The following is a 118331-nucleotide window of genomic DNA, read 5'->3' as shown; positions in this document are numbered from 1 at the left end:
TATACTTGATAAAATATTCGTCAATATTAAGAAAAAAAAAAGAAAAATTTATTTTTAAGAACAAATTTATTTTGATGGTAAATATTTCCAAACTAATAATTGTCAACCTTTTTTATTTTTCCCAAATTTTGTATTTATAATCCTTGTTTTATTATTGTGTTGTCATCTTTGTATTCAGACTAGTATTATTTATGTTTTCGCTATCTGAACGCAAAGTCTGATTATGTAACAATAAACTAATTTTTGGGGATGACACTGTGGCCTGTAACACAGCTTTTTTGAGCTAGCACGGGTCACGGGGCTTCTTGATAATGTAAACTACATAATTTGGGCAAAATAAAAACTATTTATTTATTTATTTATTTAGGCTCCGTAAAACTGATCTAGTTTTTTGTTGGTACCTATAATTTCAAAAGCTGGTATTTTTTCATGTATTGACTTCAAGCCATCTGACGAGATGTTACGCAAATTGAATTTAGCTATGTACAAAAGAATAAATACTTCCATTCCTGTATCTGCTGCTGCGCCTAATGACTTTGATAGTGACTGTGACTAGTGAAAAAAAAATATAAGAGTAATACAAATTTTTGTTAAGTACATTACATTGTTAATTAGATTCATTTTTGTTGGTTAATAAGTAAAAATATAAGTTTATTTTTTAATTTGAATTTTTTTTAACCGAGTTCAAAAAAGGGGAGGTTTTCAATTCCAATGTTTTAGAATATAAGTAGTAACTTTTCTCATATCTAAAAATATATTAATTATTAATGTTAAATGTTGATTTATATTCCTTAAATGATAAATATTAATTCAAAATTATAATGATATTCCGTTTAAAAATTGTTTTCGTTGTTTTATTGAAATTTTATAACATACCATTTTTTTCCTTGAAATGTTAGCAAAATACGATCTTTTCTAGTATATGGTACGATCTTCCCATGACGATCTTCTGAAAAATAAAGTTGGCAACACTGACGCAGCCGTCAGCCACCATTGTTTGTTTCTCTATGCTCCATGATTGTTAGCATGGAGCATAGAGAAAACTTCCATGATTGTTTGTAATATACCAACTTCATACCTACCTAACGCCATTTTGGTTGTTTGCTTGCTTTGCTTTCGTTTGATTATCTAGTACAGCGAGGCAAAAGACGCAATTTACGTTTGTGGTTTAGAAAAAGTGATTTTTGACTGAAAGTGACATTTAATTGCGAATAATTAACAAAATTATCTACTATATATTGTGTTTTTGATTATGTTTGCGTTTATGATCTTGGAGATTTGACATCGGTATGTAAAAACGTTGCTGACTCGTGTTATTTTGGTAGCACGTGGGAGTTTTCTGTACAGGTTTTATCCATTAACATGCCCTTAGTTAATTAGACATTTATATTTTAATTAGACATCAGTTGTAACATACATGGTTTTAATATTCCGATTACTTGGAAGTGGCGGGAAATAGCAGTCTTGACATTTGAAGCGAAACAATCTGAAACCGGCTCGGTGTGTTCAGAAACGAAAACAAGTGTATTTTGACACAATATATATATTTATTTTTAAATTGATAGTTGATAGTAAAATTTGCTTGAAACAGTAATGGTTTTATATTTTTGTGGGATTTAGATTCGTTTTATTGTTCTATTGATTTAAGCGTACACGAAAGTAATAAATTTAAATATTAATACATAACTCGTTACATTTAATAACACTTGTACATAATATTTCGATTGGTGATATATTAGAATAAATTGGATAAAATTATCACACATATTCTTACTTATTATATATGTAGTTATGTACCACATATTTTGAATAAAATCTTTCTTTTAATAATTTATATTTCATTTTTAAAAGTGTGTGTATTTCAGCTATGTCAGGTGGTCGGTTGGTCGTGCTCGACCGTCTAGGGAGGGACGTGAAGGCGTACCCACTGGAAGATGGGTTGGCCACGATAGGGAGTGACCCAGTCTGCGATATCCGAGTGATGCTGCCGCAAGTCAGCCCTCATCATGCAACAGTTGTGGTTCATGCCAACCAGGTACCAGTCTGAAACAAATTTCTAATTAAATTATGACTGAAAGGAAATATATGTAACATGTTGAGGTTGATTTGTTATTGCAGCCGACTATTGTTTTAAATTGTATTTTGGGTTCTTAATACAAGGGTTGATTTATGTAACATTTTTAAGATAGACATAAGATATGGATTGTTCTAAGAAGCCAAGGAATTCTTTAGAGTTCCACATTTTTTAAAAACTGTAGGTATTGCCTCCTATCATTACTTAACTACCTTCTTAATACATACATATTGGTTGTTATGACTCACTAAGAAATAGGTTGCAGGCTGAGAAAGCAGCAATATTACTGGTTATTAAAGTTAAATCACAAATTTTGTATGTTAAGTATTAAGATTTTTTTTTTCATAATATGTATAAAACTCGAGAGTTAAAATGCTAATATAAAAAGAAAATCTGGCTAAGCTTTAGACTAGGAAAAACCGAATTATGGGGTTTTTGGGGGGTGGAGGGCGGAGGGTGTAGGGGAAGCTATATAAGGTAACACTGCCACACTTCGAAACCCCATGGTTATTGAGATATCCATGGTTAAAGTTTTGAGATTAGAGGAAGAATTTAAAGCTATTATAATACCTTTGAGCTCCGCGTCTGACTTCACCTTAGCTCCGGCGCTGCGGGCAGTGCAATCCATGCGCCGTTTCACAACTTTATTAGTTATTTTCGAACAGGAGTACGTAAAAACGATCTCGACTCCAAGATCAACAAATGATACAACTTGCGGTAACCATGCTTAGTTCCGTAGCTTTCAGATGTTATATTCACATTTCGCACTTGATATTAACATTTCAGACTTTAAGTTATTGTTTTCACACGGTTTTTTAACAAACGATACAACTGATGTTTAATGACTGAGATATAGATGCTTTAAAAAAAATGGCGCGCCCCTTATCGTTTCGCTTCAAAGCAATGTAAGCATAAATTCATTTTTTGTTTAAATAACTGTAAAGGCAAAGGTCTAAGACCATACAGCCTTGTTTCATGTTAGGTTTTTAATTAAATATATTTTATTTAAAATTACTTCGATAAACGGTGTAATTTTTAAATTAGATAGGTTAGAGTTTTTTTTTGTAATGGAATTATGCCTATAAACGGCCCCTTTCTGAAGTCAGATAGATTATGGTAATTTTTTTTTATTCATATCATGTTTTTCACTTCATTATATTTTTTTAATTTATTTATATAATGTCATGTCATATAAAATGAGCTAAAATATTGAGTATTTCTCGTATATAACAGTAAATAAATAAAAATAAAATATATTTAAGTATAAAACATAATATGAAACAAGGCTGTATGGTCTTAGACCTTTGCCTTTACAGTTATTTAAACAAAAACAATGAATTTATGCTTACATTGTTTTGGAGCGAAACGATAAGTGGTCTGTCATTTTTTTATTAAAACATCTATTTCTCAGTTGTTAAACATTAGTTGTATCGTTTGTTAAAAAACCGTGTGAAAACGTTAAATTAACGTGTGAAATGTTAAAATCATGTGCGAAATGTGAAAATGACATGTGAAAACTACGGAACAGAGCATGAGTAATGTAAGTTGTATAGTTTGTTGATCTTGGAGTCGAGATCGTTTTTATTTCGAAAATAACTTATGAATCGTAAAAATAACGTGTGAAATGTGAAAAAAAACGCGTGTGAAATGTGAAAATAACGTTTGAAACTTGCGAAATTCTTCTTCTAATCTCAAAACTTTAATCATGGATATCTCCATAACCATGCGGTTTCGAAGTGTGACAGTGGTACCAGGGGTAGCGTTAACCTCATTTTTTCATCCCGATAAGACAGTCAATATAATAATTTTATGGCATATTTTTCAATATAGACTCAATGAGGGAGTTTTTTTTATTAAAAGATATTAACCAATTGTAACTGTCTTATCTATTGATACCAAATTTTCTCTAAGTTCATTAAAGATTTAAATTGTTTATATCCTTAAGACTAATTTTTTATTAAATTTAACAATTTTTGTCCTGATCTATATTGAAGCAAAGTTGTATGAAATGATGAATCTTACTGATTATTATAAAATTAAATCCTCTTTACATTTTCAAATTATATTGAAGATCCACATGTGTCTTGAGATTGTCTATATATAGTAACTTTATGTTTGTGAAAAGTTGTGATTGAGTAGTTTTGTACATTAAAGTAAATATTGGTTTGTGATTAGTATGTTTTTATAATTGAAATTTCAATAACATGTCTGTATTACAAATCATGAAATGACTACTAATTGACTGGAATACGTTGTTTGTTTCGTGAGATATAAAATGTGCCCTAACTAAATGAACTGAACCTATTCAATTTCCAAATATCTAATACTGTGTATGTGGTTTGTCAGACGGTAGTGCGCAGTGTGGCGGGTCCGACGCTGGTGAATGGAGATCTAGTTAGTGTGGCGGCATTGAGACACCGAGACATACTGTCCATAGGTGGTCGGTCGCTGCGCTGGGAGTATAGTGTTGCTCGGCCACGCCCATTGGCGCCCCAGCCCGGTATGTACTTAGCCATTATGTCTTGTATAATTAGTTTACTATAAGAAATATCTAGCTAAAAATCAGGAGTAGCTAGAGTGGGGAAGAAGCAAGCCAGCTAGCAACCCTAAATTGCGGTCATTTTTTTACAGGCACCAATATATCACAATATTAAACAAAAAATGAGATTTAATTTGATGTATAGAACACATGAATATAATATGGCATGTACGTATTAATATTTTTTTTTTTTTTTCTGGTTTTTATCATGCAATCGGCTGGTAGGCCATGAGCAGATGCGGTGTCGGTCCATCGTGTGTAGGGTGCAACTCCCATCGAAGTTCAGCCCTTTAGTAAGCTACAGCTAATCAGGTTGACCAGCCGTCTTCATCGTCAAACATGTCCCGTCGCTTTTTCAGACGGCGATTACTTTCCGGTATCGTCAGTTGACCCGCAAGTTGATTTGGGTGTTTCTGTAGTCGTGTTTTGTATCTACGACACGAGAAAGCTACTTCCTCTTTGATGGTTGTAATGTGGAGCAGTTCATGGAGTTCTGAGGTTTTGAGGAACCATGGCGCGTTCGACATCTGCCGTAGTATGCCATTTTGCGCTCTTTGTAGTACCATCAAATTAGAGGCGCTCGCTACTCCCCACAGTTGTATGCCGTAGGTCCAAATCGGCTTTAGAACGGCTTTGTAGATGAGCAGCTTGTTGTCGATGCTCAGTTTTGAGTTTCGACCCATAAGCCAATGGAGATCCTTGAACTTTAGGTTGATTGCATCCCTTTTCGTTAGAATGTGTTTCTTCCAGGTGAATCTTCGGTCAAGATGCATGCCTAGATACTTGACAGTGTCATGGTGTGGGAGTTGTGTGCCATTCAGGGTGACCGGTGGACAGTTCTCCTTGCGAAGCGTGAAGGTAACCTGAATGGATTTGGTGGTGCTAGCAGACATTCTCCATTTGGCCAACCATTCTTCTATCTCGTTAAGAGAGTTCTGGAGTATAGATGACGCCTCAGTCGGACTTTCACTCGACGCTAATAAAGCTGTATCGTCCGCGAAGGTTGCAACAGTAACGTCCGAGCCCTGTGGTAAATCCGACGTGTATATAGTGTACAAAACTGGTCCCAGGACGGAGCCTTGCGGTACGCCTGCCCTTATCTCGTAGAATTTCGATGTGGAATCGCTCTCTCTCACCTGAAATATTCTATCAGAAATGTATGATTTCAGTACTCCAAAGAATGGGTGGGGCAACAATGACTTTATTTTGCACAGTAACCCCTTGTGCCAAACTCTATCAAAGGCTTGTTGTATATCTAAGAAGACGGCTGAGCAATATTCGCCCCTCTCAAATGAAGATCTTATTTTTTTGCAAACTCTGTGGACCTGTTCTACGGTTGAGTGTTCTTTCCGGAATCCGAACTGATGGTTGGGAACGATACGATTTTGCAACAGGACCTTGCTAAGTCTCTGTAGAAAACATTTTTCAAAGAGCTTTGACATAGTCGGCAACAAACTAATAGGCCTGTAAGAAGCGACTTCGTGTGCAGGTTTGTGTATCATTGTAATCAGGGATACCTTCCAGAGTTCCGGGAAGTGTCCCACTCTCATGATGGCATTAAACAGCATGGTGAGGTAGACTATTCCTTTACGTGGCAGTTCTTCAAGGACCCTCCTATCAATGAGGTCGTAACCTGGTGCCTTGTTGTTCGCTAGACATTTGATTTGCCGGGCTATCTCTCCCGGCGTAACCAACTTTAGATGGCGATCAAGTTGGAAATCCTGGCTGAGAATAGCGTCAATGTCCGACTCGTCTGCATCAGGTCCCCTATTATTCGGCTTAAACACTTCGCTTAGATGTTTTGCGAAGGTTTCCGCTTTGCTTTGCGCGGTCTTAGCCCAGCTTCCATCTTCCTTCCGTAGAGCAGGCTTGTGGTGTAATGGTCTATTAAAGTTTTTGCAAGCTCTCCATAGCGAATAGTTAGTAGCTGTGAGATTTTCTATATGTGTTTGCACAGTCACATCATTGGCCTCCGCTATTAGGACCTTTAACTCTCTGCTTGCTCGATTGAGGGCTCTTTTGTCACTTGTATGTCTGCTTGTATGCCATACACGCCGTAGCCTCCTTTTCTCCTTTATTTTTGCCCTTACTTCTTCAGAGTATACTTTGCACTGAGATGGACGTTCAGTAACTTCCGGCGTACAAACCCAACAACATTCCTGGACAGTTGCAGTGTATATTTTTGTAGCTATATCAACATCATTTTCTGTTTTCAAAGCTACTTTTGGATCCAGCTTACAATCCACTAGTTCTCGAAATGAGGTCCAGTCCGTACGGTTATTGTATAGTTTGACTGGTTTCCTGATGCTAACCACTGTGGTACTGATTATCAGTACGACTGGCACGTGGTTCGATTCAGCATCCAGGCATGTGTAGATATGGTAGAAAAGTCGGGACAAATCCTTTACCACAAAGAAATCTATGACATCTGGTAGTCTATTATGATCACTGGGCCAGTTGGTGGGCTCTGCTGTTGAAATTGTATCCAGGTGGTTTTTGTCTATACTTTTCTTAAGTTGTCGACCTCTAGTATTAGTAAGTCTAGAACCCCAATGGATATTCTTCGCATTCCAGTCCCCTCCGACAACGAATCGTGGTCCCAACGAGTCGAATAACTCGTCATACTGCTCCACAGTTATTCCGTATTTCGGAGGACAGTATATTGCAGAAATGTTAAACATACCGTTTCGATCCTCTATGGCGATGCTAGCCGCTTGTATGTAGGGTTTTCTAAATTGTGGGAGCTCATGATGTCTAATGCTAGATCTCACTATGACTGCAGCACCCGCATGTGCAGTTCCGTCTGGATGGTTGGCAGTATAAATATTATAATTTTGGATGTTGACACAACTAGCAGCTGTAAAGTGTGTTTCTGAGACCAAAAGAACGTCAACATTATGCGTATGCAAGAGGACTTCAACTTCGTGCTTTTTAGGTGATAGCCCATCTAAGTTCCAAGCCACTATCTTGAGAGATGTCATTTTACTAGCTTTGAAACCAGCGTAGTCATGAGACTGATTAAAGTGCTCATTTGTTGTAAGATAAGATCAAACTTTTCTGCTTGTTTCAATAGCAAATCTTCCACTGCCCTATTAGAGGCTTGGAGGGGTGACAGATCTTCTTTATCATTTTTTATTTTTAACTTTGTTACCTTCGCATAAGTCCGTTGCTGATTGTTAGCTGGTATTGGTTTCGATGTTTCGTGTGTCGGTTGTGTCAAAGGGGGTTGGTCGAATGCTGGGTTGATGTTGTCTCTGCTCTTAAGGTGTGTTTGCTTAGCAGATTTCCTTGCAAGTATCTCTCTATAGACTTCACAGCCTTTATAATTTGCCGGGTGAGAACCAAGACACAAAGCACACTTAGCTGGCAGATTGCGGTCTTTTTTTGGACAGTCTGAAGTTTTATGAGATTCGGCACATTTCACACAACGGTACGGCCTCATGCAGTAGTTTTTGGTATGTCCATACTGCTGGCATCTCTGACATTGGACTACAGTATTCCGTTTACGTGGACCTTCTATGGTGATGGATTGGTGTTAGATGTATTTTAAATTTTTCACAGCTTTGTTATTAGGTCCCTGTGCCAAATTGACGAAGAATGTGGTAGTTGGTCGTTTATCAGGTCCATATTTGGCATTAATTATTTCACCGACAACTGTGTTACCTGTGTCTTCTATGGTCTTTTTTATCACGCATAGGGGAGTAGTGTAGTGAAGGTTCCTTATGACAATTCTGTATGGTCGTTTATCTTTGCGATTAAACGTGTGTCCGATAAGACCATTCTTCCTAATAACCTCCATAATTTTTTTGAAGGTGTCCACCTTAGTACAGCTTATTCTAAGTTGGTTTTTGTTCATATTTTTATAGGTGAACTCAGATTTATCCGCAACGCTTTCAAGAAGATCAGTTAACTTGTTGACATCTTCTATACCATACAGGATAATAGGTGGTGGCTTGGACGTCTTTTTGGGAGCGTCACCTTGTTCAGGGCAGTTTTCTTCTATCTGGTCGGTGGGAAGACCACTGAATCTATTTGAGATGCTTATTTTTTCAGGGGAGGGTGTAGACATTTTTTTCCTCTTGGCATTTCTTATGCTTGGGACTCGCTGCCAAGAGGGAGGATTGGTATCCATGTTCTCTGTCTCGGAAAATTCCGTCACGTTCAACGTTTGCACTTCCGAGTGACGAGCAAGATCTATGTTTTGCGCATTTGCGTCAACCACGGAACTCATAGACGCACTCCTAGGTCTAGATACAAAAAGACTAGGGTGGAACGCTTGCTGAACCAGCTTTTTATTTGTTTCTTTAAGACCAGTAGTATTTACTAATGAGGGGGCCTGGGTACCCACCCCTTCACAGTCTTCGGTTACCAATTTCTCACTCACAGGCCCGGATACCTGTGCGCGCCGGGTGCTAACCGGATGGCATGGCAAAACAGTCTCGTTAGGCTCACTCATTTCATAATACAAGGTTTGGGAGCGTAGTGCAGTACTTCCCCAAGGTACTACACGCCAGAATTTCGGTGTGACAACCTAGCCTTTAATGATCCAACATCTCTCCTACAAGGCAGCAGGTTTGCAGTTTTAATTCGGAGCTAGCGTCTCCTAGACCAATTACCAGTTCAAGGTTGACGAGGTTGGTCTCCCCGGGTCTGAGCTTTGTTTAGAGTGGCGGCTCGTACTCGCCACTGTCGTCCACTCTCACAGGATTTCGTGCCTCTTTATAGAGGTAACTCAGCCATAAGCTACCCCAGCACCCCTCAAGATGGACCGCCCTATTGTCCGCGACTGCCAAAGCAGCTAGCCTCCATATCTGAAAGCCGTTTCGCTATCCGCAACCTGCGACGCGGTGGGTGGCACAGGGCCGTGCCTCTGGAAAGTGTCACCCAGAACCCACGATTTACCCACGTATTAATATAACAAAGTATTTGATGTTTTTCCTTGGCTGTGGAATAGTTGCGACCAAAGCGCAACAGCACTCAAATTTTCTACATACATTGTGTGTAGTGAATGTGGATATTTTATTAAAAAAAAAAAAAAAAAACAATTGAAAGAAATGTATTTGCTGGCTTTTTGACTGGCACTCTGTTAACAACGTATTTTCCTATTCATAAAAGTACGTTAAAACTTTGATTAATTCTGTTGTAAATGTCTTGTGTGTCTGGACCCTCGACATGGTGTAAATCCTGTTGAGGGTCGTTGCGTGTGAAGCGTTTATTATGTTTATAAATAACCCGTAAGAGCGGTTGTCGCTATCGCTAAAAGGCCACGAACCCCTGCTAATGTACCCCCCGGGCCGCAGCGCTGGCGCGCCGGGAGCCGCGCGCGCGCGCCCGCCGCCGCGGCAGCGAGCCGGCCGCGCGCGCCGTGCTGGAGCCCGCCGCGCGCGCCTCCATGCCCGGTGAGTGCCGCGTGCTCCTTCGTGCTAGTTACCGCCACCTCAGTATTGGTAGTTCATTGCAAATCATTGACACTAATGTTATCTAAATTGAATTATTTTTGATTTGGTATATGTACCAGGTATAGATCTATATGCATTTACTAAAAAGCGGCTATTTTAATATTACCAATCAATCAACGTTTAAATTATAAGGCTTATATTTTAATTAAAAGTATTTTGTTCTGATAAATTTTTATGTAATTGTCTAATTTATAAAATAAATTTATTTTAACAGCTTCGAGTGGTGGAAAGCAAGTGGCAATTGTGCAACCTCAACGAAGAGACACCTCTGAGCAAATTGGTGAGTTTATTAGTATTATAGCAAGTTTCGTTTTTTTTTCTATAATGATTGGGTCGTTAAAAAAAGTACATCATATCTGGAGGTAAGTGTTTACAAGAACACAACATTACTTGAGAGCAGTCATTTAACTGTCATCTTTTGTAAGGTCGAAGTATTTTGGAAATTTTGAGCAGGATATCTCCTGTTGTGTCCTACCTCAACAATATAGTTATACATATATAGATAGATATGTTACAGTACTTAGTAATAAATATTTTCTTATTTAGATGTCTCGCGATCAAACTCAAATTCAAGCATGAAACGCACGCCGCGCACGAGTAGAAACGATGAGCAGGACTCTGGAAATGACGGTGACAGTTCTGTAAGGTAAGTTTTGCTAAGGATATATATATTTTTTCTAATGTATAAGCGGTGATAAAGTTATCCGGTGTTTTTATTGGTTGGATTAGTGTAGTGGATTTTTATATCTATCGGGCTAGTAAATTTTGTCGTCCAATAAATTAATGGGAAAAAGTTAAAGCGATGGACGATGTATTGTCTACAAATGAGCTTCGAATACTGTAGTCAGTCTTCTCAAAAGTACTTCTGGCATATAAGACTCACCGCGGCCCGTGTTGCAGGCAGCCCCCGGCGAGCGGCGCTCAGGCCGCGTGGCCGCAGGCGCGCCGCACGCCGCTGCGCCTGACCGCGCTGCGCGCCGCGCACCGCCGCCGGCACGCCGCGCGCTCGCCCGCGCCGCGCAAGATACGCGCGCCCGCGCGGATCGGTGAGCGCGCTCCTTATGTCACACAGCTACTGGCTGGCCGCAGGCGCGCCGCACGCCGCGCAAGATACGCGCGCCCGCGCGGATCGGTGAGCGCGCTCCTCTATGTCACACAGCTACTGGCTGGCCGCAGGCGCGCCGCACGCCGCGCAAGATACGCGCGCCCGCGCGGATCGGTGAGCGCGCTCCTTATGTCACACAGCTACTAGCTGGCCGCAGGCGCGCCGCACGCCGCGCAAGATACGCGCGCCCGCGCGGATCGGTGAGCGCGCTCCTCTATGTCACACAGCTACTGGCTGGCCGCAGGCGCGCCGCACGCCGCGCAAGATACGCGCGCCCGCGCGGATCGGTGAGCGCGCTCCTTATGTCACACAGCTACTGGCTGGCCGCAGGCGCGCCGCACGCCGCACAAGATACGCGCGCCCGCGCGGATCGGTGAGCGCGCTCCTTATGTCACACAGCTACTGGCTGGCCGCAGGCGCGCCGCACGCCGCGCAAGATACGCGCGCCCGCGCGGATCGGTGAGCGCGCTCCTCTATGTCACACAGCTACTGGCTGGCCGCAGGCGCGCCGCACGCCGCGCAAGATACGCGCGCCCGCGCGGATCGGTGAGCGCGCTCCTTATGTCACACAGCTACTAGCTGGCCGCAGGCGCGCCGCACGCCGCGCAAGATACGCGCGCCCGCGCGGATCGGTGAGCGCGCTCCTCTATGTCACACAGCTACTGGCTGGCCGCAGGCGCGCCGCACGCCGCGCAAGATACGCGCGCCCGCGCGGATCGGTGAGCGCGCTCCTTATGTCACACAGCTACTGGCTGGCCGCAGGCGCGCCGCACGCCGCACAAGATACGCGCGCCCGCGCGGATCGGTGAGCGCGCTCCTTATGTCACACAGCTACTGGCTGGCCGCAGGCGCGCCGCACGCCGCACAAGATACGCGCGCCCGCGCGGATCGGTGAGCGCGCTCCTTATGTCACACAGCTACTGGCTGGCCGCAGGCGCGCCGCACGCCGCGCAAGATACGCGCGCCCGCGCGGATCGGTGAGCGCGCTCCTTATGTCACACAGCTACTGGCTGGCCGCAGGCGCGCCGCACGCCGCACAAGATACGCGCGCCCGCGCGGATCGGTGAGCGCGCTCCTTATGTCACACAGCTACTGGCTGGCCGCAGGCGCGCCGCACGCCGCACAAGATACGCGCGCCCGCGCGGATCGGTGAGCGCGCTCCTTATGTCACACAGCTACTGGCTGGCCGCAGGCGCGCCGCATGCCGCACGCCGCGCACCACTCACCACTCATGCTCCGTTTCGCAACTTTCCCACGTTATTTTCGAAAGAAGTACGTAAAAATGATCTCGATTGCAAGATCAACAAATGATACGAATTGACGCTTAACAGCATAGGCAACTGACTCCACTTTAGTTCCGGTCCTGCGGGAAGTGTACTCATGCTCAGTTCCGCGACTTTCACACGTTATTTTCGAACAGGATTACGTAAAAACGATCTCGACTGCAAGATCAACATACGATGTAAAGCTTTAGATTAAGAACCATCGAATTTCGGGACTTTGGGGAGAAGGGGGAGGGAGATTGGGGTAAGCTACCCGCGGTACCACTGCCACACTTCGGAACCCCATGGTTATGGAGATATCCATGGTTAAAGTTTTTAGATTAGAAGAAGAATTTCGCAGCTTTCACACGTTATTTTCACATGTCACAAACATTTTTTCACATTTCACACGTTATTTTCACATTTCACACGTTATTTTCACATTTCACACGTTATTTTCACAAGCTTTTTTTTTGAACAGAAGGACGTGAAAACGATCTTGACTGCAAGATCAACAAACTATACAACTTACGTTATTCATGCTCTGTTCCGTAGCTTTCACAATGTTATTTTTACATTTTGCACGTTATTTTCACATTTCACACGGTTTTTAAAAAAAACGATACAACTGATGTTTAACGACTGAGAGATAGATGCTTTAAAAAAAATAGTACCTTTTTTTTGCAGTAGTAATATGTATTGTTTTAAAAAGAGATTTTTGACACTCCGTAATAGTCACATATAAATGATATATTTAATTTTAATTTTATGTATAGGAATTGGTAAATAACTTTAAATGTCGTTTCTTTGTTTTTTCAGAGCAACACATTGTATAATTTTCCGATTCCAATTTTAAGTAGTCAACTATTGTCTTATATATATATATAATATGTTGTTTTATAATATGTTGTTTCTTGAAGCAAAAAACTAATATTGTTGCTCTGTAAAGAGAAATTTATTTTTTATATAACATAACAAATAATTTTTATAAACAGCTTGATTCTACATTCTTATGTACAAATTATAATAATTTACCTGAAAAGAGAAACAACATTAAAAGCTATTGCTTCGGATACTGTTTCTTTCACAATTACAATTATTTAATTTTAATAAAGTTTAACATTTAACGTTTAAAGCCAGAGAATTTTATTGTAGGTTCTGGAATAAACTTAGTCCAACGTGTTGCCATTATAGATAAACTTTGAAAAATTTCAAAGATAATGCGCGGGTAATTTAAATTAAATGAAGAGTGCAACAGCTTCATTTACACACACACACACACGCACACGCACACGCACACGCACACGCACACGCACACGCACACGCCCACGCCCACGCCCACGCACACGCACACGCACACACACACACACACACACACACATATATATACGAAAAATATTCAATATTTAAGTTCATTTTTAATAATTGTTACTGAATATATAATAGTAAATAAGTAAAAATAAGAATACATTGAAGTGAAAAACATGACATTAATTAAATTGAAAAAAAAATTAAACTAACCATCTAATATGTACGATTTTATTTTTGTGTTACCCACTAAACATTAGGAATTCTAAACATTTTTGAATATCATATCAAAAATTGACCGCTCCAGCGGGGTTCGAACCCTAATCTCCGACTGACCGTGTCGGCGCTCTAGCCAATTAAGCTATGGAACGATGCACATGACAAACATTTGTATTGGCCATACAGGTGTTGCACAGGTGTGCTGTGTGGCTACGGCACTAAAGAATTTAGCCACCCCCTCTCTTCCCGTGGGTGTCGTAAGAGGCGACTAAGGGATAACAAGGTTCCACAACCACCTTGGAACTTAAGAAGCCGACCGATGGCGGGATAACCATCCAACTGCTGGCTTTGAAATACACAGGCCGAAGACGGGCATCAGCGTCTTCGGTGCGACAAAGCCAGTACTGCGGTCACCAACCCGCCTGCCCAGCGTGGTGACTATGGGCAAAACACATGAGTTCACGTTATTTTTGACGTAAACTTGTGGAGGCCTATGTCCAGCAGTGGACTGTATAGGCTGTAATGATGATGATGATACAGGTGTTTGCCGTGGTCTGGGTGTTTGTGCAGTCCTTGTGGGTCTCCTCACCGTGCCTCGGAGAGCACGTTAAGCCGTTGGTCCCGGTTATTATGTACACCTGATAGCGATCGTTACTCATAGTAGGGAATATATCCGCCAATCCGCATTGGAGCAGCGCGGTGGATTAAGCTCTGATCTTTCTCTTACATGGGGAAAGAGGCCTATGCCCAGTAGTGGGATATTATAGGATTGAAGTGACGATGTATCCGCTAGAGCAAAATCCTTGATATGATGATTTTTATTTTCGGTTTAAGCGAATATTGACTTGCGTATAGTGACTTCTTTACAGAGACCCGTAACTATTCAAAGTTTCATATTATAATGAAAATCTCAGTCGGATTCGCGGGTTCGAACCCCGCTGGAGCGGTCAATTTTTGATATGATATTGAAAAATGTTTAGAATTCCTAACCATCTAAGCTCAAATTAGACCATATTTGACATAATTTCGTTATAAAAAAGAAAATAACCTTAACCTATCTAACTTCAAAATTACCCCGTTTATAGGCATAATTTCGTTAGAAAAAAATTAACCTACCACCTTGGAGTTTAAGATGACGCTTGGCCCCGGCGCCGCGGGCTGTGCCCCCCCTGTGCCCCCCTGTGCCCCCCTGTGCCCCCCTGTGCCCCTCTGTGCCCCCCCTGTGCCCCCCCTGTGCCCCCCCCCCTGTAGCTCCGCTCTGCAGCGCGGGCTCAGCGCTCCCCTACGCTGCCGCTCGGCGGGCGAGGGCTGCCCGCCCTCCGCGCTCCGGCTTCTAAAGAACACTAGGGGTAGAGCAGACCAAGACCACGTGGATAGTGGAGTGCTCCGATTCGGTTTTGGGTTTCTTTTTTTTTTTCGAATTTCTATACCTATATTTTAACGATAAAAATCTCTTTGAATTGTTTATGGATATTATTTTGAAAGTACTTTTGGAAAAAATTACTACGATTATTTGCGATATTAATAGCAAATCAAAATTGCTTAGATTATTAAATCTCAAAAATTACTTTTATAAAATTTATTCGGATGAATCTAAAAGCACCCAAAAAGTTAAAGCAACATATTTCGACAGTAATTTTGTAATTCAGTAACAATTATTTTGTTTAAGAGTCTGTCTCGGTCTATGTTGTCTATGTCGTTAAACGTCAGTTCATATCGTTTTTTGATCTTGCAATCGAGATCGTTTTTACGTACTTCAGTTCGAAAATAACGTGTGAAACTTTAACCACGATATCTCCGTAACCACTGGGTTCACACGATAATAGTTCTACCAGAGGATAAGTCACTCCCCCCCTTCTCTCCCCCGATCCCATCTCCCCCCCCTTCACCCCCTTCCCCCTACCCCTTCTCACCCCTTCTCCCCCTTCTCCCCCCCTTCCCCCCTTCCCCCTACACCGCCCCCCCTTCTCCCCCCTTCCCCCCTCCCCGCCCCCCCTTCTCCCCCCTTCTCCCCCACCTAACCCCAAAACCAAAACTCCATAAATTAGAGACCGATTGTGTATAGTCTAGCCCATAATTTATATGATAGAACAGGAATGTCAAACTCAATTTTGCAGAGGTTATATTGCAGAGAATATAATTATGTAGGTTCAAATAATAATAAAAAAATGTACTGAATTATTCATCAAATACTGAATTGTATGAAGTCACGATTCTTTTTTGTGTAATACATTGCGATCGCACTCCAAAAATTAGACATTTGTTAAATCATATTGTACTCTATGTATTTAGCTTACAAACCATAGCAAAATATTTTACTTTTCTGACAAATTAATACTGAAAGAATAAAAAGTTTAAAAACATTAAGTTACTCAACGGAAAGTTAACACAGTTGTAACATACTTTTATATAATTGGAACCCCAGATCGAAAACTGCCTTCTAATAAAATATTTTTAAAGTTTTGAACTGACCTAGACCCTTGTTTCCAATGACATGTTACATAAACCGTTTGAAAATATAATACATAAATTAGGGACAGTACATTTTCGCTTAGCGCTTATAATTAAAGTGCTTATAACGTAAAAACAATTAAAACCGCTGCGAGTGTCTAATTATCAAACGTTACTCCACGCGGGTCGCCGACCTGCATTCGCCGTGACTCACACAAAAAAACTGCACGAAATATGAAAAAAAGCACGCGAAAATGTTTTATTGAAGCAATACTCTTCACTGACAATTTCTTTCCACTGCAACCTTCGCACGGACGCGTTTCATTACATTTCAAAATAAAACACGTCACTTAAAATATAAATTATTTTGTATTACGTCGCTTGACTGAATTTATTTAAGATTTAATTTTTTTTGATACGAAAAAAAATCCTCTTCGTTGATAATGTTTTTACACTACTTAAAAATGCTAAAAGACTACATAATTTCGTCTCTAGATCACACGAAGCAAGCGGCGATTATGTTAATGACGGGGCACACGCCGAAGTCTAAGCAGAGCCCGAAGCAACCATCGTTTGTGGTTAAAAAGCCGAGCCCGGTGAGAAAAACTCCGAAACGAAAGAAATCCAGTCCGAGGAAATCCCCAAAGAGTCAAAATGTATCTCCAAGGAGTCCGAATATATCTCTAAAGAGTCCGAATGCATCGTTAAAAAGTCCGCATGTGAAGAAATCGAGGACTCCACTCGTGACTCCGAAACGCGCCAGTACCTTCTCAGCTACCCGTTCTAGTGCTAGAGGATCTGGTGACCATTCGGTGAGTAAATTTACTTATTTGTGAAGTAATTAATACTTCAAAAGTGTGTTTTTTTTTGTAAATCGTTACCACATTGTTAGGTGTGTCATGCGGTAGTAAAGAACCTCTCGGGTGCTTAAATTGTCTATCAAATTAATCACGTGTTCGTTTAAGATACTTTCCGGAGAATTTTCTGTTGTAAAATATATATATATATATATATATATATATATATATATATATATATATATATAATAAATCGACTGTCCCTACGTATAATATCGAAATTGAAAAAGGCACTTTACATTTTTTACGCTGAATGATTTGTTAAGTATCGATATTGAGTATAAGCTCATGAAAAATGTGATTTTATGTGTATTTTATAGCATTTTCTTCTCTTTTTTCTTTGAAAATATAAAAAGTAGTTTTTTCATGCAATATAAAAAAAATAGAAAATTTTCAGTTTCGATACTATACGTAGGGACAGTCGAAATATTCATTCGCCATTTCGTACTTTCCTTTTCGTAGTATAAAGTAGGACAAAAGCTCTTTATTTTTATTAGTTGCCATATATTCAAGGTAAGAAACAATAATCTATAATGTATACATTAAAGATTTGTTTTGTCATCAAGGCTCTAAATTTTGGTTTAATTTACTTAGGCTACTAAAAATAATTAGTTCAGTCTGAAAAATGTGTAAGAATTTATAAATATTATTAAGAACGTGTATCGGATTAGATTAGAGAAACAAAATAAAGTATTATCTTTATTTTATTTGAAATACTTTCATTGGTCTTTGGTATAATGTAACAATTAATACTTGCTGAAATATTTGGTATTGAAAGTCGCATAAATTTTTGTAATGTTATCGTTACGCTTGCATAAATAAAACGTTTTAAGATTTGAAGTTCCTGTCGACGATACGTTGCTATAACAGTTCAAGGTTATTTTTTACTTTGAAAAAGAAAACTAAAGTAATACGATATTGTTGTTTCAAACTACATTTTCACTCACAATTACAGTGCAGAATTTAAAAGGAAAAAAGTTTTAATGATATTTATTTATTAAGATTAGAAACTGAAAAAATGGTAAAGATTAAAGTATAGCTTAAAAATGTTTCTTAAACGAATAATTACTCAATCTTAAATTCGTTTTTTACAGGCGTCAGTATTAGAGATAACGGACTCGGATTCTCGGACACTTCCAGCCAGTAACTCGTCCGTTGGTTTCGCACGTAAGAGTACTCCGCGGTCGCCTGCACTACCGACACCTAAGAAATCGGCTCTCAAAGATCCCTCCGCAAAGAAAAGTACAAGGAAAATCGAGTCGATCAAATTCGATTTGAGTAACTTAGAGAGCAGCGCTCAAGGACGCTCATCGGATATCCTATTTGTAACCGAAACTACGAATGACAATTCGTTCAGCAGTGAATCGGGTGATGAGATGTCGTTGCACTACTCGGACACCTCCACTACCCAGTCACCGTCACCCAGAAGACCTATACATTCTAGAAGTAGTCGAATGCTTGAAAAATCGTTGGGATCTACGTTCACACCTAATACACCCTCGATGGTCGACAACAGTACTTTGACATCAGAGTCACCACGTAGTAAAAAATCTCTAAGAGGCAGTTTAATTGTGCAGAAAGCTCTAGAAAAATCTGACGTTGAATCGTCGAGATACTCTCGTAGGACTACAAAGAGTCTTTCTGATCAGAGTTACAACACAACAGTAGCGTCCGCTCGTAAAACAAAAACGTTAAGTCCGAGATCATCCAACCAAAACTTGGAATCGTATTCTATTGTTGATTTAGTTTCGATCGATTCGAATGAGTCTGCGAGGTCTGTATACAACTCCGCCGCTTCCAATAACACTACGGTGACTTTCGGCACTCCGCAAACGGCAGCTAGTCGGGCCACGAGGTCGAACAACCCGTCTTTATTGGGCTCCAGTACTCCATTTTTAAACAGGTCATCGTCACTAAAAGCTAGAAACGAAAACCGCAATTCAAAACGCGTGTCTAATATCTCTACAAGGAGGTCCGCTTCCCTCACGACCCCTGAAAACTCCACCAAACACACACCCTTCAATAGCACCAGGATATCCAGGGTTTCTCGTAGTCGCTCTCGAATTAATGACAGCGATATTTTACTTATGGACAATGAAGACGAGGACGCCTCACCGAAATCTTCGAGGCGCAGCAAGAGCGGTCTATCGAGTTCAGTAGTAAGAAAAAATATTTCCATAACGGCCTCGCCGACTCAGAGCCCCTTAAACGGCACCGTAACACCGACGAATCGACATAGTCCCGAAGAAGCGACCACGCCTGTCCTTAGCATCCAAAGTCTTTTAGATCAAAGTGCGTTGAGCCAAAGTTCTACGAGCTCTCGACATACTCAAACGAGAGCAAAATCAGCTAGCCTAAAGAGAAAGACCATAGGAGCCAATGTTTCTCAACCTAAGAAAGTTAGAACAAGTATTAAGTCGAAGTCGTTAAATCTCAGCAGTAGGAGAACTATGCGAGCCAGGAAAACGTCATCTGATTCAATAGTCGCACGTAGTCAAATTTTAAACAACCAGGTCGAGACGCCGAAGAGTGTGGTTGAGTTAGTTCAAGAAGGAGTGAAAAATAAACATTCGACTGCTAAGAAACCGACATCGAAACGACACTTAATAGACAACCTCGACGAATCAGACTTCGTCAAACAGCTGTTCAATAGCCCCGTCAAGAGGAAGTTGTCACGGAGCATGACAGAGTTTTCAAAGAATCACCTTTTCGACGATGATGTACCTTCGAGACCGACGAGAAAAACCACAGCATTAACGGGACGAACCCCGGATAATTCTGTGCTAAATGAATCGAACGCGTTTACACCGGAGATGTTCGTTAGTCCGTTGAGTACTCCGGGTAACAGTCCTAACTTGTCTGGAGTAAAGCGTCTTTTTGCTAGGAAGACCCCAGAAAATGACCTTAGAAACGTCAGAGGAGTGAAGGCTTTGCTGCGTACACCTCGAACCAGAAAGTCCGTCCGAAACGATCTAAGTAAAGTATCGGGAGTGAAAAGAGTGTTTGCTCGATCACCTAAAAACCGATTGAGTGACGTTAGAGTCAAAGAAGTATTCGCCTCGTCTCCTAAAAATGATTTAAGACGAGTATCAGGAGTTAAGTCATTATTTCAATCGACAAGGAAACCGAGGTCACCAAAAAATACATTAGAAGACGTTCGGGGAGTAAAGAAATTGTTTCAAAAATCTCCTGAAAACGATCTGCGACGAGTTTCCGGGGTGAAGAGGATAATACGGATCAACTCGCCGAGAAATGACCTGACCGACGTGAGAGGCGTCAAGCAACTGTATCGAGACGACATCCGGAATAACTTGAGCGACCTCAGCGGTGTCGAGGAACTGTTTCACGAACCGCAGGACCTCGACACCACCTTCGATCAACTTATCGGTAAACCACCCGTGAGGTCCTATACGAAATCTAAGAGCATGGTTAACATCACTAAAAAATCTAAGCACACACGCATGGCGCAATCTTTGCACGACTCGATCGGGCTAATAACGAACAACGTCGAGGAGTGGCTTGAGAACGAGCTCAGGAAACGAGTCCACAAGCCCGAGGAGCCCGCCAGGAGCTCCAATGTCTCACGGGAGCTACAGACACATTCCACCCACACTGTAGAGGGGGTTTCACCCACCCGCGCGGCTAGGATACGGAACAGTACACTGACCAAGAGTGCAGAACCGGAGGAACGGCAAAAGTCTCCATCGGAGGTTTACAGCGCTCACACGCTACCCCTAAAGAAACGCTCTCTGGCAGATGGGGGTGGTAGTGGTAGTGGCGGAGGTGGTAGTGTGGTGGAAGTACGGCTGCCAATAAAGAAGCGCGCCGTACTTCACTCCACGCCGATGAAGGGCGCGGGGCATGTCACTCTTAATGCCTCGGAGTTAGGACGCGTATCGCCCATCGCTGGGGAACGGTGAGTCTCAATTTAAATTTCCTTTGTTCAAGTAGGTTTCTAAATTACTTTTGAATCGATATTTGTTTTTTAATAAACCAATTTTAGTTAATTATGAAAATTGGTACGAAAAACATTAAATTCTGAATCGTCATTTTAAAAATCAAAGTTATTATATAAATTCGTTTCTAATAAACTAATAGTTAAAGTTATATAAACCCTGCAAAGAGGAATCGTCAAGAAACTCCTCAATTATTCTTACAAAGAAATCTATCTCTGGTTCTGGCGAAAATATTTATTTACATACTAGCCATATATATATTTTGAAGTCATGTTGAATTTAAAAATGATTTACAAAATTAATTATGTAATGTTTTAAGGTTAAATTGAGTATCTAACAGTAAGACCCTTTATTTCAGGACGACACAACTAAGAAAAGAGTCGCCGACAAAACCGTCAAAAGCTAGGGCCCAAAAAGTGCAAGTTATTGCTATACTCGAGGAACTAGCGAAACCGTCTCCAAGAAGAACACGCGCTAAAATACAAAGTAGTCCTCAACCAGTGAGAGCGACTAGACGTGGGAAAGCGAAAGACGTACCTGTGACTAACGCGAAAAAGAGGCGATCCTCTATAGTCATAACTAAGAAACCACCTGTAATGAGTCCTAAACCTGATCCAAAAACCACTAAACCAAAATCTTTACAAGAAAAAGCTAAAGAAATCGCAACTAAAGAAAGTCCAAAGAAAACGAGGTCATTAAGACAAAGGTCTCAGGTCTCAGAAGAAAAAGTTAAAACTCCTAAAAAAACCAGAGCTAAAGCAAATTCAAAAACAGTATCCATAACTAAATCGTCTCCAAAACCCAAATCTAGATCTACGAGACAAGCTAAGAATATTTCAGAACCAGCTGTTACAAGTAATCCTGTCAAGGAAACGAGAAGGGGAAAGAAAACTGTTAATAACAAAAGTGTAGAAAATGAGACGGAACAATCAAAACCTGAAAAAGCTAAACGAGCTCGTAAAACTACAAATGTAAGTGAATCTAAACCAAACGTTCGGCGGGCAGATGTTGAAGCCGAAGCACCTGTTAAAAGAACTAGGAAAACTGTTCAAGTAATTGCTGAAAGTGATCAATCACAGAATAAAAGGACCAAAGGCGCTAAAGATAAAGTTGTACAACAAGCCAGCGTAGAACCAGAACCTGTTCGACCAACGCGAGGACGTAAAACTAAAGACAATACTGTTATACCAGAAATTAACAAAAGGCAAAAAAAGGCAATTATAGTTGATGATCCTAAACCTGCCGTAAATCACAATGAAGTTGCGCCGAGAACAAGCAGACGCGGCAAAGTTAAAGAAAATGTAGAAACGGCAGTTACTACTAATAAAAGGAATGTTTCGAAAGTCAAAGAAAGTGTAAAAGATAAAGCAGTTCCTATGAGGAGTGCTAAAGCTAAAGAAAATATCGTCGTAAAAACAGTAAATAAAAAAGGTGAAAGTAATACGAGTGACAATAAAAAAGGAAGCAGAGGGAGAAACGTTAGTGACAAAGAAGTAGAGACAGTACAAGAAGTTAGCAGAAGAAATCCAAAGACTGCTTTAAAACAGAACAGTGAAGCAAAACCTCTTCGAGGCAAAAAGGTTTGTACTTTTATTTTGATTTCTAGTCTGAAATTTAATTTTGTATTTCTAAAATTCGTTCATTCATATAATGAAAAGTAATAGACAAACAAAGTAACGTAAAGTAATAGACAAAGTAACTCTAGACACACAACCAGGTCAGTGTCCTAGTTATCAACTAAACATAACTAAAACTTTCGTCTCGATATGTTTTCAAATCACTAAGACGGTCATTGTAGCTTAATTAATTTAAACAATTTGGTAATTTATTGAGAATCGACAATTATTTTTTTAATATATTTTTTGCACAAATTGTCATCATCATCATCACTTCAGCCTATCGTAGTCCACTAGCTAGCTAGACATAGGCCTCCACAAGTTCGCGCCAAAAATGGCGTGAACTCATGTGTGTTGCCCATAGTCACCACGCTGGGCAGGCGGGTTGGTGACCGCAGGGCTGGCTTTGTCGCACCGAAGACGCTGCTGCCCGTCTTCGGCCTGTGTATTTCAAAGCCAGCAGTTGGTTATCCCGCCATCGATCGGCTTTTTAAGTTCCAAGATGGTAGTGAAACTGTGTTATCCCTTAGTCGCCTCTTACGATACCCACGGGAAGAGAGGGGTGTGACTATATTCTTTACTGCTGTAACCACACAGCAGGAACAAATTGTACTTGGCAACAATGGCACAAATTATCCAACCATGCCAAAATTGTATTTAGAAAGAAGCTAGTGCAACTTGTCTGATGTATTTATGTATCATAAAATCATCTGTGTTAGAAACTATTGTATGTATTAATAAAATCAAATTTGACTGCAGGTCACAGTCGCCGAAGAAATACCAAAACCTACATCTCGAAAACGAAAAACCAAGACTGAAGAATCGGTCATTGAAGGTATGTTTAAACCAGCTTTTTTAACTAATTTTATAATTACGTAATATTTATTTAATTGTGATCAATAAGGTCTAAAATTTTATTTCATCTTTAGAAAGTTACGCATTAAAAAAAAAAGGTTGCAAAACAGTACTCTAATACTTACAAACTTAACATGGTTAGAACCGTGGGAGATTTAGTCTATTAAACTAATAATTTTAACGTATTCTTAATGTTGAAAAGCCTTTTGTTTTGGTACGGATATATCTACATCATTCATCGAAGTAGCGTGCTGTTACCGTAAAAGCTGTTTTCAGAAACTATAAAAGTTGTGTCTAGTAGACAAAATGAGACGATGAGGACGACGCGTGCTTTAAACCATACGACTGAAGTAAAACTTACGAAACGTAACTCTCTCTCTTTCTAACCATAACTTTTTCTTTCTTTATCACAAACTTATATCTCTCTAAACATTTTTGAATATCATATCAAAAATTGACCGCTCCAGCGGGGATCGAACTTGCGTCTGTGGCGCCGTCTATATTGAGTTCTCTACAGAGACCCGTAACTATTCAAAGTTTAAACCGAACGTTCGCTTAAACCGAAAATAAAAATCAACATATCAAAAATTTCGCTCTAGCGGATACATCGTTCCATAGCTTAATTGGCTAGAGCGCCGACACGGTCAGTCGGAGACGCGGGTTTGAACCCCGCTGGAGCGGTCAATTTTTGATATGATATTCAAAAATGTTTAGAATTCCTAATGTGGGTAACACAAAAATAAAATCGTACATATTATATCTCTCTTTCAACTTCCGTTCGCCTCGTCCGATCACTCGTCATTCACCAGCTTAGTAGCCATGTGCGTAAAGATTTGATTAAAAAAAATCATAGTTGCAAATGTTTCTTGTGTGAACACAATATAATATATATTTTCAAAAATGTAAATTTGTTTCTCAGAGGAAACGGCCGGGAAGAGAAGACGTGTTACACGCGCCGCCGTTCAGACTGAAGGTTTGTTCAGATTATTTGATTTAAACTGTTAATTTAACCTAAACTACCCACAATTAACCACAAAATGATTGTTTATTTGACGAGTTGGCGCCAACTGTCACATGACTGGCTTAAGGTTACGTTTGTATTGGCCATACAGTTTAGAATGAAACAACTTTTTCGGATTTTATCGCGACTTATTAAAATAGATGCCCGATGTTTCGGATACTTTACAGCAACCATGGTCACGGGAGGACTCCCGAAAAAGTTGTTATTTAATGATATAATGGATGAAATTCGCGAGATTTTAAACTCTGTAACTGTAACTTCTTCACTCGTCTTTTGATCTTTTAAGGAAATAGTATTTTTAATTTTCAATACCTATATTATTTATGACCAAATATATTAATCGAACAAATATTTGCAGTAGTCCAGAAGCCCGCGAACCGCGGTCGCAGGAGATAACAGTACGTACGTCGCACGCACTCAAAGTACAAATTTGTTTGTTAAGGTACGTCACATTTCCGCAATTATAGATTTTACCATTCGACGACAGCTCTGGTGTAATGGTGCGTGTGATGTCGCCAGCACCTAGACACCGAAGGTCGCGGGTTCGATTCCCGCTCGGAGTGGATATTTGCGTTTATACAAATATTTATTTCCGGTCTGGTTGTTAGCTCTTGTTGGTCTCCCCACCGTGCCTCGGAGAGCACGTTAAGCTGTCAGTTTCGGTTGTTATCATAGACACCTGATAGCGATCGTTACTCATAGTAAGGAACATATCCGCCGACCCGCAGTGGAGCAGCGTGGTGGATTTAGCTCTGATCCTACTCCTACATGGAGAAAGAGGCCTATGCCCAGCAGTGGGATGTCATAGGCTAAAGCGTAAATTTTAGTTTTACAGTAGAATGAATGAATCAATTTTAAAATTAAATCCATTGGATCTAATCAACTGTGAAAATCAAGAGGCGTCATTTCAGTATTGATTATTATATATTTTGAAATCAATTTACTCTTGAGATAGAGACTAGTTTTTAAGCGTTTATTCTCTACTCATATAATATGTTGTGTACAAGTTTTTTTTTTCATATCACTATGTCGGCAAACAAGCGTACGGCTTGATGGTAAGATATTACCGTAGCTTATAGACGCCTGCAACACCAGAAGCATCGCAAGCGCGTTGCCGACCTAATCCCCAATCCCCCCAGGAGCTCTGGTCACCTTACTCACCAACAGGAACACAATACTGCTTGAAAGCAGTATTGTTTAGCTGTGATCTTCTGTAAGGTCGAGGTACTACCCCAGCCGAGCTGCTCCATATTTTGAACAGGAAATTCCTGCTGTGCCCTACCTCAAAATTTATTAGTTATTTGTTCATTAATCACAGTTTTTCTAATTTTTATTCCAGGTACATAGAAAATACTTAGTGACCGTGAGCTCGCCTTGGACAGACTCACGGCGTCCTACTAGTTATTAAAAACATATTATATCAGCGTTTTACGAGAAATTTGAGAAATAAATAAAATTAACATTAATTAATATAGAGCTGCCAACATTATTAGAACTAGAATAGTTTAGGTGTTAAGACATCACTGATGTTCGTGTTTGTCGGATAACTTTACGAAATAAAGGGTACTAAGCTGCGGACACACACTTGAATATTGTTACAAGCCACGCACACGTGTGTCGCACGCATTAATTTTTCATTTTTTCATTTCAAATACATTTTTTTTGTCTTGTATTGTTTACGTTTTGTAAGTTTTAGACTGAAATTGTATTTGTTTGGTATCATTTATAAAAAGTATGGTCTTTTTTTTGTAATAGTTTTGCACTTAGTTTTAGCTTTACTTTTTAAGGTTTTTTTTTTAAATTACAATTTAGCGTTTTTGTAGTATCGTGGATAGTGCTTATTGTATTGTATCGTGTATGAGATGTTATTTTATTGGTGAATATGCTGAAATAATTCAGAATTCATATATTTTTTAGTTTAATTTTATTTTGTCCAGTTGGCGAGATTTGCTTTTATTGTTTTGACAACGACTATAAATATCTTTTACATGGCGACACAGTAACAGTCTGCTAATCTTTCATTGCTGGGTAAGAACCTCTTCATCCTAAAAAGGATTACACAGTAATCCGAAAGTAAGTTAAAATTAAAAGAATACAAGAAGAGCTTCGTAGTGGTCAATATTTTGCCCAGCTTTGGGATAAAACAGCTAAATATATATTTCAATAAGGGGCCATCCATATATTACGTCACACGAATTTCACGATTTCGGACTCCTCCCCCTTTATTGTCACAGATGGTCACATTTCGACTTCCTCTACCTAGTGTGACGTTACGTGTTTTGCAATTCCACACTTATAATTTGTTATTTATTAAATTAAAACATCAGTTGCGACATTATTTTTGTTTCTATTTAACTAACAATTAGATATAGTAATTTATGGATATGGTGTGTGTAGTAATTTAGGGATCGTCCCTCGTACAACTTTGTTATCTGTATTCCCTTGTGTCCTGTCCTCCCTGTAAAGTTCCTTTCCACATTTGGTTTTAAAAAATTAATCGTAAGCTATGTGTCAAATTTAAATAGCGGATAAATAATTAAGAAGACAATAATATTAGTAAGATTGTGTAATGGCTGTCAATGTTTTTCATTATATATTTTTGTGATCAAAGTTTTAATTTTTACATGTGACTTGTCGTGTCTAAATTGATGAAAATTTTGTCAAATTAAATGTATTCCTTATTTATTTAGGATGTCTTTTCTGTTCAAATTATATAGTTTTTTTTGGAAAACAATACGAAAAGATTAAAAACCATGAAATACTAGGAACTGGTCAAAATATGCCTCGACATATCTGAATCTTATTGTATAGGTACGGGCAGGCAGTGTGTCAGTAGCTACTAGTAAAAATTATACTTAGTTCAACCAAAATTCGGTTTAAAACTTTTGCGCACAGAACATCAAACAAAAACGATTGATTGTTTTGTCCATATCAGCAAAATATTTTTAAAGAACCACCGTATTATCAACATAATTTTATTATTGTAATATAAATTAAATGCAATAGCGAGAAAAGACTTCCTCAATAGATAAGAACGTAGATTGTTGATAACAGATGACACATCTAGTAACCCTACTGAAAGTTCCAAATTAAAAATGATTGTATGGGAAGTTATCGTAAACTATTGTGTTTGAAACAGGGATTCCAAAATTTTCATACAATTTTTATCTGGCCTATCTGGATCCAGATAGATCTATCCGCTATCCAATACCACATACAATAGTTTACAATAACGTCCCATATAAATCATCGTTTTTATTTGGAATTTTCAGCAGGGAAATTTATAGAAGTCAAAACCCTATTGTGTTGTTAAAACTAAGGCTCCAATGTGATAAAAGCAATATTTATCTCTCGAATTAAATTGTATTTAGGGACTAGTACGTACATAACTAATATATATATATATATAAAATTTAAATGTAAAATATACAGAAACGTACTATTATAATGCAAAAGACGGATTAAAGTGAATGATTAATATTTAAGGAAATGTAATATCAGATAGTAATCATGTTGTTGATATATGTAACATATCAAAGAAATCTTTAAAATTCTTAGGCGTTGTTTGAAGATACTCGATGTTCATAACTATTCAAAAATAATAGTAAAGTGCATAAATGTCTTACAATGACATCGTGCTAATATGAACAAACAGTTATAAACAGTAATTCCATTACTTCTCAAATTTGAAAATAGTTTAAGTTCATCGCAGTATATTGTATTGCGATGAGTATTTCTTTAAAAAAATAATTGTAAATCTTTAATACCAAAATAACCTTTGTGGCCAAAATAATGTTTAAAATGATTCACAAATTTAATCTGTGCATTAGTGTCGTGAAATGTGCTCTCGTAACCTGTTTGAAAGCTTCATGAAAAACTTAGGCAGTAACTAACTCTTACAGAGTGAAAATAAAACATCATATCGAAGAAATATTTTTAATAACATAGGTATATTATAATTTACACAATGTTGGTTGGTTGTTGGAAAACGTATGTAACATACCGGGAACAAGTGCGTTTGTTTTAGAGCCGATGACGGTCGATGCTACAATTACTTTTCGATATTTTTTAGAATCAAAATTATTAAGGATTACGAGTTACAATTTTGTTGAACATCTTTTAATAAATGTGATTATGCACATGCTCTTTTCTTTTATTACATTCCCAAATTTAATTATAATTACAAGTACATAATTATCTATAATAAATTAATAATTATGTTGTAGGTTGATGTCGCCAGAACAATTAAATTGACGTTAAATCTTTTGCAGATTTCAAATAATTGATAAAACAATCCTTTTAAACTTGATTTATTTGTTATTACTAATAAATAGATTTTTGAAAAATATAACAACAATTGATTTGAATTATTAATTACTATGTAAAGATCATTATATACATGTGATATTAATATATAAATTTATTACACGAGATTAATATTATTGTTTTATTATTGAAATATAACATTTATATTGGCTAAGAAATCGCCTAATAAATAGGAACACGACAGGCGAATACTCACTAATTTGAAGTCGGTTACAATTCGTCCGTCACAAATACTACCTCTAGGTGTCGAGGGAAAGTTCACATTCGAGTTACATACACGTGATTGTATAATGGGCGTGTGACCATACCGCTTAGTACTTACTGTGCGGTATTTATTGGACCTGTTAACCTGTAGGTTATGTGGGTGTATGTGTATGCGATAATTATGCTAAGCAGGCATTGTACGCAGGCGATATTTTGTAGGTGAGAGTTGCTACACTATGTCTTGGTGTGCGAATATCGTTCGAATCGAATATTATAAACGATTTTTTTGAACTATTTGTCGAATTTCGAATAATTCGAATTTTGAATAATTCGAATAGTTTGGAAAATTTCGAATAATTTGAACAATTGGTAAATTATCAAAATATCACTGGATTTTTTATTTCAAATTTCATTACATCGTGTCTCCAAATATACTTATGAAAAATATTTTTTGATTAAAAATCAATTATCCGAAGAAAACTATTGCTCAATTTTTATATAGTCAGTAACATAAAAAAATTAGATTACATATAGATAATTCGGAAAAAATCGAATTATTCGAAATTTTTCGAATTATTCGGGAACTTTCGAATTATTCGATTCGAGTTACGAATTGAATATTAATATTCGATGCGTAACGAATGATTCGTAAGTTTGAATTATTCGCACACTCCTACTTGCTACTTTTTAACGACAAGTTTATCGATAGAGATACAGGTACAATATAAATTGTAAGAGAAGTGAATTGATCTATTGCAGTCGAGGAACTTATGATCCATCGCGGACATTCGTCTCTCGAGTACAGTCTCTTCATATTTTATCTGTGGTGTACGACCACATTATCCTGCATCATCACCGATTCGAACTCAGTCTGACATCCTTGAAATTACAGACTTGGCTTCGGCCTTACTTTACCAGTCATCGAATCAGAAGAAAAATAAAGTTACTTCAGACTTGGCTCCGGCCTTTTGATGTATCAGAACGAAACTTACAAATTCAAACGAGGCTGTATGGATTATAGTCCTTTGCCTCTCCCTATTGGGGATAAATTGTAAAACAACATCAGTCCGACATCGGCGGCCCCGGGCGACGGTCGCTAGCAGGCGCGCGCGCGCACGGGCCCGGACAGGCGGAAGATGGTGGGCAGCAGCGCCGCCAGCGCCGCGAACAGCGCGGGGCTGAGCGCGGCGGGCAGCGCGGCCGTGAGCGTGCGCAGCGCCGCGCCGCCGCCGCCGCTGGCCTCCAGCACGAAGCCCTTCACGCACTTCAGCACCAGCTCCGCGCGCCGCAGGCACCACGCCGCCGTCATCTCCTGGCGGGCAACGAGCGTCAGGGGGACTGCGTCCCGATCGTCTTAAAGGTTTTTTTTATTTATTTTTTATATATCACTAGGTCGGCAAACAAGCGTACGACTCACCTGATGGTAAGCGATTACCGTAGCTTATAGACGCCTGCAACACCAAAAGCATCGCAAGCGCGTTGCCGACCCAATCCCCAATCTCCCCCAAGAGCTCTGGTCACGTTACTCACCAACAGGAACACAATACTGCTTGAAAACAGTATTATTTAGCTGTGATCTTCTGTAAGGTCGAGGTACTACCCCAGTCGGGCTGCTCCAGTTTTGAGCAGGAAATTCCTGCTGTGCCCTAACTCAGGTTTTACAGCGAAACAAATTGCAGTATTGAGGAGAGGACACTACGATGTGGATGGCCTGTATTAAAATAGGTCGAGACGTTTAGGAGATGTATAGAATAAAAAAAACCACATACTGGTAATATAAAGATGTACCGAGAAGAGTTTTTGAAATGGGATATTCATGAAATGATATTTCTTTGAGAATTCTTGAGGGCACAAAGGGATGTATCCTGCTTAAAATCGGAACCGGCTCGTTTGAAATAGTACCTCAGCCTTGCAGAAGATCAAGTAGTGCTCATGGGAAGAGTCAGGTATAGGGTCGGCATCGGCAATACTTGCGATGCTTGAAAGTGACACAAGCGCCAAGTCTACTATGACTACTCACCATTAGGTGAACCGTAAGTAAAATAAATACATACGGTCACACGTCATAATTCTATCAATAACTCACCTCCGTCAACTCGTGTCGCAGTAGCAGCGGGATGGCAATAGACGTGACGTCGTTGCAGCACGCCGCCTTCAGAATGTTGCGCAGACCCAAGATGGCGGGATGGCGCGATGTTATATCACCTGTTCGATAGTGGGAGAAATGTGATCATATGATTCGTTGCAATTAACGAACTTGCTGCTGAATATTATCATGTTAAATTATCTCCTATCTATGACATTGGCTAATTTTCGCAACAATTGTATTTATGTTTAAATACCTAGTTCATATCACTCAAGAGTGAGACCGTACCCGAATCGAGCGAGTCGTCCACGACGAGGTGGAAGACGACGTGCGCGTCCGCCAGGTTGCTGTGGCGCGTCACGAGCACGTCGCCCGGCTGCAGCGCGCGGCGTGACATGAGAGTGAGAGTGAGAGTGAGACCGTACCCGAGTCGAGCGAGTCGTCCACGACGAGGTGGAAGACGACGTGCGCGTCCGCCAGGTTGCTGTGGCGCGTCACGAGCACGTCGCCCGGCTGCAGCGCGCGGCGTGACATGAGAGTGAGAGTGAGAGTGAGACCGTACCCGAGTCGAGCGAGTCGTCCACGACGAGGTGGAAGACGACGTGCGCGTCCGCCAGGTTGCTGTGGCGCGTCACGAGCACGTCGCCCGGCTGCAGCGCGCGGCGTGACATGAGAGTGAGAGTGAGAGTGAGAGTGAGACCGTACCCGAGTCGAGCGAGTCGTCCACGACGAGGTGGAAGACGACGTGCGCGTCCGCCAGGTTGCTGTGGCGCGTCACGAGCACGTCGCCCGGCTGCAGCGCGCGGCGTGACATGAGAGTGAGAGTGAGAGTGAGACCGTACCCGAGTCGAGCGAGTCGTCCACGACGAGGTGGAAGACGACGTGCGCGTCCGCCAGGTTGCTGTGGCGCGTCACGAGCACGTCGCCCGGCTGCAGCGCGCGGCGTGACATGAGAGTGAGAGTGAGAGTGAGACCGTACCCGAGTCGAGCGAGTCGTCCACGACGAGGTGGAAGACGACGTGCGCGTCCGCCAGGTTGCTGTGGCGCGTCACGAGCACGTCGCCCGGCTGCAGCGCGCGGCGTGACATGAGAGTGAGAGTGAGAGTGAGACCGTACCCGAGTCGAGCGAGTCGTCCACGACGAGGTGGAAGACGACGTGCGCGTCCGCCAGGTTGCTGTGGCGCGTCACGAGCACGTCGCCCGGCTGCAGCGCGCGGCGTGACATGAGAGTGAGAGTGAGAGTGAGACCGTACCCGAGTCGAGCGAGTCGTCCACGACGAGGTGGAAGACGACGTGCGCGTCCGCCAGGTTGCTGTGGCGCGTCACGAGCACGTCGCCCGGCTGCAGCGCGCGGCGTGACATGAGAGTGAGAGTGAGAGTGAGACCGTACCCGAGTCGAGCGAGTCGTCCACGACGAGGTGGAAGACGACGTGCGCGTCCGCCAGGTTGCTGTGGCGCGTCACGAGCACGGCGCCCGGCTGCAGCGCGCGGCGTGACATGAGAGTGAGAGTGAGACCGTACCCGAGTCGAGCGAGTCGTCCACGACGAGGTGGAAGACGACGTGCGCGTCCGCCAGGTTGCTGTGGCGCGTCACGAGCACGTCGCCCGGCTGCAGCGCGCGGCGTGACATGAGAGTGAGAGTGAGAGTGAGAGTGAGACCGTACCCGAGTCGAGCGAGTCGTCCACGACGAGGTGGAAGACGACGTGCGCGTCCGCCAGGTTGCTGTGGCGCGTCACGAGCACGTCGCCCGGCTGCAGCGCGCGGCGTGACATGAGAGTGAGAGTGAGAGTGAGACCGTACCCGAGTCGAGCGAGTCGTCCACGACGAGGTGGAAGACGACGTGCGCGTCCGCCAGGTTGCTGTGGCGCGTCACGAGCACGTCGCCCGGCTGCAGCGCGCGGCGTGACATGAGAGTGAGAGTGAGAGTGAGACCGTACCCGAGTCGAGCGAGTCGTCCACGACGAGGTGGAAGACGACGTGCGCGTCCGCCAGGTTGCTGTGGCGCGTCACGAGCACGTCGCCCGGCTGCAGCGCGCGGCGTGACATGAGAGTGAGAGTGAGACCGTACCCGAGTCGAGCGAGTCGTCCACGACGAGGTGGAAGACGACGTGCGCGTCCGCCAGGTTGCTGTGGCGCGTCACGAGCACGTCGCCCGGCTGCAGCGCGCGGCGTGACATGAGAGTGAGAGTGAGAGTGAGACCGTACCCGAGTCAAGCGAGTCGTCCACGACGAGGTGGAAGACGACGTGCGCGTCCGCCAGGTTGCTGTGGCGCGTCACGAGCACGTCGCCCGGCTGCAGCGCGCGGCGTGACATGAGAGTGAGAGTGAGAGTGAGAGTGAGACCGTACCCGAGTCGAGCGAGTCGTCCACGACGAGGTGGAAGACGACGTGCGCGTCCGCCAGGTTGCTGTGGCGCGTCACGAGCACGTCGCCCGGCTGCAGCGCGCGGCGTGACATGAGAGTGAGAGTGAGACCGTACCCGAGTAGAGCGAGTCGTCCACGACGAGGTGGAAGACGACGTGCGCGTCCGCCAGGTTGCTGTGGCGCGTCACGAGCACGTCGCCCGGCTGCAGCGCGCGGCGTGACATGAGAGTGAGAGTGAGAGTGAGACCGTACCCGAGTCGAGCGAGTCGTCCACGACGAGGTGGAAGACGACGTGCGCGTCCGCCAGGTTGCTGTGGCGCGTCACGAGCACGTCGCCCGGCTGCAGCGCGCGGCGTGACATGAGAGTGAGAGTGAGAGTGAGACCGTACCCGAGTCGAGCGAGTCGTCCACGACGAGGTGGAAGACGACGTGCGCGTCCGCCAGGTTGCTGTGGCGCGTCACGAGCACGTCGCCCGGCTGCAGCGCGCGGCGTGACATGAGAGTGAGAGTGAGACCGTACCCGAGTCGAGCGAGTCGTCCACGACGAGGTGGAAGACGACGTGCGCGTCCGCCAGGTTGCTGTGGCGCGTCACGAGCACGTCGCCCGGCTGCAGCGCGCGGCGTGACATGAGAGTGAGAGTGAGAGTGAGACCGTACCCGAGTCGAGCGAGTCGTCCACGACGAGGTGGAAGACGACGTGCGCGTCCGCCAGGTTGCTGTGGCGCGTCACGAGCACGTCGCCCGGCTGCAGCGCGCGGCGTGACATGAGAGTGAGAGTGAGAGTGAGACCGTACCCGAGTCGAGCGAGTCGTCCACGACGAGGTGGAAGACGACGTGCGCGTCCGCCAGGTTGCTGTGGCGCGTCACGAGCACGTCGCCCGGCTGCAGCGCGCGGCGTGACATGAGAGTGAGAGTGAGAGTGAGACCGTACCCGAGTCGAGCGAGTCGTCCACGACGAGGTGGAAGACGACGTGCGCGTCCGCCAGGTTGCTGTGGCGCGTCACGAGCACGTCGCTCGGCTGCAGCGCGCGGCGTGACATGAGAGTGAGAGTGAGACCGTACCCGAGTCGAGCGAGTCGTCCACGACGAGGTGGAAGACGACGTGCGCGTCCGCCAGGTTGCTGTGGCGCGTCACGAGCACGTCGCCCGGCTGCAGCGCGCGGCGTGACATGAGAGTGAGAGTGAGAGTGAGACCGTACCCGAGTCGAGCGAGTCGTCCACGACGAGGTGGAAGACGACGTGCGCGTCCGCCAGGTTGCTGTGGCGCGTCACGAGCACGTCGCCCGGCTGCAGCGCGCGGCGTGACATGAGAGTGAGAGTGAGAGTGAGACCGTACCCGAGTCGAGCGAGTCGTCCACGACGAGGTGGAAGACGACGTGCGCGTCCGCCAGGTTGCTGTGGCGCGTCACGAGCACGTCGCCCGGCTGCAGCGCGCGGCGTGACATGAGAGCGAGAGTGAGAGTGAGACCGTACCCGAGTCGAGCGAGTCGTCCACGACGAGGTGGAAGACGACGTGCGCGTCCGCCAGGTTGCTGTGGCGCGTCACGAGCACGTCGCCCGGCTGCAGCGCGCGGCGTGACATGAGAGTGAGAGTGAGAGTGAGACCGTACCCGAGTCGAGCGAGTCGTCCACGACGAGGTGGAAGACGACGTGCGCGTCCGCCAGGTTGCTGTGGCGCGTCACGAGCACGTCGCCCGGCTGCAGCGCGCGGCGTGACATGAGAGTGAGAGTGAGAGTGAGACCGTACCCGAGTCGAGCGAGTCGTCCACGACGAGGTGGAAGACGACGTGCGCGTCCGCCAGGTTGCTGTGGCGCGTCACGAGCACGTCGCCCGGCTGCAGCGCGCGGCGTGACATGAGAGTGAGAGTGAGAGTGAGACCGTACCCGAGTCGAGCGAGTCGTCCACGACGAGGTGGAAGACGACGTGCGCGTCCGCCAGGTTGCTGTGGCGCGTCACGAGCACGTCGCCCGGCTGCAGCGCGCGGCGTGCTCGTGGTCCGCCCTGCCTTTGACGCTCCGAGTTACGTTTCTCCGCCTGAATAATCACTATATCATCAAACTAAGCAGCTCACGAAACTAGATCATATCATCAAACGATTCAGTAGTTTTGCCGTGAAAGTATCCACCAGTCCACGCTTACAATCCTGCGTGTTTATACACTACTAGTTGACCCGACAGACGTCTTCTTTTGCGAACTGTCTAACGCGTGGAGTTTGACAGAACTGAGGTAGGGCACAGCAGAAATTTCTTGCTCAAAATATGGAGCAGCCCGACTGGGGCCTCGACCTTACAGAAGATCACAGCTAAATAATACTGCTTTCAAGCAGTATTGTGTTCCTGTTGGTGAGTAAGGTGACCAGAGCTCCTAGGGATTGGGGATTGGGTCAGCAACGCGCTTGCGATGCTTCTGGTGTTGCAGGCGTCTATAAGCTACGGTAATCTCTTACCATCAGGTGAGCCGTACGCTTGTTTACCGACCTAGTGATATAAAAAAAAAAAGTTCGCAAGAAAATGATTAATTTTGTAAATTCTTCATTCCACAAGACCAAAGACGAGTAAGGTGTCGGTGGCGGTACTCACGGGCTCCTCGACGGCCAGCGCGATGCGGCGCAGCTGCTCGTCTACGTCTGCGAAGTGGTGCTCGGCGGCGGCGGCGCGCAGCGGGCGGCGCGCGTCCGCCAGCACCACGCCGCTCAGCTCGCTGGAGTACAGCGCCAGCGCCGGCTGCACGCGCGCCCACGAGCCACTGCGGGACACTGGCCGTTACTTGAACCCGGCTTCAATCATATACACCCTCGTGCGCTCATGTGAATGCTTGAACCCGGCTTCAATCATACATACCCTCATGCGCTCATGTGAATGCTTGAACCCGGCTTCAGTCATACATACCCTCGTGCGCTCATGATCCAGTGCATATGCAAGATAGTATATATATCGTCCGATGAGCATGTAAGCAACTAAGCACTATAACTTACAATGAGAGAACGGTTTATGCAGAACTAACTTACCTCCTAAATTTATTTTCTAAATTAATCAATGAACATTTTCTGGACGCGATTTTATTAGGTAACCTATCAGATATATGTTGAAATGAGATCCGCGAGAGAACGAAAGTAACCGACATAGCCCACAGAATTAGCAATTTGAAGTGGCAGTGGGCTGGTCATCTGTGTCGCAGGACCGATGGCCGTTCCGAGCAGACGGGTCCCGTAGTGGAGAACGCGTCTTGGAAAACGCAGTATGGGACGTCCTCCGGCCCGATGGACCGACGATCTACGTAAGATTGCCGGTGTAGGCTGGATGAGGATTGCGGAAGACCGGGATATGTGGCGCGAACTTGGGGAGGCCTATGTCCAGCAGTGGCCTGCGATAGGCTGAAGTGTACTGTTATTCATATGAATTTAAATAGTAGCCATTATTGGTTGAATTAAAACCTACTAAATTTTGCAAAAAAAGAAAACAAGTGTTGTTGTTGTTGTGGGCTCGATTTTCCGCATTCAGACTCAATGCTGGTCCATTATGCGTAAAAAAGAGCTGACTTGTTCAGCCAGCCCAGCTCCTTCCAGAAGCTCAGAAGCCTCCTGGGACGTTCACAGGCTTCTCGGAGCGTCCTTATTTACTTAAGGATGGTTGCCCGGTGTGTGGCCCCTCCCTCGCATTCCAGGATCACGTGGGCGTCTGTTTCTTCAGCAGGCAGACACCCCCTACAAAGAGGACTGTCCGTTGCATTCATAATGAATAGTTGATGATTGAGGGCCATGTGGCCGGTAATCGTACCAATAACTATTCTGATGTCCAGACGGTTCAGACTGAGCAGTCGGCACGATTGGTGCGGTAATACTTCCGTGAGTATCATTTTGAACTGTCTACAGCCGGTTTGGTTTGCCTAAAGGGCATTGTGAGTTGCACGTGTACGTTGCCTTACCCACAAGCGCAGTTGTCAAAATGGTAGCGGCATTAAAATGGTTGAGCCAGCGACCTTTGTATTGGATCCCTGTCTTGCTAGCTCATCGGCGGCATCGTTTCCGTGTTTTTCACGATGTCCTTTTATCCACTGGAAGATTACCCCATTATGTGAGGCTAATCTTTCAGGGTTTGGTGACATTCGTATATAAGACTACAGTTGATCGAATTATATCTGGTACTTTAAGTACAGCCATGCTGATCGACAGAATACGAAAGTTACAATCCTTAATGCCTTTTGACAGGACGGCGGTGGCTGCGTGGGTTATCGCATCACACTCGCATTGGAAGATGGAGCTGTGTTGGCCTAGCGTTAGTGATAATTTGACATTAAGGTCTTGTGAGTACACTTCGGCACCGGTGCCAGGCCCCATTTTGGAGTCATGCGTATAAATGCGGACTTCCCGTATGCCGGACTGGTCTCTTTCAGCCTCAAATAGTTGTATGTGGTATTTCCTTTCGAAAATATGTTGTTTGGGAATCCTATCACATGGAACAGCTACTAGTGGTTCATAGCTCACTAGGCTGCTTCAGAGTTTATTATGTGGACCGTTCTGGTCAAGGACAAGGTCACACCCCAGGCAAGTGTTTCAGCCTGATATCTGACATAGCCGCTTCCTGTTGTATGAACAGATCAAGCGGTGGCCAGGTCAAGGATAACCTCACCAGCTGGCGTGGTACGCATGCAGCCAGTGATTGCAGAGCATGCTATTCTCTGAAACCACTGAAGCTTATTTTTAACGGTGGTAAGTTCTGTTCTTTGCCACCAGATTACCGCACCGTAGGTGATTATAGGCCTGACGATGGTTTTGTAAAGCCATAAAGTAATTTTTGGTGATGTGCTTCAGCTTTTGCCGAGGATCCGTTTGCATTGGGAGAGGATTATGTTGGATTTGTTGATATTGATTCTAAGTGCAAGACTGGTACCAAATAATTTAGGGAGTTTAAGGTTCCCTAAATTCCGTTTGTTTGTGAACATCACAAGTTCCATCTTTGCGGGGTTCACTGTTTGTTCATGGTCCATACACCACTGTTCGACGACTTTTAATGCGGCCCTCATTTGGTCGCAAACTGTTCTCTCAGAAGGTCCACTGATGAGTACAGTTAAGTCGTCTGCATAGCCCACCGTGAGAAATCTGCGTTCGCTGAGCAAGATAATCAGTTCATCGATCACTATGTTCCACAGAAGTGGGGATAAAACCCCTCCCTGCGGACATCCTCTCGCTACAACGCCTCTAGTTGTTTCATTCACAGTGAATTGAATGGCCTTGTACTTTAGCATGCTGTCAATCCACCCGGCAATTGTGTTAGCCGGGTCCCGGCTTATGCTGGTAAACTTAGTTTTGTCAAAGGTCCCCTTCAAATATTATAACGAAAAAACATTTTTGGATTTTATCGCGGTTCATTAAGTTTTTTAGATACCCGACGTTTTTTTGTCAAAAGCCCCTTCAAATATTATAATGAAACAACATTTTCGGATTTTATCGCGGTTCATTAAGTTTTTTAGATACCCGACGTTTTTTTGTCAAAAGCCCCTTCAAATATTATAATGAAACAACATTTTCGGATTTTATCGCGGTTCATTAAGTTTTTTAGATACCCGACGTTTTTTTGTCAAAAGCCCCTTCAAATATTATAATGAAACAACATTTTCGGATTTTATCGCGGTTCATTAAGTTTTTTAGATACCCGACGTTTTTTTGTCAAAAGCCCCTTCAAATATTATAATGAAACAACATTTTCGGATTTTATCGCGGTTCATTAAGTTTTTTAGATACCCGACGTTTTTTTGTCAAAAGCCCCTTCAAATATTATAATGAAACAACATTTTCGGATTTTATCGCGGTTCATTAAGTTTTTTAGATACCCGACGTTTTTTTGTCAAAAGCCCCTTCAAATATTATAATGAAACAACATTTTCGGATTTTATCGCGGTTCATTAAGTTTTTTAGATACCCGACGTTTTTTTGTCAAAAGCCCCTTCAAATATTATAATGAAACAACATTTTCGGATTTTATCGCGGTTCATTAAGTTTTTTAGATACCCGACGTTTTTTTGTCAAAAGCCCCTTCAAATATTATAATGAAACAACATTTTCGGATTTTATCGCGGTTCATTAAGTTTTTTAGATACCCGACGTTTTTTTGTCAAAAGCCCCTTCAAATATTATAATGAAACAACATTTTCGGATTTTATCGCGGTTCATTAAGTTTTTTAGATACCCGACGTTTTTTTGTCAAAAGCCCCTTCAAATATTATAATGAAACAACATTTTCGGATTTTATCGCGGTTCATTAAGTTTTTTAGATACCCGACGTTTTTTTGTCAAAAGCCCCTTCAAATATTATAATGAAACAACATTTTCGGATTTTATCGCGGTTTATTAAGTTTTTTAGATACCCGATATAATACTCGTTTCGGATACTTTACATCAACCATGGTCACGGGAGGACTCGTCTCGGGAGGAAATAAATATTACTTACGTAACCACTATCTAACCTACCCCCGGCCCCCACGTCATCGAAAATAAGCAAAACAAATACCGCCCCCCTCGGTGTTTCTGTAATACTTGAATGACCCCTTAATCCTTATCTTGCGTATGTACTGGATCATTTTCATTAATCACATTAGTCCTTAAAATACGTCACGCGAAATAGTACTGTTTTTGATCTTCCGTCCTTTGTTACACCAAGTCTTCACAACAGCTCGAAACTCCCCTCATTAATAAGAATAATATACTACACTGACACAGTCAAACAACGTCTTTTCATGGTACACCACTAAAAGTTTCTCCTCAAATGAAGGCGAAGAACGGGAGCTTAATCTATTATACTATTTTTTATTACAATTTTTAAATTTTGTTACTTTTAGTAGAAGAAAAATTTACACATAAGCCAACTTTAACATCCCATTTGGTTTTACCATGAAAAGTCTAATTCGACATTAAATTTTAAAATCAATAAACAAGCTCACCCATCTCCCCGTTCACCAGAACAGAGATCCATCATGTCCATAGCGACGAGACGTATATTATGTGTCTGTTTCAATTGCGACCCCAGATGTATGGTGAAACTTTCCTCTAGACGTGGTGTTAGCGGCGCCAGCGGCGGCTCCGGTGGTAAAGAGCAGAGGGGAGATGTGCTGGAATTGTACTGCTGACTGTATAACTGGTCAATGGTAACGAATTTTCATAAAGAAAAGGAATATTTGCCAATGTTAATATTTTGAATTTTTCTCTATTATATATATTCGATATCTGTTCTAATAAATGTTTACCTTGGAGTAATCCTCTCATCACTCTGATACTCATTAATGGCACTCATAATCCAGGCTCTGTGTGTTGCTCGTTGTGTGTGTCTCAATGCATCCAATTGGGAGTCCCAACGTCCGGTGGCCAGGCTTTGCTCTTCAAAGTGCTGGGCTGCTAGTGCATTGATCTCCTCTTCAGTTGTAGATACATTCAGAAGTCTCATTTTCTCTTCCATTTCCTCTGTTTGTCTAAAAATTATTCATATGAAATTTAACATCAAAGAAGTAAACAAAAATAAAATAATTCCATTTATATATTTAAGATAGGCCTAATTTTATCGTTATAATTAATTGTCTGGAAAAATCACTCTTCTAGCTGCTAAAATCACAATTTACATCTTTTATTGTATAATTACTATATTTGGTTATACTTGGTGTAAAATACAGAATACCATAATTTTCTTAATATTTATGTATTTCTAATATTTGTATGTACATAATAATTTGTGGAGTAGATAGTTATTTTTTTTTTATAGATAAAAAAATAGTGTCTCTAAAAAGTTTTAAAATGAAATCAAAACATACTTCTGTGTAAGTTTCTGAATATCTTCATCACGATTCTTCATCATATCCATCACAGTCTTAGCATAAGAACTTTCCACCTGCATTATATTTTCCAAAGCTGGCGAGTGCACCAGCTTGTGGTATGCTGCAGCGAACACTTCCTCATCTGAGGAACCTTTCTGCTCAGCAAAATCCACAACATTCTCTTTAAATTGTTTCTCCCAGTTTTTGATAATACTGTCTACATTTAGTTCACTGTTTTTAAATTGGTCAATTAATTTAGCGTCTCGTTCATTGTGGAAGTTTTTCGTTTCTTCTGATACAAACTGTGCTAGTTTTTCATTGAGTTCTAGAATATATATAAAAAAATAGCTATTTTAGAAATCCCAAAAATTTGTGTCATTTAGAAAATAAAAATTCATTAGTTGTTTTTGTGTAGTTCAATGATAAGCTTATTATAGTCTATAATGCATGTAATAATGTAATTATTTATTACAAACAACCAAGATATCCATTTTTAAAACATCATAAAATATATTATTTATAATGTAAATTTGTTGTTACTCTCTTACTACTATTTATTTCTTATTATTATTTTTAACTTTTTAATAAATAACATTTCTTTAAGTACCTATACTAATAAATTTTTAGAAAATATTGGATGATAGCCTGTATTATTAAGAGTCTGTTTAATAATTCAATATAATTAAATTGCTCACTTACCATCCTCCAAATACACCGGTATGTGAAACATTTTTATAACTCTCTGTACGAGCTCTCGCGTCGAACCATCGTAAGGTATTTGAACGGGAACCTCTAGCTTGTAAAGCAATTCCTCGTTGGTACATGTTGGAAAAGAGAATTCAAAAGTTTTCGATGTATTTTGTATTGTTTCCGCAGTCATTTCGCCAACAATACCAACTCCTACTTTTGCATGACAGATACGTCAGATTGACAAGTTGTCATGTTCTTAACAGCTGTTTGTTGAAATACTACATCTATCTTTCATAAAATTTTATATACGCACACCTACCATTTTTAATTTATTTCTATTTATTATTCTTCAGAATGTTTATTTGGAACTTGAGTTTAAGAGAGAGAACAACGGAAAAAAAATCTTTGAAACCTATTCATTGCGCTTCAGTCTGTAATATACCACCGCTGGGCATAGGCCTCTTCCCCATGTAGAAGAAGAATCAGAGCATAATCCACCACGCTGCTCCAATGCGAGTTGGCTGATACATTCCCTACGTACTATAGTAGCGATCGTTATCAGGTGTACACGATAACAACTGGGACTGACAGCTTTACGTGCCCTTGTCGCATTATTAAATTAAATGTATTTAATTAAGAAGACGCGTTGGCGCAACGGTCATAGCACTGGTTTGTGGCTGTTCCGCTGGTGGTTGCGGGTTCAATCCCCGCACATGACAAATATTAATTGGCAATACAGATGTTTGCCATAGGTCATTATTTTATATATAACTAGGTCGGCAAATAAGCGTACGGCTCACCTTATGGTAAACGATTACCGTAGCTTATACCAATCCACTTTTTTTAACCAAATTAATTCGTAAACTCATTGCAAGCACAATGATCATTTTCATTAACTGACTTAAAAAAAGGAAGAGGTTCTCAACTCTGATGTTTTTTATATGCATTACATTGGAGACGCAATTTTGTATTACTTTTTTTGTCAATTGAAAAAATCGTAGTGAACTGTTACCAGTTGTTCTGTAACTGTTCCAGTAACTGTAACCACTGCAGAACGGCGTCGTTGAAATTAGTACATAATGCACGCGCAAATTTATGTTTTTATTTTTAACTGAGGTAGGGCACAGCAGGAAATTCCTGCTCAAAATATGGAGCAGCCCGACTGGAGTAGTACCTCGACCTTACAGAAGATCACATCAAAATAATACTGTTTTCAAGCAGTATTGTGTTCCTGTTGGTGAGTAAGGTGACCAGAGCTCCTGGGGGGATTGGGGATTGGGTCGGCAACGCACTTGCGATGGTCTGGTGTTGCAGACGTCTATAAGCTACGGTAATCGCTTACCGTCAGGTGAGCCGTACGCTTGTTTGCCGACCTAGTGACATTAAAAAAAATATATTTTTTAATGTAAACTGAAGAGTTTTCTCGTTTGAATGACAACACGATCAACAAGATATGTCTTTCTTGAGCGGTGCAAAGAATGGTAAATGTGTTAGCATTGAATATATTGTTAAACCAGATACTGAGGCTAGATCGGGTACGATTCCTATAAATAGCGTTTGTCTTGTGCTACTTTACATTAACAAATGTCTGCGTATTTCGTCTCGTGACGACATAAAAGTAGAACACTATTTTTAGGTTTGTATTCTAAGCATTTATTTTTCCCAAAATATGTATTATAAGTTCGATGTAGTACGTTTGTGATGGTGTGTAATGAGAAGTCCAGGTTACTTAGTACATGGTCTCGAGACCTTATTTTACTCAGACTTGATTTAAATCTTTATTTCAACAGAAAAATATGAATACATAGTATTCCTTACATATCCCTCGGCTTCTGCCGTTTGACTCAACAAACACCCGAACTAGGGACAGTTGTACACGTTCTTGGTATAGTAAAACTATATTTTCATTATATATAAATTAAAAAAATGGAAACAATAAATTACATAGAGATTTTAAATAAAAAATTGTTCGGTTCTCATCGTGTTTAATACGATGTGATGAACCGCGTGGGCCGGGTGGTAGCCACCTCCATGTTCTGCTCCTTAGGTGTTCTGCTGCAGTTACGCAGCCTCACCGCCCTCCTCTTCTTCGGCGCTGGCGGTCAGCATGGTGATCAGCTTGTTGGTGTCGATGAAACCTTTGTCGTCGATGTCCATCTGGTCGTAAGCCTCGTCGACTTCGTCGGCGGAGAACTTGTCGCCCCAGGTCATGAGGGCGTGCCTCAATCTCTCGGAGTCGATCTTGCCGTCGTTGTCGAAGGTCTTGAAGGCGTTGATGACAACATCATCGTCGTCGGAGCCACCGGACATGCGGCCCGCGAACAGTGTGAGGAGCTGAGTGAAGTTGATGGGGCCAGAGGCCTCACCGACCATCTCGTCGAGTTCCTTCTCGGTGGCGAGCCTGCCGAGGGAGTCGAAGGTGGCGCGAAGGTCGTTCTTACCGATGATACCGTCCTTGTCATGGTCCATTAGCTGGAAGGCCTAGAAACCATAATTTAAACAGTTAATCTTTTTTGTTTTTTGAGTAACTTTGTTATTTGAGTAACTTTTGTTTGTTTTAGATTTCATTTTAATTGGGAATTCATTAGCTAACACGAAATTCGTTTGACGAGTACAGTATTGAACAATACAGAATGATTACGGCATGCCGCAGATAGCTACAATGCTGCATCTCATGTTTATAAAACAAGAGTCTACGCACGAGCTAAACAAATAGATAATAGGTTTATATAACACTGTGGCCTAAATAGTGCTGGTATTCTAGGAATATCAGTAAGTTGAAGGAATCAATTTTTTGTGCTAAACAAAATATTAAATAACCATATAAAATGTTAGACAAACAATTCTTTGCTGTATGTATTGTATTAAGATGAATGTACAGAAAGTAGGGGATGTTTACCTCCTTGAATTCGGCGACCTGCTTCTGGGAGAACATGGAGAAGACATTGGAGCCAGTGCGCTTGGCCTTGCGGCTGCCACGCGAAGACTGCCTCTCACCGCCAGCGGCGGGCGCCGGGGCCGGGGCCTCTTCAGCTGGCGCGTCTTCTTTCGCCTTCTTCTTCTTGATCTTCTTTTCTTTGTCCGCCTGATGAACAAGTAGATGTTTAGGATAATGTTTGATTTTTAGTTGGTTTATTTTGTACTGCTTTAATATAAAAGGTGCGAATCCAAAGTTAAGTTGAAGGTATACCAATTAGACGGAAAGTATGTGGCATCACATTCTTGTTACGTATATGGTACAAAGCAATGTATCTCGTGGCAATATTCGTTCTTGAAATTAAATCAAGTAGTAGAATTTTCGAAATCATTTCCAAAGATTACAATGGAATAATTTTATAAAGATTATATATATATTATAGATTGATTTGGCACCAGTTTCTTAAATTCCGTTATTATCTCTGCCAGTAATCGATCTGTTATTGAGTTTCATTTCTCTGGTTCCCGATTTGGCGCCACGAGAGGAAGGTCTTATATTTAGATCAATCGAAATCCGTTCAGAAGCGCGTAGCATTGCGTTACGTGGAACTGACAGAAATAGAAATTTGTGCTAGTTTTTGTTACTGATGTAACCATATTCAGATTTGTTGGTAAAGACGTTTTGAAAATTAATACTTTTTTTTTATATATAGACTAGCGCATGACTGCGATCTCACCTGATGGCAAGTGAAGATGCAGCCTAAGATGGTGCGCGATTAGCTACAATTTTTTTTTAAAGTTTGATTTTGGATTTTTCGGACCGTTTATTATAAATCTAATATCAACGTAGTAACTAGCGTGTTTTGTTTTATACACGATTCTAATTGTTTTGAATTGTCTCTGTAAGATATTTTTCTAGTATTTTGAATTTTAGAACTGTGAAAAGAAGAATTATTTTATGTTTATTAACGTGATTAAAATTTATTGTTTTTTTCAAATGAAGAGCGTTAATCTTTAATGATTCTGACTTTTTAATATCTTGTTTATCGATGTTTGCATCCGGTGTAAGGATTCAATGAGGCTTATAAAATTTATTGATTAACTCTATTACATAAGATTTGCGTCGATGCTTCCGTTTCACTTGGAACTTCTTCCAAAGGTTCCATAATGAGCAGTAATATATTTATCTATTGCAAAATCGCTATTTATACGTAAATATCGTTTATCATTTCGACCACCACTCGCACGAACGTTTCGACAATCACCATCACTAATCACTTGGACATCTCGCTTCACTTCACTGGACTTACCATTATGTGTAGTTTGTTGGTTCGACGGAAGAGAGACTGTACCGTTCGGCAGTCCCACCCTGACTCCGAGATATCGTCCCGGGCTCAGCATCCAAGAGTCTCCCCCCTTCTCCTCACCTCCCGGATTCGATTCCTGCGCACGATCCCATATATAGTTCGCAATAATATCTGTACCGGGAACGCATCATAACGCTTTTGTACGCTCGGTTGTTCGGCTGTGCTCGAAGATTTAAAAATAATATCAGCTACCAGCCTCGGATTATTGGTTTTACTGTGTTTTATTTTAGGCGATATTTCAACTACTTTTTCATCTTTTAGTATTCACTAATATGTAGGACGTTCTAAATTCGATTGCTTTTTCATGTAGTAGCTTAGCGACATTTTAATTATTTTAACCGACTTCCAAAAAAGGAGGAGTTCTCAATTCTATTGTATTTTTTTTATATGTTACTTCAGAACTTTTGACTGGGTGGACCGATTTCGATAATTTTTTTTAATCAAAAAGTTGTATGTGTCATTTGGTCCCATTTAAATTTATTTGAGATCTAACAACAACTTTTCGAGTTATGTCTAATAATGCGTTTTTACTTGACTATTTTTTCGTCGACCTACGTTGTATTATACCGCATAAATTTTTACTGGATGTACCGATTTTGATGCTTTTAATTTAATCGAAAGCTGATGTCTATCATGTAGTCACATTTAAATTTCATCGAGATCTGATTACAACTTTTTGAGTAATATTTGATAACACGTATTTACTTGACTATTTTTTCGTCTACCTACGTTGTATTACTAGTCGATGTAATTGAAGTCGGCTTTTTTTCGTTTGCGAGCAAACACAATTATTGACCGATCGAAGTTGCTTGTAAAAGTATTCTTGTTCATTTTCATTAGGAACTAATTTTTTTCTAAATACATATTATGGCTAATTTGTATTTTTCAATATTTTTTTTAAATTTATTTTTTTAATTTTTAATATTCGTGAAATTTCGAATAAGGTACATAGGACACGAAATAACAAAAAAGTTGCTCTAAGATCAAAAACTGAAAGTGTGTTCTTGTTTGTATTTCCCGCACTTACATTACGAAGTCAGGGTTGGCTAGTTTTAGTAGAATCTAGTATTATGCAGGTTTTAAAAGACTTTTTTTGACTTTAAACTTAACAACTTTTTGAGTAATATTTGATAACACGTATAGTTTTATAAGTTAGTGTATAGTATTTGTATATAGGTACATTTACTGATTTTGTTTATTTTGAATGATACACCTGTCTGTGAAGGTTTTATAACCATACTAGCTGACTCGGCAAACGTTGTCTTGCCGCTAAATGGTATTTAAAAATGGTGGTAGGAGGGTGAAAATTTAGGGTTGTATGTATTTTTAAACGCCAAATCATAATAAAATAAAAAATAAATAATTAATCTGAAGATAAAAAAAATATTTGGGGTGGACTACCCTTTACATTTAGGGGGACGAAAAATAGATGTTGTTCGATTCTCAGACCCACCCAATATGCACACAAAATTTCATGAGAATCGGTCAAGCCTTTTTAAATAAATAAATAAATATCTACACAATACACACACGGTCGTCTGTTCCTAATGTAAGCAACTTAATGCCTGTGTTATAGGTTACAGCCGACTGGTATATAGCTACATATTTTTTTTTCGATAAACATACTTATAAATAATACATATATAAATATATAAATAAATATTTATATTACACCCAGACTCGGGGTGGGAATCGAACCCACAACCCTCGGAGCAGAAAGCAGGGTCACTACAAACTGCGCCAACGGGCTAGTTTGGAAGAGTTTAACTACAAACACCGCGACACGAGAATTTTATATATTAGATCATACTTAGTACTGGTTTTGGCGAAATATAATATAGTGATGTAAGTTTTAAGCCTGTGATTTAACACGTAATTTAAAAAAAACATGAATAAGAAAAGTAGGTAAAGGGTAAGGGTGCAGATACAGTTATAAAATTGGAGCGTCTGTAATATTAAAATAACCGCTTTTTATTAAATGCATATGGATGTATACACGCTACATGTACCAAAATAATATTTTTTACAAATTTTATCTGTCTGTCTGTCTGTCTGTTTGTTCCGGCTAATGTCTGTAACGGCTGGGCTGATTTTGACGGGACTTTCACTGGCAGATAGCTGATGTAAATAAGGAGTAACTTAGGCTACTTTTATCTAAAAAAATTATTTATTTTAAAATTCTGCGAACTGAACAGTAAATTTTTAATTAAATTCCACGCTGACGAAGCTGCAGACACAGCTGGTTTATCTTAAATTGTCATCGGCGGTATTGTCGTTTATTATGGTTATAAGCACTCGTAATAACTTATTATTCTTAATTAATGTTTAAAGATATCTTACGACGATTAAAGGATGCGAATGATTTGTATCTTTTCATAAATGTTTATCAAGATCATTTACAGATCATTACAATTTTTAATGATTTTTAAATGATCATGGATCATAATTAATTCAAAGTTGTAAAAAATGCCTGTAAATACTCAACATATATACGAGAAATTTAATTGCACGCTTTTTCAGCAATAGTAATTGTCAGATCAGTCTATTTCACAAAGTTGACGCTAAAAGTTTCTCATGTAATTGAATTTGTTGTAATACTTTATGAGAAAAAAGTTTTTATAATAATATAACCATAAAAAAGTGTTAAAAATTCAGGCAGTACCGGTTCGCTACACGTTTTCCGTGTTTTATTACATACTGACCTCTAATTTTTTTGCTGTGCTGTATTACATGTGTGTGTATAATAAACTACTGCTGTTTTTTTTTATCTTATTATTTTATTTAACTTTTGCAGCGGATTAGATCAAAATGGAATGTCTAGTTTATTCGTATCTCCCGTTTCATTTATCAATCGTAACAATATCTCATGTAACTTTAAATAATTCGTTAATAATTGTGTTTGCTAGCAAACGAAAAAAACGAATTCAATTACATCGACAAGACAACGTAGTAGTAGACGAAAAAAATTAACAAACGCACTAGTCGTTACTGCGATTTTCGAGGGTTTTTCTCGAATTCTCTAGGATCCCATCATCAGATCCTGGTTTCTTTATCATGGTACCACACTTGGGATATCTGCTTTCTAACAAAAAAAAAGAATTACCAAAATTGGTTCATAAACGACGAAGTTATCCCCGAACATACATAAAAAAATATAAGCTCGCTAATAGTAGTGACACTACTTTCTTTTTCTATTAGCTTAAATCTACGTCCCCTTATTTATAGCTTGCAACTCACTTTAGGTTAAGGTTAGTATCTGCCTAGTACCTCAGTTCTGCACAGCTGAGCTGTTTACTTGTGACTTTTAACATGAGGTATAAAGCTTATACGAGGTCGCCGTAACAGCCACGACGGTCATGATTATTTATTTATCTTTATTTATTTTATTTATTCAGAAAAACGTACAGCTATGCGTAATAAATTAAAAATACATTTAAAAACTAAAAGCCATTCAGAAGTTTTTACAATTAATAACTAAAGAGTGCTATATTATTTAAAAGTTTGAGAGTAAAACAACATTAAACTTAGGATGGTTCGAGAACTTAGCTGGATCATTAAACTGCTTAGACATTATTAGCTATCGGAAGAGAAATATTCTGTGGTCACCAATCGTCTAATAGAGTAAGGTTTAATGAGAAAAACATCAATATCACCGTGATCGCGTAAAAAGTCATTAAATCGTGTAGTAGATCTGCAAATAAAGGAATTTCGACGATAATTACTATTATAAGGTGGAATATAGAATGGGGCAAAAATTACGAAAGAACCTAGTGGGTACATTAAATTTAATTCTGTTATGTAAGTCTGGGTTATTATAATATTGTTGATAATTTTATTTAAATATACTAAATCAGAAACATTTCGACGAAATCTCAGAGGAAGAAAATGGTATTTTTTACATCTGCTTTCATAGTCAACTAAATTATCACCACATTTATACTGCAAGTATCTTGAAAACCGTTTCTGGATACATTCGATTCTATTTACACACGTATCTACTATATTTCTTATTTAATATACTATCATCTTATGTTAATTATCTATACCTTATATTTAGTTATGTACACTATAATAATCTAAAAAATGTTAGAAGTGGAATGAAAGCTGAGTGTCCTCTGCGCCTGATTCGCCAATAGCGTTATTAGTCGAAATGTGAATCTTTATGATACAAATCTAAAAAATTGATTTAGATTATTCCTTGAAGAGGAGTTTAGTGACACACGTACATAAGAGATATATCACTACATAGTATAAAACAAAGCCGCTTCCCGCTGTCTGTATGCTTAGATCTTTAAATGTACGCAACGGATTTTGATGCGGTTTTCTTTCAATCATTCAATCAATCATTACAGCCTATACAGTCCACTGCTGGACATAGGCCTCCACAAGTTTACGCCAAAAATAACGTGAACTCATGTGTTTTGCCTATAGTCACCACGGTTTTCTTTCATACACAATATAGTAGAGAAACACTGATAGTTTTAGAGGTTTCTAATGTGATGTTGTAAATAAACACATTTTTTGCGCATATATTATATTTATTTAATATTTTATATTTAGTATCAGCATTGCACCCGTGCGAAGCCGGGGCGGGTCGCTGGTAAATCTATATATGAGTTTATGACATTGTATTGTTTATAACGAATCAATTTATTTTATTTTGATATCAAAATCTTATATAGTTAGCTAATGTCTGAACAAAATATAGTAAAATTGTGTTGGTTCAACTTACAGTTAAATACCATTGTACTTTTGATTTCTACTCAAACGTTTACATGCGGGAATTTTTTTTTAAAGAGTTTTGGCGCTAATGTCATAAATTAAAAGCTACATAAAATCAATTTAAAAACGGTTCCGCAGATTTATTACGCATATCAATGGAAGTTTTGTTAGTAATAAACGTTGAGATTGAGATATTTTTAGATACCTAGGTACTTGTATGAGAACACTGAGAAAAGTATATTTGTACGTTTTAAACATAAAATTTTACTATGTTTGTTCTTGCAATGAAGTTGAGTTTAGTCAAGAAACTATGCATAAAAAAGCACTTTTTTCTCTAAAGAGTAATTGCGGAGTTTTTTTGCCGGCTTTTTTTGCAGAATCTTCTTTCCAGATCGATGGTAACTTAATTTTAAACTGTAATTTTTAATTATAATTAATTGAAATAAATAATTTACTTTGTAAAATGGCGATTCGAAATTGCTTTAACGCTACTTGAATTAAATAATATTTAATTTTGATTTATTTAATTATTTTTTTGATTGAGAAATAAGTCTAATATATTATGACCAAATAAAAAGCAACTTCTTCCGAAGGTAACGTAATAAGTAGTTCATAAACCTGTCAGCAAGGAATTTTCCAATATATTGTATGTAATTATCACTAAACAATTACCGGCTAAATGAACAATTTAGGTCTAAGCGCTGACGGATGCCATTGGCTATTCAGGGCGATCCGCGGGGCGGTTTGAGCTATTTCAGTCCCGGCTTAGTTAGTCATACGTCAGGAATAACCTCATTGTAATCCACACCGATCACACAGGTATTGTAGAACAACAGTGCCACACGCAATAAATACATAAAAAATAGTATTAAATAACATTTTATTGAGGTAGGTACAGCAGGTTATATCCTACCCATAATTTCTAACCTTACAGAAGATCACAGCTAATTATCCCCAAGTGGTGTTGTGTTTTTATGGTGAGTAAGGTGGTCAGAGCTCCTTGGGGAGGGTTGGTATTAGGGTCGACGCGCTTTCGTTGCTTTTGGTGTTGCAGGCGTCTCAAGGTTACGGTATCCGCTAACCATCAGTTGGGCCGTACGCTTGTTTACCGACATAGCCGTGTAATAAAAAATACGAGAGCGATAGGTTTACAGTTTTTTTACAACTAACCAAAAATTATTGCAACACGAATAGAATGCAATAAATTTAGGTACATCGATTCTCTACTTATTATCACGTTATAAATCAGGGTACATTACAAACTCTGCCGATAAATCTTTGATAGCCTAACTGGATCACTAGATACAGATAGTGCTAGATAAATTACAGCTTTAGTTTAACATTTATTTTGCGAATAAATCTTTAACTAAGTTTGATTGTGACAAAGAAATCAGAAAGTTTTATATGTTGGATACGGTTATACGTCACATAACTGTCTGATGTATCAAACTTCAATTGTAAGGTTAATGATTTATAATTAAGCAGTTTGGCGGTAGTTGCAGATGTTGAGTAAATCGAGTCGTAAATTTAACGTTTCAAATTTATTTGAATTGAATAAATGATATAGTTATAATAACACAGGTTTAATGATGTGTTTCACAACTGTAATCATAAAAAAAACTTTAATTTCTTAAGAACGGCAGTATGGTGCAATAAATAAATAATGAATTTCCAATATTTCGGTACTGTTTTAAGCGTTGTAGTCACGTCATAAATCTGATTTCTTCGATGACAAATTTGAACCTCTCAGGTAAAAATATTTTTAGCACGTAATAACTTTTCATGATAAACAAATAATAATAACAATAAACCCCTCACACCCAACATTAGCTCCTGTGTCGGGGCCCGGGGGTCCGGAATAGGGTTGCCAGATTCAAGTGTGTCAGTTCCGGGACAATTCGAAGATCAAGAATTCGGTCGGTTGGAAAATATACGAAAACCGATAATATTTTTGTCAATCGCTAGAAAACTAGTAGTATTCGAAATCCGGGACAGTCAACTATAATTCCTACACGGGATAAGACACGTAATTCTGGGACAATCCCGGATTTTCCGGCCATCTAGCAATCCTAGTCCGGAAACACACAATATACATGCACAAACATCCAGACCACTACAAACATCTGTATGGTCAATACAAATGTTTTCCATGTGCGGGGATTGAACCCGCAACCACCAGCGCAACAGCCACAAACCAGTGCTGTGACCGTTGGCCCACGCAACGTCAAAACCAAAACACGTCTTTTAATAATAATCATAATTCATGCAACACTTGAAGAGGAAGAGAGAAGAAATATATTATAAATAGAAAAATATTAATAATAAAATATATTTGCTCCAACATACAAAACCCTAGAACCATTTGGAAACACATTAAAGAAAATGTAAACTTTAAAAATACTGATGTGCCCCTTCCTATAAATTTGCGTGATGCGGAGAAGTTAAATAAACATTTTATGAACGTTCCAGGTGATAATGTAGTAGATTCATCATATATAGACTACTATCTTAAAAACAAATATGATTCGTCAAGGACTTTTAGTTTGCATGTTGTGACGGAGGGAGAGGTCGCCACCATTGTTCGGGAATTGCGTTCTAACGCCGTCGGCGTGGATGGCATTTCACTGGATATGCTACTTTTATCTATTCCGTACACACTAAACTCTTTTACCAACTTAGTAAATAGAAGCATCTTATCTTCAACTTTCCCCGAGATGTGGCGTGATGCTGTGGTGCGTCCTATTCCTAAAACTTCCCACCCTTCGGAATTTAAAGATCTACGTCCAATAAGCATATTGTCGTGTCCCTCAAAAATCTTGGAAAAAATTGTCTGCAAGCAACTCACTGAATACGTAGAAAGTGGAAGCATCCTATCCGTAATGCAGTCTGGTTTTAGGAAGCACCACAGCACTACGACCGCTCTTGTGAGTGTGATCGATGACATGCTTCATGCCCAAGATAGCGGAAATGTTACTATTGTTGTATTTCTTGATTTTTCTCGGGCGTTTGATGCTATTAATATTGACTTACTTTTAGCAAAACTCCGATTTTACGGATTGGATGAGTCCACTGTTCTGTGGTTTGCCAGTTATCTACAAGATAGGTACCAAGTTGTAGAAATAAAAACAGAGGAGGGAAATGTGATTTCCTCGCGACGTAGCCCAGTTAAAAGAGGAGTGCCTCAAGGTTCCATACTGGGGCCAATCTTGTTTAGCATTTACTCCGCCGACGTCACTAAGTGCATACAAAATTGTAAATTTCATATTTATGCTGACGACATTCAGATATATTTTTCTTTTCGATCCCATGACGTTGCATCCTCTTTAGGTAAAATTAACGGTGATCTGGATAGGATTTTTGACTGGGCCAAGTCAAATGCTTTGGTTTTGAACCCCAATAAAACGAAGTATATGATAATCGGTACGAGAAAGCAGGTACAGAAAGTCCAGGACTTTGATCCACTGATTGCTGTTAATGGCTGCAAAATCGACAGAGTATCAGAAGCTCGTAATTTGGGGCTTCTGATGGATGAAAATCTGCGATTCGAAAAACATGTTTCAAAGTTAGTACGTAATTGTTTTTTCCGTTTGAAAGTTATGTATCGAATTAGGAAGTCACTGAGTGAAGAACTACGCATTAGACTATGTGAAGTTTTGGTCCTCTCTCAGTTTAACTACGTCGATGCCGTTATAGGTCCAAGGCTATTAGAGCGCACGAAAAGATCGATACAACGGGTTCAGAACGCCTGTGCACGTTATTGTTTTCAGATACCGCGGCGGGATCACGTTACTCCTTTTATAAATCGGGCATCTATATTAAAAATGGAAAGTCGTAGGCAGTTACATCTTGCCACAATGCTGTTTGGCATAATTAAACACGGTGTACCTGTCTATTTATTCGAGAGGTTGGAGTGGGCGAGAGACATTAACACCACACATTTTACACGGTCTACTCGCTGCGCACTGTCTATGCCGGTTCACCGCACGGCAGCATTTAGGGGTTGCTTTAAATACGCAGCAACCAAGTGCTGGAACAACCTCCCTCCTCCTCTGCGGGACCTTTGTACTAAAGCAAGCTTCAAGCGTCAATATAAAAAGTATTTATTGGAGGTACAAAAGAAAGATTAGTTCTTTTTTTCTCTGTAGCTGTGAATTTTTTTTTTCTCTCTTTTCTTTTAAATGTTTATGCGAGTATATGTTTATTTAAGTATCTATCTCATTTCTATAATAAGTATTTTATTCTGGAAGCGTTTTCCTTGTGGTGCCAGTATTTCTATAGAACCTAGTAAATCCTATATGTATTCATTTATAATTATGTGTTTATATAATAAGCAAGTATGTTTATGAGTATATATTTATATTTCAATTTATTCAATATAATTATGTAATAGATCGAATAAACGTATTATGCGGTATACTTTTTTGTGTTGTTCATATCGCGTTTTTTTTCCTTTATTAGTATGTATTGTTTTACAATATTTTATATAATCTATAGATTTCTATGTTTATGTATGTATCCATGTGTATGTGTATTTCTATCAGAGTGCCGCCAAAATGAAAATTAATTACAAAACTTAGGGTGGTCCTGAAAACCAGTGTTAGGACTAACAGTCCTAACGTAAACTGAGGTCACACCTTTTTGTGAGGCATGCTGCAAACTTATATAAAAAATGTATTTTGTTAAATACTTTAAATCGATAAGCTTATGTTGTATCTCTTTTTTTTTTGTTTTGTTTTACGTTTTACTCTTTGTATTTAGTCCTTGTTGTAAATTATGTACTATGTGTTTTCTTTTTATATAATTTTAACCTGATGCAGTGTGTTTTCACAAATAAATTTATTATTATTATTATTATTATTATAAATAAACATGTCTAAAATAATGGCATCTGTTCGAAAATTTAATAATTTCCCGCTATTATTGTTTTCAACTATAAACACACAAATACTTAGCATTCATAAGCAGTACTACGATATCTTCTATCTCTTTCCAACATATGCCCGTCTCACTCGTTAAGTTGTGACCATACTTGAGTCAGTGCCTTTCACTTCGAGATACAGGCAGTATGGTTCATATAACTTAACCAAGTTACTTACGATGAAAATGTGAAGACAAAATAAAATGTGGAACATACGTAGTCATATACCAAAGTTTATATGTGTAGTTTTATTTGTGACTTTACTAACAGGTGTGTATTAGAAAAAGTTTTAGTGATTTATTTTAAAAATACGAGTTTTCGTGTCCGGAACTGATCTCTCTTAAATTTTTATTAAACTTGACTTGACGAAAGATATGCGGATATTGTTTTCTTATTGTTAATCTATATTAAGAAGTTATTATCGTAAGGCCTTAGACAGTAAAAGTGTTCGTGATACGATTTCCAATTGGCGCCTATAAAATGTCAGATATTATTAATATGAAAAATAATAATAATGTAATATTAATACGCAAGAGTAAATAGTTAATTATATTTTTATTTTCTATTCCTTACCGTGAAATGTTTAAAAAAATTATAATTTTATTTTAAAAGTCATATTGCTTCTAGTTATATTAAAAGATATATTATAAAGATAGATTATATTATTGTATACTCGTATATTCGAGAAATTCTCAGGATTTTTTCCGACTTTTAACATTTTACTGATAATAGATAATAATTTATTATGAAATTATTGATTAGTGAATGAAGTACTGATGATTGGTTTGTTGTTGCTTACAGAAGTAAACTCTCTCGTGCTCCGAGCGTATATTTCACAACATGGCCTACACGGAGAAATCGAGTTCTCGAGCAGAAATGACACACTTATCAGCGTCAGAACTAACTTGAAACCGACTCTACAGTATCCCGACGGTGTTTGGAAATGGACGATACACGAATACCCCGTCGATTACAGAGACACATCGACAGAAAGATGTTCAGAAGCCAATCTCGGGAAGGAGCTGATCGATCTCACAGAGGAACTTGGTTTCTTGATAATTCCAGGCAAAGATCATGCGGAATTTGAAAGTAAAAATTCGTTAACTGGACCTCTAGGGCTCTGGGGTAGAAGTATTCTTCTCGAAACGGCAGAAAGAGATAGAGTTATCTGCGCCTCCATTTTATCCATAGATATGATGCATGAAAAGCACGCTGTTGCTAAATTTACTTCACCCATTGCTGGTATTTTGAATTTTAGATGGCTAGGAACTCACGAGTACGATGATTTGGATTCATACATCCAAGCTGACCTTTATCACACCAAAGTTGTTAAGCATGATTTCGGTTACACAGAACATAAATGGAAATTGTTCGTGACCGACATTTTCGACTCAGATAAGGGTAGCCATGAAGATAATTGCAATGTTCTCCAAATTGTGTTTGATCCTGAGAACAGAGGTGACGGTATGAGTGTAGGTGATCTCGATACTCACTTGGGTCTGATTCAAGTTGCTACTGATGCGGCGGAAAAGAAAACTAAGAAGATGCTTAAAAACGAAGTATTAAATATGCTGAGGACTGACATGGAGGAGACGAAGAGAAGTCTATATGTGGTTATCTTCGATACTAGACATACAGATAGTTTCCTGGCGTGTGCGAAGCTAAGACTGTTGCCGCCGAAAAGTACCAAGTAAGTTTCTGGCGCGAACTTGGGGAGGCCTATGTCTAGCAGTGGACTGCAATAGGCTGAGCTGAGCTGAAGTTTTTAATGTAGCATATACTCGTGTTTTGTAAATTGGAATTTATTCTAGAAACATCAATAACATAGTTCGTTTTTAATTAAAATCCCTGGACAATACTTTAAGAGTACTGTATTATTTTTTTATTATGACCTAAACGAAATTATTTATCATACAGAGCTCTCATCAACATGGACGGCATCAAAGGCACCGTGGAATTCACCCAGCGATCTCCCTTCGACCCGACGTGGGCGAACTTCCAGCTAGGCGCTTCAGATGGGGACTATGAATCTAATCTTAGATTCGTGAGTTCCATGCTGCAGTACAGCATCAGGGAGCTACCTCCGAAGTTCGTGGACGCTACTTCGTGGACCTCCGTGTGTAATACAACAGGAAATTTGTACAATCCTACTGACATTGATGTAAAGGAAGTTCCACCTCCAGGTTTGTTAATTAATTTACTATTCAATTACTAGGAAAAATTCTGTCATACATGATTTTTGTGAAACTGCAGCGCACGCAGCGGAAGTTCTCAAAAGAAAAAAAAACCCGATTTTGAAACATTCTTCATTGGTGGTCCGCTTCTATTGGTCTTAACGTGCTGATATATAGCCTATAGCCTTCCTCGATAGATGGGCTATCTAACACTGAAAGAATTTTTTAAATCGGACCAGTTCTTGAGATGAGCGCAGTTAAACAAAGAAACAAATAAACAAACGCTTCAGCTTTATAATATTAGTATCGGTTAGAATAAAGGTTTTTCTATTATCTTTTTAAGTCTCTTCAAAAATATAGTAAAATACGGTTTAAAAAATTTCGTATTTTCAAGTAAAATATCAATTTTCATGTAACGCCTGACTTTAAGCGCTTCCGTATACATTAAAATTTTGCTATTTTTACTTCTTAAATAACACAAAACTTCGCAGAGTGAAATTGTTAGTGGAATAAGTCAAACTGTTTTTGTTAATTCGTAAAAAAATGTTTATTCCGAAAACGTTGTTTCCTACGTCTTCCGAAAATTCTGTTAAAATAAAAAATAAAAAAAAAAAAACTGAAAATTAAAAAAAAAAAGTTATTTAGTTAATTACTTCTATTACTGTATATACAATAATTTTTACAGAAATATTTATACTAAATAATTTTGACAGTATTATAAATGTAAAGAAAAATATATTTTATTGTTGATGCACGCGACTTTACCGCGTATTATATAAATAACGCATTTCATGGGCAGAGGAGCAAAAACGAAATATAGGTACCTACGTCAATAAACACGGAGAACTTACAACAATCAGTGTTGCTTAAATATTGAATAACTTTGTATTAAATTAATTTCTCTATAGTCAAGGGTCAAATATCTAAAAATTCAAACTTATTATAAGAAGACCAAAATAGAATTTATTCAGTAACTATTGCGCGTACTTCGACTGACCTCTATCATTTTATTTTATATAGTTTAAGTTCTTCAATTGAGACTGGCTCAGTAAATTTAAAATTCCAGATTTAATATGATAGATAAACGTATCCCAATATCTGGTTGTCACCTATATTGGTATTTCGGTGACTAATTCTCCGATCTCTGAGCAGTTGGCACACATCCAGTTGAGATTGTGTCTGCGGCGTCTCACCACACGTGCGGAGGAATTCGGATGTTGAGAGTACATAGAGTTACGTTACTCGCTAATTGTGTCATACTTTATGTAATGATGAGCCCGCGATTATTTATTAAAATTTATAAAAAGAAATGATCCGTAAAGTTGGTATAAATATTACCAACTAATGGATAATCAAATGATTCAATATTAAAATATATTCTGATAATTGTTACTAAATAAAAATCAATTTTTAATTTTCACTATATTTTTTGTTAATCTTGTGTAGCGTTCGATGAAATATACATAAAAAATAACAATTTGTGAGCTACATTTAGGTGATCATTACAGTAATATAATACATATGTCACGACTGTTATAGTAATCAAGTAAACGTTCATAAGATTTTGTAATCTTAGCTCGTATTACTTTACGGAATTACACAATCAGAGCCTTCCTACACTTTAGGAAACTTCAGTACAAATCTAATTAATTCGTTATCTAGACATCGATAGAGACTTCGCGCCAAATATTACTTTTGTCCGCTGTACCATAATCAGCCTGATGTCGATAGATACTAATAAACTTTTACTTTGATTCGATAATTCAAGATTCATCTAGTGCTCAGCGTTGAAGTAAATATTGCGATCATATAGAAAAAAAGAATGTTTATTAAAGTCTTGAATGTAATAAGCTTATTATACTCCTACAATTTTACACGAATGACTCTCAAAAAACTCTCTCTCCAACTTTTCCCAACTACTTAATTACTTACTGCAGGAGATTAAAAGCAATCTTATTGGAACGAAGTTCCTTACGGCAGGCTTGACATTTGGCTGGGCGACCGAACTGAAAAAAATGTAATATTAAAACCGTAAGAAAAATATGACTGTTATAATATGACGTTTGTAAAACTAAAATATTATTAGTAAACTTTTTTTTACATTATTTATGTAATTTTATACTGTCGACAAAAATAAATAAAGACACATGTTTTTTATTTCACTTTATAGTTTGAATTATTATTATTATTATTATGTTTGATTTATTTTATTACCCGACTGCCAAGGAAGGGTTATTTTACGATAATTGTTATTTACTAAAATACTACATTTCCTAAATAGGTACTTATATGTACTTAATTAAAAACCAATCAACAAAATTAAAAACAATCAAGAACTAGAAAAAATATATAAAATTCAACATTTTTTTTTTCAAATTGTGTTGCTTCTATACTATCCGAAGGAACTTCGTTCCTACCTGGTGTCCCATGACACCACATAATTTTTTTACGAATAGCGGATTAGAAAGATTTATCTAAAATACTTAAAAATTTGTCTCACATCCAGCAAAACCAAGATTATTGCTTCTCCGAAACTTACAGTATATCCTTTTCTTTTGTCCAGGAATGGGCACAATGGACCAGTACCCCGTGGGCGACCTGTTCGGCAAGTACAAGGGCCGCACGGAATATCTGAACCACAAGTACTTATTGCCGGGACTGGTCAATGAGCTCAGTGGAGAGTACTGGGACGTCTTCTTACCGCTCAGCGGTCGACACAGCGTCTTACACAGGGCTATGGTTTTGACGAGGTTATTATGGTGTTATTTACATAAATATAGGGTTATCTCGACTGATGGAAGCCAAAGATCCTAGATTTAGATATATAGATTCAGAGTCTGGGTCGAAGAGAGAGAAATTTTTAAGATTAAAGGTCAATTACGTGTTTAAGCTTTTACCGATAATACTTATAGGTTGTAAACAAATATGATTTATATATCAATAAAAAGTTTGAAAAATCTAACTAAAGTGTTCACGTAGTGCGATTTGTTTGGTAAGATTTGTAGACCATCGAGAAAAATTGTTTATTTATTAGAGCGTCTACATAGGTCTTACGTTTAAATTGTATCCTATATTTTGTGCTATTAGTTATTTTCAGGCGTTCTCATATTAACTTAAATTCTTATTTATACTAACTGACCCCGCAAACGTTGTTTTTCCATATGTGTTATTAATGCCCTTAACCAAAGTACCGCATGGATTTACTTCAAATTTGGCATGAATATTATTAAGACTTCGGGTCAACATATAGGCTACATATTATCATGCTATCACCTACGGGGAACGAGCAGTGAACCTTTATTTCTTCAACGCATTCTGTAACAACGTGTAATCTACGCATATTTATATAATTGTCATAATTGCGTCAACCATTGCGTCAAAACGTCATCCACGATTTAGTAAAAGTCAAATATGAGGAATAGGTATAGGTAACAACAAGACATACGTACTATTATATAAATTGAATCTACTCAAAACTATATTCGCCAGTCTATTGGACATTGGCAAAATTATCTGTTCTACTTTGGGCATTTTGAGACCATTAATTCAAAATTTGAACTGCACAGGAGATCACCAAAACAGGAGCTCTGTGCTACAATCCTTCCCTACGAGTACGGAACTGACTATCAGACTCAGATGAGTTCAGCGCAGGTGGTGTTCCGCTACCCCATCGTCGGCAGAGTCATATTCAGACAGCCGCTGGAGCGGCCGTGGGAGGACACTACTATCATTATCGAGAGCATGGTAAGTTTATCATTTTGCACACCAAATAATTACACTTGGTTTAAGTGTTTTTTATATTGAACTTGGATGGCTAAAACTGGATTTGCGTTTGCGATTCATCATGAAATTTTGCTTTCTTGAATTGATTGTGTATACTTATTTAAAAATACTTTATTAAGAATAACCAAAACTATCTAGTTAATGATAGTGCAGTCTTTCTGATTTGCAAGCATCTGAACTTCAGTAACCGCTTACCACCAGGTAGGCTGGATGGTTGTTTGCCATTCTAGGCAAAAAATAAACGCATCTGGCAGGTGCACGCGGACGGCGCCAGTGTCAACAACACGCGCGAGCACCGCTGGGCGGTACACGAGCACGCGCCCGGCGCGGACTACTACAACTGGACGGCGCGCTGCCTCAGCGCCGGCCGCGTGCTGCAGCAGCGCGAGCTGGACGTGGACGCGCGCGCGCCCGAGCGCTGGTGCGGCCGCGCGCCGGGCCTGTGCCGGCTGGGGGACTTCACCGCCAGGTGGGCGAGTCGTTGTGCGCGAGACGGAAACGAATATCGGATATCATCATTACAGCCTATACAGTCCACTGGTGGACATAGGCCTCCACAAGTTTACGCCAAAAATAACGTGAACTCATGTGTTTTGCCCATAGTCACCACGCTGGGCAGGCGGGTTGGTGACCGTGGTACTGGCTTTGTCGCACCGAAGACGCTGCTGCCCGTCTTCGGCCTGTGTATTTCAAAGCCAGCAGTTAGATGGTTATCCCGCCATCGGTCGGCTTTTTAAGTTTCACGGTGGTAGCGGAACTGTGTTATCTGCCTAGCCTAGGTCCCAGACCTTAGTCTGGGGCCTAGGCTCCAAAGGCCTGGGAGTTCATAAGAACCTAGCGGGTAAGAGCTAATTTTTCTAATATCGGATATAAGATGATAGAAACACTACTCGTTTCCAGGCACGGCATGTTGTCGATCGCGGGTAAGAAGGTGGACAGCGCTCGTCTCACGCGGCGTCTGTTCACGGACAGTTTGGTCGCTCTGTCGGGTGTGCGTTCCATCATGCGTAGGTCACTCGTCATATACGATGACCACGGACCCGTCGCTAGAGGAGAAAGACTAGCGTGCTCTATGTAAGTCGAATAAAAATAAATTGCTTAATATCAGACCCATTACTTAATGTACTCCTGATATTTTTCTTTGAATTTAAGCGTCTTTCTACATCCCTTAAAGGAAATTAGTTTTATTTAGAACAACACAGTGTGGCTTTACATTTATGTAGCTTCTGATCGAATTTGCTTGCGTTTCAAACAACTTAAAGTAAACAAGTATATTTTAATTTACAATACAGATAGCTCAGCTACACAGCTAGGAGAAGTAGATATCGTACTTAGAAATTACTTTACTACACCTAGAAACAAATTCTTTTTTTGTTACTTGGAGTTTATAGGGTGGATAAAAATAAATATTTGTTGCATTAATTGTGTTTGCTCGTAAACGAAAAAAAACCGACTTCAATTACATCGACGTATACAGCGTAGATCGACGAAAAAATAGTCAAGTAACTACGCGTTATCAAAGATTACTCAAAAAGTAGTTATCAGATCTCGATAAAATTTCAATGTGACCACACGATAAACATCAGCTTTCGATAAAATTAAAATTAATCAAAATCGGTACACCTAGTAAAAAGTAATTGCGGATTTTCGAGAGTTTCTCTCGATTTCTCAGGGATCCTATCATCAGATCCTGGTTTTCTTATCATGGTACCAAACAAGGGATATCTCCTTTCCTTCAAAAAAAGAATTATCAAGTTAAGTAAAGAGTTATCAAAGTTATGCGGTATAATACAACGTAGATCGACGAAAAAAGCGTCAAGTAAAAACGCATTATTAGATATAACTCGAAAAGTAATTGTTAGATCTCAAATAAATTTAAATGGGACCAAACGACACACACCACCTTTCGATTAAAATTTTTTTTATCGAAATCGGTCCACCCGGTCAAAAGTTCTAATGTAACATACATAAAAAAAATACAGTCGAATTGAGAACCTCCTCCTTTTTTGGAAGTCGGTTAAAAATACTTATCAAATTGTGACAGTACCATAATGTTATTTCTTTGGTATTAATTTTTTATTTCATTGTAATAGGTTAAGTTTGGAAATATGTAAACATTATTATTATTAAATAAATTAATATTATTATAAAAAAAAAACTTTGATCTTCACATACAGAGTGAACGGTCTTCATCGTCGCAAGGCAGTGATTCAAAATTGGTTCGGGAACGGGTTCCCAGTGGGTTTGAAAGGAAAGCTGGAGCTGACTCAACAGTCGGAGTACGACGTCACGAACGTTCAAGTCACGTTGGAAGGTCTGGATGAGGATATTAGGAATTATAAGATACATGAGGTGAGTTAAGATTATTGTACTTGTGTAGTCTTCTTGTGCTGTGTGGCTACGGCACTAAAGAATTTAGCCACCCCTCTCTTCCCGTGGGTATCGTAAGAGGGGATTAAGGGATAACAAGATTCCGCAACCACCTTGGAACTTAAGAAGCCGACCGATGGCGGGATAACCATCCAACTGCTGGCTTTGAAATACACAGGCCGAAGACGGGCAGCAGCGTCTTCGGTGCGACAAAGCCAGTACTGCGGTCACCAACCCGCCTGCCCAGCGTGGTGACTATGGGCAAAACACATGAGTTCACGTTATTTTCGGCGTAAACTTGTGGAGGCCTATGTCCAGCAGTGGACTGTATAGGCTGTAATGATGATGAGTCTTCAGAGGGACGAGTGACAAATGTGTACGTGTATAAATATGTCGTTAGACAGGATCTAGAAACTTTAAAATGTTTTTTGCAGACGCATCTGTAGTTTATATGTGTTAAATTTAATAATTTACAATTAAATCGGAAGTAGGTCTTCAAAATTTTAACTGACTATTCTTCTATATAAATAACTGATCAAATTAGCTCTGACCAATCGCTGGTTGAATAATTTAAGGCTTTAAAAGTAACAAAAGATCCATCTTTTCAGGCCCCGATAGAGAAAGAGCTGGAGTTTCCTTGCGAGAAGACAACGATTTACGACACTTACAACCCGTACCACGTGAACAAGTCGCTCAGTCCTCCAACTGCAAAGGGTAAGAAGTTGGACACAATTTTTTTTTAATAACTAGGTCGACAAACAAGCGTACGGCTTATCTAATGGTAAGCGATTACCGTAGTTAATAGACGTCTGCAACACCAGAAGCATCGTAAGCGCGTTGCCGACCTTAACGGCTTACCTGATGGTAAGCGATTACCGTAGCCAATAGACGTCTGCCACACCAGAAGCATCGTAAGCGCGTTGCCGACCCTATTCCCAATCTCCCAGGAGCTCTAGTCACCTTACTCACCACAGGAACACAACACTGCTTGAAAGCAGTATTATTTAGCTGTGATCTTCTGCAGTGTCGAGGTACTTACGCACGCTGCTCCAAAATTTTGAGCAACAAATTTCTTACCTCAGTTAAAACATCAGTTAAAAATCATTTTAAAAAAAATAGGTAAAAAAACTTTTTAAGTTAAACGGTTTTATGTTAAACATACATTGCAATGTTTAAGATAAATGTACTAAAAACCAAAAAATAATAAAATAGATACAGTCGTGGGAATTATAAACATATGCATAGACTAGACTAAAATAAAACCGTGGGGCACGTCAATTGTTTACAATCGTTGATTAAAATGTTTGTTTTGTAATGTTACACTATAATAAGGCAGTTGTTCAACCGACAACGATGGACGTGTGATAAGTAGGGCTAGAATGTGGAAACAAGCTAGCAAGCTCGATTATAAGCGAGTTTTAGGGTTTCATAGTGGTGAGCGAGTAGTACTTTTATCATATGTTTTGTCGATTAAACACAAACTACGAGCAGTGAAACGATTCCTCGCCAGCCAGCAGTGTGAATGTCCAACGATAAACTAGTTGAAACATCTCTTTTATTTACATGGAGTGTATAACTATTGGAATTTCCATGAGCAAGAAAATAGTAAGTAATATCCTCACCGTCTGCGGGCCAACTGCCTATTTTAACGACGAATTAAACGATTCTTCTATCGCACATTAAGTCGATAATTTGTAGACAATTGACGTGCCCCACGGTTTTATTTTAGTCTAGTCTATGCATATGTTTATAATTCCCACGACTGTATCTATTTTATTATTTTTTGGTTTTTAGTACATTTATCTTAAACATTGCAATGTATGTTTTACATAAAACCGTTTAACTTAAAAAGTTTTTTTACCTATTTTTATTTTCTAGTTTTTAGTTTTTATTTCGCATTCTGTTTAATTCATTTAGTGCTTCATTATTGCAAGGCCCATCTTAAATATTGAGGTTGTATAGTGCACTGTATTCTTCTTGTCAAGCCCTTTTATTTGATACCCATATTGGTGGGATTGATAAAAAATTGTTATCAGACATTTGGTAGCGGCGGCCAGGTTAGATTTCAATTTTGCATAGTAAATTGTATTCTACTTGTTAAGACCTTTCATTTGATACCCATGTTGATGGGATTGATAAAACCTAAGTTATCCGCCATTTTGTAGAGGCCGCCATCTTGGATTTTAATTTTATATAGTACATTGATTATACTGGTTGAGCACTTTCATTTGATACCCATATTGATGGGATCGATAAAACCTACGTTATCCGCCATTTTGTAGCGGCCGCCATCTTGTATTTCAATTTTTTATACTATATTGTATTCTGCTTGTTGAGCCCTTTCATTTGATACCCATATTGATGGGATTGATAAAACCTACGTTATCCGCCATTTTGTAGCGGCCGCCATCTTGGATTTCAATTTTTTATAGTATATTGTATTCTGCTTGTTGAGCCCTTTCATTTGATACCCATATTGATGGGATTAATAAAACATAAATTATCCGCCATTTTGTAGCAGCGGCCATCTTGAATTTATAATGATAATGAATAAACATAATTGTATTGTCACCAAAATCCAAAGTGTATACAAAATTTCAGATTAATCGGTTGACAGGAAGAGGGTGAAATTTGAATTACTAAATTTGACCCAAGAATAATAAATAAAACAAACGGGGTGAGCTAAATATAAAAAAAATAGGTAAAAAAACTTTTTAAGTTAAACGGTTTTATGTTAAACATACATTGCAATGTTTAAGGTAAATGTACTAAAAACCAAAAAATAATAAAATAGATACAGTCGTGGGAATTATAAACATATGCATAGACTAGACTAAAATAAAACCGTGGGGCACGTCAATTGTCTACAATCGTTGATTAAAATGTTTGTTTTGTAATGTTACACTATAATTAGGCAGTTGTTCAACCGACAACGATGGACGTGTGATAAGTAGGGCTAGAATGTGGAAACAAGCTAACAAGCTCGATTATAAGCGAGTTTTAGGGTTTCATAGTGGTGAGCGAGTAGTACTTTTATCATATGTTTTGTCGATTAAAGACAAACTACGAGCAGTGAAACGATTCCTCGCCAGCCAGCAGTGTGAATGTCCAACGATAAACTAGTTGAAACATCTCTTTTATTTACATGGAGTGTATAACTATTGGAATTTCCATGAGCAAGAAAATAGTAAGTAATTTCCTCACCGTCTGCGGGCCAACTGCCTATTTTAACGACGAATTAAACGATTCTTCTATCGCACATTAAGTCGATAATTTGTAGACAATTGACGTGCCCCACGGTTTTATTTTAGTCTAGTCTATGCATATGTTTATAATTCCCACGACTGTATCTATTTTATTATTTTTTGGTTTTTAGTACATTTATCTTAAACATTGCAATGTGTGTTTAACATAAAACCGTTTAACTTAAAAAGTTTTTTTACCTATTTTTATTTTCTAGTTTTTAGTTTTTATTTCGCATTCTGTTTAATTAATTTAGTGCTTCATTATTGCAAGGCCCATCTTAAATATTGAGGTTGTATAGTGCACTGTATTCTTCTTGTCAAGCCCTTTTATTTGATACCCATATTGGTGGGATTGATAAAAAATTGTTATCAGACATTTGGTAGCGGCGGCCAGCTTAGATTTCAATTTTGCATAGTAAATTGTATTCTACTTGTTGAGACCTTTCATTTGATACCCATGTTGATGGGATTGATAAAACCTAAGTTATCCGCCATTTTGTAGAGGCCGCCATCTTGGATTTTAATTTTATATAGTACATTGATTATACTGGTTGAGCACTTTCATTTGATACCCATATTGATGGGATCGATAATACCTACGTTATCCGCCATTTTGTAGCGGCCGCCATCTTGTATTTCAATTTTTTATAGTATATTGTATTCTGCTTGTTGAGCCCTTTCATTTGATACCCATATTGATGGGATTAATAAAACATAAATTATCCGCCATTTTGTAGCGGCCGCCATCTTGAATTTATAATGATAATGAATAAACATAATTGTATTGTCACCAAAATCCAAAGTGTATACAAAATTTCAGATTAATCGGTTGACAGGAAGAGGGTGAAATTTGAATTACTAAATTTGACCCAAGAATAATAAAAAATAAAACAAACGGGGTGAGCTAAATAAAACCGTTTAAAAACCGTTTAAAAATAGACTAAGCGTGGTAAGGTTAGCACGTGATGGATAACGCACAAACATACCACATATAATAAATAAGCAATAGCATTATAATAGTAGGTTAGATGGGAACTCACTCAGTGTGTGAATGTGGGAAGTATGAAAGAAAGAAATTAGTATGCAGAATGAAAGTGCGAGAAAAATAAATGCGAGAACTGGTATGGATGAGCAGTTTAAGCACTCCGACCCCAGGTCGGAGGTATATTTAATATAAAAAAAAGTACCACATATTCCCATTACCCTTCAAAAGTTTTTTTTTATTGTAAAATACCCACGAATTTCTAACTTTACTTTTTTTCTCTAACTAGCAGCAAAGTAAAATAAGTTTAGTAAATAGTTTAAATATTGGTAGCCAACAATAAATTTTGATTTCAAAGATGTGATAGATGAAGAGACGAAGTTGTAATACCATATTTCATCCATTACAGGAACAGCAGATCAATATGAACTCGGCGATTTGGGTGAAAAATACGGTCTTCTAGATGACAAGAAGACGTTCACAGCGTACTACAATGAGACCCAACTCTCTCTGTTTGGCCCTTACAGTATTTTGGGAAGATCTGTTGCCCTACACAGAAAGGTACTGCAGCTAAATAATCTAGCTTATTATTTTGTCAGTCAGTCAGTCAGCTCAGCTTATTGCAGTCTACTGCTGGACATAGCCCTGCCCAAGTTCGCGCCAGACATCCCGGTTTTCCGCAATCCTCATCCAGCCCATACCGGCAATCTTACGTAGATCGTCGGTCCAACGTGCCGGAGGACGTCCCACACTGCGTTTGCCAAGACGCGTTCTCCACTCCAGGACCCATCTGCTCCAACGGCCATTGGTCCTGCGACACAGATGACCAGCCCACTGCCACTTCAACTTGCTAATTCTGTGGGCTATGTCGGATACTTTCGTTCTCTCGCGGATAGTCAGTCAAATTATTTTGTATTGATACAATATTTTGTATTCATATTACCGTTAGTGTCGATGATTACGGATTCGAAACAGCTTCGAGCAGATATTAGACCAGAAATATTTGGATATTTTTGACACTTCTGCTTTTTGTGAATCCGGTTTAGGACTGATTGTCCATTTCAATACCAATTACCATATATCATCATGTTCCGATACCTCAATAGTCCCCTTACGATCAGGGTTTATATTAAATTTTGAAACTTTTACGGATACTATGGACATTTTTGTTTTTACGAGGCACCATAATTGTCACAATATAAACTGTAAGATGGTACGGTAACGGTGGATCCAACCTACGTTGTAGATCCGCCAACTCGTAGTAGTACCGACCCTTCTCATACAATGAGAAAGAGATCTATGCGCAGCTGTGGATGTTATAGGCTGAATTGTGTACATTGTATGTTACGTTTGAACACTTACACCGACATTATATCCTCTACTTTCAACCTTAATGCACTACGTTAAAAATCTTTTTTTTTTAACCGACTTCAAAAAAAGAAGGAGGTTACTCAATTCGACCGTATATATTTTTTTTTATGTATGTTCGGAGATAACTTCTTCGTTTATGAACCGATTTTGATAATTCTTTTTTTGTTGGAAAGGAGATATTCATAGTTTGGTACCATGATAAGGAAACCAGGATCTGATGATGGGATCCCAGAGAAATCGAGGGAAACTTTCAAAAATCGTAAGGATGACTAGTAAATTTAATCATGTTTTCATTAGGTACTATAAAGCACTACTATTTAATAAAGGTCTGGAGTCGATCTGATGATGGAGAAGAGAGATAGTCGAGGGAACTCTTCAACAATTTATAGCAATTACCTGCTTTTTGAACTTAATTAGTTTCTATTGATGTGAACTTTGCACCTGTATGAGTTATAAGTGCCATTACAGTCTGATGATGGAGACAAAAGTTAGTCGAGGGAACTCTTTAACGATTTATAGCAATTACCTGCTGTTTGAACTTAATTCGTTTCTATTGATGAGAACTTTGCATATATATGAGTTATAAATGCCATTTCAGTCAGATGATGGAGACGAAAAATAGTCGAGGGTACTCTTCAACGACTTATAGCAATTACCTGCTGTTTGAACTTAATTCGTTTCTATTGATGAGAACTTTGCATATATATATGAGTTATAAGTGCCATTTCAGTCTGATGATGGAGACGAAAGATAGTCGAGGGTACTCTTCAACGACTTATAGCAATTACCTGCTGTTTGAACTTAATTCGTTTCTATTGATGAGAACTTTGCATATATATGAGTTATAAGTGCCATTTCAGTCTGATGATGGAGACGAAAGATAGTCGGGGGTACTCTTCAACGACTTATAGCAATTACCTGCTGTTTGAACTTAATTCGTTTCTATTGATGAGAACTTTGCACCTATATGAGTTACAAGTGCCATTAAAGTCTGATGATGGAGACGAAAGATAGTCGAGGGAACTCTTTAAGAATTTATAGCAATTACCTGCTTTTTGAACTTAATTCGTTTCTATAGATGAGAACTTTGCACCTGTATGAGTTATAAGTGCCATTACAGTCTGATGATGGAGACAAAAGTTAGTCGAGGGAACTCTTTAACGATTTATAGCAATTACCTGCTGTTTGAACTTAATCCGTTTCTATTGATGAGAACTTTGCATATATATGTGTTATAAGTGCCATTTTAGTCTGATGAGGGTTACGAAAGATAGTCGAGGGAACTTTTCAACGATTTATAGCAATTACGTGCTGTGTGATCATCTGTGTCGCAGGACCAGGTTTGATGATGGAACCCATAAACACTCGAGGGAATTTCTCAACAATTTACAGCAGTTACCTTTTGCTGTTTGACGACCGCTTTGATATAATGGTGCATGTGCCGTGTCGGCGGCGCCTAAACACCGACGGTCGCGGGTTCTATTCCAGCTCGGATTGGATATTTATGTTTATATAAATATTTATTTTTGGTCTAGTTGTTAATCCTTGTGGTTCTACCAACCTAGCCTCGGAGAACACGCTAGGCTGTCAGTCCCGGTTGTTATTACGTACACCTGATAGCGAACTTTACTCATAGTATGTCGATGCATTAGCGCAGCAGTCACAGCACCGGCTGTTGCGCTGGTGTTAGTGGGTTCAATCCTCGCGCACGACAGACATTTGTATTGGTCATATAGATGTTTGTCATGATCTGGGTGTTTGTGCTTGTGTATTGTGTATGTTTCCGAACCCCCGACATAAGAGAAAAAGCATCCTTGTTAGGTCTACCCATCACTAAAAATTGTAAAATAAAATAATTTTTAACAAAAAAAAAACCGACTTCAAAAAGGAAACTAAAAAGTGAAAAATAAATTTACTTAGTACAAAGTAATTCGTGTTTTGATTTAGTTAATCAGAAATGATTAAATAAATATTTTATAATTTTGAAGTTGGTGGCAAGTAAATACTACAACAACCTGGCTACAATAACAAATACAAACAACACACAACAAACAAGTACAAAAAATATTATTAGATATGTCAAAACAATAACAGAATAATAACAGTATTCAACCTAATAGTCAATGAAACAAATTATGAAAGAAAACTGAATACAACTTATGAGTAGATACTAGAGTAGTTATGATTTTACTTGGCACCGACTTCAAAATTATAAAATATTTATTTAATCATTTCTGATTAACTAAATCAAAACACGAATTATTTTGTACTAAGTAAATTTATGTTTCACTTTTTAGTTTCCTTTTTGAAGTCGGTTTTTTTTTTGTTAAAAATTATTTTTTCTATGTAATACATCTGTTTCTGATGTACAATACAGTGTGTTGTTGTTTGTCCAGGCCAAAGACCGTCGCTGGGCGTGCTCCACAGTGGAGCGCGGCTACAGCCCGTCCGAGGCGCGCGAGCTGCGCGCCATCGCGTCCTTCCACCACCCGGGCGGGTTCGCGTACGGCTTCGTGCGCCTGTCGCAGCTGGTGCACGGCGACGGCGGCGCCAGCGACACCGTGCTGGAGGTCAAGCTGCGGCACCCCGGCGTGAGGGACACCAACCTCGTGAGTGGGACTGCGCGTCATATCTTGTCTGTTGTTCTCAGAACATAGTTAATACTATAAGGGTTAAAAACGGGTAATAATATAAGGGTTTGTACTTTACAAGATACTTGTTCAGATTAGGAATAACAAATGCCACTGCCCACTGGCAGACCCATTATGTACGTTGGCAGTACTAGTCTAGTTTTGATGTCCATTTCTTGCATCTGTGTGTGTCCCTACCGCTTCTCTTATTAATATCTCCCTATAACCCTAAGGCGTCTGGAAGAAATCGATATTACCGATAAGACTGCCTTTGTACATCTTGCTTTAAATATATCTACTTTTGTTAGGTTTTTTATGGTGTACAATAAAGAGTATTAATTCAATCAGTCATTCGTTTTGGGAATTCAATTTTCATAATTATATATATATATTTAGCATTTTCGGTGCGACAAAGCCAGTACTGCGGTCACCAACCCGCCTACCCAGCGTGGTGGCTATGGGCAACACACATGAGTTCACGCATTTTTGGCGCGAATTTGTGGAGGCCCATGTCCAGCAGTGGACTGTATAGGCTGTAATGATGATGATGAATTATATTTTTTTATGAATTTCAATAAATAACGGATACATTATATGATGTAACCACGGCCCGCAGACGCGCCAGCACCGCTGGGAGGTGTTCGTGAACCCGGTGGGCGTGGACGCGGCGGTGCGCGTGACGGGCACGCGCTGCGTGGCCGGCGGCTACCGCTGGAACCCGCACTTCACGCAGCTGGCGGACCCGCTCAACGTAACGACCTGATCATCATCTTCCTGCCCTTATCCCACTTATGTAGGGTCGGCACGACATGTTTTCCTCTTCCATTCCTCTCTATTATTCGTCACTTCAGTGCTTACTCCTTTCTTTCTCATATCCTCACTCACACAATCCATCCATCGCTTTTTCGGTCTGCCGATCGCTCTTCGTCCTTCGACATTCATCCCTAACATTCTTTTACCGACATAGCGGTCATCCCTCCTCATTACATGCCCATACCACGCTAACCTACTGCTCCTCATTTTCTCTGTCACGGGTGCTACTTTCGAACTTCCCGTTAACGTAAAGACCTGCATACTTCACAACTTATTGAAGTCAAACTTCTTTACGCACGCTTGAGTTAGGGAGTAAGCTACATGCATCACGAGAGCATTACGAAAAGTGTGATCGGGTGAGGCGAACGGAGCAAGAGAGAGGTGCGAGCATGCATTTTCTTTCTCTTTCTCTCATAGGCAGTTACGTTTCGTGTATCTAAGACAAAGTGCAGGACTATTACTACAGAAGTTTTACTTCAGTTATGTGGTCTAAAGCACACTAAGTTATTATTAAATTGGCTTGGTTACAAAGTTTTTTACGAACTTGCCTGCTGTTGTACATATACTAAAGTATTCGATAAAAGTAAGGGTATTTCGATATTTTTTTTTGCCATTAGGGTGCAAACTAGCGTACAACCAACCTGAGTAGTTACAACAATCTCTGGATACTTGCAACGCCATAAGCGTTGCAATCGAATTGTCGACCCTGCTCCTGAGTCTTTCCAGAAACTCTGGCTACCGTACTCGTCATAAGAACACTACTTGAGTGGAATATTATTACTTACAAAAAATTTACTTCCCCAGGGTGCTTCAGATTTTGAGCAGGATATTTCCTGCTGTTTCCTATTTTTTTTTTCTTTATTTAACTAGGTTGGCAAACAAGGGTAGGACTCACCTGATAGTAAGCGGTTACCGTAGCTTATAGACGCCCGTAGCATCAGAAGTATCGCAAGCGCATTGCCAACCCAATCCCCAATCCCTCCCAGGAGCTCTGGTAACCTTGCTCACCAACAGGAACCCAACACTGCTTAAAAACAGTATTATTTAGCTTTGGTCTTCTGTTAGGTCGACGTACTACCCCAGTCGGGCTGCTCCATATTTTGAGCAGGAAATTTCCTGCTGTGCCCTACCTCAGTTAATCAATTCAATACAGATAAAATCTTACCATGTAAACATACATATATCGCTGTACTATAAAAGTAAATTATTGTGTACAGCACGACCTCTACAATCAAGAATGCGGAGCCGACAATCCTCTGAGATGTGACGTGGGTGATTTAACTGCAAGATTGGGAACTATCAGTAAGTACAGATATCTTAATTGTATGTAATTATGTTCTACACCTTAAACATTTATCTTCCGTATTTTTGAACCAAATTACATACTTTTTTAAGCCATCGTCACTAATGTTTGCATCTTTTAATCTTGCGCGAGCATTTTTGAAGTAAAACTTTTTTTCGCACGCTTGACTTGGGGAGTAGGCTGGTGATTACGTGACGAGAGCGTTACGAAAAGTGTAAAAGAGAGAGAGAAGTGCGAGCACAAATTTTCTTTCTCTTTTTCTCCCAAACCAGTTAAGTTTCGTATATCTAAGACAGTACAGGCTTATTGTGCAAGCCTATTGCTAAAGCAGTTTTATATCTGTCGTGTAGTCACACACGTTTTTTCTTTTAATTCCGAAGCAAAATAGTGCAAGTTATTGTGAATAGTTTGGGTATTGCCCACTTTTGGCTATTTGTTCTCTAATATCTTCACTAAAATACATTTAATATTAGAACCTTTCTCAAACAGCCATAGGTGGTGAGCGCCAAATGTTTGTGGACAGCAATCTCCCGCTCGAAGGAAAGGTGTCTGCGATGGGTCGCTCCATCGTCATTTTTGGTCCGGACGGGACATCTGAGCGGTTCGCCTGCGCCAATATACTACCAGATAAGGACATAATCAAGTTCGTTAATATTATGAAGCCGCCCAGATTTGTTCTGTAAGTTTTTCGTTTATTTACCTATAATGATTTACAAATACATCGCACAAACCCACTATTGTTTCTTTTATGTCGAAATTATTGAGCGTTGCGATTTTATTAGTAAAAAAAATTTCGATATGTTTGGTATTAACCTTTATTGCACCTCGAACTAACTATGAAATCCATCCGTGAACAGTTTGAAGTCTTTGTATTGGTTACATCGGCTTAGAACTTTATACGAATGGATACTATAGTCTGGTATTACAAACCTCAGCCTCAGCCTAGTTTCGAATGTCCGCCAGGGGCCAGTTCCTGGCGGCGGTGCGGCGCGTGCTGGGCGTGCCGCCGTGGATGGTGGGCGTGGACTCGCGGCGCACGCGCACGCTGCACGCCGGCGCCTGCGTGCAGCTGCTGCTGCACTTCAGCGGGCCCGACGCGAGCCGCCTCGAGCTGGACTTCACTAAGTACGAGCCTGTGACTGCATTGCACTTTAGTTCCACACGTGGACTGCTGCACTTCAGCGGGCCCGACGCGAGCCGCCTCGAGCTGGACTTCACTAAGTACGAGCCTGTGACTGCATTGCACTTTAGTTCCACACGTGGACTGCTGCACTTCAGCGGGCCCGACGCGAGCCGCCTCGAGCTGGACTTCACTAAGTACGAGCCTGTGACTGCATTGCACTTTAGTTCCACACGTGGACTGCTGCACTTCAGCGGGCCCGACGCGAGCCGCCTCGAGCTGGACTTCACTAAGTACGAGCCTGTGACTGCATTGCACTTTAGTTCCACACGTGGACTGCTGCACTTCAGCGGGCCCGACGCGAGCCGCCTCGAGCTGGACTTCACTAAGTACGAGCCTGTGACTGCATTGCACTTTAGTTCCACACGTGGACTGCTGCACTTCAGCGGGCCCGACGCGAGCCGCCTCGAGCTGGACTTCACTAAGTACGAGCCTGTGACTGCATTGCACTTTAGTTCCACACGTGGACTGCTGCACTTCAGCGGGCCCGACGCGAGCCGCCTCGAGCTGGACTTCACTAAGTACGAGCCTGTGACTGCATTGCACTTTAGTTCCACACGTGGACTGCTGCACTTCAGCGGGCCCGACGCGAGCCGCCTCGAGCTGGACTTCACTAAGTACGAGCCTGTGACTGCATTGCACTTTAGTTCCACACGTGGACTGCTGCACTTCAGCGGGCCCGACGCGAGCCGCCTCGAGCTGGACTTCACTAAGTACGAGCCTGTGACTGCATTGCACTTTAGTTCCACACGTGGACTGCTGCACTTCAGCGGGCCCGACGCGAGCCGCCTCGAGCTGGACTTCACTAAGTACGAGCCTGTGACTGCATTGCACTTTAGTTCCACACGTGGACTCACGTTCCATACGTGGACACACGACGACCGCTCTGGTGTGATGGTGAATGTGCCGTGTTTACGGCACCTAAACACCGACGGTCGCGGATCCGATTCCCACTAGGAGTGGATGGTGTTTATACAAATATTTATTGTGCTCCCACCGTGCTTCGGAGAGCACCTGTAGTTGTCCCAGTTGTTATCGTGCAGGTACATCTGATAACGATCGTTACTCATAGTAGGGAATATATCCGCCAGCCCGCATTGAAGCAGCGTGTAGTGAATTAAGCTCTGATCCTTCTCCTACATAAGGAAAGAGGCCTATGCCCAGCAGTGAAATATTACAGGCTGAAGCGTTAGTTCTACTCATCCCGTGGTTAAACGTGAATGAAGCTTAAGTATGTGTTATTTATGATTTTATAATACCGCTCTGGTGTAATGGTAATAATTGTAATCGTGTTTGGTTGCAAACGGAAAAAACCCTACTTCAATTACATCGAGACCTAAGTGTTCGATGAAGCGGTCAGTTAAATACCCACTACCAGGGATAGCGGAACAAGCACTCATCAGATCTAGATCACATATCGATTTCGTTTTAAAAAAAAAAACATCAAAATTGATACACCCAGTAGAAGTAGTACCAGTACTAAGAACGTACAAAAAAAAAAAAACATTCGCATTAAGAACTTTTTTCAGTCGTTTAAAAAACACAATCAGACCTTATAATTGGCGTTGAAATCGGCTTCTAAGAAATTTTCCAGAAAACCTCAATAAACCTCCGCTACTCACTTTATAAATTCAAAGGTGTTATTGTGTGTTACGTTGTATTTTATACGTATGTGTGTTCAGGTTACTGGCATCAGGACGGTTGGATTCTCCGTCGATCTTCATTCCGGGTTTCGTTGACACAAAGCGCAAAAAAACCATCTCCTACCGTCAGTGTGGGGTCACTGACCCGAATGAAAGGAAGAGTAAGTTATAAAAGTTCATAAAGTTTGTGAACATTGTGATCTAAAATCTTAAGTCAAAAATACCCTTAATCTTTATTTCAGCTTATTATCTGTTAAAGTGACAGGTATTTTTTATTGAGGTTTGGCGCAGCTGACAAAATCTTATCAAAAATTCCAGTCTTTCGATATCTATCCAACTGGGGAAGTACCTTTAGCATGCAGTTCAGAATCTAATAATACTCTCAAGAGTGTTGTGTTTCTGAAGTGAGTAAGGTGGCCAGAGCCCCTGCGGAGGTTTGGCAACGCGTTTGAAATGCTGCTCGTATTGCAGGCATAGGCTACGGTAATCGCTTACCACCAAGCAGATCATACGATTGTTTGTCACATGAAAAATTCATTTGGAAGTTTTCAAATTCCATCTAAAGATTAAAAATTTCATAATTAGTTCTGCAGTCAGGTACACGAGTACATATGATGATTCATATTTCTCTTACAGAGTCTTCGTTCTTCTTTTCTCCAAGTTCCTCGTCTTTATCACAGACCTCAAGTGTCAGTTTACTTACATTCCTGTTTATTTTAAGATGTTTACTTTGACATGAGTGTATATAATTTATAATAATTTAGTACAATAAATGTTTTAGCAACCATTTTTGTTTCATTTTTATTTTAAGCTAGCTGACCCAGTTAAAATAGTAGCGGCATATATTTTTCATGATCATAGCGATTTTTTAAACCCTGTCCTGTCAATAACGAAAGAGAAACATTGTGTTTGCTCGCAAACGAAAAAAAAACCGACTTCAATTACATCGACGAGTAATACAACGTAGATCGACGAAAAAATAGTCAAGTAACTACGCGCTATCACAGATTACTCAAAAAGTAGTGATCAGATCGCAATCAAATGTAAATGGGACTACTAATAAGTATCAGCTTACGATTACAATAAAAATGATCAAAGCCTTAAAAATGCATTAAAAATGTGACAATGGAATTATATTTGTCTCCAAATACACATGAAATTTTTTGAAATCAAATTGAAAATTTTAGTATTCGAAAATTTGCACTGTTGAATATTTTACAAATATTATAATACTTTTATTTCATAAATTATAGTTAAAGTCAACCTAGCACCGATTTGGAATGTAAAATTCTGCTAAGAAGAATCGGTGAAAAACTCCGAGTTTATGTACCTTAATATAATTATATAAAAAATCAGACTACACTGTCAAAAGCTGAACGATCATTTGATCTGCCACCCTTTAAAACAATAACTTCAAACTTGTAATCTTCCTAATTCTTCGTCGGTTTAGAACAACTCTGCGCATGCGCGAATAAAAATCAATACACACCTTCCCAAATAGGTAGCCATTCGCCTAAATTCTGTTACAGAGAACATGCGTTTAGAACTATTATTTAGTATATCACTATGTACCATTTGCAAAGCAAATTTAGAGGGTCCGTTTCTATTCTTCGGACCAAGGTTACTTGAAAAGTACAAAAGACCAGCGCTCCAGTCTTTAGACCAGGATGACTTGATGAAGATATACGGCGAACAGGCAGCGATAGTGGTGTTCAATAACCAGGACTCTGTGCCCTTGTCCAGTGGAAATTTTCCAAGATTGAGGAAGATGCTCGAGGGTCAGACTACGCTGGTTCTGCCACAGGACTTTTTGGATGTTCATCCGGATTATATAAGCAACGAGACTCAGGTACCTAAGTAGATATTTTTCAGTATTTTATTAAGTTTTATTCAGTTCCGTACGTTAAGGCGTATCTTTGTTTATTTGTCTTATTTAAATAAATTTTATACAATCAATAGTTTTTTTATGAATTTCGGAACATTTAAGGTAAGTACGTATGTATAAATAAATATATGATGTTGGGTATGGAGGGAAGAACACTTAGCGCTAAGTTTTTGAGTTTCAAATTTTAAGCCTGTTTCTGTCTTGACGTCCGTCGTAACAAAGTAATTTAGATTAAACATTTACGTTGTATGTTTTAGAAGAAATGATTACACAAGTATGTGATATGCCAACTTATGAATTAGACTCGTCTTCACCTTCTTCGAAGAAGAGACCCTACAATAAAAATTTTAATAGCTGCTTCTAATTTCTACTCACGTAGTATATAATTGTGTTTGCTAGCTAACGAAAAAAAACCGACTTCAATTATATTGACAAGTATTACAACGTAAGTAGAGAAAATTAACAAACGCACTAGTCGTCACTACGATTTTCGAGGGTTCCCTTCGATTTCTCTGGGATCTCATCATCAGATCCAGGTTTCCTTATCATGGTACTAACTTTGGGATATTTCCTTTCCAACAAAAAAAGAAATATCAAAATCGCTTCATAAACGACGAAGCTATCCCCGAATATACATAAAAAATATATAGATAGGTACGTTCGAATTGAGTAACCTTCTCCTTTTTGAAGTCGGTAAAAAAAAGTCGCTTCCCGCTATATCTGTATCCTTAGACCTCTAAAACCACGTGTCAGAGGTAAAACACACACTTTTTAAGTTTATATTCTTTTTTCTCGTCAGGTTTTGACACTACAAGGCCCTTGGTCGGAACGTGACGCTCAGATGACGGAGACTTTTGCTAGACTACAGGATATATATGGCACCGGTCGAGTTTTAGGAGTTTTAGGTAAATAGTATACCATAATATATATATATGTAAGAATATACAATAAAGATAACTACATACATTTAAATACCCAAGAATAAGTGTAGAAAAAAATATACATAGTCGTGTGTGTTCTGAAACAAAAAAAAAACAGACTTCAATTTAAATTATAATATTATCTTATATCTTATATATAAAAATGAATCGCTAAATGTGTTGCTAAGCGAAAAACTCGAGAACGGTTGGACCGATTTCGCTAATTCTTTTTTTTAAATGTTCCTTGAAGTACGAGGATGGTTCTTACGGAGAGAAAAATTCTAAAAAAAAAAAATAATTTAAATTTCCTGAAAAAGTCTAAAAACAACACTTTTCTATACTCCCATACAAAAGATTTGTGATAATACTTAAAAGTCAATTTGAACTAAATATATAATAACTATGTATATCTTCTCTTATATATAAAAATGAATCACAAAATGTGTTGGTAAGCGCATAACTCAACAACGCCTAGACTAATTTTACCAATTCTTTCTTTTAAATGTTCATTGAAGTCCAAGAATGGTTTTTACGGCGAGAAAAATTCGAATAATTTCCAGGAAAACCCTAAAAACATGCCTTTTCTTTTCCCACAAAAACGTTTTCTAACTAAAATATAGAGTCAATTTGAACTTTATTGCTATTCAATAAAGTTCATGTTAAGTAATATATTAGGGCGCATTTTACGTAAGTTATTAATGATTAAATTGATCTTAATTGTAGACCGCATTTTAATTTAATTTTACATACAGTAAAAATGATATTAACTAGCTATTTCACATTACTTATAATGTTCTTGCGGGGGCGTAAACAATGGAAAATTCCCGTTTTTAAACTATCGACTCCAAATTTGGTACGAATTTCCTTTATGTGATGTAGAAATGATCAATGAGCGAATTTTAGGATAACTCATCCCCAATAAGGATTGCGCGGGTGAGCGTTAACAATAAAATTTTTAAATGTATGTAACTCCGAAACAACTGAACAAATTTTTATCAATTTTTTTAAGCATATGTAATTTGGTCCAACTTGGGAGATAGAGTAGTTTTTATCTCAATTGGACCCGATAGGTGGCGCTGCTATTGGTATGTAACTCCGAAACTACTGAACCAATTTTTATCAAATTTTGTACGCATCTATAATTTGGTCCAACTTGGGAGATAGGGTAGTTTTTATCTCAATCGGACCTGGTAGGTGGCGCTGCTATCTGTATGTAGCTCCGAAACTACAAAACCAATTTTTATCAAGTTTTGTAAGCATCTGTAATTTTGTCTGACTTGGAAGATATGGTAGTTTTTATCTCAATTGGACCCGCTAGGTGGCGCTGCTATCTTTATGTAGCTCCGAAACTACAAAAACAATTTTTATCAAGTTTTGTAAGCATCTGTAATTTTGTCTGACTTGGAAGATATGGTAGTTTTTATCTCAATTGGACCCGGTAGGTAGCGCTGCTATCTGTATGTAGCTCCGAAACTACTGAATCAATTTTTATCAAATTTTGTACGCATCTATAATTTGGTCCAACTTGGGAGAAAGGGGAGTTTTTATCTCAATCGGACCCGGTAGGTGGCGCTGCTATCGGTCTGTAACTCCGAAACTACAAAACCAATTTTTATCAAGTTTTGTAAGCATCTGTAATTTTGTCTAACTTGGAAGATATGGTAGTTTTTATCTCAATAGGACCCGGTAGGTGGCGCTGCTATCTGTATGTAGCTCCGAAACTACTGAATCAATTTTTATCAAATTTTGTAAGCATCTGTAATTTGGTCTAACTTGGGAGATAGGGTAGTTATCTCAAATGGACCCGGTAGGTGGCGCTTCTATCGGTATGTAAGCTATCAAATTTGGTAGCTGTTTTCCGGGCAGGACAACGTCTGCCGGGTCCGCTAGTTATTTTTATATAATTGATCAAAAGTAATAAAATGAGAACATCAGCAACATAATAATATTAATAAATACTCTTTATTGTACACCACAAAGAAACATTACAAAAAAAGTGATACATGCAAAGAAAGATGTACAAAGGCGGTCTTACCGCTAAGAGCGATTTCTTCCAGATAACCTTTGGGCATAGGACATAGCGTAGAAAAAGAGAAGCGGTAGGGAAGTGTACAAACAGTTGATAAATAATTGGCTAAGTTAACAAGCAATATGATATTAAAAGAAGTAAATATACATACATAAACACATACATATATACACAAAATACATACACATACATATATGCAAATAAATATATACATATATACTACATAAACAAAATATATATAACATAATATATATATTTATGGAACGGGTAGGTGGTAAAGCCCTCTCATAATATTTGTAGCCCGATGGTTTATTACGATTATTGTCTCGTATTGGGTATTTGTTAATTATGTGGGTTTTCTTGCAAGTAGGATTTCACCCTACTGCGGGCAATGAATGCGAGGCGTTTGTTTAGTTTTATTTTATATTTCTTTCAGTAGATTGTCTGATATAAAAAAAAAAAAATCGAATCAGAAGACTTCGCGCATATTAAAACCAATAATTGTTGACTGAAGATTTTGCATTTTGTTTTGCTATAAAATAATTTTTAAGAAAAAAAAAACCGACTTCAAAAAGGAAACTAAAAAGTGAAAAATAAATTTACTTAGTACAAAGTAATTCGTATTTTGATTTAGTTAATCAGAAATGATTAAATAAATATTTTATAATTTTGAAGTCGGTGCCAAGTAAAACAATAACTACTCTAGTATCTACTCGTAAGTTTTATTCAGTTTTCTTTCATAATTTGTTTCATTGACTATTAGGTTGAATACTGTTATTATTCTGTTATTGTTTTGACATATCTAATAGTATGTAGTCTTTCGACTGAATTGGAAGCTGCTTTTCTATATTTGCAGGGCGCGGGCGTAGGTTATACTCACACTCTTTACTATACTATGTAGGTAGTACTTAAAATGATTATAACAAAATTGTAATGCGATCCGATCCAATCTATCGTGTGGCATAGGGAGTAACTCAGAGCAGTGCCTAGGACTTGCGACCCAGGTGTTGGTTTAAGGAGATCTCCTTTGAGATGCGCATCAACGCTCACCTTCACTGCTCGAGTTATCCGCCATAATATGTAACAATTAATTCGTATGCACAAATTAATTATCGAATGAGTCTAGGTTAAGCTACTAGCAGGATACAACAAATGTATCGTGCCAAGCCAGAGCCAAGACTGCCTTAGCCGAGGTGACACCGTTCGTTGTATACATGTCAGAACAATTCGAGTAATATAATAAATGAGGGTAGGTGACTATCGAACGATGTGCTAGGTGGCGCGATCGTTGCATCTGTTGTTTAATAATTCCTTTCTAATTGCGTAAGACAGCGCTAATGCCGACAAGTATTATTTGTACTTGTTTGTTGTGTGTGTGTGTTGTTTGTATTTGTTATTGTAGCCAGGTTGGTGTAGTATTTACTTGGCACCAACTTCAAAATTATAAAATATTTATTTAATCATTTCTGATTAACTAAATCAAAATACGAATTACTTTGTACTAAGTAAATTTATTTTTCACTTTTTAGTTTCCTTTTTGAAGTCGGTTTTTTTTTTCTTAAAAATTATTTTATTTTACAATTTTTAGTGATGGGTAGACCTAACAAGGATGGTTTTTCTCTTATGTCGGGGATTCGGAAACATACACAATACACAAGCACAAACACCCAGATCATGACAAACATCTATATGGCCAATACAAATGACTGTCGTGCGCGGGGATTGAACCCACTAACGCCAGCGCAACAGCCGGTACTGTGACCGCTGCGCTAACGCGTCGACATACTATGAGTAAAGTTCGCTATCAGGTGTACGTAATAACAACCGGGACTGACAGCCTAGCGTGTTCTCCGAGGCTAGGTTGGGAGAACCACAAGGATTAACAACTAGACCGAAAATAAATATTTGTGTAAACATTAATATCCACGCCGAGCGGGAATAGAACCCGCGACCGTCGGTGTTTAGGCGCCGCTGAAACGGCACATGCACCATTATATCAAAGCGGTCGTCAAACAGCAAAAGATAACTGCTGTAAATTGTTGAGAAATTCCCTCGAGTGTTTATGGGCTCCATCATCAAACCTTTTCCTGCGACACACATGATCACACAGCAGGCAATTGCTATAAATCGTTGAAAAGTTCCCTCGACTATCTTTCGTCTCCATCATCAGACTGAAATGGCACTTATAACTCATATATACGCAAAGTTCTCACCAATAGAAACGAATTAAGTTCAAACAGCAGGTAAATGCTATATATAAATCGTTAAAGAGTTCCCTCGACTAACTTTTATCTCCATCATCAGACTGTAATGGCACTTATAACTCATACAGGTGCAAAGTTCTCATCAATAGAAACGAATTAAGTTCAAACAGCAGGTAATTGCTATAAATCGTTAAAGAGTTCCCTCGACTATCTTTCGTCTCCATCATCAGACTTTAATGGCACTTCTAACTCATATAGGTGCAAAGTTCTCATCAATAGAAACAAATTAAGTTCAAACAGCAGGTAATTGCTATAAGTCGTTGAAGAGTACCCTCGACTATCTTTCGTCTCCATCATCAGACTGAAATGGCACTTATAACTCATATATACGCAAAGTTCTCACCAATAGAAACGAATTAAGTTCAAACAGCAGGTAATTGCTATAAATCGTTAAAGAGTTCCCTCGACTAACTTTTGTCTCCATCATCAGACTGTAATGGCACTTATAACTTATACAGGTGCAAAGTTCTCATCAATAAAAACGAATTAAGTTCAAAAAGCAGGTAATTGCTATAAATTGTTGAAGAGTTCCCTCGACTATCTTTCTTCTCCATCATCAGATCGACTCCAGACCTTTAGTGCTTTATAGTACTTAATGAAAACATGATTAAATTTACTAGTCACCCTTACGATTTTTGAAAGTTTCCCTCGATTTCTCTGAGATCCCATCATCAGATACTGGTTTCCTTATCATGGTACCAAACTATGAATATCTCCTTTCCAACAAAAAAAGAGTTATCCAAATCGGTTCATAAACGAAGAAGTTATCTCCGAACATACATAAAAAAAAAATATATATACGGTCGAATTGAGTAACCTCCCCCTTTTTTTGAAGTCGGTTAAAAATAGATTACAACGAATATTTGCAGGTAACTCAGTATCCCAAAACCAGCCGTCAGACTACGATGGTGACTGGGTGAGGGTTCGTCGCCAGGCTGATGACGTCACCACCACTACCGCTCCAGTTGTTGAGGAAGAGAAGCCTGGGAGGATACTGCCGAAATACGCTCTTTATAATGCTTCTGGTTTGTGCAACATTTTGCATTGCAACTTAAATAGTCACTCTGTGTTTCTGTGCCTGCGTGTATGTCTGTGTGTGTGTGTCTCAGTATTTCGCAATTAGCCTTTTTAAAAATAATTTTCCAAGAATTTTCCGATCGAATTGGGTAAGAATCGACTCCAACGAGCAACATGAAATTGAAACGTGGTGAAGGTTATCATTCATCATCATCATTTCAGCCTATTGCAGTCCACTGTTGGATATAGGACTCCACAAGTTCGCGTCAAAAATGACATTGATGTTGCCCATAGTCACCACGCCGGGCAGGCGGGTTGGTGACCTTAGGGCTGGCTTTGTCACACTGAAGACGCTGCTGTCCGTCGTCGGCCTGTGTATTTCAAAGCCAGCAGTTGGATGGTTATCCCACCATCGGTCGTCTTTATAAGTTCCAAGGTGGTAGTGGAACTGTATTATCCCTTCCCACGGGAAGGAGGGGGTAGCTATATTCTTTAATGCCGTAGCCATACAGCATGTTACATGTCAAGTACATGTTATAGTTAAGATGAAACGAATAAAGGATATCAGATGATCGGAATGTAGATTTAATTATTATTATGGTATCTTAATAGTATTCTTGTGATATACCTACCGACTTTTTAGTTTAAACTTTTTATGATTGAGCAATCTCTCACTATCTATAAAGTAAATATTAGTACATGTATAGCAGTAGTAGAGATAATAGATTGTGATGTATGAAGGTTAATTAAGTTTTAATTTAACTATGCCAGCCGAGTTTCTGATGAAACTTTTAATTATAAAATTAGACACATCGGAAAATGCACGTTCTTGGGAAATTTGAAAGCATTTTTCTTTCATATTCGAATCTGTTTTTGAAAAATTAATAGAATTTAATGGGTTTTTACAGGTCCTCCAGGTAAAGGAGCTCTGTTGTACTCCACGGGATGGCCAGAGCTGAGGTGGCCAGATGGCTCAGTGACGGTGCTGGACACGCCAGTGGGGGAGCCGACGGTGAAACCTACTCGACTTTATACCATCCTGGTAGTTCGATTTGCTGATGGAGACAATACTAGGGACAAGGTAATCAAGTAACTTATTACTTAAATATTCATCAAACATTATTTGGTAACGAACGCTTTGTTTGATAGTAATTGTTTAGTTTTTCCTCGATACTTCGCATTAGAGAATATACTATTGGATGCAGATACATTGATTATAAAATATTGCCCTAAAATGTCATCAATCGTTGAAGAGTTTTATAATCTACTTAAATAAACTAAATGAAAAACTACAATTGAAAAACTACATTGGAATTTAAATAAAACGAAGTAAACTCGACACATGCTTTGGTTGATCAATATAAAAAGTTTTTAACAAATAAATTAAACTGCCAAAAAAAAAACTGAAAACCAAAAAATAATAAACCTTCTTTATTTAACCTTATTAACTAAGTTCTTAAACTAATATATCTAAGTAATTTTGATTCAGCGTCAAACAAGCAAATTAATTAATTATCTAAAACGTGATAATCAAATAATCAGTAGGAAATACCATCAATTTCTTGTCTACAGTGGACGGATTACAACTATATATATTATTCAGTGTGAGTATGGCATTACTATGATCCCTAAGTACATAAACAGGTTGGTAATTATTTTCGCCGCCGCACATCACGCTTTACGTAACTAATTAATTTGCTTTCGGAGAGGAAATAATAAACGTCCAAATAATTTAACATCCATAATATTTTTTACTATTATTAATTGAATATTATTTTAAACCAAAGTCGAAAATATATGTAAGCACGTAAACCATCTGCCAGCATGATTACAGATTTAAAAACTAAGCCAGTTAAAATACATATCTGTACCATTCCTGCTCCAGATAACCCTGGAGTTCTCATTCAAACAATCAGCGGGTTGGTGGACGGCAGTGGGCGTGGAGGTGAAGCGAGGTCTGGAGAACACAGGTCTGAACCTGCAAGCTCCAGCGCCTCCAGATGCACCGTCTGCTGTGATGGGGAAGGCGTACCAATGCTCACAGCCCCTTGTGTACGAGTCTGAGGAAGCTAGCCTCGTGCTGCCTAATGTTCTGGTAATAGAAATTGATTAGTGTGAAATAAGTTTTATACTGCCGTTTAGAGATCAAAGGCATCATTACATTTATTTTATGATTACAATTCATCAAATATTTTTGATTACAGTGTATTTTAATATTGTATAACCATTTATTTGAATCAAACAAATTCAAAATATGAACTAATTTTTTTAAGAAATCGATATTTATACTTTTTTGCATTTTATTTATGCACGGCAGCATCGTTCTATAGCTTAGTTAATTTGGATTGGCTTAAATAAACGTTTGGACGTTTTTGATGCTTATTTCTATTAGAATTTGTATTTTGTACTGGGGGTGGTAACGCTTCAAAGGATTACTTATTTGAAATAGAATTCGTTGTTTGCGTTTACTGACGTCATTTTTATCCTTTTATAATAAAGCAAAACATGAATTTTGATCCTGTTTCGTTAAAGAATAACAACCTAGACACTAATCCGACGAAAATATGTAATAGTTAAATTTATAATAAATGTTGGTTTGTTATTGTTGTTAATATTTTAATTTTATTTTACAGATGCAACCTTTCATGGACAGTACAGAGAAGTTCGCTGATGCATTTGATTGTATCACCTTTACAACTGTGCCCATTTGGTAAGCGTCCACCAGATATTTCAAAGTTATTGTTGCTTCACAAATATGTGACAGCAAAATTGTCGCACTTAAAATTACAATTTGAAATGATGATGTCAGAGATTTTCATACAAAAATTCCATCTAAATATCCGACATTTTCGTTTGATTTGTCCAAAATTTTGTACGATTTCTCTAACGGCTTGGCATCAATGATATTTTAAAATATGTCATCGTTTGTCCGCCATTTTAGGAAAATTAACCTTCTCTTAAAGCCTCTTTCTTTTAGAAGAGGTGGCCATTTAATTTGTGGTAAATCAATCCTGGCAATAACTATTGCACAGAACAAACAAAATGAAAGCATTACAGACAAATAAATATTAAGCTACTGCATAGCTCATATAGGAATTTGAATAGATTAGATACTGTAACAGTCTACAGTATACTTACTCGAACGATTTAACGAGTCCATAAGCCTCATTTGATTGTATAATTTTGATAAGGTTACAATTGAACTAGGATGTGCTTATGTATGGTAATTTTAAAAAAAAAGAACTCTTCCAGGTCTGGTCTCATGGTGTCATTCCTGATGCTGTTCGTCCTCGGGATCTCGATCTCGATGATCTTGGACATCAAGACCATGGACCGGTTCGAGACGAATAAAACGAAGCAGCTCACCATCACCGTCAGCGATTGAAGCATCATCATTTGTTTCTAGAAACTTCATATCGTTCGATATTAGGAAATGTGGATTTATATATACTTCTTTAAAGGCGTTGATATTTCTATGAGCCGTAGTATGTTGTTTTATAGCCTATGCATGTTATTACTTTATAATGTAATTTTGATATCTTGGAACATTTAAGAGTACATATCTCTATTAACCTGACATGTTTAGAGATTGTAAGGATTTCTTTTAATTTCGTAGTCAAATATTTGAGTTGCCTTGTTGATATACTTTGTAATATGTAGTAGTTATGAAAGTATTCTGCTGTGTGGCTACGGCACTAAAGAATTTAGCCACCCCCTCTCTTCCCGTGGGTGTCGTAAGAGGCGACTAAGGGATAACAAGGTTCCACAACCACCTTGGAACTTATGAAGCCGACCGATGGCGGGATAACCATCCAACTGCTGGCTTTGAAATACACAGGCCGAAGACGGGCAGCAGCGTCTTCGGTGCGACAAAGCCAGTACTGCGGTCACCAACCCGCCTGCCCAGCGTGGTGACTATGGGCAAAACACACGAGTTCACGTTATTTTTGGCGTAAACTTGTGGAGGCCTATGTCCAGCAGTGGACTGTATAGGCTGTAATGATGAAAGTATTAAAAAAACTACGTTTTAACCTGTCTAAATATAGTAAAATTGTTAAACACGTATATTTTAGTTACCTGTATGCATATTTTCATATTTTTAATTAGTTTTTAAAATTTAATATTTCCTGAAGATTCATAACCGAAATTTTTAATAAAATATAATGCAAGCAAGTAATAAATACATTCTTATCTATTCAAGAATTGTGAAAATTTTAAAAGTTGTCCTAAGTGTTAACAATTAATGCGACATATCGATGAAGAGAAGATTGATAAATAATTATTGTAAAGAACAATAAAAGCTGAGAATTCAAATAAAGTCTATCGCACATTAATATGAATATTTCCCACACTTGACTGTATAGATACAAGTGTGTGTAGCGAGTGTTTGTAAGTTTGTCTTAGCAGTGAAGATGGAATTTTTTACGGGTATAGTCAGAACCATATTCTCGTTTTATGGCTGTCAGTAACAATTTCAGCTAATGAATGAGAGTAACTGCTAATAGTGGGAATGATAGGAGGAAAGAGAGGGAGGGAGTGGGGGAGAGGAAGGATGAGAGAGAGGGAGACAAGCTGAGAGAGCGAGAGGGACGAGAGATGTATTAGTGGAGAGAGATGGATAAGTGGAGAGAGAGGGATTAGTGGAGAGAGATGGATTAGTGGAGAGAGAGGGATTAGTGGAGAGAGATGGATTAGTGTTGAGAGATGGATTAGTGGAGGAAGATGGATTAGTGGAGAAGGGTGGATTAGTGGAGAGAGATGGATTAGTGGAGGAAGATGGATTAGTGGAGAGAGAGGGAGAGAGGATAAGGAAAAAAGGGAAAAAGAAAAAGGCAGATAGAGGCAGTAAGACCGAGAGCTAGAATGACAGCTTTCGGCTTAAAAAAATATGTGAAAATACTCTTCTGTAATGATGCAGTTGTTATAAAATATTTGCTGTATTTTGCTGAAGATATAAAAATGATGAGCAAGAAATCTTTTCCATTGTAATAAGTAAAATAATAACTTATAAGATATTATTTGTGTTAATAAATGTTCATAATGTTCAAAGAATTAAAGTTAAAATACATATCAATAAACGCATTTTTATTTTCGCAAGTAACAAGTTAGTTTCAATTAAAATATAAAAAAATAATGGTGTCTTGGACACCAGACTTCTTTCTCGAGGTAAAAAGAAAATAATTATTAGGTTAAAAATATAATTATGATTTTTTTGATAGATATTGTCAAAAACTGCTTTACAAAATTATTTTAACATTTTTATTTTATTCAGAATGATTCATAAATAATGATTATAACAGTCATCATGTAGACTACACATCAGACACTGTATAGCGAACATAGCTATACATAATATAAAAACAAGTTTGGTTTTTTTCTTGTGTTTTTCCTTTTATTTTATTTTTTCACGTTTGTTAATTTAAATTTTAAACGGGTGGATGGTCGTAATTGGCCTTTTTGATTATATTTCATTCTAGTTTGTTTCATATTTTTTTCTGTGCTGTGTACCATCCCTTATAAGTAAATAAATAAATAAATAAAAATCTTACTCCACGCATTTTTGTTACGGACGTTTTTTGCCCCTACCCCTATCCCACCGCTTCATACCATAAGGAGCTTCGTTCCAATAAACATTTTATTTGAATATCACTTTTGAACCATCACTTTAAAACAATATAGAAAAGTTTATGTGAAGCAACCGAAACAAGTATTTCCTGCATAAAAGCCAGCTAACTAAATCCACACATCTTTACCATTTACGCCTTGAAGTTTAACACTTTTGTTATCATAATTTATAAAATTATCGCTGTTCCAAACGCATACAAAATGCAGTAATTTAAAGACAAATCCTTTCCAATAAGTCTATGTTAACGATATTAGATATGAGTGGGATCATTGGAATACTATGCAGGCGATAAATATTCAACGTCGTATGTAGGCAGCGGGGTCGAGCTTTCCACTCCTTGCTCTTATGGAACTAGTTCTTCGTTATCAGATCTTGTATGTATTTATGAAGATTATTACTTAAAATTGAGTATATATTCGTGATATGTTTGTATGTAAAATAATAAAAGGAATCGCCTTTATGTATGTAAGTACATATAACTTCTTAAGTGCGCCGCATTGGATAATTCATTATTATCAAGGTTAATAAAGGAATATAATTAATTGTGTGTTCTAAATTACCGACTTTAAACACATAATATTGTAGATAACACTCGTCAAAACTCACTTAAATTTCAATGACGTCATATACATAATATGCACCAGCTTTCATATGCGAAAACAATTAACATACGCACTAGTCGTATGTGTTTTTGTCATAACCTTACAAATCGACGGTTAAAAATATAATTCTTTGTTGTTAGTAACAATTAGTTTTATAACTCTACAAAAATAGTCCTATCTTTACTCAAAATCACCTTATTTACTAATACAGCTAAATAATATAGTTCTCAAATAGTGTTGTGACCCTGTTGTCAGTATGGTGTGGGAGCAGTGCTCTTGGCTAGGGTTAGAGTTGGTAACACGCTTGTCTTCTGCGAGGGCGCTCGATGGGTCGAGGACCCACGGTCGCCTGGCCTCAGAACGGTGGTTTGCTCCTGGACCTCGTCTCCCTCTTGCAGAAGGCGTTGGGATTGACTTGGGCCGAAAGGATACACCGGGGGCATCGTGGTAGAATGTGAAAGCGAGCCCATGGCGTCCCCATTAAGGTACCGCCGGAAAACAGACCGTGGTAACACACTTGTAATACTCATGGTATTGTAGGCGTCTATAGGCTACGTTATTCGCTTATCATGACAGGGTAACCTTGTTTTTTAGTATCCAAAAAAAAAATATAAGAAATTAAAAAAAAAAAACGGTAAAAATACTTATAAAAAATAAATCAATTGGATAATTATGCGTAAAAAATTAGGTTATTTTTTATTAAATCAAAATATATATTTTAAAAAGTGTGTCGCATTTCTTCGATGTAATTAATAAAACTATTAGTAAGATTTTGATTATATAAAATGTAGGTTAATATGACACGTTAGTCAATGTAAATAAAATAAATTTTAAATATCGTTTAAAATAATAATAAAAATCAATAATAACTAATATTTTGGTGAATCTACCTGTAAGAAAATAAAATCTGATTTCATTTAATTTTATTTTTACAAATTCTTTCTCACACACACGACAAAACGGAACGATCTAGGTAAGTGTAATCCACGCGAGCGAAGGCGCCAGCGAATAGCTAGTAGATAATAAAAATGAGTTTTTCAGAGGTTAAGAGATTGAAGATCTGTTTACAAGTTAGTGATAAAGTTTGTCTAACAGATAATGTACTGATAGACATTATTAACAGTAAAGAACGCTTATTAATAACTTTTCGACTACCTCTTGATGTAAATATAAATAATAATAATAAAACTAATAAAACAGGCCTCTAATCTGACAAATATTATTGTGTTAGTAGCATGCACTGCTTTCGTATTTTTGACTACCCCGTTGGCGCAGTTTCCAGGGACCGTGTTTCTTTTAGACCCTTTGAAGTTTTTAGTGTTTTACGATTACGTCAGTCGATTAATATCGTCAATTCAACAAGGCGAGGTCAATCCAGCGTGCAAATTCCAATTAATACATTGCCATAATACGTAATCGTAAAAATGTTTGATTCTTCAACCGATCGGAACGAACGCGTCCGTCGAGGACTTTCACTCGCGACGGTGATTATTTAAATTTTATTGAAATACCTTGTCACTGGAATCCTTCGGCTTCTATCTAATATGTTTAATTAGTTCATTATCAGTTTGAGGTAAATATTTTGTTTCTTTGTTTTTATTAACATTATTTATTTATAAATTACTATCTTTACCATACATATACGGTCTCTTTCTAAGGAAATGTACTGACTGTGTTTAGAGCTAACAGATATACCTAATTATTCATTTATTTTAATAAATGGATGAAATACAAATATAAATTTTATACTCAAACTTCAGGTTGGAGTTGAAGTCACAACCCTGGCGCGGAAAGCTGAATCATTAACAATCGCGCCAACGAGCTACTTGTACGAACAATGTGATACGAGCTTAATAAGAACAAAAACGGGGCCAATAATTACTTGCAAAAATTAAAAATACAAAAGTATTGAAAAACACAGTAGCAATGAAAGTATTTGTCAATGAGATACAGCTTATGATACAAAGAGGCGAATAGTTCCCACAGTAGGAGCAGTAATTATGAGGAAAGTGGGCGATTACTGCGTCGTGTGCGGCGGATCGATTGGACAGACACTGAGGCTGAGCGTATGATACTTGTAGCGATGAGTATTTTGGATAAAATAAAAATTTATTTAATATACAGTAAAATATCTATAATAAATAAAAAAAAAAAAAATCTGTATTTCAGGTAACAAATAATCACTAAGACAATTCTTCTTACAATTCAAAGAATAAAATCGACTAAAAATTTAAATGAAACAATAATATTAAAAATACAAAAAAAGCAAAATAACAATTATAAATTATACTAATACAAATGGAAATAATTAACAATTACTTTATTAGAAATTTAGTAAAATAAATAAATTTTACTTAAATAAACGAGTAATTATGTAATAATGTTTTTAAGTATTATTATTAAGTATTTGATATGGAACTGTTAATGATAAGTATCTCTTCTTAACTTTGTCATATGTTCTTTTTTAATATCGGAAACAGTTTTTGGTCGAGTGATACTACTGTGATTGTCTTTCTGTATTTTGCATTGAAATACCACTTGTTTCCAAAATAAAATAAAATAAAATAAAATAAAATAGAATAAAATAAAATAAAATAAAATAAAATAAAATAAAATTTGATAGAATAGAATGAATTTAAAAACACTCAAAAGTAACAAAAAAAGAATCAATCAAATGTAGTATACATAGCTTCTGAAGGACCCAACAAAATGGACATTTTGGGTTCGTTATTGACAAAGTTTCTATGATAGGAAATTTAAAAAGAAAAGCCAATCGAGAGAGGTATTAAGTCTTTCGGGTTCGATAGTACATTGTAATAATACTCTTACTTAATGGACTAATAAATAGAGGATTGTAATCAAATATGAAAATCATGTGACAATAAATGCCTGCCCGATTTGATAATACATTAATACTGTTTAATTTCTACATTTCTGACATTAATAAGCGATTGCTTATTAGTATTGAAATTATGGATCGTATATTTTTCTAGCTTTTTTTAACCGACTTCAAAAAAGGAGGAGGTTAATCAATTCGACCTTATATATATATATTTATTTAATGTATGTTCGGGGATAACTTCGTCGTTTATGAACCGATTTTGATAACTCTTTTTTCGTTGGAAAGGAGATATCCCTGGTGTGGTACCATCATAAGGAAACCAGGATCTGATGATGGGATCCTAGAGAAATCGAATGAAACTCGAAAATTCGCATAACTTTTTACTGGGTGTACCGATTTTCATAATTTTTAATTTAATCGAAAGCCGATGTTTTGTAATTATTATGTGGCCACATTTAAATTTAATCGAGATCTTATTATAACTTTTGGAGTAATCTTTGATAATGCGTATTTACTAGACTAATTTTTCGTCTACCTACGTTGTATTACTTGTCGATATAATTGAAGTCAGTTTTTTTTTTGTTTGCCTGCAAACAATTATTATTATACCCCTAGAACACAAGCGTAACGTAGCGGATTATCTTGACGATAATTGTTATCCGCAAACCCGCATTGGAGCAGCGTGGTGGATTAAGCTCGGATCCTTTTCCTACATGGGGAAAGAGGCCTGTGCCCAGCAGTGGGATATTACAGGCTGAAGTGTAATCGTGATTGTTAACCGTAGCCTACAGATACCTACAATAACAGGAATATTGCAAGCGCTATCCCCGACCCTTCTCGGATCTTTGGCTCCCTTACTCACCACAAGAACGCAATTTGGAGTACTGTTATTTTGCGCTGATCTTCTGTAAGATCGAGGCACTTCCAGTTAGGCTGCTCTAGATCAGATAGATTTTGTGCCAAAGTTTCCCGCTGTGCGGGATTAATGACATATTAAAATAATAGATAAGCAACAATTTTTCTATTAAAAAAAAGTGAGAAAATCCTTCTTCTTCCGTTCTTTTACCTTTAAGTTCCGGTGGCGATTATTCAATATGATTAGTAACACTTTTACTTGTATGGGACTTACCGCGCCTATCAGTCGAACGTGACCATGGCGTCTGCAACGTCGTCGAAATATCGGGAGACACAAAATGACAATCACGGTGTCTCGTTCGTAAAAGTAAAAAGTATAAAAAAACATCATATGTATTGCCCTTAAAGCGCATCAAAACAACAAGGTTAATTTCTTATTGAATAATACAATTAAACTGTTTTTTTTGTGTAACATATGAAGAAACTCTACTACTTATTATAATCGCTTAAATTAAATAACCATTATTAATACTTAACGGAATAAAAATCTCCATTTCAAGGAGGATTTCCTTTTACTCTCAAAAAAAAATTAAATATCTTTGTGACTCCTCAGAAGCTATATTTATGAATGTGATAATCCTCTGAGTCGCTGCTGAATATTACTATAAACATTCATATTTGTTTCTGTTGTATTAAATAATAAATCACCAGTGTGATTATTAAATAATAAATCACCAGTGTGATTATTAAACATTAAGTGCATACATTACATTGATGGTCTGTTGAACCATTATCTTTAGTGGTTGAAAGTCACGAACTAACTTTTTTTTATTAAAAACATTAGAATAATTCTAGCTTCGACAGGAAGATAAGATTATAATAATTAGTGAAATCATTGACAATTCTCTCTCGCTCTTTCCCTTCAGCCTATCGCAGTCAAAGTTCAAAAGTTCGCGCCAAGCATCCCGGTTTTCTCCAATCCTCATCCAACCTCAATTGGCAAACTTACGTAGATCGTTGGTCCAGATGGATTAACTATCTCATTACTAAATAGCTTTATCTCTGAGAAGTCATACAAAGGTTTCCATTTACGAGAATAACTTTTGAAAAACCTAAAAAGTAATTATACGTGTAAGTACCGACTGTTCTAGTGTGGTATTGCGCCTGTCTACCCACAGCGCCATAACACGAGCGTTCTCAAGTTCGATTCTCGCTCGGGATGGATATTTGTATTTGTATAAATATTTGTTTTTGATCTGGACGTCTGTCCTTCTTGATCTCTCCGCCGAGTCTTGTAGACACTTGACAGCAATCATTACTCATGGTAGGTATATCCACCATCCCGTAGAGCAGCAGCGTTGCGGATTAAGTTCCCCATCGTAAAGAAACATCTCCTACATGGAGTTTATACTGAATAAAAACCGCCACGTGTGTTCCGCCGATGTGCCTATGTGGCGGAGTCGCAGGGACGCTGTAGTATGCTACCGTAATACATGGAGACATAAGCCAAAGCCCAGCAGTGGGAAGTAATAGCCAGTATCGAATTCAAATTATCAATCAAGTTTCAACTTAAAGAAGATTACGAAAATAAAAATATGCACCGACGAATCATTAGCTTAGACAGGCAGCGTTAGTTTTAGTTGTATTGTTGTACAGCCAATGTATAGACGACGAATGAGACCTAGTTCTTTTAAATTTCCGACGACTTCCTCCTTTTTAATACGAATTAAAATGCGCAAATAAATCATGTATTCGCTTTCACTGCGTCCATCGGAACCTGTTATCGGAATTATAAGAACTCACGACCAAACGATAGCGGCTTGATATCGCTCTGAGACTTCATTAATTTTATTTGATTATTTTCTTTTTAATCTATATTATATTTTTAATCTATGTATATCTTTAAAGTGATTTGGATAGGAGCTTGTAAAGCAAAATGAACATGATAAGTAACTGTCAGTTTCAGTATTCTAACTCTGAATTGGATAAATAGAGGTATAATTTTGGACGCTGACAGAAGCCATGTCCAAAAAACTGGAAGCGTTCGAGATGTGGCTGTACAGATGTATGTTAAGAATTTCTTGGATACCGCGTACGAAACACCACCATGCTACAAAGAATGGGGAAGGCCACAGAGATATTTACAACCATAAAGAGGAGGAAATTGGAATATTTTGGACACGTGATGCGAAACACCAAAAAATATGAACTCCTTCAACTTATCATTCATGGGAAAGTAGCAGGCAGAAGGAGGCCTGGCCGCAGAAGGATATCGTGGCAAAAGAACTCGCGCCAGTGGTTCGGGAAGTGTACAAGGTCACCGTTTAGAGCAGCGATCTCAAAAGTTGAAATCGAAAAATCGTTGAATCGATATAATGATTGCCAACCTGACAACAAGGAGACGGCACCTTAAGAAGAAGAAGAATAATTTTTATGTAAGCTTCATATAAATTGAATCAAAAACCTACCGCTAGACGGCAAAACAAGAGGTAGGTAGATAGATTATTGGAAACGGCTGTCAGCGTCTTTGTAAAAGAGCACAGGGGGCTGTAATGTTAAGTTAACATGATGGTTCTTACCAGTAACGATCGGTTGTAAATTTCGATTTTTTTTTAATACTTTATTATACACCACAAATATATTACAAACAACGCATAAAGATAGTTACAGACAGTGAAGTACAATGGGCGGACTTATGGCTAATTAGCCATTTCTTCCAGACAACCCATAACCATACATAGAAAGGAAACTTATTATATAAGAAAACTTATTAGTATTACAAAAAGTCAATAGTTAATATATAAAACGATTTATATATATTAACTTTTTTTTTTTTTTTTTTTAACAAGTCTTATACATCCACGGGCTTATGAACCCATGTCCTTTTTTACTCTAATACATCGTTTTCTTAGAAATATATTTTTTAATATTGTCTATATTACTACCAACTTACTCCTCCCAAGCAAAGCAACCTATTCGAATTTTATTTTGACATCTCGAGAATACTCTCAACGACGGCGGTGTCTCTATTATGAATCGCCATCTTGAGACTATGCTCGAGGATGTCTTTTTCCGTAGCCTCCGCCGCCCTCCCGACGAAACGACAGATCGCGTCATCTCTGTAGTCGGTGTAGTAGACACAGGCCTTGGTGTGTCTAGTCACCGCGACTATCGCGTGCGAAACGCTGTCATGTATTCGCAGCCTCCCACTCCTCGTCTGGATGACGATGACACTCTCACTCGTCTGGCCCTGCGCCTCGTGGATAGTCAAGACACGCGACCCCTCCCCTTTCCCGTATCCCCGGTCCACCAGCAACTTCTTCTCTTCATGCGTGAAGACCAGGTATAGGGTCCAGTTCTGTCTTGCAGAGATTTGCGCGCCCGTGAAGCTTTCCACGCGCAGGGAGCGGATTATTGGGCTTGAGCTATAAATATCTTTGTAGACCTCGCTGATGGCGAAGGCGACATCCTTGGGGTTTCGGTGCGTACAAGACAGCTCCCACAATATGCCTGTTATCAGGGTTGGTGTGCTGTACCGCATCTTGAACAGGTTTTCCCTGTCGATGTACGGCAGCTGGTTAATATCTCCGATGAGGACCACCTTCTTGGCCCCTGATAGTCGGGCTGCCATCACTATGGCCCCGAAGTGGTTCATGAGGGCTTCATCTACCGTAAGACGGCTGATTTTTGCGCCCCCTCGAAAACCATTGACCAGTACGAAGGCCATAGTGCGCACCTTAGATTTGGCTTTAACGCCATAGCGGTGTGCCAGCTTCTCCTTAAGTTCTTTGGCAGCCTCGACTGTGGTCGTAATGACGACTTCCTCGTCCTCATCGAATTCCCCGACTATGCGAGTTGTCTTGCCACATCCTGGAACCCCATTTATCTATTCCAGTGAAGGTAGCCCCCAGACCACGGAAGAATCATCGGCGTCACGGTCCCCCGTGATGGTTTGAGCCATCCGGAGTATCCGATCATCCAGCATTACTCTCGTGCATCTGGCCACTACCACCACCGGGTCCCCTGGTGGTGTATTGAAGATCTGAGGCTCTTGTTCCTGCCCCTCAGACTCGACCGCGCTCACGAAGCCTGCTGTGATGTTATATGCAGCCATATACCTCCCCGACATATTTCCTTTGAGTATCTGTCGAGTGTCGTTGTTGTAAATGGCTGCTTCGGCTTCTTCGAGTTCCACCTCCAGTAACTTTAGGTTGTTGTACTGGTAGGTCTGCATGATCTTATTGCATGTGGCCAGGTTCACCTCTCGGTTTGCCTTTGTTATGGCCAGGAACTCGGTAAGGGCATTTTGCGCGTGTTCAGACGGTGTGGACGCTGGTCGAAGTTTTGGTGGTATTACTTGCCCCATATCGGCTCTTGTTCGAACAGTTGGTGGCGCCTCCGGGTGCTTCGAACTTTCGTCCTCGGTGAACCTTTCCAACGCCTTAATTTGCCGCTCTCTTGTATCGACCTGATTGGGGGACAAGTGGGGCGGTTTTTTGCCTCGTTTTGGGGAGATCGTCGATTGGATAAACTTCGCCATCGACATCAGGCTCGGTTTCAGTGTGGATTTTGTCCGATTGCTTAACTCAGCCTTTTGGGCCTCGACCTGTTTCTGTAGGCGCTCCGATCCGCTGGGTGTGGGCTCTTCAAGAGCCGGCGATGCGGGGGGTTTATATATATATTAACTATTGACTATTGTGCTGTTGCAATTATTTCGTAAAAATTACAATGGGACTGGCGTGTCCATGTAGGACAAAAGTCCCTAAAATTAATAAAAGAAAAAAAAAGAAAAAAAAATAAAATAAACTATTAACTTTCAAAAAAAAAGGTGTGCTTTAAAAAACACGACTGAAGTAAAACTTCTTTAGCAATAGACCTGCACAATAGGTCTGCACTGTGTCTTAGATATACGAAACGTAACTGGCTATGACAGAAAGAGAGAAAAAAATGTATGCTCATACCTCTCTCTTTTGCTCTGTTCGTCTCGCCCGATCACACTTTTCGTAATTCTTCCGTCATGCATTCACCAGCTTACTCCTCAAGTCAAGCGTCCGTAAAGAAGTCTTACTTCAATAAGCTCCACGGAAATTATTTCAAAAATCTATCACCGCATCAGCACTCTACCTCTAAAGTAAATATTAGTACGTATATAGCAGCAGTAGAGATAGTAGATTGTTCTTGTATATAAAATGTTAAATAGTGACTATAATAGTCATTTATATTTCTATCTATTGTGTTGTGTGTCTACGGCACCAAAGAATATAGCCACCCCCTCTCTTCCCGTGGGTGTCGTAAGAGGCGACTAAGGGATAACATGGTTCCACTACCACCTTGGAACTTAAGAAGCCGACCGATGGCGGGATAACCATCTAACTGCGGGCTTTGAAATACACAGGCCGAAGACGGGCAGCAGCGTCTTAGGTGCGAAAAAGCCTGCGGTCACCAACCCGCCTGCCCAGCGTGGTGACTATGGGCAACACACATAAGCTAACGCATTGTTGACGCGAACTTGTGGAGGCCTATATCCAGCAGTGGACTGCAATAGGCTGAAATGATGATGATGATGATGATGATTTCATTATCTTAGTGTTTAAGAATTGCATTACTAACATTTTTAATTCTCTTGTGATTCCATTATTCTAGGCTTTGTCAGGCTTATGTTAATAAAGCCTTATCTAAAAGCTAAAAATATAAATAATAATTATATCATTGATATTAAAAGGTACATATCTGGGTCACTTTTTTGTCTAGAAAATTAGAATCGCAATTTAAGTAGGAAACGCTTCTGGCATTCTTGTCTCCGTTCCACGCGGTAATTAAATTTTAGGTAATATTCTTAAATGTTGCGTCGTCTGTACTATTGCAATAACGAAGTTATTTTTAACCGACATCCAAAAAAGGAGGAGATTCTCAATTCGACTGTATTTTTTTTAAATGTATGTTACATCAGAACTTTTGACCGGGTGGACCGATTTCGACAATTTTTTTTTAATCTAAAGGTGGTGTGTGTCAATTGGTCCCATTTAAATTTATTTGAGATCTAACAACTACTTTTCGAGTTATATCTAATAATGCGTTTTTACTTGACGCATTTTTCGTCGACCTACGTTGTATTATACAGCATAACTTTCTACTGGATGTACCGGTTTTGATAATTCTTTTTTTGTTGGAAAGGAGATATCCCTAGTTTAGTACCATGATAAGGAAACCAGGATTTGATGATGGGATCCCAGAGAAATCGACGGAAACTCGCGAAAATTCGCAATAACCTTTTACTGGGTGTACCGATTTTGTTAATTTTTAATTTTATCGAAAGCGGATGTTTATCATGTGGTCACATTTAAATTTTATCGAGATCTGACTACTACTTAACTAACTGACTAACTACTTTTTGAGTAATCTTTGATAACGCGTAGTTACTTGACTATTTTTTCGTCGATCTACGTTGTATTACTCGTCGATGTATTTGAAGTCGGTTTTATTTCGTTTGCGAGCAAACACAATTATATTAGTAAGTATATTTTTTCTGTTCGCGGCTTTATCCACTTAAATTAAATAAATAAATATCTTTTAACGTACACACACGGTCGTCTGTTCCTATGGTGAGCAACTTAATGCTTGTGTTACAGGTAACAGCCGATTGTAGTAGCTGAATGTTTTTTTGATTAATACACGTACAAATAATACATATATTACACCCCGACTCAGGCAAGATCGGAACCCGTGATCCGCGGAACAGAAAGCAGGGCTCTACAAACTCCGCCAACAGGCCAGTCAAAACTACTATACATTTTCGTGTGTTCTGTTTTCTCCCGTCAAAATTTAGCCTAAGTTAAATACAGCCTATGTTATTCAGAGGCAACGTAACATTCTGCTGCTAAAATAATTTTTGGAATCGGTCCAGCACTTTATAAGTTTATTTTACAAACATTAAAAATACAATTATTTGCTATTAATGGTAATAATATAGTAAATACTAGCAATACCCGTGTAAATAATTCGCAAAAAAATTGGCAACCGTGAATCATGTTGATTCTGTTTCAAAATTAATACACGTAATTTTAATAATTAATTAATTTACAAAAACACAAGCAATAATAATTTTTTTAGCTGTGGATGCCGGTAGAGCAAACAATGATCGATAAAATGATATATAATTTTTGTGGAGTAGTTGTGAGGTTTTTTCTAAAAAGGGAGGCAAACATCGTAACCTTAGCATATTAATATATATGATGATAAAGGAAGATATCCAACAAGTAAGTTAAAGTCAACTTAAAGTTATTCTCATGCTACTTCCACGCTTTCGTTGAGCTTTGCATAAACATATTAAATAAATAATTAGAATTGAACTGATTTGTTAGACGTAAGCCTCTGTTTTATATAAAGCAAGGCAAGAGTTTGTATGTTGTATTACTGTTTGTTTAGTAATAAAAAAAAAAAAACCTCCAGTAGAGTCTCAACTCTACTGTAGCTTGGTTGGCGGATAATTTCTTTACCTAAGTTAACGACCGGTTTTAGATGTCTATAATAACAACCAAGAACTCCTTTACTTGCTTTCCGGAACACATGAGGACATACAACTAGATCAGAAACTAATATTTGTATGAATGCTAGTGTATGCCTGATCCTTAGATAGAATTGAACCCACGACCATCTGAGTTACTTCTCGCACCAAAGAGAGGTTCAAATAGAAGGTAGAAAACAAGAAAAATTTACATGAAGTACCTATATAACTCGTTCCTTTTTTTTACGTGGGGAAAATCCATCATGGATACTCTCCGGTGCGGGGACGCCAGAGGGTTATGTCAGACTCCTACTGACTAAAATACCACCACATGTGAGCAGTCGTCCGCCTGGGTGGGGCGAGATGGGGTCGCGCTAGCATTCGCCACCTCTCACTAGCTCGTTCCTAAAACAGGTTGTGTATTTTTATTACACATTACATAATAATATTGATATAGAAAGTGGGCGATTTGACAAAAACACACGTTAGCATAGAGCTTGTAAACTACATTCACATTTTATGAAGAATTTCATTTGGAATTTGGTACACTTTTAGGGAATTAGTGTTTTGTTTGTAAGGCGTAAGTGTTGATTAAATTTTCTATCAAAATACAAATATATTTCTTTAAATATAAAATATTTTTATGCCTCTTTATGATATTTTGCTATGATAATTATAACGTTAAATTGTAACTGTTCAAAGTATGTTACGATTACGATTTAGCCTTTAACATTCCACTGCTGAGCATAGGCCTCTTCCTTCGTACCTATAGGAGAAGAATATGAGCTTAATCCGCCGCGCTACTCAATTGCGGGTTGTCAAAATGTCTACACAAGAAAAAAATTAACTTAATGCTACAAGTCTGGGAACATAATTATTTTGGCTAACAACAACTGCGTGGTTCGTCGCCAGCCTTTAGGAGGACTGCACGTCCATCACTAATGCAAATTGCGCTTTACAACTGATAACTGAAGTAATGCAATCTCACGACTCAGCTAAATTCCATGCTTTTATGACTAAAGCATTCCAAAAAAGACCTAAGTTTCTGAGAAAAAGTTTTTTCAGTACGTCGTAATATGTTTTAGCTCAAATCAACCTACATCTAATCACAAGTCTAATCTCCTAAGCATGGACTAAGTCTTGTACAATTCATAAATGAGTACAGTTACAGTTGAACGCAGAAGAGCTGACAATATTATGATCATTTAGCTAACATACATTATAACTGTTACTGGCTCGTGCGCTAAAGATTTGAGTCTTGGTCAAAAAAATGTTTATATAGGTCATACATGTTTGATAAGGTATAAGCGTTTTTTTTATTGCTAAGCATGCATACGTTCCACCCGACGGCAAGAGATTACCGTAGCCTATACACTTCAGCCTGTAATAATCCCACTGCCTCTTTCCCCGTGTGGGAGAAGGATCAGAGCTTAATCCACCACGCTGCTCCGATGCGGGTTGGCGGATATATTCCCTACAATGAATAACGATCGCTATCAGGTGTACATGATAACAACAGCCACTATCCTGTGTTGTGACCGTTGCGCCAACGCGTCTTCACCGTAGCCTATAGACGTCTGCAACAGCAGTATCATCGCAAGCGCGTTACTGACCCCGCCCATGGCTGATCTCAGGAGATCTTACCCACGACAGGAACTCAATAATATTTGAAAAGTATTACTTAGCTGTGATCTTCTGTAAGGTAACTTCCACAGTTGAGTGCCTACAGATTTTTGGCAAAATTATTCATCATACCTCGATTAAATATTGATAGCACCTCAGTAAAAATGTTCATATTAGTGTTGGGCGTGTTTCTGAAACCCTAGCACAGTACTCCCATACTACTGGATGCTGTTGAATGAAATGATTTTGTTTATGTATTATGAAAAACTATTTAAAATTATTAAAACGAAACAACTTTTTTGGATTTTATCGCGGTTTATTAAGTTTTTTTAGATGTTTTTGGTTTAGAGTTCTTCCGTGATCATGTTGATTGTTGTAAAGTATCCGAAACTTTGGTCATCTAAAACCGCGATAAAATCCGAAAAAGTTGTTTGATTAAAATGAGTGAAATTGGAGTAAACATTAGAAAACAATATATAAAACTACTTAATAGCGTCTTCGGTGCGACAAAGCCAGCCCTGCGGTCACCAACACGCCTGCCCAGCGTGATGACTATGGGCAAAACACACGAGTTCACGTTATTTTTGGCGTAAACTTGTGGAGGCCTATGTCCAGCAGTGGAGTGTATAGGCTGTAATGATGATGATTAAAATGACTTAATAGTTCTGATGTTCGGCTCTTTACATATAAATAAAAGCTGAAAATTAGATTTTTGAATTTAAAACTATAATCATAGGAGCTTAGCTAAAATGACTATCAACTAAATGTTGCCAGTTCTTACTCTAACATATTTGTAATCAGAGAAAGTACTGACGTGAATCATTGAGCCGAAAGTGTTTAACATAAAATCCTTCGACTTCACTTAAGACTTTTGTCAAACGAATAAAAAAGTTTAAAAGAAATCGAATTGACAGCTACTAGCCGCCATGTTCAAAATCTGATTACGTCACAAAGCATTTCATTATGACTATTTAGTTCTGATGTGAATTTGTTTGTATTTTCATTGCTCGATGAAAAATGGTTGTGTACACCATATGTTTACCATATGTTTATCGGGGTCTGAATTATAGTACTAGGGACCGTTGACTGTAAAACATGTATTAAGGTAAGAGTAAGGTGACCAGAGATCCTGGGCAGGGGCAGGCGTCTATAGGCTACGGTAACCACTTACCATTAGGTGAGGCGATCTATTCATATAAAAAGTTGACGAGGTTCAAGTTATGCGTTGAGGCGTGGGAGCCACACAGGTACTGACTTTCTTTTATAATTAGCAAATAGTACGTAACACTGTTGTCGGGTATGAAAGCAAGTACGTTGACGTATACAATATGACTATTTATTATTTATATATATTTAATTTTTTTTTTAAATTTTGAATTATAAAATGAAAGTGTATTCAAACATATATTAAATGTATTTCTTAAAATATTCATTGGAAATTGGCTTCTCCATATTCGCGCCAAACATCCCGGTTTTTCGCAATTCTCATCCAGCCACCACGGGTAACTTTACGTAGATCGTCAGTCCAGGAACAGGAGGGCCACACTGTGTTTGCCAACACGCGGTCTCCACTCCAGGACACGTCTGCTGCTGCCAATGGTCCTGCAACACAGGCGACCGCCCGCTGCCACTTCAACTTGCTAATTCTTGATCTTAGTGAAATGTTAACGAAAGTAGAATAATACAGGAAAATATGTAGCTCTTATCGTTATTGGCGATCACAGACAACCATACATGTGATTAATTTCCACATCGTGCACATGATTAACTCGCAATGAATGAATGAATGAATGGATGGATGCTCTATATAATGTAAGTATTATAAATCGCGTGTTTAAAGAGTATTATATTAAAATGTGTAGATCGATTTCGCAAATTCATTCTTGATCAATTCATAATATTAAGAATAAAGTTCGTACTAAGACAGAACATCGAGGGGGGGGGGGGGATAGGCTCAACAACGCGCTGTGACGCTCCATCAGGTGGAACTGACGCTTTTCTGTTATCTTTGTAATAAAAAAGAAAGAATCTATTAATTTGGATTAGTGGCTTCTAATAGTGCCGAATTATCACGATTGATTTTTACAATGTCACTTTGTATGGAGGAGACACCAAGTAGATTCGGATAGATCAGCGAATACTAATTCATCAATAGTGTCTGACAAAATTTTGTTAGGCAATTTCGATGTCAGTCAGATTGAGTTCGATGTCAGTTGAGTGCCTGTTTGTAATATTAAAATAACCGCTTTTTACTAAATGCATATGAATGTATATGTACCGTACTTATACCAAAATAATTTTTTTTATGACTTTTGTCTGTCTGTTTGTTTCGACTAATATCTGAAATCGCTGGACATATTTTGACGGGACTTTCACTGGGCGATAGCTAATGTAGTAAGGAGTAACTTAGGCTAATTTGATTCTAGAAATATATTTATTTTCGCAGAGTTCTGCGAAGTAAACAATAACTTTTTGTTAAATTCCACGCGGATGAAGTTGCGGGCACAGCTAGTTAATATATAATATACTTACATACTTTATCTGGAAATAGGTAAATGTTCATAATTCTCTTTTTCATAAATAAACAAAGGTACATTAGTTAGTAAAAATCCTGTACAAAGCGTCCAGAAAAACAAACAATACACGCTTTAAGATTCCACAAACTGCTGTGTGGTCAATACGAGCATCTTAACAAGCGGGCTTAGTTCTGATTACACAATTCCTTCTAATACTTCTTTTGATTATAATGTTTTGTAATATACTCTTCACATGTGCACATCTCACTTCCTTCATTAGTCAAATCCATCTTTTGAAGCTCGTTATCTGTCTGTATGTAAAATAAACATATTTTACTTTTTCGGTACTTTTTTATTTATTTTAGAGAAATCAGCAGAACAAACATTAGTTAACAACGTGTTAGCATCCTGATGAAGTAATGATTAGCGTGGGCTAGGTTGAGCTTCACACTAAAAGCGGCGCGGCAGTACAGCTTCAAGACGATTAGACTGGCATTTACAACAGTACCGAATTATCAGGATGACGACTGATGATGATGAATGACTAACAATAAACGTGATAAATATCCCCTTTTTGATATAAATAATGCTATCTTTGTAAATTAAAATAAATCGTTAAATGTGTAAAACGCAAGACTGGCTAATTATTTTATAAGAATTCTCAAAGTTTGCAGAAGATTCATACGTAATAAAAAATTAAGAAAAGCTTGCAGAATATTGGAAAACATTAGAAATCGTAATATACGTATTAAAATTTTACGCGTTTGTCAGTCCGCAAGACGGACAATGTTCGTCGGGTCAGTTATGTACAAATATTTCGTAGTGCCAGTCGCACAGCCTTTTCCGCTCCGGATAACGCGTTCAGTGTGACGACACCTTTCTCCCGATCGTCATCATACGCCTAAATTTTTTTCTGTCAGAAACAATCTATTATTCAATCAAAGTCAATCTTTATAGTACATTTCAAGCGTTCAATCGAAACGTCAATGTCCTATCATTAATAACATCAGTATTTAAGATCTAATCCCGCTCGGTGTGAGATTATCGCTTTCAATCACGTTCCAGTAATTAGTGTGTGGTTAAAGTATATGTTAATGGAATACTCCACTGAAATTTATTTCGTATTACTTTGGTAATAATAAATTAATATTTAAACTTCTCACATTTAATTGTCCCCAGGGCTTACTCCTGCTTTGGGGGTACGTAAACATATACAATACACAAGCAGCACTCAGACTACGGCAAACATCTGTACTCGTATGCGGGGATCGAGCCCGCTGATGTCAGTCCAACAGTCATGAGCCAGTGTTCGTTGTCACGGCATAAATTAATTAGCCAATGTCACTTAAAATGAAAAATACGCAAAAGTTCATAGTTTTATATATTCGCAAACTTATATAAAATAAGTACATGCATTTTCGGTACATTAATTGTTATTTATTGCAGTCGGTATTTACACTTTGTTTAACTGTTACGCACACACAGTTAAAAACAAATTAATATAAAATAATTATAGCGTTAGATATGTATTATGTAGATAGAAACGTATGCAGGAAACATACAAACGTTAAGCATAATTATATACATAATAGCAGCAGAGCGCGTCAGTATGTTCAATATTAATTTGGGTAATAAACTGTAGTTACAAAAAATAGAATTCTTATATATATAAAAATGAATCGTAAAATGTGTTCGTAAGCGTATAACTCAACGACGCCTGGACCAATTTTACCAATTCTTTTTTTAAAATGTTCGTTGAAGTCCAAGGATGGTTTTTACGGCGAGAAAAATTCGAATAATTTCCGTGAAAATCCTAGAAACAGCCCTTTTCTTTTTCCCATACAAACGTTTTCTAACTAAAATGTGAACTTTATTGCTATTCAATGTTAAATAATATATTAGGGCGCATTTTAATTTACGTTTTAATTTACATACAGTAAATATGGTTGTGGGTGTCGTAAGAGGCGACTAAGGGATAACACAGTTCCACTACCACCTTGGAACTTAAAAAGCCGACCGATGGCGGGATAACCATCCAACTACTGACAATGAAATACACAGACCGTAGACGGGCCGCAGCGTTTTAGGTGCGACAAAGCCAGCCCTGCGGTCACCAACCCGCCTGCCCAGCGTGGTGACTATGGGCAACACACACGTTCACGTCATTTTCGGCGCGAGCTTGTGGAGGCCTATGTCCAGCAGTGGACTGCGATAGGCTGATATGATGATGATGATAATATTGTAAAATTTAGAAACACATATATCATAATTTTGTAGCAAAAAAACCCGCAAACTCACAGTTGATTATCGTGGTTCATTTAGCTCTGACCCATTTTCCTGAATCGAGAAAGGATATGTCCGTGTGAAACGTTACAGGATGAATCAAAAAGTAACTCACGCAAAATCTGGGGCCATCGTATGTTTATATATTGTGTTGTTGCGCTTATCGTAATGATCGAGAATTACCTCGAACTGAGGTTAGTGTAACTTTGTTATTCTTCATAACATAATAATATTTTTAATTTTTTTTATTTTTTATTTTTTTTGACTAATAAAAATCATAATTTTAATTTTCAGGTTTAAGAACTTTATTTCTTATAAGAATAATACAATTCACTTTTATAAGAAACAATTAAAGTTTAAACATTACACATAAATAGTAGGCAGCTACGTACAATCAAAAAATGTAAAAAATATTGGAGGTAGTTACATAAAGTTTGTTTACAAATGAATATTATGTTTAAAGATTCCTTAGACTATGCGAAACTGGATGTGGCATGTGTGTACTTTAAAGATATATTATTTTTTTAAATTGAGTTTACTTAAATAATAATTTAAAACAACTGTTCTAGTCTAGAAGTAAGAGTCGTCGCCTATAACACCGACGGTTTTCAGGTTCGATTCCCGCTCGGGATTGATATTTTTATTTGTGCAAATATTTTTACCCCGTTTGGATATCTGTTCTTGTGGGTCTCTCCATCGTGTCTCGGAGAGCATGTTAAGCCGTCGGTTCCGGTTGTTATCATAAATACCTGATAGCGATCGTTACTCATAGTAGGGACATAATTATTCGCCAATCCGCAGTGGTGCAGCGTGGTGGATTAAGCTCCAATCTTTATCCTACACGGAGAAAGAGGCTATGCCAAGTAGTGGGATGTTATAGGCTGAAAGCGAAATAATAATTTTTATTTTATTTCCTTGATACTCAAAATTTTGAACGAGATACTCCCTTTTGTGCCCTACGTCAATATTGTTTACTAGTTTTTTTGAAGTAATCGGTTTTTAAGAAATTAAAATGTTAAGCTAACATTGTTGTTCTTTCATCATGCTCTTGCGCTGGACAATTGTAATCCAAGCTTGATAAAATGCCAATATTTCGTTTAAAAACTTTAAAAGAAAATCTATTTTCTTTTCTTAATGAAAACAATCCATACAGTACTAGTTAATCCAACAGTACAAGAATAGGGTATTAACCAGGAATAAACAAAACATTATGGAAAAATTGAAAATTTCGGGATGAAAAGTCAATGCGATGTCCATCTCGATGATTAATTCTAATTGATATTTGTTATAAACGATATATCTTATCTTGTAACTTACACTCACGGTCGTCTGTTCCTATGGTAAGCAACTTAATGCTTGGGTTATAGGTAACAACCGACTGACATAGCTATTTTTTGATGAATATACATAGAAATAGATAAATACAAATATTAAACACATTCTCAAGCAGGAATTGAACCCACAACACGCGGAGCAGAAAGCAGGGCCACTACAAATTACGCCAACGAGCTAGTCAAAATTTACATACTAAATTTCATTGCGATAATTTTACTAATTTTTATGCAAAAAAAGTAAAATTTACGCATACAAACTTTCACAAATATGACATCAATAGGTAGTATAAATAATCATTAATTACTTCTTTTAAAGTCGGCTAAACAAATACAAGTATTGCATAAAAACATTCGACTACAATAAAAAAAGTATGTATATAGTTATTACTTCCATATCTCAGTATAATTACGATATGGGTAATGAATCATGAGAATTACTAAATCTGGGAATCAAACCGCAACTGCGGACAGACAGTGTGGCGAATTGTCGGTCTTTTACACCTGTCTGTGGACGGTGTTGTACGAGACAGCGCCAGTTATACAATATTATTTTTATGGTAATTTTCGTGTCAGGATTTAATTTGATTGTATTCGTAAAACATAATTTTTATATATTTAAAGCAATACATTATTTATAAATTTAACGAAGTAATAAGACTCTTTTTAGCTGACAATCATACAGATCTATAAGAATCGCCAAAATATGACAAAATTAACGGCTTACGACGCGTTAGCGCGGTTACAGCACAAGTTTGTGGCTGTTGCGCCGGCGGTTGCGGGTTCGATCCCTGCACATGACAAACATTTGTATTGGCCATACAGACGTTTGCCATGATGCGTAAAAAAGTTTTACTTTTTTACGCACCATGCTAAAAGCTTTACCCTGTTACATTATCATAATATTTAGATCTTTAAAACTATGCAACGGATTTTGATGCGGTTTTCTTTATTAAATAGAGTGATTCCAGAGGAAGGTTTATATGTATAATACATGGATAATATAGTAGAGGAACACTGATAGTTTTTGCAACCGTGTGAAGCTGGGAGTGTCGCTAATTATAAATATAAACAAAAGTTTTAAAATGATGAAATAAATATATAAATAGAACAAGCCGTCTTTCTCTATACTGCATAAAGCCTTTACCAAGCTTTCACGGTGTCCGGCGGTAAGCTTCATCTCACTCGCTAACTACGCGCCGCGCCGCCGACACGCGCCGGTACCGAGCGCTTTCGTGTTCGTGAACACTGTGTTTGCAGACTTGTGTGTTTGTGCTTTTAAGGTTTTTCGGATTGCCTTAAATCTAAAGTAAGTAATAATAATTAAATTTACTATGTACACATATATATGTTATAAGTTACTTTATTTCGTTTCAAACTTGTCTGATTGTTTGATAGTTCCAGTTAATTTTTCGTTACTACTCATCATAGCTGGAAGTTTTACAGCCTATAAAATTAATTTTAAAGTCAGTTATGTATCGAATAAAATTATTATGCTTTATATATCGACTGTCCCTACGTACAGTATCGAAACTGAAAATTTTCTATTTTTTTTATTGCATGAAAAAACTACTTTTTATGTATATCTTCAAAGAAAAAGAGAAGAAAATGCTATAAAATACACATAAAATCACATTTTTCATGACCTTATACTAATACTCAATATCGATACTTAACAAATCATTCAGCGTAAAAAATGTAAAGTGCCTTTTTTTAATTTCGATATTATACGTAGGGACAGTCGATATATCTGTTACCTCTTCAGATTTATGCAAGTATTGAAATGAAATTTATAATTAGTAACAACCAGCTGTTTATATAAGTTTTAGTAATCTATTGTAAATGACATTTCAATAGTGATTTTAAAGCCTATTGGAGCACTTACCAGGAGAAAAGAAAAGCCTTAAATTAAAAGTAAACACATGTTTTTTAACCGACTTCAAAATGGAGCAGGTTTTTAATTGTATTTTTATGTGTGTCATAGCTTTTTGCTGGGTGTACCGATTTTGATGATTCTTTTTTTAAATTTAAAGTTGTTGCTTGTTGTGCGGTTCCATTTCAAGTTAATCGATATATGACAAGTATTTTTTGAGTTATCTCATATGAATATTGACTGTTTTTCGTCCACTTATGTATTTTCGTTTACGACCAAATACAATTGTCTATTATTTAATTTACTTTATTACATAAGACATACATAGAAAACTTTGCGCAAAAGGTGGACTTATAGCCGTCGAGCTTTATCTACCCGTCGATATTATGTATTATAATTTTGAAATCCTATTAAAGTATACAGTATAAATCTTTTAATAAATATAAAACAAACACAGTGAACCGCGTAAATTTTACGTTTTTTTGCCAACCCTAATAAGTCCGTGTGTTGTTTCATATCTTGCAGTCTTAACAGTGGTTTAGCAAAAATAATTTTTGAAAATTTACGACTAATTGAAATGTGAGTATTAAATTATGTAATCTCCCACTGCTGGGCATAGGCCTCTTTTCATATATAGGAGAAAGATCAGAGCTTAACCCATCACGCTGCTCAAGGCGGGTTGGGTTAAATTGTTACCTGTTATAATTATATTGCTTATATTATCAACGTTTTTATCTCTTTTCTGATAGGGGTTGTCTGTAAGAGACCAGAATTAGTGATAAGATCTCCTTTTCTGTTATTTGAGTTAAAATATTGTTGTTTTCCCTATGTAATGTCATAATGTCATATATGTCTTTGTTTTTCCTTTTTGATGACCCTACTCTGTTTTGTTTTAAAATATCCTCTACCAAGGTTGCCTGTTTTTATTTTGGTAATTTTGCTCATTGTTGGTGTACAATAAAGAGTTCTTTATTATTATTATTAAAGAAGTAACACATAAACCTTATTTAGTTATATTTAGTATTTATTAATTAGTTGACGGTGTCACCGTTCAAATAATTATATCAGTATTATTAATATGAATCACTGCAGTAATCTGCGTGTTGTAAGAAGTTCTGAGAAATGTATATTTTACGTAGTATGTGCTTATCAACAAAAAAACAGTATTATGGAAAATTTATCGAGTGTTGTGACATCTTCATCAAACTTTGAAAATAAAAATTTATATTTAAATATACGAATGTGTAAAATAAAATCAACTTATTCGTTTCCATTCCATTTCCGTTGGGAGAACTAATAAAGCTGTCGGTCCCGGTTGTTATCATTCACACCTGAAAGCGATCGTCACTCATAGCAGAAAATATATCCGCTAATCCGAAGTGAAGCCGCGTGGTCCATTAAGCTCCAAACCTTCTCTTACGCGGAGCTGAGACCTGAGCAGTGGCATGTGATAGGCTGAATTAATCAATAAGTTCGCCTTTCAGTTTCTACCGACACAAATTTCGACCCCGTAGCAATATCGGAATAAAAATTAGTCGAAATAATATTCTGAATTTTAACCTACATACATACCGTGTTTCATTTGTTATCAATACGATTGTCTTTGCTTGATTGAGTAGCAAATATTTATCCCAGGCTTGCATCTACGACATGGGTATGAATTAGGATGATAAGGCTATATAACACAGCCAATTCTGTACATTAAATATTTTTTTTATTTTCATAAATATTGTCTGTTTTATCTGTACATAAATGAACAAATATATTTGTTATCTAAATGAAATGAACATTAGTGTAATAAAAGTCCTACCTGTAATTTAGGCTATGATACATCGCAATATAACTCATACAGTAACCCATATAATCCTGGTCAACTTGAGACAATTACATAACAAAGTGTCTTTCAAGTACTTAAATTAAATCATTATAAAAATGAAACTAGTTTTAATTGTGTTTGCTCGCAAACGAAAAAAACTGACTTCAATTACATCGAAAAGTAATACAACGTAAGTAGACGAAATAATTAACAAAGACACTAGTCGTCACTACGACTTCGAGGATTTCCCTCGATTTCTCTGGGATTCCACTATCAGACCCTGGTTTCCTTATCATGGTACCACACTTGAGATATCTCATTTCCAACAAAAAAAGAACTATCAAAATCGGTTCATAAACGACGAAGTTATCCCCGAACATACATAAAAAATATATATATACGGTCGAATTGAGTAACCTCCTCCTTTTTTGAAGTCAGTAAAAATGCTATAAATGAAGTTTAAATTCAATCAATATAAATTGAAAGAAAGTTAAAACATAAGATTTAATATGAAAACGGGCGTGACCCAACGAGGTAGAAAGTCAGACCGGTTGATGGCTGCACCATAAACGCACCATGCTCGATGGCTTGTTTACTCATCATGGTTTTTATTTTATAGAGAAAGTGTTTAAGAATTCACACCCACGCTGCTCCTTGTTCACACCATCATATGTGTGCATCTGTTCCCCTGCAATTCTTCGGGCCGGTTCCACCGGTTTTGGACACAGTTCGTCATATGCATGCACGTTCTATACTTACGAAAGAAATTTAACAGAGATAAATTGTAATTAAATTCTATTTGTATAAGAGAGAATTTATTGACCAAAAAACCGACCAAGTGCGAGTCGGATTTGCGCACCGAGTGTTCCGTACAAAAATTATTTTTAATAATATTGGAACGAAGTTCCTTACGGCAGGTTTGACATTTGGCTGGGCGACCGAATTGAAAAAAAAATATGATATTAAAACCGTAAGAAAAATATATAACGGAAGTGACGTAATATCAGTCACACGACTGTATAATATGACGTTTGTAAAACTAAATTATTACTAGTAAACTTTTTTTTTTAATTATTAATGTAATTTTATACTGTCGACAAAAATAAATAAAGACATATGTTTTTTTATTTCACTTAAAAGTTTGAATTATTATTATTATTATTATTTTGTTTGATTTATTTTATTTTACGGCATTTGTTATTTTCTAAAATACTAAATTTCCTAAATACTTTTATGTACTTAATTAAAAACCAATAAACAACATAAAAAAAAATCAAGAACTAGAAAATATATATAAAATACAACATTTTTTTTTCAAATTGTGTTGCTTCTATACTATCCGAAAGAACTTCGTTTCTACCTGGTGTCCCATGACACCACATAATTTTTATTTTTATTATATGATGTAACTAAAATTTTATACTTTCGCAATTTTTCCTTTATCTGTGCTATAAGACGTTGCTTCGTACCAAATTTCAAGGTCCTAAATTCACAGAAAGTACCCTGAAGGTTTTGATTCCCTTGCAAGTGTGGTAAATTTGCAGCATAATCGGCTGTATCTTTTGATTGCGTTGGCTTCGAGGTTCGATTTTTTTCACAGCTCCAAAGGACAGTAGACTTGAGTATTTGATATAAATTTCGGACGACAAAGTGATCCTATAAGGGTTCTGTTTTTCCTTTTGAGGTACGGTACCCTAAAAAACGAGTTCAATTACATCGACAAGTAATTTAACGTAGGCAGACGAAAAAGAAGTCAAGTAAACACGAATTATTAGAGATAGTTAAAAAAATACTTTTCAGATCTCAATTTAATTTGAATGTGAAAAAAATCGACCCATTAAACCCCGTAAAAAATTATGACGTTAACACACATAAAAAATATTCAGCCGAAATGAGAACCTCCTCTTTCGAAGTCGGTTAATTAACATAGACGTAAATATATACACGCAGGTAATGTCATTGTATCATCATGTCATCATGTATATTTATAAAATAAAGTTACAGTATTTATAATAAAACTAAATCATCAACAAATATTCAAGCACTAAAAAAAGATCAAACCACTGTCCTCTGCTTCATGCTCCACAGCGCACGTTGTACAAGTTCAATGACTCGACCGCTGCTTAGATAATTCTGGACCATTTATACTTACTGAACTAATTTAAACTGAATACAGTTTTAGGATACCTTTTCCAAAACGATAAACATAATTTACAATATTTTTTTTAAGCGTACGGCTCACTTGATGGTAAGTAATTACCGTAGCATATAGATGTTTGTAACACCAGAAGCATCGCAAGGTCGTTGCCAACCCTATCGACATTTCCTCCCAGGAGCTTCGGTCACCTTACTCATCAATAGGATAACAACACTGCTTAAAATCGGTAATATTTAGGTGTGATCTTCTGTAAGGTCGAGGTACTTCCCCAGTCGGGTTCCTCCATATTTTGAGCAAGAAATTTCCTGCTGTGCCCTACCTCAAATATACAAAACCTATATATTGAAAATTGTCATGTCATTCAATTATAACGAAATATCGAAAACCGCTTGATGTGCAAAGATGGAATTTGGCATGGAGGTAGTCCATAGTTAGTAGATGTCCGCTATAAGCGGATTATCGATAAGGCAGGATCAAGGAGTTTAAAAGATCTTGTATATGATAAAGATGGGCTTAGTGATATTGTATTTTACGCAAGACCCGACTAAATTTATAAAGATTAACAGATTTTTTAAGATATTAACTGATGAGTTTCATATCGTTTCTTCTTTGCTGAATCGATATCCAGAATTGGTGATAGCTTTGAAACAATAATTATTTTTATAAAAACAAATATGATTCTAATTTTTTTTAGTTACTTTGTAATTTTTCAAGTTTTCTGACAATGCATTCAAAATATGAGTCAGGATAATTACACAATTGGTTATCTCACTTAAGTCGTTACAAACAAACTCTATTATTTAACCAATCTTAGTTTCAAAATTGGAACTTTTTGGTTTCAGAAGCTAAAACAATCGTTCAACGTACACTTCTGATTTCGCAGATGCAGTAGCTCCCATTTCAGGCCCATCTACTTACTACTTTTTAGCTACAACTAACCCAATTTTTGTCACTTCTTTTTTATATAACTAGATCAGCATACAAGCATACGAATCGCCTGATGGTTAGTTTATTACCTTAGTTTATAGACGCCTGTTACATCGTCAAGCATAATTAACATCGCATCGCACGTTGCCGACCCTAGGTACCCGACCTTTAACTGAGGTAGGGCACAGCAGGAATTTCCTGCTCAAAATATGGAGCCGCCCGACTGGGGTAGTACCTCGACCTTACAGAAGATCACAGCAAAATAATACTGTTTTCAAGCAGTATTGTGTTCCTGCTGGTGAGTAAGGTGACCAGAGCTCCTGGGGGGATTGGAGATTGGGTCGGTAACGCGCTTTTGATGCTTCTGGTGTTGCAGGTGTCTATAAGCTACGGTAATCGCTTACCATCAGGTGAGCCGTACGCTTGTTTGCCGACCTAGTGACATAAAAAAAAAACCCAATCCCCCCAGGAGCTCTAGTCACCTATCTCCATACTTATTGTCATGAAAACTAAAACAGTTATAAAACGCCGGTTTACTGTAATTTAACTATGATCATAATAAAGGTACTTTCTCGAAGTTTCCATTAATAATTTATAAGAATGCAGATTACTTCGTGCCACATAGCTATTGTGGACGTTAAGGAGATGC

General features: G+C 38.3%; 3 protein-coding genes across 3 annotated transcripts; 2 read left to right on the top strand and 1 right to left on the bottom strand.

The window, feature by feature from the left end:
• Positions 1-1867: 1867 nt before the first annotated feature.
• LOC123665141 (serine/arginine repetitive matrix protein 2-like) lies at positions 1868-26332 on the top strand. The gene is made up of 18 exons (XM_045599487.1): positions 1868-2035; positions 4421-4598; positions 9914-10012; positions 10287-10352; positions 10619-10718; positions 10973-11291; positions 11335-11550; positions 11594-11982; positions 12026-12154; positions 12198-12326; positions 15218-15360; positions 16913-17229; positions 18369-21190; positions 21589-22810; positions 23606-23681; positions 24621-24674; positions 25081-25164; positions 26062-26332. The coding sequence occupies exons 1-17, from the start codon at positions 1868-1870 to the stop codon at positions 25116-25118; spliced, it is 6465 nt and encodes a 2154-aa protein (XP_045455443.1). The 3' UTR covers positions 25119-25164; positions 26062-26332.
• Positions 26333-43959: 17627 nt separating this feature from the next.
• Positions 43960-46529, bottom strand: LOC123665051 (myosin regulatory light chain 2). Its single transcript, XM_045599404.1, has 3 exons — positions 46421-46529; positions 45094-45279; positions 43960-44675 (listed from the first exon to the last, which is right to left on the bottom strand). Exons 1-3 carry the CDS (start codon positions 46421-46423, stop codon positions 44256-44258), a joined length of 609 nt encoding a protein of 202 aa, XP_045455360.1. The 5' UTR covers positions 46424-46529; the 3' UTR covers positions 43960-44255.
• A 6398-nt stretch (positions 46530-52927) lies between these two features.
• On the top strand, positions 52928-89111 carry LOC123665140. The gene is made up of 24 exons (XM_045599486.1): positions 52928-52949; positions 53669-54769; positions 56880-57807; positions 58035-58300; positions 60855-61041; positions 61858-62035; positions 62329-62543; positions 62975-63148; positions 64252-64426; positions 65053-65158; positions 69081-69232; positions 72439-72651; positions 73289-73423; positions 74703-74787; positions 75278-75467; positions 75752-75913; positions 77651-77772; positions 79195-79460; positions 80296-80401; positions 85579-85734; positions 86635-86807; positions 87612-87821; positions 88360-88436; positions 88979-89111. The coding sequence occupies exons 1-24, from the start codon at positions 52928-52930 to the stop codon at positions 89109-89111; spliced, it is 5532 nt and encodes a 1843-aa protein (XP_045455442.1).
• The last annotated feature ends 29220 nt before the right edge of the window (positions 89112-118331 follow it).

This window comes from Melitaea cinxia, chromosome 23 (genome assembly GCF_905220565.1).
Source record: "Melitaea cinxia chromosome 23, ilMelCinx1.1, whole genome shotgun sequence".
Taxonomy (NCBI): domain Eukaryota; kingdom Metazoa; phylum Arthropoda; class Insecta; order Lepidoptera; family Nymphalidae; genus Melitaea; species Melitaea cinxia.
The sequence above is the reverse complement of the archived record's forward strand: the minus strand, read 5'-3'. Positions and strand labels throughout refer to the sequence as shown.

Coding starts and splice junctions, on each gene's coding strand:
- LOC123665141 (XM_045599487.1), top strand. CDS start 1,868: ATGTCAGGTGGTCGGTTGGTCGTGCTCGACCGTCTAGGGAGGGACGTG. Junction 15,361..16,912: donor TAGTGGAGTGCTCCGATTCG/GTTTTGGGTTTC, acceptor TTTCGTCTCTAG/ATCACACGAAGCAAGCGGCG. Junction 17,230..18,368: donor GAGGATCTGGTGACCATTCG/GTGAGTAAATTT, acceptor CGTTTTTTACAG/GCGTCAGTATTAGAGATAAC.
- LOC123665140 (XM_045599486.1), top strand. CDS start 52,928: ATGACAAATTTGAACCTCTCAG. Junction 61,042..61,857: donor AGGGCTATGGTTTTGACGAG/GTTATTATGGTG, acceptor TGAACTGCACAG/GAGATCACCAAAACAGGAGC. Junction 80,402..85,578: donor TCGAGTTTTAGGAGTTTTAG/GTAAATAGTATA, acceptor GAATATTTGCAG/GTAACTCAGTATCCCAAAAC.
- LOC123665051 (XM_045599404.1), bottom strand. Junction 44,676..45,093: donor AGGTCGCCGAATTCAAGGAG/GTAAACATCCCC, acceptor TATGGTTTCTAG/GCCTTCCAGCTAATGGACCA.